Below are 112,723 nucleotides of genomic sequence, written 5' to 3'. Positions count from 1 at the left end.
ATTACTTCTAATTGTAATATTCAGTAAAAAGGGGAAGATCAGTGAGTCAGTCTCTTGCATATGACGCAGGTCTTGATCATAATAATGGATATTGCCGAGTCAACATTAACAAGAATCTTGATAATAATTAATACAGCTATATATTTAATATGTATAGTTCAAGGGGTGATAAAATTAATTAAGAATGTTACTTTTGAAGTAGGTTTGAGGTAGTTAATTATGTCTAATATATGGTTTTTTAGTCTCCCTCTTCAATTTACTCAACAAAAAAAGTACCAAATTAATTAACTTGATTGATAATTAATTCGGTAGTTCAGTTTAAAAATCCATTGAACTCTCAAAAATTGTTTTTAAATTAACCAACTGTCATGCATATTAATATTATACTACGGATATTTACGAGTTTCCAATTTTATTTTTTTTTTAATTTGAGTTTTTTTAAGTAATTTTGATTCGATTTTAATTAAAGTATATGAAATGTCACCGAACTAAGGAGTAAGAATAGTCATTCCATTCTACTCTCTTTTATTCCCGGTAATAATTATTCTATTTCCCAATAGAATACTCATTCCGCAAACCAAACGAGGACTAAGTGTAACGTGCATTTTGACAAAAAAAAAAAAAAAATCATTTTAAAATGTAAAATGAGATTTTTAAAAGCACAATAAAGTATTTAGTAAAATCATTATTTGGCCTTTAAAATTGTGATTTAGCATTTAAAAACGTGTATTTTTAACACATTCCCTCGTAGTTTGAAAACACATATCTTTTTGACCTTTTAAAATTGCCAATTTTTTTTCTTTCCCGAATACACCCTCATTAATCTCATATTGGACACTCTTGGTTATTATGTTTTTTTTTTTCCTTGGCTTAAAAGCTTAAATGGATAAAAAAAAAAAAAATCTAATTATTTAATTAATATTTTACGACCGTAACGATATTTGTTTTTGATATGATCATCATATCAGTTTTCTACTTCTCTTTCTTGTTAGCCGTGGGAGAGGGAAAAAAATCCTGGCAATTTATTTAATTAGCAGCCCCACATTAACATTAACAATCTCAAGGAATATAATAAATTAATCTCTCTTTTCAGATTTTATCAGATATCAAGATGGAACTGTATAATATTATTTTTCCAGTCATTAAAAAACTTAATTAAGTCGGTTAATTAATGTAGTGACGACCAATTATGTTGCACTCGAATTGAATTAGCATATATAGGCAAGAGAGTCGCTAAATCCAATGACTACAATTACCTTACCAATAAGCATGTTTAGACTGTCAATTAATATTCCCACGTACTGATTAATTTTTAAAATAATCAGGATGAGTTGTAATCCTGATAGTAGAGTACTAGTCACTAATATGTGTTTTACAGCTAATTACAAAGATGGTGATATTCCTGATATATATGTGCATGGTGCACCCATTACTTGGTCAATCCCATAATATTTTTTCTGTTATTCAATCAATCCAAAGTTAATTCTATCTAATTAGGATGTTTCGTGGCACAAAGCTGAAAGATATGTTCTTCAAAAAAAAAAAAAAAAAACGCTGAATAGGCTTAATTTTTATTCTTCTCTCCTTTCGTTTTACCCTTTTAAAACAAAAAATAAAATAAATAAATTAACAAACAATCGAAAACACATATCATACACACTCTATCACAATTATTTCATTCATGGTTTTTTTTTTTTTTTTTAAAAAAAAAAAATCTTAATCAACAAAATTGGCTATAGACTAGTGGAATCTCCCTCCCTTAATCATTGTGTATATAGATTAGAAGAAAAATGTTTCTGATTTCCGAAATCTGATCCATTCATTATGCTTAATTACTTGATCACATTGGAACTACTACGTACTGTCAACACCTCCCCTTAATGGAGATTTTTTATATGTTATTCTTAACCTTCAAAAACCACTCATATATAATCACCAATTGGAGAATTGCCTCCATCATTTATGATTGTACTCTTGGTCTCTTAAGCTCCATTGACAATTAGACTGTCGCCAAGATTAACAGGAGGGAGAACGGACGTGATCACAACATTATTCATTGGACTGACAACTCTAACTTATAGTCCTTGTTAGAACTTTCTCTTGATAGTAAGATCTCATTTAGTAGGGTTTTGAGGCCTCCTTTTTTTTGCAAGTACTGTGTTTTTTTTTGTTACTGTTCTGGATTGTATTTGTTATGGTATTATCTCATCTATTAGATTTTTTTTTAAAAAAAAAAAAAAAAAAATTAAAAAAATTAAAAAGAAGAGAGAAATTGACGGTGATGTCCTTGTGTGTTTTCAGTCATACAAGACACGATCAAGGGCCTTTTGGTCAGTTGATCATCAAACCAAATATAGCCAAACAAGTAAATCATGCAGCTGATTAACCAAAGATGCCTTTGCGAATGCACATCCAATAAGAAGAAGCTAAAAGGTAATTGGGTTAGTTTTGTTTTTTTTTTTTTGTTTTCCTTTATATATATAAAAATGGCCGGGTAGTACGTACGAAAGAAACATTTTATTGTGTGAGGATATCATTTCTCAAATGTACGTATTGTTTTATAAAATAGGGCCTGCCCCAGCAGACCACAATATTGATGCTTACAATAAAGTCATCTTCATATTCCAAGCATCAAAATTTGTCGGTCGTTAACATATATATGCCAAAAGTATGGCATCCGTGACTCTTATATATATGCTAGCTGCTCCTTCCTTCTCTTTCTCTTTTTCTTTTTCTTTTTTATTTTATTTTTGTTAATTAATTGTGGTATGCAATTAAGGCACCCAGTCTTGTAATTAACATGAATATATACATTAATTTTTGTTTCTTTCTGCAATTAAGTTTTGTTAGTAATGATGATATTATGAAACATTTTTTTTTTTTAAAACAGAAAAAAGTTAAAAAGCATTAGTCACGTTTGGATTATCTTAATTACTTTAAAGAATTAATCAAATTATAATTAGAGTTTCTCAAAATCATTTATAAAATTCAATCTCATCCGGCTAGTAATTAAAGATCGAACTAGAATTAACAATCATAAGCAATTAAGCACTAATATTGAACAGGCTTTTGAGACAAGGAATTTCAAGTACACAAGGCTTAAAGACGTAGACAAGAATATCATTTTCAATCGAGTAATATCATTCTTCATGTCCATTTTATTTTATATTGTTTGACGTAATGTGTTTTAAGTGATTAATACTTTAATTTTTTTAAGTGATTGACCTAGCTAGATTATATGCATGTCAACCAATAAAAAATAGATGTGAAGAGTAACATTATTCTTTTTAGGCTGTACCCCCCCCAAAAAAAAGCATTGATATTGAAAAAATATGAGAAAAAAAACACGATTAATTTGCAACAAATTTTAGTTTTCTTCGGATTTGGATCATTTACAATTATTCGTCTGAATTTGAGAGAATTCGTACAAGTGATTGTGAGATATCATTTATGGTACCTAAGTGACCAAATAAAAATTTATTTGTCTAACGACCACTTATTCGATCAAGTGAATCTTATAAGTAATTTTTCATAATTATTTGTCCAAATTTTTTAAAATTCGAACATGCAAATAATCATTGAGGAATTTAATCCGTTTTCTCTCCGCTCACCGATGCTGCATTAACAGTAATTCCTCGCAATTTACAAACACGACCAAATATTATGAAAAAGATGCAACAAAACACTACAGCAGTTTTGGTAAGACAACAACAAATACAATTTGTTTCCAAAGCAACAATATCATGAATATCACACCCCTCTTTCTCATCCCTCCATCCGTCTTCTACGTCCTCTGGTTCTTCGACCCAAAACGTAGAATCACGTAAAACAAAACCCTATATAGAACAGCCCAACCCAGCATTATGAGAACTTTTTCCCACTTCTTCGATTCATCGCCATGGATTTGAAGGCCATCCAAAACATGGAACCCGCTCACGTTCGTGCCGTCAGGGTTGTGTCCAAAAGTTCGATTCGTCGAATATTCGTTCATCAAGAGCCCTTCATAGGGATATGTCATCGTGGAAATCGTGTTCATCCATTTCCAGTACACAGGAATGTCATGGCTATTCAAGAAGTAGCCACAGAACAAGAAGAAGAGGGCAGTGAAGGCAATGACTGCCGCATAACCCAAGATATAGTTCGGCACCACCGAGCTCACAAACACCACAAACGAGTTTGTTGAAAGAAGGGAAACGTAGAGAACAGCCAAGAAATATAAGAAAGGCCCGCGGAGCCCCAAGGCTTTCCAAACAATGGCGGCGTAGACAGCGGCCTGAAGGGCGAGAAAAGGAAGGTAAGTGACGAGACCAGCAATGGTGTAAGACGAGGCTCTGTAGGCGTTGTGGGAAGTCTCTCGGACGAAAATGAAACGCTCTTGAATGAAGGCCGGGACGGCGTCGTTGGAAGAGAAGAAGAAGAGGCAGACAGTGAAGATGAAGAAGCTGATGCGGTTCGTGATTCCTTGCAAGTCGTCTTTGGGGCGTATGAACATGGTGGCCATCATGAAACCCATTGTGGTGAGGACGACAAGTCTTGAGAGGAAAAGCTCAGGCGTGCGATGAATGTTCTTGAAGTTTCGGCGCATGAGTATAGTTGTCTCGGAGATGAATGAATTAACAAACTTTGGGCCCAGATGTTTGTGCGCCATGGAGTTCTTCGGAGCATTATCAGGGGTGAGATAGTCGTTTTCATTGACGGTGTAGTCACTGCTCTGAGGTGTCGGAGTCCTCGGTAGGATTTCGCTCGAGTATTCATAATTTCCAGGCGATAAACTGCTTCACACCATGCATGCATATACACAAAGATAGAGGGCACGTGTAATCAAATTAAAGAAGAATTTGAATATAGTAAAATATGAAAACTAACAAAGGAAAAACACACTATGTGCTTATGTCCGATAAATCAACATGACATGATCTTTATCCTTATCAATTATGATCTGAATTACAACAAATATTTCTTTAGAATACAATGAAATTCAAAAATCTTAATTATGTTGTTTGGTTGCATTCTGTATATAACAAAACCAAACGTACCTTAGAGGTTTTTTTATTTTTTATTTTTTTATTTTGCTTTTAATTCTAGCAAGAGAGAGACTTGAATCTTAAAAAGTACTTAATATAGTAAAATATGAAAAATAGCAAGGGAAATGCTATTTAATATATTTGCTGTACAGGATGACGTGACAATAAAAATTAGTCATTAATTTTTCTTTGTACAAGTCATTGTTGATTTAAATGCTGATTTTAACTATCACGTAATCTCAATTGTATAGCAGTCATATAAAAGTCGATCTATTAAATATAATTATTCAAATAACAAAGGAAAGAAGAAGAAGAAGAAAAAAAAAAAAGAGTAATGCTATTTAGTAAGTTGCTATATATATATGATTGTCATACAATTTGATGATGTCGATCGGAAGTGAAAATTAGCTATTAGACCAGCACTTATTAAAAATAAATAAATAACTAAAACCTAATTTTTACTATCATTCTAATTATATGACATTCTACTATACAGCATTTGAAAAAAAAAAAAAAATGAAAAAAGAAAGAAGCTCTTATGTGCTATAAATCTACCAGTCGTGAATCTATTTTTACCTCGTTGAGGTTGGCAGTGACACTTTCTGATTTGTCCGGGAAGGTGTAAGCCTCAGTAATTGCATGACTCCACGGTCGCTACCAGCCAATGACCTTGAACTATATGGGCTTCTCAAACTGTGATCATAATCGTCTAAAAGAGCATTAGTTTGTGGCTTTCCGCCCTTTCCCATGTCTTGACTCCCTTCCGCCTGATGACGGCTGCGACGCGGCGGAGTAGGCGTTGGTGCGATAGTTGAAACTGACAGTGATCGAGATAGCTCCTCCCCTGCCAATGCCGGGGGCTTCAAACCGGTACGTGCAAAGTCAGCTACCGCCTCGACGCCGAGTTCAGACTGATCGTACTCCTGTATTACATCGATCAAGTGCTCTATTGGGTTCTCTCCCTTGGGGACTTTCCGCCCCATCCGTGACAAATGGCGGGTGACATCTTTGGGTGATCCTTGATACATGAGCTGCCCGCGAGCCAGGATTATCAGATGGTCGAGGAGCGACTGGATTCTCCATGAGGGCTGGTGGATTGTGAGGATCACGGTGCTGCCTGAGCGTGCAATGTGGTGCACCTTTTCGATGACGCTATGGGCGCTAGTGGAGTCTAGACCTGAAGTGGGCTCGTCCAGGAAGAGCAATGATGGTCCATGAATGATGTCCACACCTATGGAGACTCTGCGACGCTCTCCGCCGGACACTCCTCTGGTCCCCTCATCACCTATGTACGTGTTCCGACAGGACTACAACATAAATTAACAGTCACGGATTAGGGATCACAACATATACTTCTTTGCTAGTAATATATGTTCTCAACTCTGTCTCCTATGAATACCTCAACAGACTCAAATTCAACATGCGAAAACTGCCGCCTTAGCGCAGGTGGAACCGTACGTGGAAGTGAATCTTAGAGAAAAATTATGAGCCTAGGCTTAAGCGAGAATTCGATCCTTTCCAAGGTTGAAAGAAATATACTATATATATATATATATGATGATATTACAAGTGGGATTAATTAAGAATTACTTACTGACAGTCCAAGCTGCTCGATCAGCTTTTCCACACGCTGCATCTTATCAGCCGTTGAGATTGCTCCCAGCCGAAAATCAGCAGCAAACATCAAGGTCTCATACACAGTAAGCATTGGGAAAAGCCTATCATCCTGCATGATATATGCCGAAGTCCTTTTAATCAAGCTCGGGCTCGTTTCCGTCCCGTCCATGGACACCCTCCCCCTAAGACTCCCGCTCGCTATCCGCCCAGCCAATCCATCCAGGAACGTAGATTTTCCTGCGCCACTAGGACCCATGACTGCAGTGATGCACCCCTTTGGCGCGTACCCAGTAATTCTACTCAACAAGTCTACTTCTTGTTTAAACCAGTTCCCTTCAAGCTTCTTCTTCTTTATCACGGTATACGTAAGGTTCGAAAACTCAAGCCCCCCGCTGAAATGAACTGGCCTCCCTATGTCAATCACCGTCTCGCGACGATCACAATTGGTAGGAGCCATAAATTGAAAATATTGCTTTTGCTATTGATATATATGAGAAAACGTCAACGTTTTTATGGCATAGAGAGAGGGAGATCGAGAGAAAACTATTGTACGTTGGTTATATTTTCTCTTTTTGGGGTCTCCCACGTTGGGGGATTGGGAGCTGAAGGGAATTAAAAAGGAGGAAAGAACTATACGTGAAAGGATGATACAGCTGGTGACTGGTGAGGGACATCTAAGGAGATAACTCCAACGTTAACGCGAGGCTGTCTTCATTGAAGAATCCGTTTTGAGTCGTTTGATTCGAAAGAAGAAATGTTTTCTTGTTTCCTTCATCGAGATTCGAACGTCTGTGTTTTGACATTAGCGGGTGCATTTTAGCACTAGATCGAGTTGCCCGTATGTTGGCCTACCATGCAATACAATATTATTGGACGATCCGTTTAGGAACCTCCCCCATTCTTTAGGAAGTTTCTGAAATTGCACAAATTTTGTTTAAACATTTACTTAAAAATTATATGCTCTATTAAAGATGTATATAAAAATTATATACTCTAAGGCTTTGTTTAGTTTACGGAATAAGCTCATGAAATGAAATGGTTATTATTTTATTTGGTAATTAAGGGCCTATTCCTATGAATAATTATTCTAATGTAAATAATTATTTTCTTACGAAGATGAATAACTATTTTTCAAAAAAAAAAATAAAAAAATTGAGACGAATAGACTATAATTTTTCTTTTACAAAATAATATCCATTATATTTTATTTTCTTTCAAACTTACAAAAAAAAAAAAACTTTATCATAGAAATTAAGTGGATGACAGACAGTAGAAACCATGAGACCACCCGATTCAAGTTTGGGTCGGCCACCCATTGAATTCCTACTATATATATATGTGTGTGTATGTGTGGATTTTTTTTAGTAATTTTAGTTCAATTCCAATGAAAATATATGTGTTATCACTACACTGAGAAATAAGAATAATATTTTATTTCACCATCCTTCATTTCTGGTAATTATAGCTTTTTTTTTCAAATGAAATAGTCATTTTGCATACCAAATGAGCCATAAAAATATATATTTATTTAATAGATTAGATTAGGAGAAAAAAACTCCAATCTATTTTATTTTATTTTTTTTTTTTTTAAAAAAAAAAAAAAAAAAAAAAAAAAAAAAAAAAAAAAAAAAAAAAAAAAAACCTTTGTTCAACAAATAAACATATATAACCTTCCGAATCCCTTGCCCGAAAAAGAATAGGAAAAATTGCAAGAAGTCAAGAGAAGAGCCACTTGTCTGAGTGGGCCCTCCTATTTGGATAAAGGAGCCAGACTCTTCATCCCTTGTCCAATGAAAAAGAGGCAGAAGCAATAAATATTTAAAGAGCCCCAACTGCCTGAGACGCTGGTCCACAATAGGACCAGTAGGTTATCAATTGAGTTTTAATCCAGTCCGTTGCAAATTTCCGTCTCACTTTTGTAACAAAAACGTCGTCATTCTGAAGGTAGCTTTCAAGATGCAAATCAAGAAGACGTCTTTGCTATTAATTCCTTAAATAATTCTCTTTTTGCCAATATTGCTGTGAATGACCAGTTCTGCTACGAAGGGATTTGACTTTTTGAACTTGGGCTGTGGCCGTGGCCGTGGCCCATTTATAGCTGCAATGCGGCATCCACGATTCCACAGTTGCAAGCTTCGGTTGTTTCACTTGTTTGGAATGGGCCCAATGGGGTATATCTTCATCCCGCTATATATACGGGTAGCCGGTAGGTGTGGCAATTTGTCATTTTATGTTGGATTTTGATCGTGTTGAGATACGAGTGAAAGACTATATTGATTAATTTTAATTTAACTCATTTAATTAAATGAGTCAGACGTCTTAATCTTAATCCGCCAATCTCGTATTGAGTTCGTATAAAAAAATTTCAACTTTAAATATCGCATGCCAAGTTTAAGTTATATCAATATATGTGTTGGTACAGTTTCCGGTATGGTGACGTGTCGCCTGGTGATTCGCTACTGGATCCTGATCAACTCCAATCCTGCAAAAATAACAAACAACTCGTCGGGGGTGCCGACTACACCCACTCCGATGCCTAAGTTAGTTCAAATCAATTTTCTGAAGAATATCTCAATCTCAAGAACTCAGAGAATGCGTGATCTCATACCTGGTGTAGTGGTCTTTATTTATAGGCTGGGCTTGTGGTCTTACCAGACTTGCTACCTTACTAGAATTCTTGACGCCTAGTTGGATTAGGAGTTTGAATCCTAGCTTAGTTGAATCTTATCTTCAGAGAATTTGAATGAGATTGTAGAATCCGCAGTTTGATTGCGCTTGTATCTCTTTAAATTTGATTTCAGATAAATAACTACCTAATCTCATTAATCATGGAATTGCGGTTTTTTCCCTGATCTTATGGAATTCTATCCTTATCGTATTCTGAAACATCCGCGGCAAACTTTCAACCAAACTCCGAGGTGATGATATCCGAGATATGTTCGCTCCGCCTTGGAGATCTCGGGATATCGCCGCACCATAACAGGGTTGTGAAAGGCCGAGACGTTATTATACCGACTTGATGTCACCTCCGAGGCGCTGTTACTCCGAGACCCAAATACCCGAGATATGTTCGCTCCATTCAGACTAGGAGATCTCGGGATGTTCTATATACCGTAACCTGGAATGTTAAGACCGAGACGTCGTTATGCCTCCGAGATGTATTTACACCGAGACGTCGTTATACCTCCGAGATATATTTATACCTAGGCAATCTTTTCTTTGCTGGTCGGAATAAATGTCCGAGGCATAACTCCGAGATGTTTCTGAATCCACATGTCTTTAGGGTTAATTTTATCCCTAACAGTTACCCTCTAATTCTCTGATTTCAGAGATAATGGAAATAAGAGAATTATTTTCCGTCTGCCACTCTGTACCTGCTGCTGTGAAGGGCGCGTCTTTTCAACAGTTCAAACATTTAAATCTTACCGCTTCTTTTTCCAATGACGACGTCAGCTCTGTATCGCCGCCCTTTTGTCATCATGAAACGGCATTGTCGAGGCAGTGCATTTAATCCTGGAATACGGAAGGCGCGCCTTTTCACCTTCGAAAATTTTGAAATGACAGGGCCTTTTGGTATTTCGGACACGTAGGGGAGGGGGTATTTAAAGTTTTGAATATTTTTACTGTTCATTCCTCGTCACTTACCTATTCTCTCTCTCGATCCCCATTGTTAAACTTTTCTTTCTCTGTATTTTCTGTTTCTACCCTTCTTCTTTCTTCCATGGCTCCTAAGAAAACTGTCTCAATTGCTCCCGCTTCATCTCGGGCTCGGACAAAGAGGTCCGACGGCTCTGTGGATCTCTCTCCTTTGGAGAGCAGGGTCAACACCATCATTTTTGCGAAGCATGAGGGTGTCCTTCGTTCAAACTATGAAATTTCTCCAACAGTGAAGTTTTTCTATCAGGCGCCTGGAACTCGGGTTATCGACGGTGGCGACGTTACCTTGTACAAGAGAATGTTTCTTGTTGGGCTCCGATTACCGTTTCCGGAGATTGCTCGGGACTTCGTCCTTTTTCTGATGATCGCACCCAGTCAAATTATGCCCAATGCCTGGCGGTATCTGTTTGCCTCTTACATCCTTTGGAGGCTTGTGTTGAAGAAGGAGATGAAAATCCAGCAATTTTTCAATATCTACAGACCGAGGCAAACTGCAGAGGGGATGGTTGAACTCTGTGTTCGTCACCCGCCTATCTTTATCAAGCTTAAGAGTGGGTTAACAAACAACAAATTCTGGGAGATGCAATTCTTCAGAGTTTCTGGGGAGTGGGAATGCCCTGAGGGTACCCTTCTGCCTGAAGACCGTAGGATGCCTCGGACCTGGCAACTGCTACTTCCTGACCGAAGCGACCCCCCTTCGCTCAGTATATCCGACTTGGAGGATGTCAAGGAGATAAGTGGGTGGTCAGCTGCTAGGGTCAAGGCTGAAAGGTTTGAAGAAGTCGACTTTGACAGTCTTGTTACCGAGGAGAATTTAAGGCAATTTCTCGGATACGACATCCCGAGAGACAAACAGGTCATTACCAAGAGAGGAACTATAAAGAAGAGGAATGACGCCCCTCCATCCCCGAGGCCTGCTACTAAGAAGAGGTCGTTTAAAAATTCTGAAGAAGTTCTCGAGGATGTCCCTGTGCAAAAGAAACAGAAAATTCCTTTAGCTGCCTTGGGTGCAAGGAGAACTCCCCCTTCGGCTCCGTTGTCTGGAGCGAACGTTGAAGAGGGATCTACAAGCTTTCGGGGTTTCAATCCCGAGGTTTCTCTTACACCCGAGGTTAGTCCTGCTCCGTCCTTTGTTCTAAGGGATGAGTCTGGCTCCGAGGCCTCGTTCCAGGGTGAACAATGTGCAGAAACTTCTTTTGCTGAACCTCCTCTCGGGACTTCGACAACGGATGCCCCGGAACCAGAGAGGTCTGGAGAAGGAGATGAGAATGTACCTGAGGCCCGAGACATACCCGTCACGAGCAGGGTGAAGCATCCGGCCAGGAAGCGGAAGTTCACAGCCCAGGACCGAATCGCTGAAAAGCTTTTGGAGGCCGAGCGGATGTGGGGCAAGGCGGTTATAAGACCTTCCAGTGCTGAGGAAGTGCGTCAAGAGCCTTCTGCTTCATGTGGTGAATCTCTTGAAGAGATAGACGAGGAGGCTGGCACCCCCCGAGCTGAGCCTCTTGTTGAGGAGTTTGAAGCTGACGGTACTCCCCGAACTTCTTCTCCGGAGCGTCCAGATGTTCCACCACCTCCTGAGGAAAATCGTGAAACGGGGCATACCACCCCCTAAGCTTCATGTCCTGCGCCTGTACAACCTGAAACTCATACTGGGGCACCTGAAGTTGAAAACATTGAAGAACCTAGAAGTTCTCGGGAAGCGGTTGATCAAGATATGCCGGGCGCCGCATCTAAAGTTCAAAATGTAGGTCAGCCCGAAGTAATTGTCCCTCTCGGGGTTCCTAAAGAGTCTCGGATCGACTCCGAGAATATTATCCCTGAAGCAGGTGTGCTTCCCGAGACTTCTACTAGGAGTGGGTCTCGTGTTGAGGCCAGCCCTTCTGGATTAAGATCTGATGGGTCCGAAGTGGCTCCAAGTGTAGGGACTGTACCTCCTGTGGGTCCTAGCTCCTCTTCTAGGGTCTCGGCTGGTTTCGAAGTTTTAGGCAGGGGTCTTCTGGGTCATCCAATGGAGGCTATAAAGAACCTAATCCCCGAGGGGTATCTGGGAAATGCAGGGGTGTCTTCTCCCGAGAAGATTGCTCAAGGCATTCTTATCTCCCATTATCAAGTAAGTTTCTGGAGCTAGGCTTTTTCATTCTGTTCGCATCTTGAACCTGACTTTGCTTACTTTTCTCTTCATAGCTTCTTGTGAAGATGACCGCCCTCTGGCAGAAGTACGAGAATCGTCCTGCGCCCCCGCCTACTCCTGCCCCCGAAGTGCAAGCTCGTATCTCGGGTTTAGAGAACGAAGTCGCGGCACTGAAGTCTCTTCTTCAGTCCAAGGACGAGGAACTCGCCTCTCGGGACTCGATCATATCCGAGATGCGTTCTGCCAATGCTCGTTTGAAGAACGAAGTACTGGAGGCCAATGATCGGTACACACGTTCTGTTGCAAGCCTTTCTTCCGAGCTGGATCGTGCAGATCAATTGTCTCTTCGTTTGTCGGCCGTGCAGAACAAATGCTCCGAGGCGTGCAAAAATGCTTTGAATGCCGAAGCCGAAAAGGACAAACTCAAAGATGAAGTTGAAAGACTTGCAGCCGAGAGAGATAAAGCTGTTAAGGCGCAGGATCACTCGGAGAGTCTCTTAATTAGGCTCAGGGCTAGATATGACACAGATCAGGCAAAGCTCAAGCGTTATTTGAAGCAGTTAAGCTATGCACCACACCTTCGGGATCAGAGTTGGGCTCGGGGTTGCCATTGGGGTTTCGAAAATTTTCGAACCTTGGTGACAAATCCCCAATATAAATTCGACCCCAAGACGGTTGGACCGATGCTTGTGGGTTTTCCTGAATAAGCCATCTTGGATATGGACGAGTTCGGTAAGGACTTCATGCCTGATGTTCCGAATTGGGGTGTTGACGCACCAGATCCCCGAGAAAATCCTCTTGACGATCCCCAGCTAGAAGCTGTGCTTTGTCCTAAACTTTTTTTTTTTTTTTTTTTATCAACCTGTACAAAACTTCGAATATGAAATCTTTTGAATGAAACTTTTACCTTTTAATTCTTTCTTTTCTGATCATGGCATTCGAAGAAGCCTTTTACTTAGGCATTTTTCTTTTCTGTAGTCTTTTCGTATCATCTGAGGAATAGACTATCTTTTCCTGCTCTCGGTGTTGGACTAACCGAGAGGCTTTTCCTGCTCTCGGTGTTGGACTAACCGAGAGACTTTTCCTGCTCTCGGTGTTGGACTAACCGAGAGACTTTTCCTGCTCTCGGTGTTGGACTAACCGAGAGACTTTTCCTGCTCTTGGTGTCGGACTAACCGAGAGACTTTTCCTGCTCTCGGTGTTTGGACTAACTGAGAGACTTTTCCTGCTCTCGGTGTCGGACTAACCGAGAGACTTTTCCTGCTCTCGGTTTCGGACTAACCGAGAGACTTTTCCTGCTCTCGGTGTTTGGACTAACCGAGAGACTTTTCCTGCTCTCGGTTTCGGACTAACCGAGAGACTTTTCCTGCTCTCGGTGTTGGACTAACCGAGAGACTTTTCCTTTTTCTAAGTATAAATCAGATTGATTCTTGGATTTCTGCGATTTTCTATAAATACTGGAAGTAGACATTCTTTATTGAATATGAAATTGTTTGGAAAAAGCTGAAAAAAAAAAACAATAAATTACATAAAATATTTTTTCAGGTGCTCGGAATTCCATGATCTCGGAAGTATCTTCCCTATCTCGGTCATCAAGCGATAAGCTCCCTTCTGATGGCATCCTATTACCTTGTAGGGACCTTCCCATCCGGGTCCCATTTTGCCTTCCGTTGGATCTTTCGTCATTAAGCTCACCTTCCTGAGTACCCAATCTCCGAGCTGGAGCTTTCTGGGCACCACCTGTTTGTTAAAGTACCGAGCCGTTCGATTCTGATACGCCGCCCATGTGACATGAGCATCGTTTCTTTTCTCCTGCAAAAGATCCAGGTGTACCTTAGCATTTTCGTCGTTGAGTCCTGTATTATAGTGAGCCACACGGAAGCTTGGAGATCCTACTTCCACAGGTATCACCGCCTCGGTTCCATACGTAAGTGAGAATGGTGTCTCGCCCGTTGGAGTTCTTCTGGTGGTTCGGTACGACCACAGCACCTCTGGAACATATTCAACCCATGCTCCTTTCTTCTTATCAAGCTTCTTCTTCAGAATCTTTACCAGGGTCTTGTTCGTCGCCTCTACCTAACCGTTCGCCTTTGGGTATTGTACCGAAGCATAATGGTTTCGGATACGGAGCTCTGAACACCACTTCCGAAATGGTTCACAGTCAAACTGCTTCCCATTATCTGTGACGAAAGCATGAGGAATCCCAAACCGGCATACCACCGACTTCCAGAGGAAAGTTATGACATTCGCTGTAGTTATAGCTGCTAATGCTTCTGCTTCCGCCCATTTAGTAAAGTAGTCAACAGCTACAATCAAGAACTTCCGTCCACCTTTTCCTACCGGCATTGGACCAACTATATCCACCCCCCATTTCGCAAATGGCCACGGAGAAGTGAGGGGGGTGAGCTTCTCGGGACTTGCTTTCATGATTCTTGCGAATCTCTGGCACTTGTCATAGGTTTTGACAAGAAGAGCTGAATCTTTCTTGATCGTAGGCCAATAGTAGCCTGCTCGGATGGTTTTTTGTGCCAGCATCCTTCCTCCTGAGTGGTCTCCGCACACACCTTCATGGATTTCCCTGAGAACATAATTCGACTCGGCCTTGGAGAGGCATTTGAGCAGGGGTTCAAAATATCCTCTTTTGTACAGTATTTCCCCGAGAAGGCAGAACCGTGCTGCTTGTATCTTCACCCTCCGAGCCGCAACCTTATCTTCGGGCAGCAACCCATGTCTGAGGAACTGGATAATGTCCTTTGCCCATTCTGGCTCCTCTGGTGCTGAGTCTACTTCCATAACCTTGGCTCTCGGGGCTATCGAAGGCTCGGTCAGAACAATAATTTGCCTTCTTGATGCTTCAATCTCTTCCTCTGTTCCCGACGCGATCTTTGAGAATTCATCGGCTCGGATGTTTTCCTCCCGAGGTATTTTTGTGATGACGAACCTTTCGAAATAGGATTGGAATCGTCGTACCTCTTCCAAATACCTAGCCATTCTATCTTCTTGTGCTTCGAATTACCCTTGGACTTGGCCTACGACCACCTGAGAGTCACTCCGGATTTCGACATTAGTTGCTCCCATCTCTCGGGATAATGCCAAACCTGCTATCACAGCTTCGTACTCAGCTTCATTGTTTGTCGTAACGAAGTCCAGTTTTACAGCAAAACCGAACTCTTGCCCTTCGGGATTCCTGAGGAGGACCCCTACTCCGCTTCTGCTCTGTGTAAAAGAGCCATCTACAAACACAACCCAGGTTGACTCCTTAGGAAGTTCTTCTGCTTCAGGAATGTTGCAGAATTCTACCAGGAAATCTGCTAGAACCTGTCCTTTGATAGTCGTCCGAGGATGAAACTCGATATCAAATTGTCCGAGTTCCACCGCCCAGTTGACTAATCTTCCCGAGAGGTCAGGTTTTTGCAACACCTTCTTCATCGGATACTCGGTTAAAACTCTGATAACGTGAGCCTGAAAGTATGGCCTTAATCTTCTGGTTGAAATGATCAAAGCGAACGCCAACTTCTCGATCCGAGGATACCTCCCTTCCGCGCCATGCAGTGCTTTACTTGTAAAGTAGACCGGTTTCTGAACTCTTGAATCTTCTCGGACTAGCACCGAGCTTACTGCTGAGGGAGAGACTGCCAGATAGAGATAAAGAATCTCCCCTTCGGTTGGACAGCTCAACAGTGGTGGGTTGGCTAGATATTCCTTCAACTTCCTGAAAGCTTCCTCACACTCCTCACTCCATATAAATGCTTTTCGTAAAATTTTAAAGAAGGGAAGACACTTATCTGTCGACCGTGATATGAAACGGTTCAAGGTCGCAATCCTTCCTGTCAGTCGTTGGAGTTGTTTTGTTGTTCCCGGGGCTTGCATCTCGAGGACAACTCTGACCTTCTCTGGATTAGCTTCAATGCCCCTCTGTGACACCATAAACTCCAGAAACTTGCCTGAAGAAACTCCAAAGGCACACTTCGCGGGGTTGAGCTTTATGTTGTATTTTCTTAGAGTCCGAAAAGTTTCTCGGAGGTCTTCTATGTGTCTGTTTGCCCGAACACTTTTAACCAGCAGGTCATCTACGTATACCTCAACGTTTCGACCAATTTGACTTTGAAACATCCGGTTCACAAGTCGTTGATATGTGGCTCCAGCATTCTTCAGTTCGAAGGGCATCATCTTATAGCAGTAAAGTCCTCGGTCTGTGATGAAAGCAGTTTTCTCCTGGTCTGTTTCCTCCATGTAGATCTGATTGTACCCCGAGAAGGCATCCATGAAGCTTAAGAGCTCATGTCCAGCAGTCGAATCCACCAATAAATCTATCCGAGGCAGGGGAAAGCTATCCTTCGGACATGCTTTATTCAGGTCGGTGAAATCTACGCACATCCTCCACTTCCCGTTAGACTTCTTCACCAGCACTACATTGGCCAGCCACTCGGGATAATCCACCTCTCGGATGAATCCAGCTTTCAGCAACTTCTCTACTTCTTCAGCAACAGCCATGTTTCGTTCGGCAGCAAAAGCTCTTCTTCTCTGCTTCACAGGGCGATAATTTGGATCCACATTCAGCTTATGGACAATAAACGAGGGATCAATCCCCGGCATATCTTCATGGCTCCAGGCAAATACATCTTTGTTGCGCCTCAAGAACGCCACCAGATCTTCCTTCATGGGTTGAGGGAGTTGTGAGCCTATATGAACTTTCTTTCCCGAGTCGCCTATCTCGAACTCCTCCAAGGCTTCCACAGGCTCCCCCAACGGTGATTGCTATTTTCCATCCTCCTTAGTTTTCTCCCCCCGACTGTGCTGCCTCGGGGTATCTTTCAAGGACAGATTGTAGCACCTCCTAGCTTCCCTCTGGTCTCCCTTTACCTCTCCAACTCCTTCTTCTGTTAGAAACTTCATGCTGAGATGTGGTGTTGAAGTCACAGCTTTGAAGTCATTGAGAGCCGTACGTCCTATAATGGCATTGTAGGTCGAGACCTTATCAACTATCAGGAACTTCACCATAATGACTTTCTGCCTCGGATAAGTCCCGGCTGTCACAGGTAAATCGATAGAACCGAGAGGCAACACCTTCTCTCCAGCAAAACCCTGTAGCTGGCATGAGACTGGAACCAGCTTTTCTGATGGAACACCCATGTGATCGAAAGCTGATTTAAAAAGAATATCAGCTGAGCTCCCAGTGTCAATGAGGATCCGCCGGGTCTGATAATTTGCTATGGTCAAGGTGACCACAAGGGCGTCTGTGTGCGGAAGCGAGACTCCAGCATAATCATCATCAGAAAATCCTATAACCAGAGGGTTATATTTTCGAGACTTTAGGGGCTTCTGGACCGAGTAAACTTCGAAATCATCTAGCTGCCTGGCATACGCCTTCCGAGCCGAGTTGGACTCACCTCCTCCTCCGAATCCCCCCGAGATGGTGTGAATGATAGGGAGATTGCCTTGCTGCGCCCCCCGAGGCCTGCTTCTACTTCTCTCCCTTCTTTCATCCCTCTGAGGTCGAGGTGCTGGCTCTCGGCTTCTTCCTCTTCTCTCATCTTGTCTCGGTTGATAGTTTCTTCTATTATCCCGATCCTCTTCCCTCCTAGGCCTCGGATAGTGGTCTTGCTCCTGTTGATTCCTCTCATTGACGAGGAATCAGACTAGCTTCCCATTCTCAATGAATTTCTCGATCAACTGCATCAACGATACACACTGCTCGGTCAGATGACCATGTGAATCATGGAAGGCACAGTACTTGTGAGCCAAGTGCGGAGGGGGATTTCCTGGAATGGGTCTCGGTCTCTGGTAATTCGGATCTTTCTTGAGTTCCATGAGCACCTCGGTGATGGAGGTGTTCAATGGTGTCCACTTGTAATCTCCGAAATTCTTCTTCGCCTTCTTATACTCTGCCGGACCAGCATCCTGTATGGGCTCAGAATTCTTCTTTTTCTTGGGCTTCTCGGTGGACAGCTGTTGTTGTTGCTGGGAATTATTGAGGAGGGCTCGGAGCGTTTCTTCCTGGTTGATGTACCTGTCCATCTTCACCATAAAGGTATGAAGATCTTTCGGCGGTTTCAACGCCAATTCTGCCATCAGAGGTCCATCTTTTTTCAAGCCTTGAAAAATTGCACCGTAGATGAAGTCGTCTGGTGCACTCTCTGTGTCCAGCTTCTCCTGGTTGAACCTCCACAGATAGTCTTTTAGAGACTAATTCGGTCCCTGCCGTACCGAGAGTAGGTACCCTCGGGGTTTTCTTCTAGCTCTCCCGGACACAAACTGGGCCAAGAATTTCCTTCCAAGAGTGTCAAAACAATCAATAGACCTCGGTGGGAGATTCCTGAGCCAGTCTCGGGCCTTTCCTGACAAGGTGAGGGGAAAGGCTCGGCATGCCACAGCATCTGGTGTCTTGTGCAGGGAGACATGGGACCGGAAATTGTCCAAGTGCTCCACTGGATCTTCACTGCCTGAAAAGACAGGAATGTCAGGTACCTTGAATCTTCCAGGTAAGTCGCAGTTGGACACTTCTTCGGTGAATATGGACTCCTTGTGCTGGAAGAGGTTGTCAACAAGGGACTCCTTCCCATCACGCTTCTGGTCAATGGTCTTTGATAGTGCATCATATTTTGCACCTAAGTCCTGGACCATCTTCTGCAACCTCCTTTCGGATTCTGTAGGCGGTACTGGATTCGCATGCTCTCCATGATCTTCGTTCCGCGGCCCTTCTTTCTCTCCTGACCCTTCGGGATTTCCCTCAGGGTTTGTCCTATCGGCTACATCATGATTGAATGGCGGCGGAGTTCGAGCGGCCAAGAGCACAGCATTCTGAGCCAGCAAATCCTCCACATTCTTCTGCGCCTGGGCCAACTGTTGACTCAGTTGGGTTATCCGGGCCTCTGGTCCAGCAGATTCTGCTTCTCCACGAGCATCGTCTCGGCTAGTAGGCGGTGCTTCGTTTTGGATCGACTTGGAACGTCTTGTAGTCACCATCGCGGATTTGTTTTTCGTAAGAACGATTAACGTTTCCCACAGACGGCGCCAAACTGTTGGTACAGTTTCCGGTATGGTGACGTGTCACCTGGTGATTCGCTACTGGATCCTGATCAACTACTCCAATCCTGCAAAAATAACAAACAACTCGTCGGGGGTGCCGACTACGCCCACTCCGATGCCTAAGTCAGTTCAAATCAATTTTCTGAAGAATATCTCAATCTCAAGAACTCAGAGAATGCGTGATCTCATACCTGGTGCAGTGGTCTTTATTTATAGGCTGGGCTTGGGGTCTTACCAGACTTGCTACCTTACTAGAATTCTTGACGCCTAGTTGGATTAGGAGTTTGAATCCTAGCTTAGTTGAATCTTATCTTCAGAGAATTTGAATGAGATTGTAGAATCCGCAGTTTGATTGCGCTTGTATCTCTTTAAATTTGATTTCAGATAAATAACTACCTAATCCCATTAATCATGGAATTGCGATTTTTTCCCTGATCTTATGGAATTCTATCCTTATCGTATTCTGAGACATCCGCGGCAAACTTTCAACCAAACTCCGAGGTGATGATATCCGAGATATGTTCGCTCCGCCTTGGAGATCTCGGGATATTGCCGCACCATAACAGGGTTGTGAAAGGCCGAGACGTTATTATACCGACTTGATGTCACCTCTGAGGCGCTGTTACTCCGAAACCCAAATACCCGAGATATGTTCGCTCCATTCAGACTAGGAGATCTCGGGATGTTCTATATACCGTAACCTGGAATGTTAAGACCGAGACGTCGTTATGCTTCCGAGATGTATTTACACCGAGACGTCGTTATACCTCCGAGATATATTTATACCTAGGCAATCTTTTCTTTGCTGGTCGGAATAAATGTCCGAGGCATAACTCCGAGATGTTTCTGAATCCACGTGTCTCTAGGGTTAATTTTATCCCTAACAATATGAATAGATAATATAAATCAATCCCCCTCAATCCTGCTCTAGTGGCTCATAATATAATTGCTCATAATAATTATATTTAACTATTATGAATCAATTTCATTTTGTTTGAAAGTTTACTGTGGCAAAACCTTTTGTTTAATATATATATTTTTTTTCTCTCTTTCTCATTTTGTATAAATATCTCTCACTCTCTCTTGTGCTTTTGTTTTAAAAAAATAATTAAAAAATAATATTTAAAGGAAGTACAAAGTTTAACCGATAATCTTTTAGAGTTTGTATTGAAAAGTTGGTAGTTAAAATAGAATAATAATAATAATAATAATAATAATAAAATTATATATTTTGAGTACCTAAAATAGCCACCATTGCTGGAAATGCTAATAAGGTAATTTTTTTATTAAGTTTGTGTTTAATTCGCTATAAAAAAAAAATGTTATTTGCACGTATTTTATACATAAATTGTACGCGCAATGTCTTTAGGCTGTGTTTTATTTTTAAAAAAATCAAAAAAAATTGCCAAAAGGCCTTATATATGCTATTTGTGTACAAAATATATGCAAATAAAATATCTAAAAATAAATTACCGGCCTTAAATAAGCACTGTTGCGCCTCATCTTCATTTTACTACGAGACACAAAACACGCACGCTTAATACCAGAGACCAAATACGACAAAAGAAGCTAAAACGACGCCGATTTGAAGCATGTATACACTTGTAGTATTCAAAGGAAGAGTATTTGTTATCCTTAGCACTCTGTCTCTGCTTCAAGCAAAGCAAAGCAGAGGTTTACACCAAACCATGAGCAGCTTATTGGGCGTGGAGCTCTCAACCTCCGCAGCAAAACCCTCTATCTTCAACCCCAGCAACCTCAATTCCTTGCCTTTCACTGAATTCCTCTCTCCTGCAATTCTCACAATTCCCCCAATATCCTCTGCCTCTCTTTTCCCGCATTCCAAACACAGTCTTAAAAACAAGGACAAAAGGAGTAGAACAACAATTCACAGTTTCAAATCCCAGAATGCCCATTTCGAACCCGTCACCAGTGAGTATTACTTTCTTTGTTTCCTGTGCTGCTTTTCTCTCACTTTCTTGCCACTGTTTGGTTTCTGAGAGTCTTTCTTTTTTGCCTCATAAATATTGTTGCTTTCTTGAAGTCCAAAACAGAATAATGCATACAAATCTATGATTGAGTTTGTTTTTCTTTCAAGGTTTTCTAAGCAATTAAAGGAAAGTTAAGAGTGTCTGTGTTTTGTGTATGTGGGGTTTTCTAGGTGTTCTTAATAGCTTTTATTAGTTCATTTTGTGGGTCTCTTAGAACAAAAGAAAAAAAAATGGTATTCAGGTGTTCAAGTCAGTGACATAGACACCGCTCAAGTGGAAGAGCAAGTAGAGGTTGAGCTCGCAGAGGGTTACACCATAACTCAGTTTTGTGACAAGATTATTGAGGTCTTTTTGAATGAGAAGCCCAAGACAAAGGAGTGGAGGAAGTATTTGGTATTCAGGGAGGATTGGAAGAAGTATAGGGAAAGCTTCTACAATCGGTGTCGTTCGCGGGCAGATGCGGAAAGCGATCCTACTATGAAGCAGAAATTGATTTCACTTGGAAGGAAGGTTAAGAAGGTAGAACAATGTGCATATTTTTCATGTATTTCTACTTATACTTTGTTTACTTGCTCTTTTTGTTTAATTGCTGAAAAAAGCTTAGGAAAAGCAAAGAAAAAAGAGACTTTGAACCTGATTTTATATGTTACTTTAGTTTCTATAAAAATGAGGAACTTACCCCCAAGTTAACCAAATAGTTGTATCAGACTTGGTTGGGTGCAGCTTTGGTTTTCTTGGTTCCCAGGCAATGAAGTTCTAAGATTGAAGTCTGTTATTTTGTTAATTTTGCTACCTTATCAATGACCAAACATAGGGTTAATAATTGAATATACAGATACTCGTTTGGGTTTAGAGGTATTTTTCCTGTCCTGTTTCATCAGGAATGAGCATTGCAGATTGATGATGAAATGGAAGGACATAGTGAACTTCTTAAGGAGATCCAAGACAACCCAACTGACACTAATGCAATTGTTACACGTCGGCGCAAGGACTTCACGGGGGAATTTTTTAGCTACCTCGATCTACTGTCGCAGACTTATGACAGTTTGGAGGATCGTGATGGTAACTTTTTATCTTTGGATGAAAATGTTGAAGTAAATTGGCTTCCACTTATGTTCAATAAGGATTTTGAAGGTTTCACCGACCAGAATGAAAATGAGCTATAATTTACTGAAACTTCGATTTAGTCTGGCTAAAATAAATCTGCTTGGATTCTTTATGAAAGTTTCTCCTGAACTTGTATGTAGCTTGGTTTTGTCTCTCTCTTATATTATTGTCCCATTTTGTCGAGCAGCGGTGGCAAGACTGGGGACCAGATGCCTGTCCGCTGTCAGTGCTTATGATAATACACTGGAATATGTGGATACATTAGATGCTGCCCAGGCCAAATTTGATGATATCCTCAACTCTCCTTCAGTGGAAGTGGCATGTGAGAAGATTAAAAGCCTTGCCAAGGCGAAGGAACTTGATTCCTCCTTGATCCTGTTGATAAATAGTGCTTGGGCTTCAGCAAAGGAGTCCACAACTATGAAAAATGAGGTAGGAGTGGCAACCTTGTGCTGAGGAATCACTCTTTGTGGACCATGGGGGTCCCTTTTCTAATTAATTAATGCGTCACAAAATGCCCAATCAAGATGGACAAGGCTTCAATATGAATTGTCAGCTAAAATAGATCTTGTTTGATTGCTTGGTATCTCAAAAGATATATGTTTTTTTTTCTTTTTTCAGTTTAATGTGACAGTTGTGGTACACTAGTGATGGTTTTCAAATATGTTTCATCTTTATGAGCACATTTTTTTTTCAAATACATCATATATTCTATAACATAAAACCTTTTAATTTTTGTAGATTAGATAGTAGATATGAGCAACAACTTAATGAACATGCTCGTGAAAAAAAAAAATAAATTAATGAACATAATTCTTATTTGGATACAAAAGTAGTCCAACCTCTGTCACAAGGTCATTGTCCAACAAAACATTTAGCTCATTTGGAAGTGTTCATGTAGCATGTTTCTGATTAGAATGGCGAAAACGACAAGTAGAACCATTTTAAAGCTTGTCTAGGTCTCACAAATGGACCCAATTATTTGTTTTATGTCGCCATTTGTGTGCAGACACAATGGAATGGTTTCAACTTCATTGCCCAGATATGTCCCTGATAAGAAACCATATTTTGCAGTTCTTGTGTGACAGATGAGTATGCATATTTAGCAAGCATGACATGTGCTTTGACAGGCTTCCTCTTGCTTTGCAGACCCCAAATAAAGGCTATAACAGCATCTATGAGATGCTTAGATGCTTGACATTGATTATAAAGTTATTAACTCACATAAAATATCTAGACCCCATGAAACCTGATGCTTTAAAATCAAGCTTTTCTTTGTAATGTTTTTCATTGCACTGTTTTTGTGTGCCTTTATTTGCTTTAAGTGTTTCCTTGTTTTGTATTGCTAAGCTTAGACATGTAATTTCAGGTCAAAGAAATAATGTATCATTTATATAAGGCCACAAAGAGCAGTCTTAGGAGCATTGAGCCAAAAGAAATAAAGCTACTTAAGCATTTGCTGAACATCACAGATCCTGAAGAGCGATTCTCGGCACTGGCAACAGCTTTCTCCCCGGGTGATGAACGTGAAGCGAAGGACCCTTATGCTTTATACACGTAATAGAGCTTCTTTCTTTTTCACATTACAGTACTAACCTTAAGTTAGTTTCTGAAATCAGATTTTTTGTTCGGCCTACTTTTTTGGATTTATTGATATATATTTTTCTTTGTGGTTGAGCAGTAATCCCAAGGAGCTACACAAATGGATCAAGATCATGCTTGATGCGTACAATCTCAATAAGGAAGAAACCGACATTAGGGAAGCCAGACAAATGACTCAGCCTGTGGTTATACAGAGGCTGTTCATCCTCAAGGAAACTATTGAAGGAGAATATTTGGAGGACGGCAAGTCTCAAGATTCTAAAACAGAAGGGGACACTAAATCAGAGGAGTTGTGAGGTGCTGCTCATTTTCACCAATGGCACTATGACATAGGAGGATCACCATATGCTGAGTTGTTAGATACTGAATTAATAGTGCCGGAATATCTTGATGGAAAAGATCAGTACAACAATGACAAGAATCAAACATAATTGGGGCAGTATGGTGCTTACGACAGTAAATCAAGTGTAACTGTGCATATAATTCCAATCTGAAAAGCTCTTTCGGGGCGCACATCACGCCCACCCAGCTACGCTCGGTTAGCGCTGTTTTTGGGTTCAAAAAAATTCACTGTTTTTCCTCTGAATCACTATTTTTAGTTATTGGACTGTTTTTGCTGTTGGGCAATGTGAACATTTCTTCTTGTTGCGCTGTTTTTATTGGTTGGTTGTCGTTATTGAGGTAGATTGAATTTTGAGTTTTGGCAAGAAAAAAAGTAATAGTTAAAATAAGGAATTACTTTTTAAATAGCTAAAATATATATAATGGAGATGCTCTAATATATGGATGCAATTTGTATTTGGCAATGGTCAACGCTATAACATCTCAAATCAAAGTGATTGGCTTGGGTGTTTTTTATTTTTTGGGAGATATATATATATATATAAAATATTCTTGCCACGTGTCATATTTTTTTATTAAAAAATAATAAAAATTAAATTTGTTAAACCTAATTTATCCTTGTACTACTATTGGGGATATTGGTACGTTACATAGATAACTTTTGTACTGCCAACCAATTATGAATTATCTGTTGCATGCGAGGAAAATGCCAATAAACGAAGAAAGAAACATGTACGTTATGAATGGTTGGGATGAGGGCTGAGGTTCATGTGTTGCTTACGTTCTTCCTTGTTGTGTTCTGACTTTCGGATCAGAATAGGGTTGAGAATCCTCAGCTAACTCTTTTGTCCTCTACGGTCCTACCCGTTAAATTATCCACCTAATTTCTCAAAAGAAAAATAAATACTTTGCTCTGCCCACTTTTACAAGCATCGGGCAGTCACCACCTTTCAATTTACAATTTTGTCCTCTACCCATGGTTACAAGAATTACGTGGAACATGAGAGTCTCAAGTCTCAACTGAACTGAGGAGGATGTTTCCTCAAACAAGTTTCCTCCTTGTTTCTTCGAAGAAGACGTAGCGAAAAAGAAACAATTATATGAAATAATTGTCTTTGTTTGAAGCCGGATTTATTATTATTAATATTATTATTACATGATACTTAAGATAAGTCATTTTGTATATCCATTCCTAAAAAGTAAATCTCAAATTACATGTATAAGATCCCCATACAGATCAGATAAAACTCAACTTTGTCACAGTCGTAACCCAAAAAAAATTATTTGTACTTTAAAAAAAAAAAATTCGAACCCTTTTTTCAAAAAGCTATTAAAGTAACCAAAACTACTCTTAATTAACATTCATAAAAAAAACAAAAAAGAAAAAAAAAAAAAAGTTCAATAATTGATGACATAGTTCTTAAATAAAAGTCATTCTTAGATAATACATTTGACGTGTATTATCTGTTACACGTTATTTTATTATGTAAATCACATAACTTGCTTGTATCGACAAGCATGCCATTTGATCAATTATTATTTTTTATTTTTATCAAAATGATTAGGACAAAGTTTTTTTTTAAACAGAATTGGAGAAAATTCTTTTAATTTTGTTTATTAAATTGACATTTGTTCTTAATTCTATTAAAAATGCATGTTAAATTACATAGTATAGTATAGTGATGGATATCAATTTTATAAACTAGATAAAAAAAAATTAAAAAACTTTATCCATAATTATATAACGCCTAATGCCCAGAGATAAATCTCAAAAGAAAGTTAACCTTGGCAGGTAAGGATAATTTGGTCACTTTGAAAATTTGTACGATTTCCAGACCACTATAAATATCCGATTTAATGTTCAATTTTGATCAGGAAGATAAAAAATAGAAACAGAGTGCGCAAAGCAAAGAAGGTGTTGATTTTTTTATTTGACTTTCTTAATTTCTAGTTGAATTGCGAATAATTTTTTTCTTAAAAGCAGTGAAATCTTGTGTTTGTTGTAAATTCAATTGGTGTTAGCCAATATTGAAGCAGTTGGAGATTTAGCCCTGTTTGGTTTCGGAGAAAACGTTGACAAAAGAAATGAGTGTAAGGTTTACTTGTTGGGATTCTCGTTGTTTTCAATCCTGGAGAATGAAACAAAGCGGTTACTGCGCTGAGATAATTGACGTCTTATTTATTTATTTATTTATATTGGTAGATAGTTGATGTCTTTGGGTTTTGAGTCTGATATATATATATATATTTTTTTTCGTTTTCATACGGAATTTGCGTGTATGTTTTTCTTTCATTTATCTTCAGTTTTCTCGGCTACCAAACAGTTGGTAAGAGTTTTATTTTTACAAATTTTAGAACAACTTAGATGTAAAAAAATTGATTCTTTCATGTCTGGTGTGTTGCTTTGACATTTCAATTGGATTTCGTTTCTAAATAATTACGGGTTCGATTTGAATTCTATAATAAGTTTGGATGCTCTTTGTAAGTTTATGACCTATGAAGCTCTCTCTAATTTTCACTTCTCTGATTAGCGCTTGTTCTATTAGTGATTAACGCTTGGCAAAAAAAAAAAAAAAAGGATTGTAGTTACCTAATTTGGAACTAAACTACAGCTAAGAACTTGATTCATCTATTAAACCCAGTTATGATTTTGGGAGCTATTTGTGTATTGGGTATTTGATTCTTATGTACTATGTGGATTAACTCATGCTGTTAGTGCTATAGATTACTATGAATTGTAAGTTTTTATTATATCATTAAGTTGCTGAAAGGTGGTATTTCTTGGGTTAGATTTGAAAGAATATGGAAGTGGAGCAAGAGTTTGAGTGGAATGAAGCGCAAAATATTTTGATAAGTGTTGACCTTGTGGCTGCGGCCAAACAGCAGCTTCAGTTCCTTGCCGCTGTTGATAGGAATCGTTACCTCTATGATGGCCCTGCCCTCAAGAGGGCCATCTACAGGTAAAGCATTCTGACAAACAGTTTTTGCATTTTGTTGTTCAATTTTATCTAATGTGTAATCATGCATAAATTTCTTTTCTTTTCTTTTTCTTTTTTTTTTTGGGAGGGGGGGCGGGGGGTTCTTTATTAGGGCAATAGTGGTGTAAATTTGTTTGTTTTGGGTTCTCTGTTGCTGTTATTATTTTGAAGACTTTAGTTTTTTGTACTTAATTTATCAAGGCGAGATAAGATCTAGTTTATGAGCTTTAGTATGTAAAGAATTATCATTCCTCCTATCCCATGGTTTTTGAATATGCCTATCTAATTTAAGGAGAAGAAGGTTTGAATCCATGAACCATAATAGTAATTCCTATATAAATATTTTTTATGATATTATTCATTATATGCTTTGTATTAACTCCCCTTAGTACATGCATTTAGAGTTTTTCTATAAATACTCCAAATAGAAGTTCTGAATCATGAACATGCTAATTTCAGGTATAATGCTTGTTGGCTGCCCTTACTTGCCAAGCATTCTGAGTCCCAGATTTCTGAAGGGCCTTTGGTTGTTCCTCTTGATTGTGAATGGGTTTGGCATTGTCACAGGCTTAATCCAGTAGGCTTCTGCACCAAAAACATAGAATTATCATTTTCTCTATTTCTATTCAGTTTCTCTTTTCTCATTGAAGTTGGATTGCTAAGCACTTTTCTTTTTCTTTTCTTTTTTTTCTTTTCTTTTTTCACTCTTTTTTGTGGTTTTTTTATTCAGGTACAATACAAATCTGACTGTGAGGAACTTTATGGAAGAATCCTTGACAATTCTAATGTTGTGTCTTCCATTCAAGGCACTTGTAAAAGGCAAACTGAAGAAATTTGGAATAGATTGTACCCAGAAGAACACTACAACTTCAACATAACTCAAGCATTCTTGGAAAATATCTCCGAGACACTTCCTGGCGTTCAAAAGTACACTAAATATGATCTAGTTTCAGCAGTTAAAAGGCAGAGTCCTTTCTTTTACCAGGTAACGGTGATAATGAACTTTTTTGTTTTTTGTTTTTTTGAAGTGTAGCCCATAAATTTGGGCAAATTACTTAGACTGAGGTCCTACTGCATAATGTCTTCAATTTGTGATTAAAAGATAAGGTGGATGATATTTGGGCTTAATACTTCAATTGTATTAGCAATATCAGTTTATGACAGGATGATATGATGCCTTCATATTGGAATTGCCCTTAATCAATAGTCCATTTTTGAGAAGCATGATCTGGAAGTAAGTTGTTATATAGCTCCATAATGTGGGTGTTACAAGGAACTTTCATTTCTGAGACCTCAATCTTGATATTGTCTCAGATCATTGGCTTTATGAGGCTTTGTTGTGATTTGATAGTTAATGAACCCATTGATGATGAGATGCAAGTTAATAAATAGTGTGAAGTGATAAATTCTTTATAATTAATGGAAGTGCCAGCACCCCTTACAATGTAAGTTGAATGGCCAAAAAGCATGGTGTATTTCTAGGCCATCTGCTTTGGCTTGATTATATTTCTAATTAATATGTTTTACGCTTTTAACGATTTGCTTCAAAGATGCCGCAGGGACTCATACACATATCAGTTATCACATGATGTATCTCTTGTTTTCCAAAATTTTAAGTTGTTTCCTCCCACATATCTGTGACAGGTATCCAGACCCCATATGAACAATGATCTCTTTCTTGAAGGAGCTGTTGCTAGATATAAAGGATTTTTGCACCTAATTAAGAGAAACAAGGAGAAGTCTATAAAACGCTTTTGCGTTCCTACCTACGACATTGACCTCATCTGGCACACTCATCAGTTGCATTCTGCTTCTTATTGTAAAGATCTCAATGAATTACTTGGAAAGGTTTTGGAGCATGATGACATGGACTCAGACAGAACTAAAGGGAAGAAACTGGATAGTGGGTTTTCTGGAACTACCAAGCAGTGGGAAGAGACATTTGGTACAAGGTATTGGAAGGCTGGGGCAATGTATAGGGGCAATGCCCCTTCTCCTCTCACAACCACTCCTTGCTTGTCTGACACGAATGGCAAGGAGGTAGATGCATCCAACAAGTTTCAGAATACAATTCAGCTTCCCCAGCTGAAGTTTGTGGAGGTAGTCTCCAATCACCTCTTTTATGCCATCTCCCAGATGTGGTATTCTTTTATTTTCTATCTGTTGCATGTCATTGGATCTCTCCCTCTCTCTCTCTCTCTTGGAGCCTAACATGTTTCTCAAATGAAGTCATAAGTAAAGTGAAGCCATTGTAGGGCCATGAAGTGCCTTCATGGAGTACTCTTTTTGTGTGTGTGTGTGTGTGTGTTGGGGTGGGTGGGGGGGGGGGGGGGGCTGAGGGGGCTGAAAAAGTCTCATTACATTGGGCAGGATTATTATTATTTTAGATAATTTATGATTGTGTTTAAAGACTCAAAAAGTGCAAAATAAATAAAAAGTAATACTAGCACTTATGATAAAATTATGAGTTTTTTTTGAAAACAAAAGTATTCTGTTGACAGTATTTAGCTGTCTGCCTGATTGTCAATCCTATGATTTAGTGTGAGTAATGAGCTGCTTATAGCTTCTGGTTCTGGATAATAAATATTCATGTACTAAGTGGGGGTATGCAGCCTGAGCCATTATTGTTGAAAGCTCTCATTTTTTTTTTTTGTACAAATTCTTTTTTCAGGCCCTTTTGGAGTTTGTCGAAGTTAGGAACTTACCAGAGGGGCACAAGGGAAGTCTCTTTGTTTCATTTTGTAAGAGACAACCTGATGCACTCTTTAATGCTAAGCGCAAACTGAGTATTTTGTCCGAGTCTGGAGAGAAACAGGTTGCTTCTTTTCAATGTGAACCGACAGGAGAGCTGCTCTTTGAACTCATATCCCATTCAACTTCCAAATTACCAATAACAAGGGCTCCGAAAATATTGGGTTCTACTTCACTCTCTCTCCAAGAATTTCTGGCCCCAGTCTCTAAACTTTCAGTGGAAAAATGGTTGGAGTTGGTGCCAAATTCTAGCAATAAGATCTCGAAACCAATCTGCCTTCGAGTTGCTGTCTCTTTCACTGTTCCATCTCTAGCACCGCTTGTGCTTCGCATGCGATCTCAACCATTTTCAAAAAGTTCTTGTTTCTTCCCGCTACCAGGAAAAGTTCAGCATGCCAAGAGCTCAACGCTTGTCATTGATGAAACTGGTACAGAGGTCATCAGCCTCCAAATGAGGTATAGTTTTGTCCACAATTTCTGCTACACAATGGGTTAATACTACCTTCCTACTCTTCTGATCTATATGCATCTGTATGTGTGTACATGGGTAGGATGCCGTATTTTTGCACTAAAATATTGCTTATGATTTATGAAGACATGCATGTGTGTGTTGTTCAGTTTAATGACTTGTAATCTATATTGTTAAGATATGGATGTTAGTCTTGCTAGGTAGGTTGAGTCCAAGCTAAGCACATTATAATTGCATAGGAGAACTTGGATTGGTGAGTATTATTGTTATTATTATTATTATTATTATTATTATTATTATTATTTGCTTCTTCAGAAGAAGAACCCTTGAGCAAGAATGCACATTCTAATAAACAGACATATAAATTTCAATTCTCATATTGGTGGGGACATTCTATCTCAGTTTTAAAATTCATATGGGTGGAGGTTGAGGCTAGAGTTTACCATTCTTTTCTCCCAGCTTATAGATCTTCATTTCCTGAACCTGACAAGTTACAACTGTATAATGTATAATCTTTGCATGCTGCTGTTGTATAATGTACAATGTACAAGTTACAACTTCATTGTTGTAGTCTTCCATTGTAATCATACAATTTTCATTGTCCCAAGCATGCTGACGAAGAAAACCTTTTTACGCCAGCATTGGTTCATTACCCTATTTTAAATAACTTGCTTCCAGAGACTTTGAATTTTCAATGTCCGATATAATATTCAAATCTGAGCAAGTGAGAAATACAGGTTATCTGGAGATCTTTAATAGTTGCAGTTCTGGAAGGAACCAAGTAATCTAGATTAATTTACTGGAGACAAAGTTCTCCATATTCTTTTCTAACTAATATATTTTTGTGTAAACCTTTCTAATTTGCTATGATAATTTACTGACCCTTCCAAGTTGAGGAAATTGATATCTTGAAATCAGTGTTTCTGTAAGATTTGCAATTATTTTTAGAATATTTTGAAATAGTGTATGTTTTTTTATGTATGATTCACTGGTGGTTTTAGATTCTATAAAATATTCTGAAGCTGTGAATTTTGATCTTACCGGTTTAAATTGCACTGCAGGGACTCAAAGAATGACAGGGCAAGAGAAAATTGTGTTCCTAGGAAGGAGGTGATTGGTATTACTTTTTCTGGTGAAACACGCACTCTTGCAGAGTTTGTCGGAACTGGGTGGTCTTTAATGGATTCTCACTGGTCCCTTCATCTTCAAAAGAAATCCAGTGACGATGGCCATCTCTTTGAGCTCATGGGCAGTAGGAAGGTATTCATCAGTTCTAGTTCTTCATTACCTCATCATTCTAGAAATTTTAGGATTTTGCAAAACCGTGTTATGGCAGAGTGGCTTTTCAGATAGCAGAACATCTTGAATAAGAGTTAGCTTTCACATGGTGGGTCACACTTTTAACACCGTATTAAGTTTTTCATAGAAACTACCAAATGGAGCATTTGGTGATAGACCAGTGCTTGCTAAACTTTCCTGCTCTAAGAGACTAGCAGGTCAGTGCCAGAGGCTGGAAATTTGTGAAATTATGCGGAAATTATTGTGATATCCATATGGGGAATTTTTCCTTTTGAACTTTCACAGGGTTTGCATGCATACCTGTCTGGTCATCCTTTTAGTTCATCTGTGCGCACATTGTCCTTACGTGTTGCAGGAAAATCACCCTTTTCTTTTAGTTTTTTTTTCTTTAATTTATGTCTTAAAATTCTTTTGCAAATCATTTGCATTTTTAGTTAGATGTATATGTTTGTGCTGTATTATACACATTTGTGTCCGAGATACTGTAGCATTATTATAGCATTTATCACATGATAGATTTGTTGCCTGCAGGGCAGGACTGAACTTAAGATAATCTTTTGAAGGGGCTTGTATATTTCATCTGTTGAATTTATTTTCTTGCTGCAGGTAAAATTCTTCTCAGGCAGAAAGCTGGAATATGAACCCATACATTGTCAGAAGCATAGAAGTGAACAGGATTTTATGACAGCAGTTGAATTCTCTAGGGAAGATCCGTATGGCAAAGCAGTGGCATTGCTTGACTTGAAATCAGGACTTTTCAAGGTAGAATGTTGCCAACTACCAAGTTTGTGAATAAAAATGTCTGACATACAGGACCTTTTCTTATTATTATTATTTTTTTAAAATTGAATAGGTAAAGGAAGAATGGGTGGTGGTGCCTGGAATTATATCCGCATTTATACTTACTGATATTTTCAAGAGGGAAGGATATGGTGGATTTGCTGTGAATTGCAAAATTTTTGAGATGGATAGTCCAACTGAAAAAGTCGATGGTCTCTATGAGGAAGACAAGAGAACCAACCTGACCACTTCTGTAGCAAGTGAAGTAGAGTTGAGTGTGGACATGGCTGAAGGAAATGCTGCAATACCAGAACAAAACAGCTTGTCTAGTGGAGGTTGCGGTGGAGGTTGTGGTAGTGGCTGTGGAAACATGGTGAAGAGCGGTGGCTGTGGTGGCTGTGGTGGTGGTTGTGGTGGGGGGTGTGGAAACATGGTGAAGAGTGGTGGCTGCGGTGGGTGTGGTGGTGGTTGTGGTGGTAGTGGTGGTTGCGGCGGTGGGTGTGGAAACATGGTGAAGAGTGGTGGCTGCGGTGGGTGTGGTGGTGGTGGTGGTTGTGGCAGTAAATCCACATATGAAAATAAAGCTGGTAACTCCTGCGCTGATGAACACTCAAAGGAAACATCCATCGATTCCATCTATGCCAGTGAGGGAGTAGCCGCTTGATGTGCTCGCGCATCATGCGAGATCAGCAAGAAGTCCATGCAATATAATTACCTATACAGTGTACAGTGTCTTTTGCATCAAGTACAGCTATCTGATAAAGCTATGTTCTTTACAGTGTGTCTGGTCAATAATTTGATCTTCAAAATCATCAAATCCTTGATGATCCTTTGCACATTTCTTTCCTGTACGAAGTATTAACTCTTATTTTATTAATTGTTATGTGTTTGGTATGTGTTGATTGCATTACATAGAATTCTGATTCAATTGAATACTGATTATTAGTATAATATACCTATACTTCTTAGTAGCTAGCCTCGATCAACATGAAAGTCTCAAGACCAACAAATCCTACTCTGCATTTGTGTAAATATGTCTCAGATAATGTTGTATCATCACCAAGCTAAGATGAGGCATAACAATGGAGGAGGGAAGGGCAAAAGGCAGCATCATGTGATGCCTCAAGTTTTGGTAGCCAATAGTGTCAAAATCCCTTCCAACATCCTAGGTTTATGCGGAGGTAGCTTACGGTGTTTTAAGCTTCATGTTCAGCTTCAATCCACCTCAGTCAGTTGAGATTGAGACACGTATTTCTTGTTATCTATTATGATTGGTGGACTCAGGCTCTACCCAATTGTAAAACTTGACGTGCTTGCTCTAGAAACTTGTTAAGAGAAAAAGACTACATCGTTTCTTTAGATCAGTCTTACAGAAAAAAAGTTAATGAATTTGATTAAGACTATTACATTAATCTTATAAAATAATTGTGAAAAAAAAACGTTACATTTCTTTTGTTTTATTTCTCCATAATCATAGTATAGGCTTTGTATTTATAAAGGATTCAGTTACATAAAATAGATGTTTACATATGTGAATTAAGAGATAAACATATACATTTGAATTCCTGTATCATAGGCCACGATCCTTACACTGTGGAAGATTGAGTCTAGGTAGACTTTGAACTCTGGTGATCGTTATCTTGTTGTGCATGAGTTGAGGCAGTGTGCTGTTATTAGACTTATCCTTAACAACTTCTAAAGTGGTCAGCTTTGCCACTAGGTTTGGTGGTACTATAAAGTCTCATTATTCTTTTCTTTTTTCTTTTTTATTTTTTATTTTTTTTATTTTTACATGTCCACACAAGATGGGAAGAGAAATTCGAACTAATAACTCTTACTTCATGAGGCATGGTCCTAGCCGATTGAGCTACCCCTGGAACAGCCTCATCATTCATGAGTTCTAGCTTTTGGTGTCGTGGGTTTTGACCCATTCATACTCATTCAATCTTCAACGCCAAAATCTCAACCGCGAAGAAAAAAGAACAGTAACCCACAACGTTAAAATCATAAACTTACCTTTTCTATTTTTTTTTTTTAATTTCCTCTTTGCTTCTTAATCTGACGCATTTAAATCTGCCTTTCCATATGTTACTTTTGTGACAGACCAGAAAATTACGTCCATTTTTGGTAAAAGAATATATATATATATATATATATATATATATATATATATATTTTATTTTAATTACGTCCATTTCTCATTTTTAGTACTGGTCGTTTGTTCTGTTGTTCAATGAAACATCAATGGTAATAAAACCATTTGCATACCATTTTTGGTTCCAGAGATATCTCAAGTATGTTCCCAATCCTTTACCTCATATTATTCAAACAATATTTCAAATTTTTCCTATTACCCTGCAATTCTTTGTTTTCTTTCTTTCTTTATATCCGATATTGGGGTTCTTAATTTCCAATCGGCTTGTGTAAAATTACTGTGAAGCTGTGCCTGGTAAGTACTTGGCCATGACTCAGAGATAGATGTTGCCGTTGGGCTTGTTGTCAATCTGGGTTCGAGTTTAGATGTTACACCTTACACACTGATCCAACCTTGAACCGCGCACACACACACACACACACACAGCACTCATCTCAATCTAAGAGATGAGTGTAATCATCTCTCTTTCTCAACTTATTTCTACTCTAATAGCTTATCTACACTGTGAGATTCAGATTTCTAAGTCCTATAGTTTAGATTTAGTTTTCATCAGGTTTGGGCAAAACAGGGATGATGCCATCTTAACTTTGATTTCAGGTTACCAAACCGGCAATAATGATTCCAGTGCTAGCAGTATCATTTTGAACCAGAAGCATAGGTATGAGTCTCACTCTCTCATCCTCCTATGTAACAAAAAGGGAAGAAAAAAAAAAGCATTTCGTTAGTCTTACTCTTTGATTTGTTACATAATTTTTTACTGTTTCCTCAAGTGGCTCTCGTGCTCTTTTTGTTATTGTTTTCTTGAGATAACCTCTGCAGAACTCTTTCTTTTTCTTTTGATGGGGGTATTATTCAGGTCATGTGGGTAGACTTCGTATTTAGAGGAACCCTTTTCTCCTCCCTTTACATGGCTGAGATCTTAAGAACCAATGCAGTATGTCCCATTCAAGATATAGAATTGTAGAGATTCTGATGTAGCATAATGTAGTAGGTCGCAGAATTAACAAACACAAAGCTCATAACTCTTTCTAAAACCAAGAATTAATTCAAGGAATTGAGGTGAAATAGGAGAAAACTCAATCTTTGGGTGTTTCTTTTTGAAAACTGATGAAAAGTACACAAACTGCGGCCAAGGCCATCCTAAGTGAGTTTATATAGAAAAACAAGTCCAAATCCTATTAGAAAAGGGAAATAAACCGACACTGCCAAATCACGTTCGAATGACTTACAACCTCGTTCGAACAAGACCTTGTGATGAAGCCCTCAGTCAAAAGAGCTTCGATCGGGTCTCAGGTTATTGTAAAATGCAGCACCTGGGTCAAAACGAACTTCGACCAACTCTTCGACCGAGGCTCTTGGGTACTTTTTTTTATTTCTCTTGACGGCCCATTTTGACCCAATAAACGTTTGAATTGTAAAATTTAGTCCTTTGAATAAGCTTTCCAACACCATCAATATTGCCCCCCATCTAATGTCGGAATTACAAGATATGGTCATTTTATTCCGACTGGTCTGCTTGTAAGCTGATCTGCATCAAATTCTCATACATATTCTGAGTTTTGCTTCACTCTTCACTAACTGCCCGTGGCTAATTGTTATCTTATAGTGACCTTAATAATAGCCTCCATATCATCAGTGACTGTAACTTAAGTGGCTGGCTTTGTTTCTAGAATTGTTTGAGGCTTAAAGTTTTATCTATTTCGTTCTGTTGAATGACAAGCCTGTCTGTCCACTATGGCCTATGATTTCACTGATCTGTTTAACCGATTTAATAGACTAGTGAAGCATCAGCATCAAAAAAAAAAAAAAAAAAACCAACCTGAATTACACTGTAAGAACACCTGCTACCGATTTCCCAAAACAAAAATGTAAATTCAAATTGCGCGAGGTTCTATTATGCAAAAGGGACGAGTTTTGGCCAGCATTACGATCTAGTAATAAAGATATTGCCTCTTCTCAGTGGAAGTGAAGTCAAGAGATATTATGTTCTGTTTATTGCTTGTTTTCCTGTTCTTTCGTTGCTGGTTTCAAACTAGATGGTAGTCTCAAGAGAAAATTCTCCTATAATCAGTGTGAAGCAGTGCAGTTGCAGTAGCATTGCAGATTATAGAACATTGGAAAATTACACAAAAATCTCTTATCCATCAAAAGAAAAACTATCAATCAACCATTTGAAGGTATGTGAAAATTATATAATGCCTGCTTTCTATTAATTATTCATGGGTATATCTCATTGTTTAATAGCTCTCAGCGACTATATTACCTTGCTTTAGTTTCAATCTTTTAGGTAGGTTTGCTGCTTTTTATTTTGATACCCCAGTTGTGACATAACTGTTTGACTCTGCAACATCTCTTGAAACTTGAAAGGGAATCCTATTCTGCCAACTTTGTACGGTAGTAATATATGTTTGTCCTTATCTTGAAAGGGAATCCTAAACTAATGCTTAGTTTAAACTAATGTTGTGGAGATAATCATTTTTGAGGTGGTGCTGGTGATGGCTTTGATGTTTGTACATGTCCTAGACTGTTATGGAAGGTTGATAGTTACAATGACAGCGTTGTGAGCATGATGATTTTGGTGATAGTTGTAGGCCTTGAGCTAACCAATTTAATAGAATCCTTAGCTGACTGCAATTTTATGACTGTGAGGTATGTTTTATTTTCTACTTAGAAAGTAGCAAATCGTTGGATCTTTTGAAGAGTTGCTTGCCAAAAGGAAGGTCAACTTTCAATGAAGCAAATACTGCAGATGACCTTCATTGTAAAAGTACAAATTTATCAATCTGCAGAGTTTATAGTGAAAAAAGCAGCAGACCAACAGTATGCTTCGTCTAGATTTCCCTCCAACTAGCGCATGTTATAGTCAGACCTATGTGTATACCACACTTGGATGTGAAGGGTGAAAATCAACACTGCCTCAATTGTTCAGAAATTTTCCATATAACAACCACCAGAGTGTCAGATCTTCAATTTTTATCAAGAGCCAAAAACCAATATAGGTTGTTTTGTTGGATTTCCTAGCTTCAGTGCTCTGTCTTTCGAGATCTGAAGAAACCAAATTTGAGATAAGAATAGGATTATTTTTTTTTAATTATTTTTTTTCTTTGTGAGTAAGATAAACAACCAAGCAAAGCTCAAAGGATAATCTGAGGAGCAGGGGAGATAGATTCCCACGCGTGAAGATGATCAAGGCTCACCTTTTTGACAAGGGAGACAAGCTGTGAGGCTGAGGGAACAGAATTGTCTTGGATGAGCCTGTTCCTTGTTAAACCAATAAGATCAGAAGCAGAGACAGCAAAGAGCCTAAAATGGAGGTGATCCTCCGGGGCTAAATTAATAGCAGAGGGGGTTCAAGATGATTTTAACCCATTCAAAGATAGGCTTGAGAAGTGACAAGCTAAGAAGAGGTGCTCAAGATTCTTTGTACCCGAGTGACACAGAGAGGGCATTAGAGACTTTGCTTGTGACACCTCCAAAAAGTTGGTCTCACATTGGATGGGTGGATTGCTTATATTGAGTGGATGGATTATAAAGATGCTCATGGGTGCAAAGTTCCACTTTGGTTCCTTACTACGTGAGACTGAGTTTTATAAGTGTTTCTAAAAAGCTCCAATTGCAACTTAACTAATCTTTTTGAAATGATAGAGCAAGATGTGGCTAGTGTTCTCCCTAGGTTGTTAGAAATGGTATCAGAGCATATTGAGTGGATAGATTATAAAGATGTTCATGGGTGCTAAGCTCCACATTAGTTACTTACTAGCTAAAACTGGGCTTTATTAGTAATTTTAGGAAACTTCAATTGCAACTTAACAAGTCATTTTAGAGTGATAGTGCGTATATGACTAGTGCTTGTTCTGATGCTCAGGGGTGTCAAGTCTCACATTGGTTCCTCACAAGGTAAAACTAGGTTTTATAAGTGATTTTAAGGAGTTCCAATTGCAACTTAAATAATAATTTTGGAATGATAGCACAGATGTGGCTAGCGCTTTTACGGGTTGTTAGATTGCTCGTCTTAGGGAGGAATGAACCAAAATAAATTTGCCCTTGTAGGGAGGATATTCCAAAGGATTTTCAAAAGAAGAAGCTTGTGTCGCCCATAAATATTTAATTTCCAAAGGAGGCACCACTCCGAAGGAAATAGAGGCCCAGAATGAGCTGTGTCCAGATTTATGGTAGACTCAATCACTCTTTACAAGTCATATTTAGCTGTTACCATGCTTAATTCCTAGGCTGTCTTTGTTAGATGCCAGAAGAATAGAAGGGAAAGGAATAAAAGAAATGCAGCATTTATTATAGTGCCCTGCAACCCGTGGGCATTGTTAACGAAGATCATCTATGCTCCTAGGATCCCTTGTTTCTCAGTCTCCCCCCTTTTCTCCCTTGCGCAAAACTTAGCTTCAACAATAACCTGTTGGGTAGGTTGTCTTTGAGCCATCATTACTGCTTATGATGTGGGCCTGGATGCTAGTTATTACTGTCTGGCCCATGCCACTCTGAGGTGGTTAACTAATTTTATGTAATTCTGATAAGATTCTTATGCTCAGACATGACAAACTATTAAGACTAGGCTTATGTTGACCGCTCAAAGCATAAAGAGCCATTTGGATTGAAAGACGAATTAATTCAAACTGGTGTAGAGCAAACAAAAGGGGCTTTAGTCACCATCAAACTGTTTTGTTGCGCTGCTGATGTAGCAAATTAGAAGACACTTGTATTTTCCTGCAAAATCTTAGCAATGACAAACTAGAAACTATGCTACTTATGTTTGTGCATTAATTAGTCCTTCATCTGAGATGTTCCAGCTTGTAAAACTGCATAGAAACATTTTTGGTCTTAGCCCTACTTGATTCTAGCTTCTGTCTATTGAGTTGTGTAAAATTTCAATCACTTAGGGGAAAAGATCCTGCTCAAAACCATATGAATGGGAACTGAAAGTTTAACATTAGGTACAAAAATTGAAATCATCAATTATCTAACGGTAACTCAACTAGCCTGTAAGCCTCACTCTTGATGAACCCATTGCTAGTTAAAGCTGAAGAAATTCGAGATCATGGTCTTCCGGACATATTGAAGATCTGACATAGGCAAAACATATTGAAGATCATGGTCTTCCGGACATCATCGATCGTGCCGAATCCCTTAAACTGAAAGATCAGCAAGACAGAAACCTGATATATGACTTGAGCTACAATGTTTCCCCACATGGCCTTGGTTTGTAGTGACCCTTTAGCTGGTTTTTGGGTTAGCAGTACTTCCTGGGTTTTTAACTCCATCAACAACACTGGGCTGCCCACAAGGTACATAACCCAATTCACCCAAAACATTTCAAATCCTGTTATTGGGGATGCTCCAGAAACCATTGTGGTCACCAAGGCTATTGTAAACCCAGAGATGCAAGTGGTGAGCTGAAGTTGAATGAACTTCTGAATGTTGTGGTAACTGCATCTGCCAAACTTCAAAATATGAGATAGTGAACCAAAATATTTGGCAGTAATATCAGAGCTCTCTCTTGCCAATTCAGTGCTCAGTCTCCGGGCAGTGATCCCGACATCGGCTTCTTTTAAAGGTAGGGTGTCTCTTGTGGTCAACCCTCCAAAGAAAGCAACTATGTGACCTTTTTGCAATTGCTGTATAATCCAGAGCTTGTCCTCAGGGAGGCAACTTCCTATCACAGTATTAGCGCACAGCATACTCCTAGTGTGATTCAATCTCTTAAGATTCCTAGTGAGTGTGCTGATAGACTCCCGGTTGATCAAACCTCCTAGTGAGTGTTGATAACACAACCGGTTGATAAGGATAAGATTATCTAGAGGAGATTTACTTGTAATTAGATTTCTATCTAAGAGTTTGTGTTAGATTAGAATACTGTAAGCTAAGGTTTATCATGTAAACTATACTACCTTGTATGTTCTATATATAATCCTATACACGCTCACTAGAGAGAGATAAGGAGGCAGAACCAGAATGTAAAATAGCCAAACCTGTACCATTCCCTATGTGAATCTGATCTTGGCCAGTGTACTCATCTGCTGAGAGATTCAGATTCTGAAAATTATTTGTCATGTGATGTGTTGCAGCAGTATCCGGGTACCAATTTTCTTCAGGAGGCAGGGAAGGCGAGGAGTAATAAGCCTGAGCATTTGAGTATGCTGGAGGAGAAGGTGCAGCCAGAGCAGGGTCCGGTCGTTGATAACATCTTGGAGCAGTGTGACCAATCTTGCCACAGAGTTGGCAGATTGGCCGAGAAGGAGCAGCAGGGTCTTGGGAGAAATAATGACCCTGCCTCGGCCACCAGAAGACGGTCCTCTGCCTCTATACGTGGTGCGACCTCGACCACGATATCCTCTCCCACGATTCATGGGAGCCCGAGTAGAAATATTAGCCATAGGAGGGGAAACCTCAGTAGGGGAAAGATTGTGCTCTATCCTCATCTCGTGAGCAAGGAGAGAGGATCCAACCGAGTGGTGAGGGATGTGACAAAGGGATCATACTCAGATCCAAGGCCAGCAAGAAGGTAGGAGGTGCTTTCAAAGTCATTGAGTTGCTGTCCGGCAGCAGCAAGATTGTCACACATGGCTTTAAAGGATTGAAAATACTCTGTGATTGAAGAGCTACCTTTCTTGGCTGTGGCAAGGCGATAGTGAATCTGCATAACCCGTGAACGAGCTTGGGAAGCAAACATGGAGACAAGAGTCGTCCAAAGTTGATGAGCAGTGGCTGAGCCGACGACATGAACTACTAATGGTTCAGTGAGCGTGGAGATCAACACGCTGAGCAGCATCTGGTCACGTTGACACCAGAGAAGGAAGTCGGGATTAGCCATGGTGGCAGGGGCACCAGGAGTGGTGCTAGTATTCGGGATGGTCTGGGCTGGAGGTGGAGTTGTACCATCTAGGAAGCCATACGCATCATTGGCTTTAACAAAGGCTAAAATCAAAGTTCGCCAGCTAGGAAAGTTGTTGTTGGACAGCTTGATATTCAAGGTATGGTTCATATTTGGGACGGTGAAGAGGACGTTGGATGAAGAAGACTTGGAGGAGGAATCCGGGAGGCAGACATAATGATGATCGGGAAAGAAAAAAAAAAATTCCTGGAGACGTGAGTCTATAGTTGCTCTGATGCCATGTAGAATTTCAGAGTATATTGGCTTTCAAGCATATAGAACATACAAGGTAGTATAGTTTACATGATAAACCTTAGCTTACAGTATTCTAATCTAACACAAACTCTTAGATAGAAATCTAATTACAAGTAAATTTCCTCTAGATAATCTTATCCTTATCAACCGGTTGTGTTATCAACACTCACTAGGAGGTTTGATCAACCGGGAGTCTATCAGCACACTCACTTGGAATCTTAAGAGATTGAATCACACTAGGAGTATGCTGTGCGGTAATACACAGTAACCAGATCCAGTTTCTCCATCCTTCCACTGCTAATCAGTTCTCGAATTTCTTCAGCTTTAAGTGCCACATGATTTGAAATCATCAATTATCTAACGGTAACTCAACTAGCCTGTAGCCTGTAAGTTTAACATTCGGTACAATAATTTTGTGGTTAATTAAGGTAGAGAGATTATTCCCAAGATGTTCTAAAGAAATGGAAATTAGAAGACCACTCTTGCTCTTAGCCAAAGGGCCAAACATCTAGAATGACCATTTTGATTATGATAACACTGTTCTTACTTGAATTTTATTGCCAATAGGTAAGTTGATCACTAGGAATTGTTTCCAAACAAGTATTCACTATTTTGACACAAGGATATTTTAGTTCTTTAGTTTATCTTATAGAAAGCATAACCATCTTGTAGCAATTGTCATTAAGAGAAGGTCAAGTGACTGCATATTCATATGCATATGGGGTTCACATTTTTAGCTTTTTCTTAGCACCTTACAACATTCACATTCGGCAACTTTTCTATCCAATTTAGCTTAAAAATCAAAATTTTATATTTTAGCTATTCACTTTTTCAAAGCACCTACATTCCAAAGTCATGTGCATGTCTTATGTCTTTTTTTACCACCTGCACTATATCAGCTCACCAATTTTTAGGTTAAAATAGCTAATTGGGTGTGAATGCTCTAAGTGGAACTGAGGATTTCACTCTCAAATCATTGTATCTGCATATGGTGCAAGATCCCATGCAATTGGGGATTTCATGCAATTGTGAGTCGCCTGAGGGATGGGGCTCACATGACTGAGAATTTATACTCTCAAATAATTGTATCTACATATGGAGCGGGTTTCCCGTTAATTATGGATTTTCTGCAATTGTGAGAGGCCCCCTGATGGGGCTCACCTGATAAGTGAGTTTCATCGAAGGGCCTCTCACAATTGCAATCGAATAAACTACGATTGCAGCCAATCCTGATTCACGTGCATGTTTTACATATCTCGATTCTCTGTGTACTCTCACTACCGATCAAGTTGGGGCTCCCGCTTTTCTTGGTTTGATGAATTCCTACAATGAAACTCATTTTATTGAATCTGAAATTTGATAGATTGTTTTGGTAGTTTGTATGAATTAGCAAAGAGTATAGAGGCAAAGTATGCTTTGTGTTTTTGATAGGGTGCGACCGTGTGATCCTAATCCTTGGCCAAAGGTCATCACCGCTTTGCTCCTGGCCCTTTTCCCGGAAGTTTCCTAAAATAAATTCATAGGACGAAGATGGCTCCCACGGTTTTTATTTATTTATTCGCAGTACAAGTTAAAAAGAACCCTAAAGTAGTAACTTCCTTCCCCTTTCACACCCTTTTAACATCAACCTTTTACCAACTCAACGAACTGGACACATTTGTCATTTACGTCTTTCATCTTACTTACGTGTTCATTAATTAAACTAACTACGACGGACTTCATTCATTTTATACCTCAATTTTGTCTAACAGTCTTCTTAGTTCTTAAATTTATTGTTTTTTTTTTTTTTTTCTGATTAGGAACAAGCTGACCCACCCCCCCTATTTTCTATTAATTTTTAATATAGTACATAAGTCTGATTTTGACCGTTGGCTGCATTTATATGTAACATAGAGGCCCTGAGGGATTTTTTTATTTTAGGTTTGAAAGTGTTTTGACGAGGTATAAAAGTGAATTGTTTTTGTGTGAGGGTTGTTAATGTTTTGTTTTGTCTCTTGTTCTAAACATTTTTACTTTTTGAATGGAGTAGAGTTTTGCTTTTTTAGATAGAAATTTCTTCCGAGCTGCGTTGGAGATTTCGTGAAAATGCTAAAATAAAATTAATATAACCACTAGCATGCTCAGGACACGTGCCAGTACCAGTATAAAAGACTTTAGGTTGAGAATATTCCTCCAATATAGGATAAAATAAAGGTAGTTTTTTTGTGTGTAAATTAATAGAGTTTTATGTTTTAAATTGTTTATTAATATATATGTGGGTTAGATTATAGAACACTAACTTTAGAAAAAAAAAACAGATCCGAGTGCCTTGTGTTTCTATCATATACATTTGAGCTTTTAACGATTAATTTTCTTTAGTACGAGATTCAAGGCCAAATTCCAAATCCACCCCCCTCGGGTGTCAAAAGCATCAATCAATCAATCAATCAATCAGCCACCGGTCCGAGGTATGCTGACGTCAAATACTTCTCGCAAAAGTTTGGCCCCACGGAGGAGTTCAGCCTATTAAACTGTGGTTTGGTTATTTAAAGTAGAGATTAATCTATATCTAGAGTCCCATCATCGTCTTTCTTTATTTGTATTTTCTAGTAGTTTGTTAGTATTCTATTCCACATAGGAAATTTCTGTCCATAATAATGACTTGCGGTTAGGGTGAATCATGTAGCATAATTAAGTTGATAGAACAAGTGAAGGGTAGAGGGCAAAAAAGCGCAAAAGAGTAAAAGTTAAGGCTTTGATAAGGGTAAAGAGGTCAAACTATTCATTTGCCTTGTGTTTTAGATGATTTTCTTCACTGTACATGTTTTTCTGCTATTGCTTCTTCTTGACCACTCTGAAAATCATGTGGTTGTTTTGTATGCTACAAAAAATTATCCCCCCTTCCCAAAAGCCCATTTCTTCCTCCTCCCTCCCTGTTACAGTCGCCCACCTATATAATAAGAAAAATCCTACACCTACATCCTCCTACTCTACTCTCTCTCAACTAAGCTTTTTATCTCATTTTTCTCTCTATCTACTACTGCTCCCCCTCCCCCCCCTAACTCGTCATTTACTTTTTACAGAACCACACACCGAAGCAACCCCCACCCACAGTTTCCCTCTTCAGCCCCTTGTCCAATCAGCCATCAAAAAGCAACAATGCAAACAAAAAGCCACAATCACTTCTGAAGCCCACTACCCTAGTCTACACTAATTTCTTCTCCGTAAGCTTGAGCCTCTCCTCCGTCATCTCACAATCCAATCCCTACTACACTGAAAACTTCAGGTCCCCTGAGCTTCTTTCGATTCAACAAACGGTGATTGCACGCTGTCCGCATCCGAGTCACTGGCCGACGAACTCCCGGAATCTGAATCTGCAAACACATGCTCGAATTAACAATCTGAAAAAGGGGGGAAAAAAAACCCATCACCACATTTCCCCCACGAAAACACAGAGAGGTTGGTTGTGTGAAGTTTAATTACCACTGGAGGAAGAGGAATCACTACTAGAGCTTGAACCGCTCGAGCTACTAGACCCACTACTGGCACAAGCAGTAGCGTCCTCTTTGTCAATCACCACAGGTGGAAAGTTTCCCATCGGAATCTCCTCTCCAATGTCGACATACTCCTCCCCAACCTCCACTTTTTTGCTCTTCTGCACCGGAATGGCCTCCGCCTCGGCCATCGTCTCGCTCACCGCCGGAGACTGCAGTTCGAAACCAACAACGCCCTTTTAAAAAAAAAAAAAAAAAAAATAGCCCGCACAACATTGCAATGTCATCATTATTATTACCTTGTTTCCAATCTGGGTTTCAGCCGAAACCTGGTTATTGCTGTTGTTTTGAATGAGAAGCCCTTGCCGTTTCAACTTGCTCATCGTCTTCTTGTGGTACGTCACAAATCGGTCCAGCTCCCAGAGCGTCTCCGTATCGATGGTCTCGATGTCGAGCTCGATCTCATCGTCCTCCTGCGCCAAATGACCATTCCTTTTCCTAATAATCTGCACAAACTGCCCCATCTTCTCCTGCGGCAGATTCTGCAGACACACCCCCAAATTCGCCTTCTCCTCGAAGCTCATCTCCCTCTTGTTCAGATCCTTAGCCTTCGGCTTCGGCAGTTTCAACGGCCTAGCCTTCGCAACCGGAACTGGAATCGGAGCCGGCATTGGCTGTGGCGGAGCTGGCAGCGGTAATGCCTCTGATTTCTTCGCAATCGCCACCGGCACAGGACCAGATGCAAGTCTCTGTGGCTGTTGAGTCGAAACCCTAGGCCGGGGCTCTTCGAATGTGGTTAAAACTCGGCGCTGTTCGGCCTCGAACTTGTGGTACGCCGGGTTGAACATTTCGTCAAACATGGATAAGAGCTGGTTCGCCATTAAATTGACGTCGGTGCCCTTAGGGTTGTAGACTAGGGCATTGTTGAATGTGAGCCTCACATCGTCCGCGAAAGCGAGCGGCGAAGAGTACATATTCTTGTCCAGATTGGACTTGACGGTGCCGAGATCCATAGGGACCTTGATGATCTGGTGGTAATCGCGGAGCCCCAGTTTGACGGTGTCGACCGGCGTGTTGAAGACCCATCCGAACTTGTGCTTCATCAGCTTGCTCAAGATCTGAACGCACCGTTTCATCATGATGGCGTTGAGCTTCTCGGCCGCGGGGTGGTCCGGTGCCGGCCGCTTCGGATCTTTGCCCAACCCGAACGGGTTGGGCCGTTTGGTGCCGGAGCTCTTCGGAGCCGCCTTCTTGGTCTTCCCAGCGGTAAGGAACTCCGACGAGGGATATGCCTGGTTCGCCTTCGGCGTCCTCTTCTCTTTGTGCTTGGATGAGTCCACAACGTCGTTTAGCTTAAGAGGCGGAGGCTTGGAGGCTAGGTGTCCGGACCGGGACCCGAAGTCTCCGGAGTTGATCCGGGTCAAGAGGCTCCGGACCTGCTCGAGCTCCGAGATCAGGCGCTTCTTCAGGTCCGCCAGCTCTTGCCTCGAGTAGGCTGCGAGATTGAAGGTCACGTGGCCTCCACGTGACTCCGAATCCTTCGTCTCGTTTAGGCTCATCGATTTCCGAGGCGGCGACGCCGTATCGTCCGACACGGACGGCGCCACTGACCCCTTACTCTGCCGGGTTGGCACATAGAATTGCTTGTTAAAGCTCGGGTTCTGATACGGGTTGGGGTTTGGGTTAGGGTTGAGCTTAAGGAGAGAATTATTGGAGGCTGTGTTGGCGTATTTCCTCATATAAACCTTGCGTTCGCCCCAAGACGGTTCATTTCGACTTGCCAAGAGGGCCGACGCCATTCGTGTGGGCCAGATCCGTCGGGTCCCCGGCTAATCGCCGGCTATAAACCTCGACATGATATGGTCGCCGGAAATTACAACCACCGCCGGAGGGAAAACAATTTCAAGGAAATGGAAGAACAGGAAAAATCAGATAAATGGTGAAAAGAGGAAGAGAGAGGGTTTCACAGACCCTCACCAGAGTGATGAAGGAGAGGAGGGGCAGGCCCTCTTCTTAAAGACGTCCAGATCTGCCCGGACACGTCTGGGGCAGTTTCTCATCCGCTGATCTTCAATCTGACGGTGTAGATCTATTTTCCACCTGCCCGATCTGGAGTCCCTGCCATCTGTCATCGGTGAGTCCCGGCTTCTTGGTTGGAACACGTGGCGTAGTATCAGCCGTTGGTTTTGCTGGAGGGAATTTAAAATCTTTGGGGGTTTTTCGTTTTGGAGGGCAAAAGAAGGCATTTTCGTGGTACAAATATTGGGTGGGGCCCGGGTCCTGGCGTGGGGCTGACCTGGATGTGGGGTCCGTCTGGTACGAGAGGCCCCGCCTCGCTAAGATAAAATATCTTCTCCCGCCAAAAATCGCTGCTGGGTTTTTGCCAGGTCAGCGCCGCAAATGGGCTTTTGATTGGATGCCACGTGGACAGTTAGACGTGGTGATGGTCCCCTCTTTCTCTCTGTGACGCATTATGGCGTCGACGTGTAAAAGGATTCTGATCTGGTGCATGCGCGGTGGATGGAGATACTGGGTGCACCGTTCGTTGGGGTCCTTGGGGAGCATCCTAGGAACTTTTCTATGGCACGTGGCGAACCACAGTACCATCAGGCATCAGCAGAAAGCAGATATATATATATATATATATATTTTTTTTAGCAAGGATGGAAAAAGATAAAAACAAAAAAAACAATATTACATCCGATCTCGGCATTAGAATTCAAAGCCTGAACCAGCTTTAATGACAAGCTGTGGACTGTCAAAGTGGAAGTTACCATTTATTTGATTCAATAAAAAAAAAATTAAAAAAAATATATATATATATTTGAGAAACTCAAAAAAAAAAAAAAAAAAAAAAAAAAAAAATGTATCCAGTAAGAGTCATTTTCAAACTTGAATGAACAAAACAGCCTTTTTGAGTATCACATGACACATGTTGCTTTACACATGCAAACGCAAACATAAACTGTGAAAGGGTACTGTTCGCCTGCACCCAAATGGGGTACAGAAATTTGAACTCTTTGGATTCACAGCCTATATCATAACCCACCCTTTCCACCTCCTCAACATCAATTAAATGTCTGAATTACTAATAATATAAACGGACGGTTAATGTCATTAACTGGGCAGTCCCAACTTTTATTTGGGTAGATAAATTTCATATAAAATAACAATTTAGACAACTAATTAATAGACATGCCAATCTCTTTTTACCTAGGTAAATTTGTAACAAGCAATTTTTTCAAACCGGGAATAACCTTATTAAATGGAATTAGCAATAATAATAGTACACCAAATAATGAAGGGATGCATCATTTTCATGTTTCATTCATGCATCTTTTTATGCTACACAATAACACGTCGTTTTTAATTATGATTGAAAAGTTGTGAGTGATTAAAAATTAGTCTTTGTCAAGTGACTGATTTGCTGATTTGGGGGAATAATATATTGGGGGGAAGACTTTGTTTGGTCTTGGTCTCTTTGTCTTTGGTCGTTGGTCCGAGGTCGGAGGGTAATTGGGTCGATCTCCTCCTCCTCCTCCTCGATGCTTCCCACTTTTCTTAAGACTTAAGAGTTGGGGATTATTCTTTGTTTCCGTGAGAGCTATCGCAGTCATATAGAAATTACAAAAAAAAAAAAAAAAAAAAAAAAAAAAAAAAAAAAAAGGTCCACTCAAGTAATAAGTATAAGACAACCCTATTTCAACTATGCTTCTTTTTTTTTTTTTTTCCCTTCATACCCATCGCTTTGACGCTTTCTCCCATGGCCATGGATGGATGACACGTGGAATCCATCCCATGAGAGAGGAAGGATGGTACCGAAAACAAAAACTATCGAGTTAAAATAACATTTCCCAATTTCTTAGAAATATTTGAGATTATTAAAAAAAGTTGATGAATTTTTTTAAGCTCTACCCTAAATGACACATTTTTCATGCTTTTTTCGCCAACCAACTACTATTCTCCATAGCTTTCTTCTCTCTTTAGCAGTTTGGCTATTTCCTGTCTTTTTAGTTTTATATATTCGTGCCCCCCACTTTTTTCATTTTCTTTCTCCCCAAATAATAAATGTAAAAGCTTAAAAGATATATATTACAGAGGATTAAAGCAGGCAAGGGACTCGGTATTTGATAAATCATCTTCCTTTTCTTATTCTTCTTCTCCTCCTCTTAGCAAATCTCATTGTATTGTGTTATTTAAGCGACCATTTACAATGATTTTTTTTTTATTTTTTTTTTTCCAGGTGCATTATGTTGATTGTTATGCAATGGTTTTATTGTTTTTCCTTTTCTTTTTTCCAGTTATTTAGTCAATTCTTTTGGGTAAAACAAAATAGAGAATTGATTACTTATTCAATTGTTTGTTAAAGAAAAATCCTGACATTTAAGAAAAGTCATATTTTTCTCTTAATTTATACACAAACTTCTATCAACTTTAATATATATATATACAATGCATGGGTAGCCCAATCTGCTTCTCTTGATACAAAGGTTAAAGGGCATTTGAAGTTTAGGCCTGACCCAGGAGGCATTGAAGATGTACGTGAATACTGTCTGGCATATCATTCGCAGATGGGGGGGGGGGGGGGGGGAGGCATAGAGGGTCCCCTAAAGGAGCCGGCTGTTTGCCGGGGGAGGGAGATGGTCTCCCTCCCCTCAGTTCATGCGTGTCCCTTTGTCCTTGTGGACTAAGGTGTTTTTTGTTCTCCTCCCTGAGTTTCTCGGTGGAGGCTTGTTTTCTTCCGGCCATTTGGGCTGTGAAGTGGTTGTTCCCCCCGGTAGATCCGGTGGCGGCTGTGTTTTCCCCTAGCCTTTCGAGGCTATGATGGCTTGTTTTCGTTTTTTGCTTTTCTTTTCTTTTCTTTCTGTTCGTCTCAGGCAAGAAAGCTGAAATCAAGTGGTCCAGCTTGGGGTAGTGGAGGCCGATTGTGTCACTCAACGGTGGTTTTAGCCTTTTCTTCATTTGTTTTCATCGTCTTTTCGGAGCCAGATCTACTCAACCCCGTTACTTTTCTCAAGACACGCGCCTCTCAGCCGATTTCCCCACTGTAGTCCGCTTCTGCCGATGGAAGCGCGGGTCATGTCGGTCGTCAGAGTCCAGCGCGTGGTCTGCACGCGCCAGAGAGCACTTTGTTCTTTGGCGCGCGTGACAGCCACGCTCCGCTTTTTTCTGTACATGCGCAGTGGGCTGTGGTTAATGGTGGTTGATCTTTGGTTGGGTGGCACCGGGGGACGGCGCGTGCTCCCACGCGCCGCCGTCTCTGGCAGAATCCACCCCTGCCTCTTATGCCGGCTACCTGGTTTTTGTGATTCTGTTTGTTTGTTTGTTTGTGTATTCTCTTGTTCCTCCTGTACAGTCTGCTTGTGTATTACTCATGTTTTATTGGAATTTTTATTGGCTTGATGCTAGATCGGCTCTCTTTTATTTGAGAGTGAGCGTTAATGTAAGAGAGGCTCAAATGTAATTTTGGTAAGATTTGAAGTTTCTGCTCAGGCAGCTGTTTTTAAGTCAGATACTTCTGGCTTAGAGTTTAGGGGGGTCCTGTCCCTCTTTCTCATGATGTAATTTGCAGATCTTATAATAGCACATGCTATTTGTTTCAAAAAAAAAAAAATAAACCTTAAGCATTTACTTAACAAAAATAAATAAATAAAAAATTTTGAGTAATATAAGCTAGTTTATAACAAAAACTAAGGCATCTGTCGGCCTCATCCATAATACCTTAGACAGGCGTAAGGGTCATCATTCTCAACCTCCTTTCCTACAACATCTATGGAATTATGGATTACCATAATTTCACAGGTAGATATATGATTCAACGGTCTTACTTAGTATAAACAAAACTAACTTGGTGTCGGCCTTCGTATTGTGGTAGCATGGTGGGAAAGCATGAAAATATGGGTGTAAACTAGCTGAGTTACTTGTGAGCTTACTCGAGATCGGCTTGAATAAACTCGACTCGTGCTCGAATCAATTATTAAATGAGCTACTCATGAACACGAAATCAAACTCGTATAAACTTGGCTCATGAATTCGCTCATATAAGGATCGACTCGTTTATTAAGGCTCGACTCGTATATATATATAATAAGTTATATATTAATTTGTTAAAATATAACTTATTTTTATAATATAGTAATAAACAATATACTATATGTAAGCATAAATTAAATAATAAATAAAAATAGTCCGTAAATATTAATTGGTTATATAAATATGTATATAAAATAATAAAAGTGAATAATATTAATACTTAATTGTTAATCACTTAATCATATGATACAATGACAATTCAGATACTTAATCATATGATTCATATTATATTATTCATGCAATATAATATAACTATATAATCATATAATAATATAACATTGTGGCATATGACATATAATCACTGATTCACTATATCTAATGTTATAACTTATAAGTATTATCATTCGATACTTATGAATCATTACATCATTGTCATCATGTGATCCAAGATCTAAGATCATATGAATTGTTATATTGTATGAATCATATGATCATACTTTCATACAATAATACTCATATTATATGATCATAAATGTGGTTTAATTATTTTTTATTGCTAAAATAAATAATTTGAATTGTAGGATATGGGCTGAGCTCGAGTCGAGTACTTGAGCTCGGGATCAATCAAAATGACTGAGCTCGAGCTTGAGCTCGATCAGTAAATTTTTCTAAGCGAGCCGAGCTCGCAAGCGAATTTAAGGCTCGTGTCAAGCTGGAACTTCACTGTTACATAAAAAAGTCGAGCCCAAACAGCCAATATCCGCTTAAGATCAGCTCGTTTACTCCCATACATGGAAATGATAACAGCAATCAATGTTGTGGCCTTCGCAACCACAATTATTGCACTTTAGTCGATTTTTCTTGGGTAGCTCTAAACGCCTGTTCTTCCGTGGTGGGCAACCACTTTTAATTGCCAATGCCACACCTTCAATAGTGGATAGGGTGGGAATGTTAAGTTGTCATTCCTCTTGAAGGATCAAAGCATATGCTCAGTGTACAGGAAGTAGATGTTCCATTAAGAGGAGGTGTCCACGAATGACAACATATGACCCACTAATGAAGGCCCATAAGAAACTTCATGGTATAGCGGTATTGTTGGAGTTGTAAAACATCTCTCATGGCACCACTAACCACAAGAACATGAGGGACTAGGTTGGAGTGCAGATAGTTCATCCCAAAAACCCATTAGTTTGAAGTATGTTGCCACTAACATGGTACCTTGAACAAGATTTGTAATATTTTGTTATAGTTGAAACATGTGAGAGCCATTCACTTGAGAGAATCGCTTGTTGAGATCTAACAGAAATCTGATCTCATTCGGTAAAGTGAAATATATTACAGTAAGATTTGTATATATACAAACAGGAAAGCGAATAGGATAATTACACGTGTATGAACTAATCTAACAGATTGAACAGAATTACAACTAGATTAAAAACTAATCTAACTAATTTGATAGCCCCCTGCAAGATGGATGGAATATGTTTATAACATTCATCTTGGACAGGAGATCATGAAACAAAAGTCTAGGTAAAGCTTTTGTAAAGATGTCTGCAAGCTAGTGTGCAAACTTGACATTTAAAGTCCGAATCAAACCTTGAGAAATTTTCTCACGCACAATATGGCAATCCAACTCAATGTACTTAATGCGTTTATGAAAAACCGGGTTAGCTGCTATGTGAAGAGCAGCCTGATTTTCACAAAAAAGTAATGCAGCATGAGGATGAGAGAGCTGAAGATCTTTAAACAAAGCGATTAACCAAGTAATCTCACATGTCACAGCAGCCATAGACCGGTATTTGGCCTAACAGAAGACCTTGAAACCGTATGCTGCTTCTTTGATTTCCAATAGATCATAGAGTCACCCAAAAATACACAAAAACCAGTCATTGACCTTCGAGTATCTGGGCATGCAGCCCAATCAGAGTCACAAAAAGCCTTCAGCTTAAGGGAGAATCGGAAGGAAAGAAGAGACCCTGCCCGGGAGAAGATTTCAAATACCTTAAAACCCAAAATGCATCCATATGTGGCTTTCTAGGTGAATCCATAAACTGACTCAATAATTGAACCGAATATGAGAGATATGGCCGTGTAATGGTTAAGTAAACCAATCTGCCAATTAACCTTCAATAACTAGAAGGATCATCAATAAGCTCACAGTCACTCTGAGAAAGTTTGAGATTCGAATCCATGGGAAAGAGGACTGGTTTAGGACCAAGAACACCAGAATCCTCTAGAATCTCCAAGGCATATTTACGTTGAGAGATACAAATCCCTTTAGCACTACAGGCAACCTCTATATCAAGAAAGAACTTCAATGGTCCAAGATCTTTGAGGCTGAAAACACTATTAAGAAACTGAGTAAGCTCCGAAACTGCTGCAACATTGTCACTAGCAATGACTATATCATCAACGTAAACCAGCAAAGCAATAAAAGAGGAAGCTTGTGTACGAGTGAACAATGAGTAGTCAGCCTTCGATTGTGTAAAACCATGGGAAATCAAAGTAGAAGAAAATTTGGCAAACCATTGCCTAGAGGCCTACTTAAGACCGTAGAGGGATTTCTGCAATTTGCAGACTTTAGAAGGTCCTGAACTTGCAAAACCAGAAGGGAGTTTCATATAAATTTCTTCAGCCAAGTCACCATGAAGAAATGTGTTATTAAAGTCCAACTGATGAATATGCCAATTCTTCACTGTAGCAAGAGCAAGTATACACAGAACAGTTGTGAGCTTTGCAACCGGGGAGAATGTGTCATAGTAGTCTAGACCTTCACACTGAGTATATCCCTTTGCCACCAACCAAGCTTTGTATCGCTCAACTTCACCATTAGCCTTAAGCTTTACTTTGTATACCCATTTACAACCAATGGGATTTTTATTGGGAGGAAGATCCGTGACTACCCAAGTGTTGTTAGCTTCCAAAGCACTGATCTCAGCAGCCATGGCATCACGCCATTGAGGATTTTTAACAGCTTGGAAAAAGGATTTCAGCTCAATGTGGGAAGAAACAAAACAACTAAAGTGCTTATAAGAAGGAGAAAGATGAGTATAATCAATAACATAGGAGATATCATGTTGTATACTTGAAATAAAAGTTGTAGAACCAACTGGATGAGTAGATTGAGTTGCTAAATTGCAATGATATTGCTGCAAATATCCAGGTCTACGCCGAACACGAGTAGAATATCGAACAACAGAATCAGGAATATGATTTAAAGAAGAAGAAGTAGAATCAGAATTTAGAGGAATAGAATCAAAATTATTGATAGGAATAGATGTATTTGAAATGGGTGTAGGAACAACAAAACATCCATCAAAATTGAATTTCGTAAGTTGAGAAGCAAATGGAAAAATATGCTCATGAAAAACTACATCCCGAGAAACAAAAACAGAATGAGTAGTTAAATCATAGAGTTTATAACCTTTGGAATTAGAGGGATATCCAATGAAAACACAAGGCTTAGCTCTAGCATGAAACTTTGATCTATTGCGGGTAAGAGTAGAAGAAAAACAGAGACATCCAAAAACCTTTAAGTGTATATAAGAAGGTAATTTGGAAAAGAGTAATTCATAGGGAGATTTATTGGACAAATTAGGAGTAGGTATTCGGTTTATGATATGAATCGAAGTTAAAACACAATCACCCCAAAACTTAAGAGGTAATTGAGATTGGAATCTTAATGCTTGAGCAACATTAAGCAAATGTTGATATTTACGCTCCACAACATAATTTGGTTGTGGAGTTTCAACACAACTCAATTGATGTAAAATACCTTTTGAAGAATAAAATTCAAACATGCAAAATTCAGCCCCATGATCAGATCGAATAGCTTGATTTTAAGCTGAAATTGAGTTTTAACAAAAGTATAAAAGGATTGGAGTAAATTGTGAACTTGAGCTTTAGATTGAAGCAAGTAAACTCAATTAAAACGACTAAAATCGTCTACAATAGAAAGAAAGAAAGAGCTGCCATTTATTGATTGAACCGAAAATGGTCTCCAGATATCCACATGAATCAAGTCAAAAATTGAACTTGATATAGAAGAACTAGTTGGAAAACTTAGCCTTCTTTGCCGAGCTAGTGGGCAAACTGTACAAACAGTAGTGGATTTACAAGTAATGGAAGGAAGTACATCATGTAAAAGAGATAATCAAGACTGAGGTAAATGCCCAAAACGAAAATGCCACACATCGGCATTTACATTCTTAACAGGACTAGAAACAAAAGCAGTACAAGACAATTCAGGAAAAGATGGAGTAGTTGCCTTGGATGTTTGCAGAAAATGAAATAAGCCACCACGTTGTCTACCCATGCCAATCGTCCTCCAAGTGTGCAAGTTTTGAATAAAGCAGAAACCAGCAATAAAAATAAGACAAAAATGAATAGTCCTAAGCAATTGGCTGGCAGAGATGAGATTGAATGAAAAGGAAGGGACACAAAGAACATTTGTAAGAGTAAGGTGTTCAGATAGTCTAACAGTGCCAATATGTGTGTACTTGAGCAAAGTGACCATTAGGCAGTTTAACTTTTTAAGAGACAATAGCAGTAATGGAAGTAAACAATGTGACAAAGCTAATCATATGATCTAGCTCTGGTGTCTATTATCCATGTATGACAAATTTGATGGATTTGAATAAAAGAATTACAAGAAAATACCGAATACTTCTTATCTAATGGACAAGAAGCATGAGTAAAAGTCTGGATATTACCTGCCATGTTAGAGAAGATATGATCTTGTGGAGGTGTAGAGGAACTTGCTAGAGTTGGCGAACTGGCAGGAATGTCATATGGCTTGAGGAGAGCAAGCAATTGTTGACATTGCTCCTGAGTCACAGAGAGTTGAACAGATTCGGAAGATTGACCAAGATTCTGAACCTGATGAGCGGAAGCAAGTCAAGGCTTAGGTTTATAGCCTGGAGGATAGCCGTGAAGCTTGTAACGTTTTTCAATAGTGTGACCTAAAAGACCACAGTGAGAACAAAGAGGGCGTGGTTTGCAAAAATGTGACTGTTTTGGATATGAATTGGAAGGAGAAGGATCAGTCTTGGTGAGGAGAGCTGCTATGTCATGGACAAAGGAAGAAGAAGCACAAAGTTCTCGCTGCCTCTCTGATAAATCTTGAATTATTCGATTCAAGACCCCTTAATTTGCATTTGTTAGACCTAGCTTGTGTTGTATATAAAACTTTTTGTTGTAATTTTGTTTTATGTCTTATTTTCAGGTCTTAGTTGAAATCTAGTTCAAAACACTTGAATTAGACCTGAAAATGCATCAAGGGCAATTTGGTCATTTCCAGAGTTTGAGGCTGATCCTGAAAAGATGAAAAATTGACCAAGGCAAATCGATCGCATTATCAGTCGAAGAAAATCGATCGATCCAAAGTAGATCGATCGATTATTTATGCAGCCACGAAGTCGGTCGATCGAACCTGGATATTTTTCGAGAAAATCTTTGGATGTCGACATGCTTTGTGTGGATGAAATTAATCCAATTTGAGCGGTTCACAGAGGATGTCGACACTATTTTGTGCAGCCAAAAATCGATCTTTGATGTTACCTTTGTAAATTAAATTTCTATATATATGAGATTAGGATTTAGGGTTTAGGGTTTAAGGATGCATCTTTTGGGGTTTTGAATTTTCTCAGGTGTATCAACTTAATTTCTTGTATTTTTAGTTTCCTTTGATGCAACTCTCTAGACCGAAATCCAGAGAGCTTAATTCCTTTGTTGTTATTCCTTTAAATTTCATGTTCTAGTTTAGTTTTGTATTTTCTTTTCTTGTCTTTCTTGTAATCCAAATTTCTTAAGTTTTAATCTACTGTTTTAGTTCATTTTCTTCTTGTTCCTTTGCTTTTTTCATAGATTTCATGCTTAGATTAGTTTAATCATGCATAGCGAAATTAGTTCTTAGGTTTGATCAAAATCCTCTCCAAAAACCATGAAGTGTTCTTGATGTTCTTAAGATTTTCTAAATGTGTTTGATGATCGTGAAAGGCTAAAGGATCTCAAAACCCATGCTAAAAGGTTTTGTTATCTATATTCCAATCTATTTATTCATGAAAAAAGGATTTGCTTGTCTATGAGTTTTCTTGGATTATTGAGTAAAACCAACGTTCTTGGAAACAAGAACGATGTCTTTTGCAATGGTTCTATTTGACATGATGTGTGTTTACCTATTAGAGTCACCTTATAGGGTATGCTAGGGAACACCGGTCATTTCATACCTTTGGTAGTGTAAAATGTCTTTCCATTGTAGTTTAATATTTACATGGAATAGATCGGTGTAAAACTAGATACCTTATCATTGTGGCCTAATTAGGGTTTTAATGTATTGTGTATGCTTATTAGGATGTGTTATAGAGTAGTAAGTTAGGGAGCATTAATCACCCCACACCTTTGGTAGTGTAAACGTTTTTCAATTATAGACTAATCTTTACATGGGGTTGTTTAATGTGAAACTAAGTGCTTTATGATTACGTCTTAAATAAAGTATTTTCATGTCGAGGTCGTCGTAATGGTTGACGCCCATTACACGCTCATATCATGCATGTTAGGAAGATTCATATAGACTTTAAGCATTTCATTGGTTGAGGATTGGATAAGATCAATACTCTAAGTTTCCTTTAAGTTTATTTTCATTTTACGCTTTCATTTCTTCACCTTATTTGTTGTAACTTCAATTCTACAACCTTTACTTTATTTTCTTTTCCAAAGTCAAGTTACATATACTCTTTAAGTATTTCATTACGCAAAACAACCTTAAATCTCTGTGGTTCGATAACCCTTACTATAGTAGAATTGATTCGTACTATTGCGAGTGGTAAAACTTATAAATTTAAAATTCACGTACGTAGTCATCTAGACTCAAGCATATCACTCTTTTCTTGAATCACCAAGGAAAACACCTTATTGGTAGGTGGAAGAGGATCTATCAGAAGAATCTGACCTTTAATGTTAGCAAAAGACTCATTTAAGCCCATGAGAAAATGAAATACATACTCTTGGTGATGGTGCTCAACAAGAACCTTCAATCCACCGCAAGAGCAATTGGAAACCGGACGAAAACTCAGTAATTCATCCCAAAGCCCATTCAATTGAGTATAATAGGCATTGACTGAATTGTTACCTTGAGCAAGAACATAAATTTTCTTTTGTAGCTGAAAAACTTTGGGACCATTGCTCTGAGAGAATCGTTCTTGAAGATCGGACCACATAGCAGCAGCTGAATCAATGAAGATCATGCTATTGGCTATCTCAGCAGAGATCGAGTTGAGGATCCACGAGAGGACCATCGTATTGCATCGCGTCCAAGCAGAAAAGGAAGGATCGGTAGAAGATGGTTTAGGAATGGAACCATCAAGAAAACCGACTTTATTTTTGGCAGTGAGAGCCATCTCCATAGATCGACGCCAAGTGCTGGAATTATCGCCGGTCAAAGTCTGAGATACGAGCATTGTGCCGGGATTGTCTCCGTTGTGAAGAAAGAACGAACTAGAAGCATTCTCATTAGAAAATGGAGAAGGAATAGCAGAAGAATCGTTCATGGTTGAACGCTATGATACCATAACAGAATCTGAATGTGTAGAGTGAATGTGAGGAAGAAGATGAACTCAGAGAGAGAAAGTGAGACTGAAATCTGATCTCATTCTGTAAAGTGGAATATTACAGTAAGGTTTGTATATATTCAAACAGGAAAGCGAATAGGATAATTACACGTGTATGAACTAATCTAACAAATTGAACAGAAGTACAACTAGATTAAAAACTAATCTAACTAATATGATAAGATCCTCCTAGATATTGCGAGTAAGGTCACGGTAGATAAAACTAATGAAAATTTATTCTGAAATGGAGTTAAGTAACCAGGACTTTACCATGTTCTTGCAATGGCTCCATGGTGAACAATCACCGGAAGAAATTGCCGGTAGAGAGAGTGTGCCATCAATGAAAGCAAGATTGTTTCTAACACTAATAGCAACTATGATCGCCCAGCTCCATGTCTGATAATTTTTCTTAGTTTGAGGTTGAGATACCAACACTACGCCTTAATGATCAGTGGTGCAGGTGAAGATGATGGTTGGGATCATAAAAACATTTGTGGTTTTGGACATGGTTGATAGTAGAGAAATTTTCTTTTCTTTTTTTCTTTTTTTTTTAAAAAACAGATTGTCTTCTTCCTTGCGATCGCCACTAGTCAGAGCATATACAACAAACAATTCATCCCAACAAACAATCCGAGTTCGTTTGGCGACGGAATACCATTCATTCTCTCGCCGAGTAACCACTCTTGGCAGCCCAGGAGGGTGCTTGGGTCTTGTTAATTCATCCCAATCAACCAAATACAAGTTTGTGGTGATCGAATTCGATACCCAGGGCATCAGATGGCGATGGGTTTACTTACGCCTTTCGCAGAGAGACAAGAGACGAGAGAGAGGAGAAAAGAAAATAATTGAAAATTATTTTTTTAAAAAAATAAAATAGATAGTAGAAGAAAACAGTAGCTGTAGCTATGCTTGAAGGGGCATCTACCAAAAGATTGGGGAAGAAAAAAAAATGGTTGCATCCAGTGAACACAACGCTGGATGCAACTGACCGGGAAATGATGTGACGGGAAAGTGGAGAATCCCGACCGACGTCGAAGGGTTTAGAAAAACCTCTCGATTGTCGAAGAAACGGATCGATGGAAGAAAACAAATATTGGGCAAAAACACTAGCCTCACCAATAAACAGAGCTCTGGTGCACAAAAGAAAATTGTTGCGTCTTCGATTGTCGAAAAATTAGTACTGACTTATAAGCTACGATACCATGATGAAATTCAGAGGAGGAAGACAATGATGAAGAGAAAATGAAATGATGAAAAAAAATTAATGATTGAACTTGAACCCAGCTCACCATTATGCAAAGTATTTTCCGTTTAGCTAATTAATATAACTTGTTTCTTTCGGTTGAAAGTAGCTCAATGCCGCTGCTAGAATTCTATGAACTGGACCCCCACGGGGCCACGGTTTTGGAAAATCTGCGCGGCAGTCGCTTGCAGTGAGTTGGGACACAGACCTCGCCCACAACTCATAATTGTCAATGCCTGCCCACTTCGTCAAAGACTGACTGGAGATTGATTGTGATTTGTGAAAGTTTCTCCTCCTCTGCAATTGGGAATTCTCGTCTCCCAAACAGAATTTTATTACCAGTGGAGTACCTCCTTCCCTCATCCACAACATTTTCCCTTTCTTTCTTTATTTTTTCAATTAATTTAAAAGAAGCCACAACATCTTAACCCAAACAATTAAACCAAATAAAAGATAAGTGGGAATTGAAACCAAATAAAACATAAGTTATCGATCCAACATGTACGAATACCTTCAATTACACTAGATTTATAAGTGGGAAATTATTGGACTGCATGAGATTACACTATTACAGGATGATTAGCACACAAAGATGATGGAAGGGTCGCAGCAACATTCGTCAATGAGGCAACAGCAACAGAGAGCCGCTAGACTGCAACAATTAAAACAACCAACCAATCCCCATCAGAAAAGAAGGATTTTTTGTTTGTTAAACCTGCTGTAATCAAGCTCCTGAGATGCATGATGATTGTATTAGATTTTACTTTTTAGAATCGATCTATTTCACATGCATGCGTGCATGGATTGAGACACAGACACTTACCATCCCTCAAGAAAACCTGCTTCTCTTCTGGGTGGTGGAGCACCATACTGTGGAGGTGCCATTACTGGGGGTCCTTGATAATAGCCTGACAACATCCACCACACAACGGTAATTAAAAAAACCACAAAGAATTTTTCGAAACTAAAACAAACCATGTGGGACAAACAATAATGATTCAAAACAGCAACTTATGAGCATGCTCTGCCAAAAGAAAGGAGCTTTTCCCAACACATAAAAAGAAGAAAACTGATAATTAGTTTACCCACTATTTTCCTTTCTCTGTTTTAGTTACTTCAACCCTAACATAGCTCAGACAATCAAGAGAAAGAAAGGCTTTGATCCCAAAATAGAAATAACATAACAGAAAATAAATAGGTAAAAAAAAGGAAGCCGGTAGAAACTTGTTGATTAATTATTATTAGGAGGAAAAAAGAGCATACCTTGACCTTGTGCAGGGTAGGGATATGCATACTTGGGGTCACTCATTTCTCCCCTAAACAAACACAGAGACAACCTTTCACCTGTGAACAACAAAGAGAACCGAAGGATAATGAAAGGAAGAGTTTTGGAGAAGAGATATATTTGATATGTCTACTTTTTATATCAAAATGTCTCAGAATTCAACCAATACACACCCACTCCATACATCAACATCTCACATGTATTGGGTTCTGGAAAAGTTATGTTCTCTCTCTCTTACTTTCTCTCTCTCTCTCCATTTACTTTCCGTGATTTCCTTCCGTAAAGAATTCAATCTCAGTTTTTTATTATTTCTTAAAAAATGATTTGGGCACTCCAACAATTTCTTTCCTTTTATAAATTGAGCACTTTTCCTCCCAGCCAGACACGCCCTAGTTTGAATTCTGTGGTGCCACAACATCACAATCGGATAGGTGGCAAGTTCTAAGCGGCATGACATGTGAAAGATTGTACGGTGACCTGGAATTTTCTAAGGATGACAGCTCGTCATTTTAATTTTTTAGAAAAGCTACGGTTGGATTGCCCAAATCGTGAAACATGATTGTACTCCATTTTAACTGGCCCCCACACATCTGAGCAAAACCCATCTGGGTTCACCTGTAACTGGGCCGTGCCCTAAGGTTTAAATGGATAGCTTTGATTTAAATGTTTATTATTTAATGGTGTACATAAGATAATATATTTATTACATGTTATTTCAAATATATTTTTCCACAGTTCCAACGAAATTAAAGGTCTCAGTTTAGGGTTGACGTTTATAATCTTATACTATATCCGAACTTGACATATAATATAATGATAGATAATTTTTGACATGGTCCGCAAATTTAACCGACATGAATCAAATACAACCCGTTTAATTAAATGGGTCGAATTAGAGTTGACCTATATAGTCTTATATCAACGTCTCAACACGAACACGAATTGCCACTCATAATTGGAGAGTATAATTGAAAAAGAGCCAAATTGTTATCTGTTGGATCAAATAGAGGGAAAATGCATGGGAAAATAGGAAATTACATTTAATTGGTTGACGTTGTTCTTGATTGTCAAAAAGGGTAGGAGTTATGTGGTGGAAGCTTGACAAAGACAGTTTCTACCCAGTTGAAGCCTGAGCGAATCGATTCCATCTCACGAGTTGCGTGTTAAAACAAGGCTAAGAAACCTAACTGTGAGACTAATTATTTATTTGAAAACTCATATGTATTGTTATACCAAAACCCATAAGTCAAAATACCCCTTAATTTGCTTTTCATTTCTCCCTTTCGGCTTGATTTTGATTTCTTCGTTATATATAGCTAACGTAATCTTGTAGGAATCAACTTTTCTTCGCCAGTTCAGGAGTGTATACATATATTTCTTCCTCGGGTGGTGGAATTGAAAGAGGAAAAGAAAAAGAAGGTCTTTTTATGATGCTGAGGATCGACTACAGAAAGGTTGCATGGATGGTGCTAAAGGGGATTCTATGAGAGACTCTTCTTTTTTCTGCCATTTCACTTTATATATATGATCACCATGCATGTTAGTCTGTATCGATCTGAGCTACTTTGAGATCTTTTATAATGACAGAGATTAGAGAGGGATAATTAACTTTTCCTTCCTACTTAAACCACGCATTTCTTGTGATGTATGAACGAACACCCGCCCCATCCTCCATTATTTTTTTGTCACGTCATGCAATTACCAACTCCAATAAGCATCTACTGTATATTCTTTATATATATATATATAATAGGAAAAAAAAAAATATAAAATCAGTTCCTTTATTTTACCCAATTTGTAATTAGCTCTCAACGGTATCAAAATGAACTCAGTCCCTGAGAAATATATGTCAAAAGAAAAAAAAATAAAATAAAATTACTCTCTACAGTCAAATTTAGTTTAACGACTCAACAAATTCCGTTAGTGTGACTCTGACTTAAATATGACACGTGTCATAACTTACTCCCTTTGATCTTTTCACCTAAATCTCAACCGTTGAAAATAACCTGAATCTCTCAACCCCGCAGGACCTACTCCGGCCCCAGTTAAATATATTACCAACTCCAATATATATGTATGCAACTTCATATTATTCAGGGTTTTGTTTTATTAATTAAGAAAAGAAGTCATCAATCTGATCATTACAATATATGGAATAATTAGCGAGTAATCATAGTAATAGAATTAATCATATGGCAGGAGCCAGGAGGTGCTTGTCTATATATATATATCAATATGCACGATTGATAATTTGATATAGACAATTAATGTGACTAATGACTATAACACTAATCTTTGTTTTCTAAGTTGGGGATTTGCTCATGGGATACAAGTATATATAGACTACTTATTCGCCGCAGGAATGCGTAAATCAATCGTGCCAAGCAAATAGACAGCTTTCTGGACCAATTGCCTTGCTCTTGAGCTTCAGTTAGGGGCAATGCAAAACCATCTGAAAAAGATGTTTTGACAAACTCTATCTCATGGTGGGACAGACAGAACTCTACAATGTGTATTTTTTTTTTGTTTAATGAGCAAAAAAGGGGTCTCCGGGTGAGAATCATAGACCTCAGGGCTATTAACCCTGCCCAACTTAAACTCGGAAACTAACATGGTGCGGGACAATCGAGGCACCAATGAGGCTTGCCAAGCTCGAACCTACAACCTCGGACTTACAATTATTACAATGAGTAATTATTAGGGCTGAGCAAATCCCTGCAATATCCGCCCCACCCTGCCCTATACAACACAAAAACCGCACCCATGGTTAGGGGTGTGCAAAACCCGCAATCCCCGCCCCGCCCCGCCCCGTAGCACCCGCCCCACCCCGCCCCGCAGAGGACCGAGTTTTCAGGTTTTTTTTGCGGGTTAGGGTCTTAATTTGAGAAATTTATGCGGGGCGGGTTGCGGGTTTAGCCTTTTAAAAAATGAGGGTCCCCGCACCGCACCGCACAAAGGAGAAAAAAAAAAAAAAAAAAAAAAAAATCAGGTTTCTTAGAATTTTATCTATAATTAATAGGGTTTTTAGTTTAGTTTACAAGGCTAATTCCATGGAAAATGTTCTTGTATGGAAATAAGAACGATTGAAAGATATGTGTCAATATGTCGAAGGACTAAATTTAAGGAGCTTTGAAATTATAATTTTTTTCTTTAATGAAATAGAGTTGATTTCCTAAAAATTTGACTTTGCATTCATAATATTTTGTGAAAAATTAATATGAATTTAATTTTTTTATTAAAAAATCAGTATTTTTTTGAATTTTTATTTTTTACAAAATAAAATCAAAATTACATAAATGCCACTAAAAATACCCACCCCGCCCCGTAATCCCCGCCCCGCAGTGATCCGCCCCGCACGGTTAGTCTTTATCAAGTGTGGTTTGCGGGTTGGAAAAGGTGCGGGGCGGGGCCAAAAAAGGCGGAACCCCGCACTGCCCCGCCCCATGCACACCCCTACCCATGGTGCTGGCCGCGGGGCTAGATTTGGGCCCCCCGCACGGTGCGGGGCAGGTTGCGGGGGGAGGCCTTAAAAATTCTCGGGTCCCTGCCCCGCCCCACATATTTTTTTTTTTTTTTTTAAAAAAAAGGGAAAAAAAAAATCCTAAGTTACAATTACAAACTTACAAGTTTACAATTTACCTAATTCTAGGTCTTCAGTCTTCGACTCTTCACATCTTTAGCGGCTCAACCTCTTCATCATCGCACGGTAGTGACAGCACAACCCTGAACGGCTGAACCCACAACCATAGTGCCGCAGCCCACGATGCCCACAGCTCCGCACAGCCCGCACCCCACGCCCATGGTACGTTCTCTACTTCTCTCGGTCTCTTCTTTTCTTCTTTGCTTCTTTCCTTCTTTCCTTCTTCTCTTCTTCTATTTAGCTTCTATTTAGCAAGACAAGTACGTCATACGTGTGAATTTGTGTTCTTACCCCCATGGTTTGACAATTTGATTCTATGTTATGAAAGGTGGAGTTTGGGGTTTTGGGGTTTCAAATAATGGCCGGAAGTTTTAGATTCAGAATAATAGGCGTTGTTTGGTTAGGATTTAGACAATAGTGACAAATTATTCAAAGAACCATTGCAAAAAATGTATTATTTCATACCTGCGGAGATTCTCGCATACTTGCAGATCCCTGCCCCATACCCACCCTCTCCGCACGATTGCAAAGAGTTTTTTACGGGGTGCGGGGTCTAAAAAAGCCTATCCCCGCCCCCATGCTCAGCCCTAGTAATTATTGACCCATTTAGATGGAGTATGTATAGCGTAACAAATGACACGAGAATTTGCCACGCCTTGAGATTTATACAAGTGAGGACTTTCCTAATTGGAGTAGGGAAGGGCAGACGAAGGCCATAACCTTCGACAAACAACCTAACCGTTAATCTCCCCTTTTTCTCCCTCATTCAGGCTCGTCCATGGGTCAATGGGCCCATAAGCCCAAAAACTCGTAATCCCCTTTGTCCAATGCTTGCCCAAAGGGCTTTGGGGGTACTGTTGGACATAGTAAGCCCGTTAGGCCTACTGAACCGGATACAAAACCCAATGACCAATGGATCCGGACACATCTAGTAATCCCGCAACAGATTCCACCCTTCAGGATAACTCCACCCTTTGAGATATCAACCTTAGTTTCCGTGATTTCAGCCTGATATAATGTCGCAGGGACCACATGGCTATATATATATTTCCCATTTTTACATTTAGGACATCCTCATTGTTGGACGCCCTGAGTGACGTTAGCACAAGTTAGCAGAAAGTCTGATCATATTTTCATTTCTCAGGAAACATCGACTACTATAGCACAAGTTTTGCAGGTAGATGCTCTGCTCTTAAAGAGTAAAAACCATGTTCCATTAAGGTGCTATACTGCAATTCTACTTCATTGAGCTACAACATTTGGTATCATAGTGTATAAATAATGAAAAGATTTTCAGAATCTGGAGCCAATGAAAGGTTAATTGTTCTACCTGATAAGCGTATCAGATACATTATACCTTTCTCGAGCAATGCAGGCGCTTCAATCAATATAATATGCTGCTTATACATATATACAAGTACAGCTCCCATTTTGGATCATAAATGACCTTAATCAGTTTGAATTGAAATAACATGCTCCAAATCTCCCAACATTAGTGTATGATCACCCAAGGGAATTATCATTTTTCCATACTCATTCGCAAAGCTAAGATGTCGACAAGGATCTAGTAAGATGCTTGTTTGAGTAGACCCATATGATATGGTATGCACACGATCAAATCCAACTAGCTGTTTTTCTGGAGTGCCTTTCAAAACTTTTGGCACTCTAGCGAACAACATCACAACATGGCTTCCATCCATATCTCCCAGGTTCATAACAGAAACTTGAACATAGAATCTCAGTGAATAGCAAGATTCCACCTCGTCAATGTGAATAAGATCAGGTCCTTGTCCTGCCTGGTGCAGAATGTTCTTGCTTGAACCGGCCTTGAGAGATCCCGATAAACTTATTTTGTTTGGCACTGATAAGAACTTGTAGGTGAAATTGGTGTAGCTTAAGCCTTGTCCAAATCCATAGAGGCTTTTACCAGTGTAAAATCTGTAGGTTCTTCCAGGATAACCACGAGAAGGATCAGCCCGCATGTTCATATCATTCATGGATATGCTGGTGAATGCCTCAGGATACCAAGTCATGGGCAGTCTTCCACCTGTTATTCAGATCCAAATGTTCCAATAAACTTCTGCATTAGAATAATCTCAAGTATTTAGGTTCCACGGCAATGAGACAATCTTAATTCATTTCACAGCATTCAAGTTAAGCGTCTGTCTCCGAATCATCCGAGTATTGCAGCGAATGACTCAGAGTCATTCCACTTGGTTATTACTTCTGGCAGTGATAGTATTTAAGAGGAGAGATTCATAACTTCCATGACAGACAAGGATAATTTATAATCATGTGGTGCACACAAAACTACTGTTTTTTATACCAACCAGGATTATAATCTCCAAAGATGATTTCTGCAAGCGCTTTTCCTCCGGCTTCACTGGGGTAGCCAATCCAGAGAATGCTCGCAAATCGTGGATCTTCTTCAGCAAATGATACATCAAGGGGTCCGCCACCAGTAAGAACTAGAATCACTGGTTTTTTACTTGCAGCGGCCACGGAGGACACAAGGGCCATCTGTTTACCAGGTAAGAGGAGACTAACTCGGTCTTGGTCTTCTGTTTCTTGGGACAAATCCAGACCAGCAACTATGATAACAAAATCAGCTTCTTTGGCAGTAGCAACTGCTTCATTAAATCCATTATCAGAATGACAAGATACATTAAAGCAACCACCCGCATATGACGTCTTCTTTATGCGTGCTTGAAAGCTCTCATAAAGGCTCTTCGGGTAGCAAGGAACTCCTACATAGTTAATAAACCGCTATAAAGCATTTAGCTCAGTTGCCAATATGAAGTTCAATTATTTTGTTTTTAACTTTTATTGCTAAGCATTTTGAAGAGCTATACATTTGCTGCATAACTGAGAAGTGGTATCCACAAAACACAAGTAGGAACATTGACCATTTAAGAAAAACAAAAAGATTGAATGGGGGAAGACATGTTGTAGTCAAACAGAAGGGCGTGTGAAAATTCTAATAGTCATATGAAAGTCACAAATACTTGGCTAAGAGCATTAAATCAGAAAGCCAATAAATGTAAATAAAATCCGTACATAATTCGAAACTTAGATGAACTCATTTACCATACATTTATAAGGGAAACCATACCTGTGTAGCCACCACTTAGTAGGCTTGCATTGTTTGCCATTGGACCTATAACAACTAGCGAAGTCACAACATTTTTATCCAAAGGCAGGAACTTTTTATCATTTTTCAGAAGAACAATTCCCTGCCTCGCTGCTTCAAGTGCCAGTGTCTTGTGCTCCGACGTACAGACATCTTCAGGTCCCAACTTTCCGAATTTCCCTTTCCTGGGGTCTCCATCAAACAGCCCAAGACGGAGTTGAACCAAGAAAAGATTGAGAAGAGCTCTGTCTATGTCTTCTTCTTGCACCTTCCCCTGTTCAATAGCAGATTGTGTTTTTCGAAGCAAATATGTTCCACAATTAATATCGGTTCCTACAATCAAAACTTATATTGTAACTTCTGGTGGGGAAAGATCAATTGGATTTATAACTAGAAATTGTCAAAGAGTACAATGAATGCTAATCGTTATAATTTATAAAGACCTGCTTTTAGGACAAGAGAAACTGCATCCTCTGGGGTTTTTGTGTAATTCTGATATTCATAAACTGTGGCCACAGCATCACAGTCTGAGGTGATATATCTGTACTTAATGCCACAAAGGGTTACAAACACATACGAGTTTTATGGTCAATCAAGTTTGAATGTTCAATTTTTCATTCAAATCAGATAAAGAGCTCTTAAAGAACTTTACCCGTTGAAGCCCCATTCAGTTCGAGCTTTTTGCAAAAGATCCCCTCGCGCGCAAGCAGGAACTCCATTAATTGCATTGTAAGAACACATTAAGCAGCTTGCTTTGCCTTCTTGAATGCAACTACGAAATGGAGGCTGATAAGTGTCCTCCAAATCTTGCTCAGAAACCTACCATCAAAACTGAAACAAGCTAAAACAGACAAAACCCAGTTGAAATTCACTGGCAGTCGTGCAATCTAACATGTTACATTTATTTAGCTCTACAATTAGTCTAAAGGGAATAAAAATTATTCTCAACTGCATAAACTAATGACATTAGAAATAAAAACAAACCAGAAAAGAAAACGAAAAATTAAAAGACAATGTGCTATTTGATCATTGCTATTGGAAATATTTGAGAACTCTGTTTTGTTAGTAATTTGTACATGAAACCACACTTTTATATCAATGTTATCCAAACACCAAATTGATAGAAACAACACTTTTTAACAAATGTTACCGTACACTAAATGCGATTTTAAAAATTGTGTTTTCATAAATTGTGATTTGAAATCGCTATTTTTTAGTACAATATTTTTTAAAACCACAATCCCAAACAAACTCTTACTATAATAAATAAATAAATAAATCTTACCACAGCGTTGAAGCTATATCTACTAAAATTCTGCCACTTTTCCAAGTCATAAGCAGTGAAATGCTTGCAACAAGCAGAGACCATTAGCCCTCCACTCTCATCATCACCTTTCATTGCTTTCAACACTCGTTTTTCCGCAAACCCACTCCTAATTTCACCTCCAGCTTTCCGATTCCCGCCCTGAAAGCCCCTCACGAACTCCACAGCATAAGCTGAAGCGACCATAGGGTCTTCCCCCGGCGTCTCTTGGCCTCTCCCCCATCTGGGGTCCCTGAAAAGATTGATATTGGGCGCCCAGAACGTCAACCCAGCTTGTCCCACGTTGTACATTGCTCTGGCCTCAACGGCAATGGCGGATCCGATCAAGAACCAGAGGCTTCTGTTGAAAGAAGCGGCTGTGACGAGGACTTGAGGGAAGCTAGTGGCGGAGGCAATCTTCCCATTGAATGAGACTCCCGGGCCATTGGTGGCGACACCGTGGAGGGACTCCGACCACCATTCATAGGCGGGTATGCCGAGCCTTGGGATACCGGATGCGTTGTTCGTGAGCTGCTGGATCTTTTCCGGGAGTGTGAGGAGGGAGACGAGGGACTGAGCTCTGGCGGTGATGGGGAGGGAGGTATCGCAGAACGGATAGGAATTGTGGTGTGGTGGCTTGCATGGGAACCGGAGGTGTGGATTTGGTGTCAGAGTGATTGGTATGGAGATGGAGGTGAAGAATTTGAGAAATTCTAGGAAGAGGAAGAAGAGGTATCTCCATTGGGAAGACATTGGGACGGGTTGTTGCATGAATCTGACTTTCTGACTTCTTGAGTTTGTTGAGACTACCTTGTTTTGAAACTTGGAACAAGATTTTTTCTTTTTGTTTTTTTTCCTTTTTTAGAAGATGGTTAAAGAAGAAGATAACTTCTTTTTCATTTCTTTTTTTCTTTTTTTTTTTTCTTTTTTCTCATATAATGTTTTTAGACTCCAGATTAACGTTGTTTACTATTCAAACTACTCTTATTAAGGGCACTTCTGTTCGAACGACATTAATCGTTTAGAGTCATTTGAACGGTAAACAACATAATAAAAGTCTTTTAAATATTGAATATACATAATTCCTATTATTTAGCATATGAAGATGAGTTGATTAGGCCTATGGATTGTGAGTTGTGACCAATTCGAATGATAGAGGCCTTTGATTAACCCAAAAATTAGGGGTTTTTTTAGGTTTCCTCGTTTCATTTGTAATGACAAAAAACTTCTAATCATATCTAGGCTATCACTCCAAAAGATTAAAACTTTTTAAATTACTAATAAAGCCTAATCTTACTTAATAAGGAACAAATATAAAAAAATAATTAATATTTCCCACATGAAACTAACTTTATGGATGTCATGCATCTTACATTTCTACAAATAACTTGAAATAAGGGAGTCTAATTTGTTGAAACAAATATGATATAGCCTTGCATGCCTAAAATTCTTCAAAATTTGGGCTTGGAAAGGCGTTGAACCGATTATGTATTGTCTAAACTCAGCCTCAAGACTTGGGCCTCATAGAATAAGCCCAACTTTCTCAACTCCCCAAATTAATTATGGAGTTGGATGGGCCGAAGATTGGTCTGATTGGATTGTGTGGTAAGATCTCATTGATAGCTCGATCTTAACATGTTCTAATCACTTTTCAATTGGGGGCCTAATTGGTAAAGTTTTCTTAGTGTTTACTACAGGTTCAGAATCAAATATCACTGAAACCTGGGTTTAGGATTTAGGGTTTTTTTTTTTTTTTTGAAGGAAGGAGGAAGGAAGGAAGGAAGGATTTAGGGTTTAGGCTAAGAATACGACCCTCTTATTCTGCTACTATTTGGTGCTTTGAACTCATTCAAAAATTTAGGTACCTTTGTTGCTCAGGTAAATCAATCCAAGGCTTCAATATTGTTAATCAGCATGTGAATATATTCCTGTCTGAATTTTCTGACAGAACAAACAAAAGCTATCGTACTACAAAAGGTGCATGCAGGGGCTGATGAACACTTCCTCCAACCTCATTCGATATATAAATCCAAAGAAAAAAACATAAAAGAAAACCCAGATTGCAACAGCTTGATCGTATCTTAATTTTTCCTGCATGAAGCCACCATATAAAACAGGGATATTAAATGTTTTGCAAAGAATCTTGGACCACCAATATATACATATATAGACGGTTTGTTCGACCCAGATCGATGACAAAACGAACATTCTCTTGAATCAAGAAATTAAAACGTACATTGCTCTCAAGGTTTTGCATTTATGACATGCTCATCATCATCGCCTTCCATCATCAATGGTGCTCGATCGGCATCAAGCCTAACACTAGAACTGCGGGTTATTCTATGTTCTGGAGGGGGGATTCGATCGAGATCTTCAAGCACATCGATGATCGATCCCATCAAGACAAAACGTGTAAACAAAGGTGTTCTGATGTTCTCTCTACTACGTACGAACTTTTATTAGTTTTGATTTTTTTTTTTTTTTTGAATTTTTATTGCAATATAGATCTAGGAAAAATATAGTTTAAATGATCAAAGATTATTCTTCCACACTATTCTCTCACAGCAAAATTCAGCTATAGGAATTGCATATCTGATCATAATTAATGATAGCGATTATATGAAGATTGGTATCATCCCCTACATGCAACTCGATCTCGATCTGTCCCAATTGCAACTACAATTGTGAAAGGTCTCCCGTAAGGTCACTTGCCCAAATACAATATATAGCTTTTTTGTTTTTATCCTTTTTTTTTTTTTTTTTTTTTTTTTTTTTTTTGAGAAAACTTCACCTGTAACTCTTAAACTTTCACCCATTTTGAAATAATATATCTAAACTTTAAAACGTCTTAATTTAGGGAATTCATTTTTTAGAAAGTCTCAGTCATCTGTTAGAATTTTTTGATAAATCATGTCAAAATTTTTAAAATACCCCTAATTTTTTTTTAGGAAAAATAAAAAGAGAAAAAAAAAATTACTATGATTTAGGTGTTGGTTAGAATTTAAAGGAATTTACAAAAATACCCATGCCTGAATCTTTGAAAAATTTTATAATTTTTTTTTAAAAAAAATATATAAATACGGGTATTTTAGAAATTTTGACAGGATTTAACAGAAAATTATAACGTAAGACTGAGATTGAAACTTTCTGAAAAATAGAAATTACAAATTGAAACGTTTTAAAGTTTAAGTACATTATTTCAAAATGTGGATGAAAATTTAAGAGTAATAAATGAAGTTCTTCTTCTTCTTCTTTTTCTTTCTTTCCGTGTTGCGTCTTAATTAAGCATTACAAAATGCAACTCATGACAAAAATAAAAAAATAATAATAAAAAAAAATCTATTGCGGAAAGAACTTAAATTATTTTATCATTTCTAAACAAAGAAGCTTCTTTTAAGTCCGTAAAACTTGAGCAGTCAACAAAAGCTAGCTGCTACAGAGAAGAGGAGACGGTGGTACACGTCTTATGGTCTTGTCCGGCTGCCCAAGATGTGTGGGGAAGTGGATCTATGATTTTTCAAAAATGTGCTTTTAATGGAGTCAGGATTATGCAGTTTATGGAATTTTGCTTGGACCGGCTAAAGATGGATGATTTAAACTTAATGGCTGTTATTGCAAGACGAATCTGGTTAAGGCGAAATAAGCTCATTTTTGAGTCATCGTTCTCCCACCCCCAGATTATGTATTCAGAGGCTGTGGCTCACCTTGAAGAGTATCAAAGATGAAATAAAAAGGGGGATTATCTGGCTTCTGTGGAAAATCTGCAGACCATTCCTAGTCCCCAAATAGGCTGGTGCCCCCTCCTGTTGGTCTTATCAAAGTCAACTGGGATGCCTCTATTAACACCATAAAGGAGTGGGTTGGCATTGGTATTGTGGCAAGAGATCATTCTGGAAATGTCCTTGGAGCAAAGTCCCTTACTAAAAAGGTTGTGGCTACACCAAAGTTAGCGGAGGCTATGGCAGCTTACAAGGCAGTGATATTTTGTAAAGATGTGGGATTTTATGAGATTATTTTGGAAGGGGATGCAAAACAAATTGTAGATGACGTGAACTCAAGATCCCCAAAACATGACGTTTCTGGTCTTTTTGTGAAAGGTATAAACATGGAAATGCAAGGACTAAGAGGAGTTACTATCGCTCATGTCAACAGAGAGGCTAACAATGTTGCTCATCTGCTAGCAAAAGAGGCCTCCACATTAGAGATGGATGGTGTTTGGCTTGAAGAGTGTCCTACTTTTATTTTGAATGCTGTACTTAGGGAGCCTTTGTCTTCCTAGATCCTCTCTTGTTGGGATCAATTTGCTTACTTTAATGAAGATTGACTACTTTGTTCAAAAAACAAAAAACAAAAAACAAAAAAAACAAAAAAGAAAAAGAAAAAGCTAGCTGGAACCCTGCGTAAGCAACAAATTAAGCATTATCAGAAGTTAATTACATTAATCTTACAAATTAATAAATAATTACGATGAAGCAAATTAATAGATGAATACCTACCTTAGGCGGCATCCTTCATAAACTAATGAAAGCCAAAAAAACCCGGAGAGACATAAATAATATAGAAATTTCAAGAACACGTTTTTTGTTTCACATATAATATTAATTAACCTGCTCATTTCCATAATTAGTGCATAAATTAAACTAGGGTCAACTAATTTATGCTGCGTATAAAAGACTTCCAAGAAACACCAATATATATATATATATATATATACTCCTCTGTCATTCAAGTCACATCAGAATTTTCTACATCATATCTTTAAAAACTCATAATTATACATTTGGTTTTTTTTTATTATTATTATTATTTAAGGTGATCAGGCTTAATTTTCCTTTATATAATTTTTTAGATATACAAATAGAGAAATAGAAAATAGTAAACCATAAAATTTATACGTAAATATATCAAACCTTTTAAAATTTATATAGTTTTATTATTCGCTCGAGGCTTTTGTTAATATCAAGTTGCTTTCAAATATCTATATAGTTAAGGTAATTCAAATTTAATAAAGTTAGATTAATTGTAATATTATTCCTTTAAGACTTCTGAAAAGAATTATTTATTTCCATTAAAGGTAATGAAAAAAAAAAAAAAAAAAAGACTTTACACATCACTGAAACTCGTGTTTAAAAGATTTATATCAACTATATATGACTAAATAATTAATTAAAATACTAATGATATAATAATTAATGAGAGAATGATTTTCATTAGGATACCAATAGACAAATGGAGAGTGACGGTGTTTTAAAGGGAGTGTGATTATGTTTTACAGAGAGGGAATTTTGAAAGAAAGAGAGAATGATGGAAATTCCTAAAATGAGTGCTACGTTTTAGCTAAAGATGTGTCATATGAGTCCAACAATTTCATTATTTAATAATGGAAAATGTTAAAGGCACTCTCAGTTTACTCTTATCTTCTATACAGCTCCCTACATGGCATTACCTCGTCAGGCTCCAAAAAATAGTGTTATTGGCCAGACATTATCATATCAGTCCAAACTCAAAGAAAAAATCACCTAGGCTCTACCCCAACCAAACTTTGAGAGTAGTGCATCCCACCTCTGAAGCCATGATCTCCCTCGGACCTATTGGGAGTGGTCACAATCACCTCTAACAAGTGATCATGTGGTCGCAACCACCATATATCCCTCCAATATTCTAGTAGTTGCGACCACCAAAGCTCTCTTATCAGGTGGTCATGGCCACTAGATCGGATGACCTCGACCACCTCCACGTTGTAGTTGGGGGTAGTGCCAACCATAAGATGGTAGGTAATTTTTTTTTTTTAACTCGATCAAGAAGTAGAAAAGAGGGAGTGAAATAAGAGTTTTAGTAACAGTAGTCAGTAATAATTAGGTAACACTATATTTTGGTGGCTAATTCAGAGATGCAATGGGCCATCAATATACGCGGCACAGATGTGCCAAGGGATGTATCATGGCTAGAAGATGACATAAAGTTAATCGTAAAAAAAATCATAACTCTTTTGACTCCAAAATTTGTAGATTGCACAGTCTACATGTAATAATCTAGGGAAAAAGCGCTAGCCACATCTGCGCTATCACCCCAAAAGGGCTAGTCGATCAATTTAGAGCTTTCTTATAATCCCTTATAAAGTCCGGTTTCACTTAGTAACTAGGCAATGTAGTACTTAGCACCAATAAGTATCTTTATAAATCACCCACTCTATATGAACTATTCATCTCTTCCCAATATGGGACCGAGCTATTACAAACTCTCCTCTTAAACTCCTAATGTCCTCTTCAGGGCCACGTCATGCGGTGCTCCAGTACCACATTACCTTGCGTTACTAGATGGCACTAATATCACTTGTAACGACCTAGAAAAAAAACGCTAGCCACATCTGCGCTATCAATACCCCAAAATGACTGATCAATTTGGAGATTTTTTAGAATCCTTTATAAAGCCCAGTTTCACCTAGTAAATAGGCAATGTGGGACTTAACACCTATAAATATCTTTATAAATCACTCACTCTATGTGAGCTATCAGGGCCATGTTATGCGGTGCTCCAGTATCACATTACCTAGCGTTACTAGATGACACTAATACCATTTATAACAACTCGGACAAAAAGTGTTAGCCACATCTATACTATCAGTACTCCAAAAAGACTGATCAATTTGGAACTTTCCTATAATTTCTTATAAAGTCCAGTTTCACATAGTAACTAGGCAATGTGAGACTTAACACTCATGAATATCTTTATAAACCACTCACTCTATGTGAGCTATTCATCTCTTCTCAATATGAGACTGGGGTGTTACACTACATCCCTCACAGATGCATTTTTACTAGAGTAATGTGTTATTCTTTCTAATCATTTTACACCAGTTCACAAGATATATCTGAAGTAATTGACCTTAAAAAATCACTTAAAATATATTACGTTAATCGATGTAATAAATGGATATTTACGTTGAAGAGTAGTATTACTCTTTTTACTATTACTCATAATAATGATACATTAATTAATTGCTAAAGTCTCTTGTCCTGAATGTTAGAGCATATTTATTTCAACATTCCTTATGATTGAAAGCGGTGGAAGATTGTAATAACTTTCAAATTCTATATGCAAATGTATGTCGAGACTCAAGAATATTATTGCTTGGTAATGAGTATCATGCATTGAGTTGGCCGGATTAATAGATTTGAATTTCACGTGAATCATAATTAGGGTGTACTCGATAACTATGACACGTGAATATATATTGGCATGCAATGCATAAAAAGACACTAAAATTTCAAAAAGTTCGGAAAAAAAAAAGGTGGAATTCTATAAGGTTCGATTGAGTTAGGGCCCTGCATGAGCTTAGGGTTTTTAAGTATGCTAGAACCCTAGGAAATTTTCCACCGTAGGAATTAATGTGGTTTAGTTAATTATGTCATGCGCGCGTTAATGACATTTGTAAAAAAGTCTTTCCCAGGTTAATCACACTGTCGTAAAAGAACAAAAGGGAAAGGCAGAATGGGGACTAAATACAAAATCCTAGTTAGGGTTTTGGGAGACAAGCTGATGGATCACGTGTCTAATTGAGATCTGTTGATAGCTGGGTTCTTGTCCTAAATAAATCAACCTAATCCATCAGCTAGACACGATCATTACCAAGCTTTGAAGCATCTTCAAGGAGTACTTTCTAATGGCAAGTATAATGATTACTTGTTGACTAGTTTCCACGGTTCTTGTGATTAATAGGAAGAATGAAGGTGGAAAAAAAAAATTAATAAAAAAAAAAATAGTGCTTCAACATTTGACTTCTCAATGTGTTTCTTTCTTTGTACTCAAACCACTGAGATAGCCCATTTTGACTTGTATTATATACTGACAGCTTTTCCTTTATCGATCACCTTCATGATGATATATACCCCATAAAGTTTGACAAAAAAAAATATTCTTCTCATCATTACGTACCGAGCAAATGCACGTTAGATTCTGGTGCTTCTGGAAAATTGTCATGAAAAAGCTGCAGAGCTACCTATATAGGAAGTCGCAGCTGCGCTGCGAGCACCACAAGCTCAGTACTAATCAGAATACATATATATATATATATATATATATATGCTGTTTAGCCAATTTTGGTTTATAAATTATAACGGCTAGATTACCAAGAACTTCTCGATGCCAATGCAGAGGTTAAGTGACTAACTAAAAAAGAAAGACCAGCTTTCCATGGATCATAGCTTTTGAGCGACTTTGAAGAACACCTACAAGTATTTTTTTGGTTGGATGGTCAAAATTTTCTTTTGAGCTACTTTTGAAGAAAACCTAAACCTTTACTATCTAAGTAATCTTTTCCTTTATAAAATGATAAGTTTTGGAAAGTTGAAAACTTGACAAGTTTTTATAAGGAAACCTAGGCATACCCATCATCAAATTTTCATGTCCTGAAATAAGTACTAAAATTATTCAAAATAATCAAGTTGTTTATGAAAGCTTGAGCTTATAAGATCTCACATGTAGGCTCAAACTCCATATTAATAAGTGAAACCGAACACGAGAAATATTTCATCTCTAGGCGGGTTTGACTGTTAACAGGATTGTTCTTAATTAAAATGGAAGTTAAATGAAATACAAGATTCGAACTCAGGATCTTTACTTTGATATAGACCATTTTTTTATTCTCCTAAAGTTGATGTGGTTTTTAAGATCACTATTGGATCAAATCTCAATCCAACGATGATTTTAAAAGTCACATCCATTTTGGGATGAAAAAATTAAGATAAAAAGATGGTCCTAACATTATTCTTGTATTAATTATTGTTAAATAATAAATAAAGAAGAAGATCTTGAAAATATAAATCAGACTCGAAACAACGCCATACCTAGAAGGGGAGTTGAATAGGTATATGACAATATAACGCGAAATAACAAATTTAATCAACTACAAACAAACAATCATCAAAATATGAAAAACAATAAAGCAATTGACACAGATATTTGGTGACAAAGTGAAAACTCTTTGAACTCAAAGAGAAAAATCACTATAGGGTAGCCAACCCAAGAAATCAATCCAATAACCAAGAATCCACGAATTACAAGATGTTAATACTCACAAAACTTTTTCAGTCGTCACACTGTTAAATTATAACAAGTGACCCACTTGTCTGTTTCTCTCCCAGAACCTCTAGAGAATTCTTCTTCTTGATCTCCTTAACTAAAACTCCGGTTGGCTTCAATTGTTCAAGGTTGATGGTTAAATAATAACCAAAACTCTAAGAGAGATTTAACATTAATAGTTCAGGTTTAAAACCCTCGCTTAGAACGTTGAATTTTATGGTAGAATCCTTAATAAATTTGTGCTTGGAAGTCCCTTTAAATAAACCTCTAAAGAAAACCCAGTTCGAGTTGGAATAAGATTTCAGAAAAATTTGCCTAGATTTTCGGTCCTATATTGCGGAGTGATTTTGGCATAGTAAACGTTCGAATTAAAAAAATCCTATTTTAGAAATATTTATTGCCTTTTGTGTTAGCTTTCCAACACCGTTGATTTCACCGCAATCCGATACTTCGAGCCGAAAGTTATTGTTAAAATATGGAGATGTGCTCAATCTAGAATTGACAAATCCAATTTTAACTCCACTTAATGAAATTTCAATTTGCTCATTTCTTGATTAATTAGGCTTAAACATATTTTTTAGGTTTTCTAATTTGAATTGGATTCAGTCTTGGATATATAAAACTCTTCACCGACTTAACCAGTAGACTAAAACTTATAACTAAATAAGTTTTGACACCGAATTTATCAATACTAAAAACATAATAGATTTAATGGTTAATTTGGAGTAACAAGTCAATATTGTTGGACCATTATAGAATAAAAATATAATATTTATCTAACATTACTCCTTAACTAATCTTCTAACATGTCCAATTGCAACGTTTTTAAAACCAATAAAACTTACCTATCCATCAGCTGCTTGTCGTTACCAAATTTGTTTTTTTTTTCTTCTTCTTTTTCTAAGATGGCCTTATTGTTTCTCCCCACCATTGGCATGCTCATGGGACCAATTAAACACATACAATATTGATATAGTTCATGGGATTCCGTTGTACTGGACCACAATATATGTTAATATATTAAAAATATGGAATATTCATGAGGAAAAAGAATTAGAATGTATAGAAATCCGGATAATTTTCATTGATACAATTTGTTGACGTTAGTCGATCTTATACCTTTTTTTATTACTTTTTTTTTCTAAACGTCTGTCTTATAGCTACTAATTGTATTAAAGTATTGAGGAATTTGTAATTAATGGAGTTAATTAATACCTCAAAATTGTAGCTACATCAACAGCTAGTATTGACATATGTTTTGATATCCAATCATAAGAATTGATAGAAATTAATTTTGGCTCAACCTTCCAAGTGTGGTCAAAGGGACTAAAACTAATTAATAATATGTAGTTATTTTATAATGGTAATAAGCCGAATTGTAGAGTTATATTTAGCCCTTTCTTTTTAGTTACTGCAGTATTACTTAATTACTTACTGCAGAATTACTTAGCCCTTAATTTCTTTTTTAATTTATATATAAATGCGGGCCTACGAGTTACCCAAAACGGTTGCAAACAGAAAAATATGTTTGGCTGTGTTTTTAGAATTTAGAAATCAGAAAGAAAAGTACATAATAAATAAGATTTTTGAGTAACAATTTTCAAGAAACTAAAAAAAAGAGCTGAGTTTTCTTTTTCTTTTAAGAAAAATAATATTGCTCCCAGAAAACAGTTCTAAAGAAGGGTATATATGTTTATTCTGGGCGGGGTTGGTAGGATCCACTGAAGGCGCCATTAATGGTGGATTTAGGTTGCCTGGTGTGTGCGGAGTAGTTCTTGGTTCATTTATGACGATTGACATTCCTGACGATTTGCAGAACACTACATAATAATATGATCAGTTGATAGATCACAGGTGCATGTCTCACCCATAAGTCCAAAAACATTTGTTGTCGATTTCTGAATTGCCTACCGACCAAGTAAGTGCATGTGCACCATCCGGAACAGAACCGGCCTAGCTGTTGCTACAATAAAAACCAAAACAATATAGTTGATTATATATCAACTTGAAGCATCTAACTATAGTGTAGGGTGGCGCAATTGTTATCAACCATGCAAGCCAGCTGCCCTCCCTTCATCTGGGGGCCATCAAGGAAACTCCTTACTCCAGCTCGCGAGATTGATGAACAGAATTATATATATATATGGTGGGAAGGAGAGACTCTCCAATAATTATCTTTGCTACAAAAGTTTAAATAATTTAAGCAGATGATTAACTTTCATCGGAGTGTCCATTTTCCATTCTCTCCTGGTTCTGTTTCCTTGTTTTAGTATGGAAAAAATTATGAATTTTATACATGCAATTGATATGGAAAGTTTTCATATAAATGTGAGTATGAGTGATTAAGTTTATCTTAAATTAATAAATATTATAAAAGTAAGGGAGTACTAAATATATTTAGATCTTTAAAATAGATGATATATCAAATTAAACCTTATTTAAGGAATATTTATCTCAAAATATGGATATATAATTGAGCTAGTTCCCTTTTATATCTAGGATAAGGATTCCTTACATACAATTTCTTTGAAACTACTGGATTGATTCGTAGCTTGTATTTGGTTTATAAAATTTTCATTCACTAAAAATAAAAAAAAAAAAAAATTGAAATTATAGATTCTCAAATTATGTGAATTTATACTATTTTTTCTTTTAATCGAACGGCGTAAAAAATACTACTTATTAAAAGTAATTTATTACCAACAATAATTAAGTATATTTTTATCAATTAAGTTCAATGTTTTATGTCGTAAATATGCTTTGAAAATCAGTTTGAGTTTACATAATTTAAAAATCTACAATTTTTTTTTTTAAAAAAAAATTGTAATGAATCTTAAGGGTGGAAACATCACCGGGATAAAAAGACTGATCGATGGTAATTAATCTTTCTTATCTCCAACTTTGTCATGCTATAGTTCTTGAGGGGTGAAATTCGGAGAGAATTGTCTTCTTGCATTGGCTCTTCTTACACATCATTATTAATTTCTGTCCCTGAAGTTCTCTTAATTCCTTCTTTGCATTTTTGCATATCTTTACGTACGAGGGCCTTTTGAAGCATGTTTATCTCAGTAAAAATGTGTGACCATAGTCATCCCGTTAATTATGAAATGTCTGAGCAATCGATCGTAACTAATCAAGATTTTTAATTTTTAATTTTTAATTTTTAATTATTTATTTAGTATCATATGGCCGAGAAGCGACATGATGAATGAAAGCTAGTCACTGTTAGTTCGCTACGCGTCTTTTGATGTACGCTTTTCTTTTAGGTCGGCCCTCGTTTTCTTGTCCTGAAAAGACACATGAGAGACGTCACAACCTCCTTCGTTTTCCCTTTCACACACAACACAACACAACACAACGAGAAAGAACTCCTCTCACTAACGTTTGTGGTAAAACCTAACTACCCCCCCCCCCACCCCCCACTGAATCAACCGATTGAGAAAGAACTCCTCTCAAGCACCTGTTAATGATTCCTAAAACCTTAAAAATTAATTAAAAACTCCAAAATTTGGTGTCTTTTTGCTATCTTTTCGTACTACAGAGAGCCTGGAAATCCAGGCTGAGACACAACACTTTTGTGATGAATAATGTGAATGCACGTAAATAACAGTGACGTGGGGTTTCGCATGAGTCAGCCGGCAGCCCCGCTCATGCAAAAGGCAGCTCTCAACAGTAGTTACACAGTCGAGAGACGCAATCGACGTAGGACCCAGTCAAACTTTATAAAGCAAACAAAAGGGGGAGTGAAAAGCGGTTTTGGTTTTGGAGAGATGATTACATATTGTGGGCGCTGCCGGTTGGATTCATAATCCCATGCAAATGCGAACGAAAGCAAACAAAAGACACAGATGAGTGTGTATGGGTACCACAAATTTTGGTCTCGGCAAAAACAAAAACCACTCTCTGTTCATGTGAGAGCCAGATCAATCGCTGATTCGCTCTGGTCTTTTTCATGCATCATCTTTAGTCCTTATCTGTGCCTTCGTACGTATAATTATTGCTATCGTGGTCTTGTCACAAACCCTGTCTTTTGCGAGCAATATTGCTAAGCTACCGCGAGACTCGTACAGTTCAGTTTAAGCTTCAATAATAAATGGTTTCTTGTTGCTCAAATCTAGCTTCAATCACCAACAGCTTAAAAAAAAAAAAAAAAAAAAAAAAAAACGTCTGGTATAATAAATTATTTATTCACAAACATTTTTTTTAGGAAAATCTTATTCTGAGTGGTTGGCCGGTTTTTTTTTCTTCAAATATCATAGCATTTACATACACTACTCGTTCATATAACTTTATAAAATGTAGTTCATTTTAGGAAAACAAATACAAAATTAGTATATGTGGTTTCTTTGAGTACGTTGCAAATAACTCATTGTGGCTAAAAACTATTTAGAGGAAGCAAAAAATACAAATAGGTCCTTTGACGTGGTTTTCGTTAGTGATGCAACGCAACATGGAGGGCTGAGAAAAAAAAAAATACAAGAATGACAACTCTTTTCAAAACCGAGAGTCAATCAAGGATTCGATGTAGGAGAGAAAATAAAACCACTCTCAAAGTGTTTCTTATTGATAATTAATCAAAAATTGCAGTTCTGTACCTAGACTTCTAAATCTAAGAAAACACTGAAATAAAGTCGGTTTACAAAAATTGCCACAACTCGTTCAAACAGGGATGCTACTTGTTAGAATAAAATTGCGAATAACTGAAATAAACTTAACAATCAATTTCTCATTTGAATGGGTAACTTATTCGTTCGAAATTGATTAGGGTTTCATATCTTTTCAAGGCGTTATACAATTTTTTGAAGTGGCGTGTTCAAACTGACTTAGGACGATCATTGGAACGAGTTATTCTGCCAACTCCTTCTAAAGCTCATTCAAACATAAACTTGAAACAAGCTATTCTGCCAAATCATTCAAACTTAAATTTAGAACGAGTTATTATGTAACATTTTCAGTCTTCTCGTTATAGCCTGTTTTGATCCATAAACGTTGGTATTAGCAAAACTTCATGAACACGACCTTGTAGGCCTTTGAATCAGCATTCTAACGCCACCAAATTTGCCTTCATAGGATGTTAAAATCACGAGATATAACCTTTTTACCAATATTGATATGATGGAAAAACTATCTTGTATTAGTTAGCAAATGGGATGGAATCCGTTGATGTGTTATGCCAGCACCAATAATATTATGGCACGTGTCCTTTAAAATAAATAAGTATATATATGATAATAATAATAATAGGAGCAGTGAGTTATTTGTTATTTTTGCTAACCATGGGGAGGTTTAGGTCACTTTTTATACCTTAAGCAGGTATTAATTTGCACATCAGTGCAACCTAAGGGAATAATTTTACATTTATCACTAAATTTTAAATGAGCACTGTATTTTGCAAATAACCTACTTACGTAAATCTCACTTTCATGATATATATGTTGTTGACTTTAATACTTTAATGTCTATCTATTAAAAATAAAATAAAATAAAAAGAATACTATATATAAACTTACATAAATTGTCATTATTTCATAATTAATTAGCTCTAAACTCATATACATACGAATTCACCATCAGTAGTTTCGAATTGTTCCTTTCACTCAACAATTCACTGACCAGGAATACTATAAATTAAAGGAGATCAGAAGCTACTTCTTTAGGTTATTTAAATTGGATAATAACAGAACTTGATAATGTATGATTTTGATCACATTCATCCATGCATCATGCATGGACGACAGCCTATATTAATATTATAGAGACAGAATGAAGATTAATTATATTTAATCTTAATTTAAGAAAGACTATTGTCGATCGTCTAGTTTTTTATCCAGAAAGAATCACACCATCCAGTTTTTTAAGTACTGGCTCTTGTTTTAATTCAGTTATTTGCTAGAAATTTGGCGCATATGGATTCTTTTCTTTTCTTTTCTTTTCTTTTTTATATATAAGTGATTATGGAAATATTTTGATTGTTAATTAAACACATGAATGAACATACGATCGAGTCATCTGACACTAAAACACCTGTTGATTATGTTCACGTGGTCGTGGGTCAAACGCTCTGTCGTCATACTTTCCTTGAGATGTGTGTTTGCCCTGATTTACCAGTACGACATGTACGTGTATGTAGCAGTGCAAATTGTTTTGGTGCTAAACAGAAAAAAAAAAAAAAAAAAAAAAAAAAAACTTATTTTCCTCCAAGCTAGTTAGGATATGGATAAATTTTTTTCACCCACAAATTTAATTTATTAAACTGACATTTATTTTTAAATATAATAAGATTTTATGTTGCATGTTTTCCTCTCTATATAAGCCTCACATACCACGATTTCACCACGGACTTAGACAGATAGTTTCTCACTTAATGTTTGGGAGAGGTTTGTCAGTGTTCTTGAGCTTAAATTAATTAATAGAGGAAAATCTTCTCCTAGTCTATTCCTGGCATCCTCATTCAAACCACATAAACACAATTTCATAACAGACAAGTTGGTAAAAGGAGAGATTACATCGATGCCAAAACATATGACTTTTTTTTTTTAAGGATTCTTTTTTCAGCCAGAATGTGAACAAACTTTGATCAATTACTAGTAAATCAAGATAAAGTATGACATAATTATCTGCGTATAAAAATAAAGTTATCATTTTCGAACATAAGAAATCAGAATTATGTCCTTGTATATTAATTAATTATTTAATTTATTTAACTGTCAATTTAAACTTGTGGGAAATGAATAGAAACACAAATTATCTATAATGTCTCATTCATGTTATATGGCATACCCTCAACATCATATATGGTCCCGATTGGAAGTAATTAAATAAAGATTTAAAAAAAAAAAAAGAACTTGATTAGAGGAAGCAAATTTTCCTAACACTACCTTTTAAACTGACATCTATTTTACATGATTTATTAAAAATGAGTAATGCTACATACTCAACTTTCATTCCACTCGGCTCTTATACAACAACTGCATGATATGGCAGTGCCCATAATACATTTGAATCAACCTTTACTAATAAAATAAAATCTAAAGGCTTATGGATATTGCCATGTTAGCATGATTGTATAGAAGTGGGATAAGAGTTGAGTATTTAGAGTTACTCATTAAAAATAAAATAATTATTGATATTTAATAAACTGTTATACGATTGTCAAACAATTATTAAGATATAGATCAGCACTTATATAAAAAAAAAAAAAATGCATGATTTTTACTGCCACATCATCTCAATTGTATGGTAGTCGTATAACAGTCTACTAAATAATATTACTCTTAAAAAATACAAAATAAAAAATAAAAATAAAAATGAGTCATATACTCCAAAATCAAATATCACTTTAATAAACTGAATTGTTGGTAGAATCGTCGGATGAAAGATTGAAATTAATTTCTAGCGGTTTAAGTAGCAATTATGAAAAAGTCTATATAAAATTCACTTGTTCAAATAATACTTAATTATCCGGACATGTAAATTTCATACAAACTACCTCACAATTATTGTACGTATGGTAAATAATTTAGACAATAAATAAGACGATGATGATCCATTGTAGGTGTCACATGAATTTTGATCCGTGTCAGTTCAAAGCTACCATCTATTCTAATGTAAGTGTAGCACAGGGAACGTAGCCAATTTTGATTGTGAATTTTGTCGGGTTCTCTAAAATGTCAGATGGATAATTGTGATTGGTACAATTAATGTTGGCGTACATTACTGGAACAATGGACCTGTCCTCCCCGTTTCCCCAAATTTATCGAATTTCATGTCCATATACGATCGATCTTCCTAGCTCGATCGCCATATATTGTCCCACAGATAACATGAAAAACCTATAGTTAAAATAATAATTTATTAAAAATTACAAATATTGCACCATTTTCCGTAAAAAAAAATAATAAAATGTTAGATTTATTATTTTTTTTTAAAGATATGAGTCATTTTTCATTGAACCACGGCTAATTACTCTAACAAAACAACATAGGAGATGCACATAAGAATTTCTTCTCCCCATACTTGATCTATGCTTTGCTTAATGGCCGCCTTTTATAGCTCGTGGGCAGCAAAGTTTGCCTCTTTTCTCCTCGCATGAAAAATCTACCAATCAGAGAATTTGTACATAATTCCTTGCTTGTCGACCATTTATAAGCTGGCCACATGTACTCTAATTATTATAATTATTGGATTTATAACATTCGCTACTTGAAGCGCATTCCCTTCCATTGTGTGTGGTTGGAGACCAAATCTCTGCATAATTATGCAGCATGAGCCCTTAGGCTTCAACTGCAACTGGTTCTAGGTTTCATATAGTTGTCAAACTTTGTGCAGCAAGAACCCCCTAATGAGCCATATATCTTTTATTAGCATGTAGGTGGAAGGCGTTACAATTTTTTTTTTTTTAATGGTTGATATTGATACACGCGTTAATAAATTAAAAAAAAAATGAAAGAATTATAAGTATATTTATGATTGAAATTTTTTGACACGACCTGTTAATTTCACATAAAATTATTGGGTTAGGGCTAAAAGATCTGAAAAGTTTAATTAAATTAGTTAGATTATGGTTGGCTTATATAGTCTTATACATGTGCCTTAACACGATTCGAACCTGACACACGATATAAGGGCTAACAATTTTTGACACGATCCACGAACTTAACACAAAATTAACGAGTTAAAGTTGGAGGATCAATCTGACTCGTTTAATTAAATGAGTCAGATTAAGAATTGCTTATATAAAATTTAAAACCTCTTATTATTATTAATATATTTTTTTTCTCAAAAAAAAAACAAAATTGAAACCATACCCAATTGAAAACCTGGACCTATATATATATATATATATATATATGTATATGTATTATGAGGTAGGAGTTAATTATTCAGTAAAAGCTGCAAACTCTTCCTTGTTCGACTATTATTGTCCTTGTGTCACGGGGAGGCTAAATAAAAGTCAGGCATCAATGATATAAAAAAACGAGTACTAATAATCATAATTCATGATGGCCTATACTATATGCATAAAAATACAAGATCCTATATTGCTATTGCTATTGCTATTGCTATTGCTACTGCACCGGTTGAGTGAGTTGTGCCCACACCAATTGCCTACTTCACCAACCGCACTATATATATATATATAGGTACCCAATTAGCCAAGTAAATTTCTATCCAATTTCATTTGATTAAATGCTAAAAATTGCATTTATTTATGGTCCAACCAACTCCAACCTATAATAAATCTGATTTATAGGGGAATCGAAATTTGTCTTGGTGTTGGAATAGGTTTAATTGATTGGAATTGAAGGTTTTGGAAATGTCCAATAAGGAGGCCGACAATTCTCTAGGTGATGCAGCCATTGCTTACTCTTTTGCACAATGTTGTCATATATATATATATTCGCGCGGTTGAATGTGTGATTAGTTTTTGTATGTGGTCTGAACTCGTATCTATCATTCACACTGACTCGGAAAGAATTCGTTCTTAATTTCAAATCATCTTTGTCTCGATCTTTAATTTAACCTATCATTTTCATCCCGTACTTTACAATATCAAAGCAACTTGACACCAAAAGGGAAACAACTTGCAACTCATCACAATATAATAATTATGAAGATGAATGCTACCTAGATCGAGCTCATTCTAATGTTCTTCTGGTATTCGCATTAATTAATTTTCATAAGCTTTTTTTAAAAAAAAAAATTTTAATTCACTCTCCTTAAACTTTTTAAGAAAAATGATCAATTATTTATTGGCCGCTAAAAAGAATCAAATTTTCCTCCGACATGTCAAAGTTAACGTCAAAATTTTGTGTAGAAAAAACTTGATAGAAACTTTTCAACCCTAAAAAAATCAACAAAATTATAAGTTTATGAAGATCCAACTAAGACAATTCACTTGACGAACTTTCATCAAACATTTGTGAGCATCATTCTCTTCAGCAATTTTTACTTTATCATCCGAAAAACTTACCTCCTCCAATAAACCTCTTTGTCAAGATAAATGTCATAGATCAAATTAAGGGGGGAGTCCCAATTTACTGAATAATCTCCATTAACAAATTCATCTTCCTCCCCCACGAGATGGATTTGGTAGATAAATTTGAGGCTTACTTGCAGCAATCAAGGCGGCCGGGGAGTACGTAGCTAGACTAGCACATTCACTCACATCGCCAATGATTGCAAATATTTCTCCATGTGCTCCTCTGCATGCCATGGTAGGAAAGTACGCAGCTAGTTTCTGATATCAATTGATGCAGCATAAGCGATAAAAATGAAGCAAATTTGTACCTTCAATCCTAAACTACAACAAACGATATATGAAAATAGCTTGTAAAAGAGATGAAAATTGAAAAAAATTATTATTCTTCAAAAAATTGATTTTGTTAATACATCCATCTCATGTTCTTATAACGGTAACTACCTAACGTCTAAAAAGTAATAAAATTCTAATTAAAGATGGGATAATCTCCTAAAGATGGAAAACTAAAACATTAAAAGGCATATATAGCCTATTGTTGAAAGGAAAAATCACAAAAGATGGCAAGTCTGTAGTCCAATATGGAAAATATTAATGCTGAGATTGATTCAAACTAAGGAAATAACTTAATTATTTGGAATTGTGATTAATCAGGCAATAATTCCAATATGCATGCCGCTACTCAAATCCACTCGTAATCTGGTATGCATCAAAGTTCCACTTCCTCCTTCAATTCTAATGTTGTCAAGTGCTAGGAGCAATTTCCCTTCGAGACGATCTTTGTAATGCTACAGAGAATCGTTAGAGAGATTGACATACATGGGAGTCTTTTAGTGAAAACATAATATAGAATGTAGGGATATCACTCGATCCGAAAGCTTAAGCTCAATCTTTTTATAACTCTATCTCAAATGGAATTAAGCTTTTATTAATAATGTGGGACTCAATTTTTTTATACCTGCACATGTGTACATGATCAACAATGTTCGATCTCCTCAAACGAAATCTTTTATCAATCTTCTAGTTTTGGGCTGTCTTTAGGATTACTTGTGTGTTATGTGGGTTCGTCAGTGCTATGCATCTTTAATTTGCCCCTACTCCAATGGTTCTCGTTTGTACCCGCGCCATGAATCTTTGCTCCTTACTCTAGGGACCATTAGCGTACCGCACACTGGCCACCATCAGATATGATATCACTTTGTCCATTCTTACGTGACTCTAGCATACCGCACACAACTATCAAATCTGATACCACTTGTTTGAGAGATTAACACACTAGGGAGTTTTTCAGTAAGATAATAATATAGCATGTTGAGACATTATTTAACTCAAAAGGTTAGGCCTAAATGTTTAAGCACGACTATGCTATATTAACCCATCACTGTTCTGGCATTTTTTTTTAATATAAGACTCAATCTTTTTATACTAATGCGTATATACTAATTAACAATAACTTTATCTTATTAGTAGTACTGTCGTCAATGATTTTTTTTTATTTTTTTTTTAAAAAAATTCGTTGGTATTTTTTTCATCTAAATTTCACTTGCTATGACCGGAAGATGCATGAAATACAACATCCATTTTCCAATAAGCAAATTCTATAAATAAAAAAAAAAAAAAAAAAATCTAATGATTAGAGAGAATTGCAGATAAGAAGAGACACTTGAATCATAGTTTTTCATGTCTGGTCGATCGTGAGAAAAGTGAAGAACAAACAAATCCACTAAGCCAATGTTTAGAGCATTGAGGTATGGGACCCAACTGGGCATAATTCGTGGTAATCGACCAGTAAATGTTCCGATGTATGTGTATATACATATACATACAAATAGAAACTGACAGTCTATTATCGTAAATTCATCCATTTTCGTTTCAGACAGACTTACGGGTCAAAGCTTTCAGGTTGTGGAATTAAATATTGAATTTGTCTCATTGATAATTTTCGGTGAAAAAGACATTAATCAACCTTGAGAGAGAGAGAGAGAGAGAGAGAGAGAGAGAGAGAAAGAGAGAGAAGCAAAAGCAGATTCCATTTCTGTCTTAGGCTAGCTCTAGGTGCCACTACATACAAGTTCACTGTAATGAATACTATAATGCATTTATGGTGACAAATGGACCCTTTTATAATGTTTTATATATTCCTTCGATCAACTTGGCGCAGCTTCATGTTATTAAAACCTTTCTTTGGATGAAGAACATCTTCGCTTCCACCACTTTATGAGAGAGAGACAGAGAGAGAGAGAGAGAGAGACAGAGAGAGAGAGATGGAGCTCACTCAACATGGTTTCTTGGAGGAGTTACTGGCTCCTAGAAGAGACAACACTTGGAACACTTTTCCTAATGGAGTGAACGAGTTCTTCCCTAGTGGGTGGAACTTCGATTCTTTGGAAGAGAACCCAAATCCTCCATTTGTAGGATACTCCACACCCTTTGACTGCCCTTTCAGTGGCCAAGCCTACCCTTTTCTTGATGGATTCACAGAGATTGAAACACCATACACCAAGAACGACAAGCCACCATTTCCATCCCAAGAGGATTACCCATCGATGGTGGAGGATGAAGACCTCGGTTTTCTTGGCAGTGAAAATCAAAGCATGGAAGAGAACAATAATGGCTGCAAAGTTGAGATGGAACAAGCTGCTGATGATATCCCATCTGCTTTCAACATGGTGGGTTTGTGTGGGGAGAAAAGAAGTAAGGCCAAGAAGTTGGAAGGGCAGCCCTCTAAGAATCTTATGGCAGAAAGAAGGCGAAGGAAGCGCTTAAATGACCGACTTTCTATGCTCAGATCAATAGTCCCTAAGATAAGCAAGGTGATCTCTATTTACAATGGTGTCATTTAACTGTTCTTGTTGTTTCATCAGTGATAAATTAATCCCTTATTTGCTTTCTGAGGTTGCATATATAGAGATATACACTTTGTTAACCTAAGTTCTAAGATTAACAGAAGAATGTGAACACTTTTGGCAGATGGACAGAACATCTATACTTGGAGACGCCATAGATTATATGAAAGAGCTTCTGGAAAGAATCAATAAACTGAAAGCAGAAAACATGGAAGATGGTACAGATCAGATTGACTTAATGCGCTCCAAGGAGCTAAAGCCAAACGAAGTGTTGGTGAGAAATTCCCCCAAGGTATGGACGAAAAATTAAAAATTAAAAAAAATTATGATGGCATTCTCTCTATGTATATATATATTCTTAATTAAATTGAATTTTATGCCTCATGTGACTTTGCAGTTTAATGTGGAGAGGAGGGACATGGATACCCGGATCGGGATATGCTGTGCGGCTAAACCAGGATTGTTGCTATCAACAGTGAACACTTTAGAAGCACTAGGCCTTGAGATTCAACAGTGTGTTATAAGCTGCTTCAATGATTTTTCAGTGCATGCTTCTTGTTCTGAGGTGTGTATATATGTATGTTGTCTTATTAATTGCTTGACATTATGATCTTAACTTGCATGCTTCAAATCAATTAATGTGTGTTTTCTTACAATGGTGTTAGGGAGCTCAGGAGCGAGCATTGATAAGTTCTGAAGACATAAAGCAAGCATTGTTTAGAAATGCAGGTTATGGAGGAAGATGTTTGTAGAAGAAAAGGATGAGAAGAGAATGTGGGGGTACTTGAAAGGGCTTGAAGAGATAAAAGGAGTCATGCGAGCATCGGATTTCATGGAAACAATCTTAAGTTGCTCTTCTTCAAGGAATTTTGCAAGTGAGAAGTTGTAATAATATTCTCTTTGAATAAGTGTTGCTCATTCATCAGGTCCATCTCACAGCCTATTATGTATTGTCCAGTACTGCTTCTTTTCTTTTCTTTTTTTCTTTTCTTTTTTTGTCAATTTTAAGGATATTTGTTCCTAGTCTAACTCAATTGATATACAAATAAATAAATAATAAAAGAAGAAGTTTGTCAAAAAATTGTTCTGAATAACAATCAGAATGTATATGGAATAAATACACATAATTTGGTGATTGATTAAAGTTCTTTTCAGGAGCTTAAAAACAACTCATTATTGATATCTTATTGCTGCACTAGATCAGATATGACCATTCAGCAATAATTGGCAATTAGGATTGTAGAGGATGGTGACCGGCCTGCTGCTGTTTGTGAATCTAGATGCCAATAATATCCCTAACACTATGACACACACACAGTATTATTACAGTGCTCGGCTATATTTTATTAACTTGGATTGATAATACAACCATTGGATTTGCAATATTTAATCCTGTGACAGACTCAAATCTCACAGTTTCACCATAATAAGGTTATGGCTCTTCCCTTACAGTTAATAAGAGAGTTGGAGATCACTATAAACTTAGAGATTAGATAGGAAAGAAGTGTTTGATGATATCCCACTAAACATGATATATATGTCAAATTAGTCAGCATTTTGGCCTTTTCAATTGGGTTGCTCTTTTGGCCATGATAAATTCATGCAGCTCAAAGTCTGTGTTTGTGTGTGTGTGTGTGTGTGTGTGTGAGAGAGAGAGAGAGAGAGAGAGTTCAGTTCCTGTGCGATTTGGACTTGGTTTTTCTCTTACAGTTGATTTTAACTTCTATATGATCTACCTATATACACCAGATATACATGCATATCATGAATAACAACAACAGTAGAATGGTATTTCCAACTCAAGAACAAAGAAACAGAAGTAACATATTTTTACTTTCCATATTTCTTTCAGTAAAACCAAGCAGGGTTGATACTTAGTGATGCAGCAGATTACTAGAGTTCTTAAAATACACCTGTATATGGAATCCCAAGTAGAATGATCTCCCCCTCTACTAATTGTAATGTAGGAACCCCCACCTGAGTTGGCAAAATCCCTAAGCTTTTATTTTTCTGAGCAATGGCTTCACTGATTACTGAGAATTCAAATGCAGGAACTCCTAAATGAAATGTTATTCAGAAACAAGTTTGAACCCACCTTTATTTGATTTCTTATTCATGGATCAACAAAATGAAATCCTGGACTAGCTAGTAACTATTTGATTGATGCAATTAGATGGGATTGGAGTTTTCCTCATTTTTAAACTCTAGCATTAGATTAGGACCTTTTTGTCCTTTTTTCCAAATATTCAAGGACGCCATTCATGAACTTGGAAATAAGAATCATCTAGCAATTAAGAAAAGGAAGACAGCTACGTACAAATTAAGGCCAAATCTTTTTCAAATCACAAACTTATTAGCCTAACAAAACTTCTTTTATTATTTTGTTTCTTGTCTCCAAGCCCACAATTGGCGCTCCATGCTTAAATTCAGGTTCATAGACTTCAGTTTGTCAAGACAAAGCCAAAATATGTCTTACCGTCAAGTCTTTCATTTTCCACAATTAGGTGACTTAATAGACGCGCCCAAACATACAATTATCCAGAACCCAATTCTGTTGAATCTAATAATTATAAGCACTTTAGTTTTTTTTTTTTTAGTTTCTTTAGTTCTTTTTTTTAAAAAAGAAAAGAAAGATGAAACCATCAAAGGGACTACGAAACCATCTCAAACCACTATCAAGCCACCATCCAAACAAACAAGGAAAGTGTTCTACTTCCCAAATTTTCATCCCCAAAAATACTTCTCAAATAATGTGTCATCATCCCATGAAATGGTGACACATTTTTAAAAATAGTAAATCTTATCTATGATTGATACATCATTAGGAATTTTACTTTTGAAAAAAAAAAAAATGGTAAGTATAGCACTTCTCAAAAGGATGAAACCATCAAAGTGAATGTATTTCACACTTATGCTAACAAAAAAACAAAAGAATAAGAAAAAAGAAGGAAAACTTCACAAAACCCTTTTGAATTCTCACTTGATTTAAACTTATCCCCTAAAGTTCACAAATTCTCTATTTAAACCATCGTACTTCTAATTTTTTATAATGTCCGCCATCTGTTTGGGTTTTACATTAAATCTAATAGCAAAATGGGGCAAAATGACCTATATGCCCCTGAAACTTTTATAAAATTTCAAATGTAACGTTAATTTCAAATTAAAAATTGAAAAGAGGAAAACAAGAAATGAGGGTATTTTGGTCATTTTCAATGCATCCATTATGATTTAACAGAAAATCCTAACAAAAATGAAAACATTGCAAAAAATAAGAAGTTCGATGATTTAAATTGAGAGTTTTCAAATTGATAGTTTTTTAACTTTATGGGGTTTGTTCAAATCGACCCGAATTTCAATGAGGTTTTCTAAAGTTTTCAAAAAAAAAAAAGTCTCCAAAAATGGGTTAATGATATATATTATACAGGACTCAAAGTCAGCAGCCGCATATGCCATATGGCAGCTTCAATTAGCATTTAGCAATATGAAGAAAATTACATCTCAATTTGATCTTGAAAACTTTCAGTGAAGCAAAGGGACTAAATTCCATCATCACTATCATCATGATCATTGCTGTCAACGCCATCATCATCGTTAAAATCAGAGTTGCTCAGGGCATTGGCCTGCAAAAGTTGATACTGACTGATAACACATCTCGCTTCAGATTCCAGCGCATTCTTTGCTGCTTTAACCACATCAATCTTCTGAACATGATCTTTTGTATCCTCTTTAACAACGAAGGATTTTTCTGCCCGTGCTGATGCCACTCTTCTTTTGGCTTCCCTACAATGCAATTGGTCAATATACTTCTCATGTAAGACCCTATTTTTTACCTGCTTCAGTACTGGGGGGCTAACAAGAGACGTCAGAGACGAGCCACTAAATCTTGAAAGGGATTTTTTACGGCTTGAAGAAGATCTCTCACGGGGCTTCTGAAGAAATCCTTGTTCTTCCTGCAACCGCTTTGGGGTGGAAAGTATAACACCCGGCTGAAAAGCTTGGGCAGATGGATCCATATTTGGTTCAAGTACTGAAAATAGATCCGCTTCATATTCTTGGTCCACATGATTATGCTTTTGTAACAAGTGTCTCACTGTTTTCTGTGCAAGATGAGTCCTCTGTTTCTTGCATCTCAACATTTTAATCCTTGGCTTAAGCAATCTACTTGCGGAAAGTGAAACATGTTGAAGGGGAGAAGACTTTGCTTTCTTAGACCTTGATCGAGGCCGAGGTTGAAGGGGGGTTAAATTTTCAGAGTGAACTTTATCAAAGCACTCCTGTTTAGACTTTCCAGGCACCTGTGATTGATATTTGTATGTATAAGTTCACCATTGATAAAACTGAATAAAGCATTGCAGGTAGAAGCTAACTCCACAGATAAAACTGACTGTGATTAACATTTTCTAATATATGAACTTTGTGAACGTGTTATAGACAAACATTTTCCAATAAGAAAGCATCTTTATAACTCCTTCAAAGGCCATCATTTCTCTTCCAAGATCGTAACTGGTTATTTGGAGTAAGTTCTTCAGAGGAAATGTCGAGTTCTTTGATAATCTTTAGTGCTTTTCCCAAGTTTACGTCCTTTTCCCAAAGTATACTTCCCTCATTCATATGATAATGTTAAGTGCTAGAATTTCAAGATCGTAACGGGATTATTTGGAGTAGGTTGGTTCTTCAGAGGAAATCTAGGCCTTACAACATGTTACAGTCCTAACGGTTAAGGGTTTAACCAAATTAGTATCTAACAGTCCTAGGGCTTAAGAATAAATGGTTAGACCCTAAACAATTTGTATCAGAGCAGGTACTACATCACAGGTTCAGTCACGGAGAGGGCGACTTATAAGCTAAATTAAAATATCTTGATATTATGTATGAGTATAGTATTAGGTGAGTAGAGGTTTTTGATCAACAAGTTCGTTGTTGTAAAGCCCAGGTTCCTTCTAAAGAACCTACCCCAAACAACCCCGTTACGCGCTAGATATTCGAGTAGAAAACAAAATGGTAGCATAGCTTGTCAGTAGACAGATGGATTCTATGAATGCCACCTTAGAGCGAATGATGAAAATAATTCGAATTGTATTGATGAGGCCCAGGTTCCTTCTAAAGAACTTACTCCAAACAACCCCGTTACAAGCTTGAAATTCGAGCAGGAAACAAATTGGAAGCATAGCTGGTTATGGCAGATCCACGCAATTGGAACAGCAGATGGATTCTATGAATGCCACCTTGGAGCGAATGATGAAAATAGTTCGAAGAAATGATTTGTGCAATCAATGCCCGCCTCTATCAGAAATGCAAAGAAAAAGAAAGAAAACCAGATGAAACAGAATTTGTTGGATTGAATGATTACATTCAATCCAACAAGTTCTGTTTCATCGGGTTTTCTTTCTTTTACTTTGCATTTCTGAAGATTACGAAGAAGGTCCATTCCAAGGGGCGAGGAATGTTATGTGCTCAGCCTAGTGATAAACTTAAGACTATAATTAATAATTCAATTAGGGATGGGTGATAAGATTAGGTGAAATAATTCGGGTAAGGGTAATTATCTTTTGAGTAAGGTAATTGTTTTATCTTGATAGGGCTTGTTAGTAGGATTAATTTGATAGTAAAAATCAGTAAAGGATCTGGAGATTTTTTTTTATCAACAAGTTCCTCGTGTGAGGCTCAAGTTCCCCATGAAGAACCTACCCCAAATAACCCCATTATGCGCTTGAAATTCGGGCATGTAACAGACGAGCAAACAGAACAAATAAACAAGATATTCCAAATTAGGGAATCAAAGGAACAACAAAATACCAGTTTGGAAACCTTCTTCCAGAAATGGGGTGTCGGCTTGGCAGCAAAATAAGCTCTCTGCAATGCCAATTCTTGTTCCTTTGTCCACCCCTTACTAAGCCCACTATCTTCCTCGTCTCGCTTTCTCTTCTTCTCCACCCCAATCTCCTTAGCCTTCCTCTCTTTTCCTTTCACCATAAACGCTTCAGGACCAATAGAACTCCCCTTTGTCTGTCTTTCACGTTTCCCCACAATGTATTCAGCTTTCCCAACATCTGTTAAATCCACTTTATCCGAAGACTTAGCGCTGCCACTCTTCTCGACATGTTTATCAACAACATTTCGCTGATTAGAAACCCTCTGGGATCGTCTAAGGCCTTCAACTCCCTCAATACTACAATTCGAACTTGGAGACTTGCTCGACCCAAAACTTAGACCTCCACTACTCAACCCAATGTCAGATTTCCTCGTCTTTTCGGAAACTTTCTCGGCGTAATCTGTACACTCCTCGACGAATTTTTGCTGATTAGAAAATCTCGGGGACCGTCTGAGACTCCGAGACCCCTCGACCCCATTGTTCAACCTTGGAGATCTTCTCGACCCAGAACATAAATTGGCGACATTTCTAGTCCCGATATCAGATTTGCTCGTTTTCTTTGAATCCTTTCCTGGGCAATCCTTTTTATCTTGCGCTGAGCTGAGAAGAGGACCAGGAGAGCGTGCCCTGTGGTTTTTGGACTTAGATTTGGGGGTTTTCCGATCTTCGGGTTCTGAGGTTGTATTCTTCGGGTGGAGTCTAGGGGACTTTCGTAGAGTGGTGTCTCTCTGTGGTTCTGTGGTGGTCTTATGGTTGAGAAATCTCTGAGATCTGCGGAGACTCTTGGGTTGCTCGATGCCAACGAAGGGGTTTCTCGTTGGCATTTTCACGAACATTTGGTGCTCTTGCAGCCTTTTTTCATAAGGAGCTTTCAGAGGGAAAATAGGCTATTCAAACTCGAAAGAGAAGTGGGCTTTTTTTTTTACACAAACCGAAAAGGCTAAGAAAACACTAAAAGAGCTTTCCTTGGGCCGTAACCCAACGGTAGTGGGCTATTTATTGAATTCAAATTTTCAAACCTTTTGTACTTTTACCCCTTTGAAAATACGTACTTTCACTTTGAAATACACACAATTTCCAATATCAGCCCTCATCTTCTCATGTATTAATATTTAGACCTCTTTGTACAAACTCTTGGTTGAAGACATCAAGTAGTCACAAATCAATCATATAATTATTACATCTAACACATACACGGCTATATTGTTGGAAATTAACTACGTAATTGACGGACTCATTGGCATAGCTTTATAGTCTATGTGATAAATATTTGTAGCAAGACATGCGATGATTCAGTTGGTCGCATCTGAACCTCGAATCAAGCACACAAGCAAAAAAAAATTCAAAGGTAAGTTTCGAGACTTGTCAAGGGTACCATTACCAACCGGCCAAGAGTACTTTCGATGCTTAAATTAATATGAGAATTTCTTTGACAGAAAAAGAGGAAAAGAGTATGATGAGCTATTGAGTACTGAGAGATTGAAAAAATTAAAAAATTGTACTTTTGAAAATAGTAATGTTATTTAGTAGATTAATTGTCATACAATTTGATAATGTGATTGTATAAATAAAGATTGATTTTCACTGCCGCACGATCTCAATTGAATTACGTTTGTATTTTGTAGATTGATTTTTTTTTTTTTTTTTTTTTTTTAAGATTTGTGTTTATTCACATGAACTCGAATAACGGGTTAAACGAGTTGTGTTGTGTTACATACTTATTTAAATAGGTCATGTTAAGGTTGAAGGGTCTAACCGACCCGTTTAACTAAACGAATCGTGTCAAGGATAAAGAGTTTGGTCCGTTTAACTAAATGAGTCCTGTCAAGGTTAACCCTGAATGAGTTGGCAAATCAAGTTAGTTGACACGAACTCAACACGCTAACCCAAATTGCTAACCTTATGATCAGGAGCTCGGAGGCATTGAGTAGGTAAACCTCACATCCCAAGCTATCAAAAGCATCCTAATCCCGACCACCTCTCTCATTCACAGCAGGAATTCCACTGAAAATTCCAAGATCCATCCTCCGCGGTCCGCAGTATAACCAGAATCTTATTCTCAGCAAAAGAACACAAAAAACAAAAACAAAAACAAAAAAAAACAAAGAAGCAGGATGTAGGTTGGAGTATTAACTGCAAGCGGATCCACTCATGCAACTTGACGAATGTTTTTATTTATCGATCCACATCGTAAAACATGATGAAAAGATGGCACTTATCTACCTAATTTTCTGATTGGCTCTCCCCCACCACTTGATCTTAAAACCATATCCTGAAGGGTCTCACACAATCGTAATAAATTAAGATATCCATTTGAGGTTTGGGTAGCATATTTGATGATTCCAGCCTTCCAGGGTTGATATCAACGACTCTTTAACTAATCCGCCATCTACATTATAATATTATATATGTGTTTTCTAAGATATATACCTTACTTTTTACGAGAGGATTTCCACTACAACCTTTCTTTATCGATGAAGTTGTTGATTGGTTTATTGTGCTTCCCATCATTATTAGCCCCTTGAAATTTATAGCCAAAACCTACTATCTCTAACTCTGATTAAGCTCAAAGCAATATTCTTTCCTTTTTAAGCTCTACTTCTATATATCCCCATTTGGTTTCTGTCACTTTGGTTAGATGTAGTTATGTATATAACCTTGCAAAATGATATATCAAGTTTTATAAACAAACTTAAGTCTCACTGATGTGTTGCTGGAGTTGGGTTAGGCTTTGGCTCATCTCGGTTTGAAGAAATTAAACGCTTGCTTGCTTTCTAGACTATCTAATTAGCCTCTCCTGTTGAAGTTCTAGCAGGTAGATGCTACTATGATCTCGATCAAGTAAAGAAACCACTTTGATCCTGTCTACCATTTTAGCTTAGTAATAATAATAAAAAGTTTTATAAACTGATTGGAATGAAGCATTGGATGCTGTCTTGGCTTGGATGCTAACAAAATCTTTGATGTTAGATTCTTATGCTTGCGAATTCTGATTGAGCAAATTAGCATCATGTGATGGAATAACGCACCCGGGCACACCATTTTGGGAACAATATATTATAAGAAACAAAAAAATCTAATTTCGATCCTTTCATATTCTTTGGTGACTAATGTTAGAATATATTTTAAATATATTTTGAATATAATATTATTGATTTATATTTTTTTCTATAAGTCGATTTAAGTTTACTTATATAGGTTGACTTATTCAACTATAAATAGGGACCTATGTATTCTAAACAATTAATTTAGTGAACACAATGTAGTCCTTTGCGCTTTACCCTGTGAACATAAGTCGTAGACGGAACCACGTAAATATTTTGTCTCTTTTCTCTCGCTTGCTTTCGATATTATTCTACTTCTATACTATTTTAGATTTATACACAAATCTCAACATGGTATCAGAACCATGTTGAGGAAGAAAACCATGGATCCAGGATCGAAAACTACTGATCTACCGGACTGCTACCATCACACGCCCCGTGGAGCTACCACGCGCCTCCATGTGCCATCTCTACTTACTACATGTGCCAAGGCTCACCTATCCGGCTTATGTGCGTCACACTGGATCCCAACCCACGATTCCACCTGCACCTCTGATACACGGGATCACAACCCGCGAGTTCACCTGCATACGCCACATTGGATCACAACCCTGAGGTTCTACTATCCTTTTGATGTACTCACCCACACCATATCATATCCGTCAACCAAGCTTACAAGCTTAGAGTGCTCTTGCATGCACTAGATTCAAACCCGTCCAATGGGTTTCAAAGAAAAAAAAAAAAAAAGGAGCGGTCTAAATAGACCAATTCACGCATGCCACCCGCCAACCCGATAACCGCCCAATTGGGCTCATCTGTTTTTTCTTCTTCTTGGCCCGCAGTCGGCCCCTAGTCGGTTCTTGGCCCACAGTGCCTACTGATAACTGCTCAATTGGGCTCATATTTTTTTCTTCTTCTTGGTCCGCAGTCGGCTCCTAGTTGGTTCTTGGCCCACAACGCCTACCAATAACCGCTCAATTGGACTCATCATTTTGTTTTCTTTTTTTGTTCATGGCCCGCAGTCGGCCCCTTTTTTGTTTTTGGCCCTTTGTTAGAAGTGAATCACTCCTTTTTCAGTTTTAGGCTCAAGTCAGCGTTTGTTAGTCTTCACCACCGGCTTCCGTTTTCTATTTTCAAACTCAAGCCTCCATAATTTTCCACCTTGAATTTGAGGGGGATGTTAGAATATATTCTGAATATAATATTATTTATTTATTTTTCCTAGTGTAGGTCGATTTGTGTTTCCTTGTATAAGACGATTTAAGTTTATTTATATAGGTCGACTTATTCAATTATAAATATGAACTTATGTATTGTAAACAATCAAGTTATTGAGCACAATGTAACACTTTGTTCTTTACTCTATGGTCATAGGTCATAGACCGAACCACGTAAATTCTCTATCTATTTTCTCTCTCTTGCTTCTACTATTATTCTGTTTTTATTATAATTTACATTTATACACAAATCTCAACAACTATAATTACTATGACCATATTTTACAGTCTCATCTATGTCTAATTTAATTCCACACTTGACCGGTCATTGCAAAAAACCCAATTGGTTTCTAGCTAGAATTGTCTGTTTTTGATTAAGGGTGGCAATTTTTATTCGTATGTCACGTTCGAGACATAGGTATAACACTGATTATATAAGTTAACTTTAATCCAACTCATTTAATTAGACGAGTTACATCTATTAATTTTGTATTGGATTCGTAAATCATGTAAAAAATTATCATCTATTTTTTAAAAAACTAAGAACAAAAAGACTTCATATACTAATTGATTCTCGATGATTGTGTTGATACTAGAAATGATGATGGAATTAAATCAACGACTCTATTATTTTTTTGCTAAATCATGCTCATCCCGCCATGATAAAGTGGCATTAGGACAAGGGTAAGAAATTTGTTGATTACGACATTGGTTTTTGGCACTACAAAGAATATGACTTTTAAAAACCCAAATGAATGCGACATCATCAGCCACTGTTGGGATAAGACCACTCTAGAACCCACTAAGAATTGTCTTGGAAAGGCTCGGTCCCCATGTGATTTTGGCGTAGAAGGGCCCCTTTATTTGGTTAACAAATCCTGCCCTCAAAGCAAACACATGGGCCAGGCTGCGTTTCTGCCACCATTTATGCTTTTTTTATTATTATTATTATTATTATTATTTTTGTAGATATTTATGCTTTTATTATTTTGGTGGGTGCAAACGGACAATAACGGAATGAGCTCAATTGAGAAAATTTACGACTCCGTACGTTAATTATTTTTTAATAAACAAATTAAACACAACAAATTTTTAGAAATATAAAAATAGTGTTCTTTTTAATATCACATCATTATTTTATTTTATTTTAAAAAAAAAAAAAATACATTAACAAATAGAACCATACTGGCACAGTCAGAAGGATTTGTCTCAGGTATTTGTAAAAAAAAATTAAAAAAAAATTCCTATAATTTTTTAAACAGTTTAGATTTATTTCCAACATAAAATGGGTCGGAAATCGGAATCAAATTAAACGAAGAAGATCACCACCATTTGATTTTATTTACGATTAAAAAAATAATCCCCCCCCCCCCCCCCCCCCCACATGCATCCTAAATATCTTGCAATTTTGTCCATTGCAAGATATTTTTTCTCCACGTCATCGAATTGTCTAATAAGCATTCAAATCAACTTTTCCATCAAGACACTCTTGAAAACATGTGAGATGTTATTTGCAGACGTCGGACGGTGTCTAAAATTTGTGTAAATAACACGTCTCTGAAAAATATTGAAGAAGAAAATTTACTATTAAATTTATCAGACTCACACGTCGGGTCGTACAGATTGAATGATATATATATATATAAAATAAATAAAAGATGTGTAAAAGAATGATAAGCCTTCAGCCACCCCCACATTAGCTGGTTTAGAGATGGCTTAACCAAGAACGAAGCCAAAAACTCTTACGAGCAGGCGCCAGAGGCAAAAAAAAAATTGTTAGTATGAGTCAATAGGCTTAATTTTTATTTATTACCTTATAATTTTATTTTTTTTACCTAAAATTTATTTTTCTTTTTTTGAATTGAAGGGGGGCCATAGCCTATACCGGCCCCCCCAATCCGTCCTTAGGCCCACCACTCCTTCTGACAAAATGGGTGGTCTGATCTGTTAAAAAGTATTGATTAAATGATTAAATTTACATCTTTCTATCAGTTTAAGTTTTTTGGATAAATAGTAATTTAACATGATATCAGAGCAAAGGTCATGAATTCGAACCACGTCTCATTTATCTCTCATTTCAATTAAATATTTTACGTGATTGGTATCACCTATTAAAAAAAAGTTTGAGCCCACAGAAAAGTGTTAAAGTATTAATTAAATGATTAAATGTAGCTTATTCTTAGCTACTAGATTAAGCTTAAGCTTTTAAGATAAGTTGTAATTTAACATGATTACCTCCAATGATTGGTTTGGAAAGAGAGGAACCAATCCTATGGTTAAAGATAATGGTTCAACCACTTCAACCGTTACCTCCTCTATCGTAAGTTATTTTTTCTTTTTTGTTTTTATATAGTGCTAAGATTTGGGTCGTCCATTAACATGAACGGTCCAAATAAAAGCTATTGCATGGATGTGGATGTAAATACCTTTATTATGTGCACAAGATCTCAATCCGAAGATCGGTGGCCTAATCTATCTTTGTTACGACTTACGAGGATAACAACCAAGAAAAGAAGACAAGAAGCCCAATCCTAGCACAATTTCTGCAATGAAAAAGAAAGCTAGAAAAATGTGTTTATTTCTTTTCATGTCGAGAATTAAGGAATGATGTTCATTTGACCGCCGTATGGACGAGGGATGAATGTTGCAAGTGTGGGACAATTCCGACGTGAGTGAATGAGAGGATATTTGTCACTATCAAACTGTTGATGGAAAGCAAAGTAAACCGGAAAAGTGATGTGTACTCGCAACGATCATGTAAAGAGTAAAACCTCCACTCATGGAAAAGAAGGTGGCTAGATTAGCAACAGTGAAGTTAGGACATGGGGAACCGGCGCCGGAACCAGGTGGGGGCCTGGAGAGGAGCATCATCATATCTCTGTTCGTGATCCTGTTGGGGCACCATTTTTCATGATATATCTTGTAAAATTCTCTTTTAATGTGTAAATCTCATTAAAGGCAAAACATCTTGTTGCAATAGGCAGAGCTAAAAATAATTAAATCACGAACACTCTCTAAACCCAAAACTTCAAACCCATCGTTATTCTGTTTGCCAGGGGAGGCCTCATGCCCCATTCCTTTCGGCTCTGATTTTTTTCCTTAAGTCTTTTTGGGTTAAGGTAGTTTTTGTTCTTCCATGGGTTTTTTAAGTGAAGGCTAGTGTCTCTCAGCCTTTAGGGCTTTAGAGTTTTGTCCCCTTAGTTAGATTCAGTGGTGATTGTGTCTCTCCAAGTCCTTTTGGACTATGCAGGTTTTTGTTTTTTTTAGTTACTTTGATTTCTGGTAGGAAGGAACTTTTGAGAGGTATTGAAGGGGAGCGGCCGCTCCGCTTGTATCGCTGGCAGTATGTTCTAACCGATCTTCAGTAGACCAGTCTTGAGGTCCAGATCTGTGCATTTATGTCGTTTTCTGCTAGACTCTAGCCTCCAACCTTATTTGATGTCGTTCTCTAGTCTAGTCGCCGCTTGCTACGGCCGTATTGACTGTTCGTGCTAGTTGCGTGGTCATCACGCGCCATGATGTTTGTCACCTTGAAACGCATGTGATGGGCACGCTCCATCCTTGTTGTCATGTTTGGTGGCGCCCGGAGGTCTATGATGAATGACTGCTATTGGGTGTCTTCTGAGGCATCGCACCATCTTCAGTGGCGGTTTTTTCTAACAGTAGCTCTGTTTGGGTGTTTCCTATTTCTGATAGGTTGCTCTGTGGTGTTTTTAACCTGATTATTGTTGTTTGGTTAGGTTTATTTGTAGCATCTATCTGTATTGATCTGAGCTTTTAATTCAATTTGGTTGTACACCGGTTTGTTGGTATCTTATGTGACCTTGTGTTGGTTATACTCCAGTTTGATTAGTGGAATGATTATCTTTCTTCAAAAAAAGAAAAGAAAAGGGAGAGCTAAAACTATTTTATTTGTTGCCAAAATGACATTCTTGAAAGGTGGCACACAAGATAACTAATTGGCTAATGACATTGTGCCTTTCCTTTCCTTCATGCAAGAGTAAATTTAGACTAGTACATTCTTATTCTAAAGGAGCAATAATGCCAGCCAAAACTCATTTGAAAGATTTGATATACTTTACCAACCATAATCATGAGCACAGCAAATATACTTGACTTCTAGCAATGCTTGCAACAAAAAGGTAATTTATTGCAGGATTGCCTAGATCTCTGGTGAAGACCAACTTTGATTTTTCAAAAACCCATTGTACTTACTGTCTTGTTCCTGAACACAGAGAGCATGATTGCCTTTTGTTTTTCTTTGTAATCGTTCCCCTGGAAAAACCAAAAACAGAGGACACTGTACTCTAGTATATCGAAAACAGAGAAGGCAACGCGCTGTATGTTGAAAAGAACTCCATTTTACTCGCAATATTGTCTATTTTGCTGACCATATATATATATATATATATTATCATATCAATTTGGCTACAAAAGTTAGAGGAAATTGAAATTCTTCAGCAACCAAGTTGGATAATTACAAAAATTACTGCAACACTCATATTGAATGAAATGGTAATTACTATTTACAGAATTACCTTTTCTAATGGGCTAATAATAATTAATCTACTCCTTACAAGGGAATTGAAAGTAAAAAATTTTGCTTCCAATCAGTGTCACATATACATGAAATGGTCACTTTTTAGCTAATACAAAGGAACTGCAATACGAGGTGGTGGCTTTGGCGGCTTTTGCACTTTCACAACGATGTTTTCTGGACGCGGAGGCTCGCATGGACACGGCAATGCTATGAACTTCGGAATCCGATCCCCGGGCATCAATACAGGCAAGCTTTGGCTATGGTTCTGCTTTAAATCCTGTTAAAAAGAACAATTACAAACCCAAACATGTTAAAATTTCTGGTTCTTCTTGGTTCATCAACTAGCAGTTCCATTTAAGAAAAAAAAAACAGTGAATTTTGCTGGGGAGGGGGAGAGATACCGTGCATGTGGGCTTAGATTTGGAGGGTGAAGCTTCGATGTCTGCCTCGTGATCCGGCTCTTCGGAGAAAGATTGACGGAGTGATCTGAACTTATCCCAGTGGTAGCAGCAGGAGAAGATTCCACTCAAGCTGAATATGATGATCAAGAGGAGGGCAGTACCGAGGGGGAACCCAAGCGACGGGCGAGATGCGTCGACGTGGGGTGGCGAAAGATCCTGGCTCTCCATCACTTGCGCTTGGTCTTGTTCCTTCTCTCATGTGTGTTTGGAGGAGGAAGAGAGGAGGAGGAAGAGGAAAGGTGATGAGGGAGTCTGGAGGAGAGTGAGGATTGTGTGAGAATTTATAATAAAAAAAAAATGTAGAGATGGGGGAGTGAGTAGTGTGTACGTGTAAAGGACGTCCGGGCCATGGTACGGAACAAGGATGTGACCCACGTGGTTGGTGCTTAGCAAAAGCAAAGCTTTCTTTTGCTTGTTTTCTTCGGGGGAATAAATAAAGAAAAAACAAAGAAGCCGAAATTAATAATAATAATAAAAAATTTAAAAGAAAAAAAGAAAAGAAAGAAGAAGATGGAAACAAAAGGCAGAGAAATGAGATGGATATTGAAAAATGCCCATTAGCTGGCACTTATAGAATTTCTAATGGCTTACCTACTTTTATCTTTAGGTTAAAATAGCTAAACAATTTACTAAAAAGTTTATCCATCTGAATATGTAAATAAATGCAAAATGCATTTGTTATTCACGCATGCAATTTATTTATTTTTTATCTTTCTTTCACTTTCTCTCACCAAAACTCGTTTACGCAATAGTAATTTTCTAATATATTTTTGAATTTGAAAAATTGTATTTCAAAGTATGTCTATATAACAAAATTTATGTTTGCTATTTTAAGGTCATTCATACGAACCACCTCAAATAATAACAAAAAATTTATTGACTTTATAGCAAATAATTATTTTAAAAAAAATACCATGTTAAAAAAAATGACTAATTGTTGAAAAAATATATAAGAATTAAAATAAAAATAAAAAAGATAAAGAAACTAAGAAAGGATATATATATTTAAATGATATAGTGAAATAATAGATAATTAGATGTATAGTACTTTTTGAAACCCATTAGTTAAAGGAAAATGTTAGATTTACAAACACTAACACAACAACCCCTCATGTGAGGGGTTGTTATACACTTGTTGTGATGGTGTAGTGCATGAATCAAATCCCTTAGTTAAAATAGATAAAGTAAGTTTTGGTTAGCTATACTCCTCATTTCAATTAAATATTCTACATGTTGGACATCATCTATTAAAAAAAAGTTTAAGCACACACGTGAGGGAGAGCGAAATTTTTTTGATTAAATGATTAAATTTATCTATTCCTATTAATTTAAGTTTTTAAGATAAATGATAATTCAATACTAGTACCTAGTGTGATTTCTTGGGCTAATGCATTTCCCTTGTGCTTCAAGTATCTTTACACAACATGGCCTTGTGGAGTAGTAATTAATATTTCTCCTTCGCAACAATGGCCTCGACATAAGTATTTGGTGCATATATTTAGATTTTCAACTAAGAGATTGCTTACAAGATTATCACGTGATAATCTACATGACACTAATCACGTTTATAAATTGATGTGACAGTCCACATGTCACTTACACTTTGTGAGTGCCAACGGGCTCCGATGGCATTCACCATCCAACCCAACTTGCGCTTTCTCTACTAGCCTTGAAGCGTGTCACATACGATAGTTGGTCAAATTTTGTATCGAAAGAAAGATAAGCCTTGAAGCGTGTCATATACGATATATAGTAGGTCAAATTTTGTACCAAAATAAAGACAAGTGTGATTGCTTGCCTACCAAAGAGGGCCCTTCAACTGCCGAACTTGCATTTGAACTTACAACGTTATTTCCTAAATATCCAGCTTCTTGATAACAGCTTGTGAATATCATCTTGTCCAACTTCTCAAGGAACTCCATCAGGGGACCATGGCCATGACATGATCGAGTACGTACATGCATCACGTTCCGAATTTAAAGCTTGGAGCTTCGACGTGGATGTTATATTTGTTTTTTCTGCGTCTTGCAATTTCAATTCATAGTTATTAATTAAATTATATTAAAATAATGGTTTTGAATTCAAACAGGATAAAGTTTTCATACGAAGAAACTACTCCATTTATTCAATTGACATATGTGCTTAGATCATATGACAAACCAGCCCTTGGCGGTGGTTCGTCCACCCCCAGGCCGAACGGGGGTGGCTTTTCTCAAGGTTATTGTTAGTTGTTTCAGCCACTCCTATTTTATTCGTTAGGGTTGATTCGGCCATCTCCAAACCGGTTATTTAAGTGGCTCAAATCACCTTTTTTTTTAAAAAAAGAGTTTTTTATTATACATAAGAACATGTGTTGATTTTTTAAAGCATGTGACGTGAACTTCCGTCAATTTTTAGACGAAAATACCGTCTCCGTCTTTAATCATAAATGAAATATCATTTATGGTACAAAATAAACCACAAAAAAACAAAAAATAAAGTCGCCAAACGCATGGAGTTACACGTCCTTAACCCTATTTTTTTAAAATTTACTTAGCCGGCCAATTTACATAAAATTTCAAAGGCGGACTAAATTAAAGTCCTAAAGCTACTTGACTTTTCAACTCCGTGCAAGCTAAGGTACATTGGAGTACTGCCGGTATATACGTACCATAATGTTTGTAGGTCCAGTCTCTCAGTCAGCCGGTGCTTGCGGTTGATAACAATGCATGTTGCTATCCTATAAGATATGCCGTGTGGAATACAAATTGTGAAATGCCTAGAATATGTATCTTTCTCTACAAATTAATCAAAATCTCATTTTCATTATCTGCTACAATATTCAGCAAATTGGGTACGTAGCTCAACAATACATAAATAAATTTTTTTTTTTTTTTTTTAAAAAAAAAAAAAAAGTAATAAAAATAGAAAGAAAAATTTTGTATTTAATTAAATTTTAGCTAAATATTTGGTGGATGTGAATGCTAACAATTTGTGTGGTGGAATTTTCTTTGTTATGCGGATTGTGGAGTATCTCTATCATTATAAGCGAATTTTGGGAAGCCGACAGTAATAATTAATGGATTTAATTTTGCCACTTAGATCACTGTCTAATGGTCAATCAAAGATTTTGATTCGACTTGATTCTTTTTACTTTGAAAGATTGAATAGACTGAAGAAAATTTCAAGAAGAATGATCTGCACTATGATCAAAATTATTAAACAAATTAAATGAGTTTTCGTAAGCAGAAAGCACACATTTCCAGCTGCGCGAATGGTAATAGTAATGGACGAATATGCACGTCATTTTCAGACATCGGCGTCAACCGACCAGCCCCACTGACACTGCCTTGCTGCCCAAGAATAGCACTTTACTGCTTCGTTCCGCTCGAACGGAATCAATGGAGTTTATCTGTTTATGCCCCCACCTTTGCAACTTCTTGGCAGCCTCTTTATTGATCTTATCCTCTTTAACATTTCAAGGCAACTTCGCAGCACAAAATCTTTGGGAACAAGGCAAAAGGTTAAGGGAAACTTCCTCATTTTGAAAGGGTTGGATTCTTTTTGGACACTGTCACTGACTCACTGATGGTATATTTCCTGTTCTCTGTCGGTGACTACTTATCATAGGAAATCCATCCGGACAGAAATTTATTATAAATTAGATCTTACAAGAAACGCTAATACGACTTGTAAATTCGACATATAATTAAAGAGTTAGAATTGAAGATCAGTCTGATCCGCTTAATTAAATGGGTCGAGTTATGGTTGACCTATGTAGTCTTATACCTATGCTTTGATACGAGACGAACCCAACACCCGACTTAATGTCAAACAATTTTTGACACGATTTGCAAACTTGACATGAACTCAATACAAAATTAGAATGTTAGGGTTGACCTATATAATCTTATACTCATGCATCAACACAATCCGAACTCGACATATGCGAACACAAACTGTCATCCCTATGCAAAAGTTCCTATAACCTAGTCTCTAAAAAAAAAAACATGTAATCTTTAACATATGAGAATTCAAAGCACATATATATTGTTTTTAATGGTACTTTTTAATAGCATTATTTAAAAATATGATATGCTTCTCATGTGCCTGCACTTTCACAGATCAGATATACTTGCGTGAAAACTTTAAACTTCTTTAGTTTGTTTGTTGTACTGTGTACAACAGGGTGATAATGGAAAAGCTGTTGATCGATCATGTATCAATCTTTTCATATTTCTTATCCTTTCATCATGATAATTCTATGCCTATATAGGGGAGTTCGAGGAGTTTGAGATACACACGACAAATTACAATCTCTGTATCTTCTTGTCTTTGCCACTTAATTTTCTTTAATTTCACGACACTGGACTTGCGTTATTTTGAGGTTATGCAGTATTTTAGAAGACAGCCAGCCTTTAAACCAGGCAGAGATGTCGGCTTAAAGTCAGTTAAATGAACACTTTGGCTCAACTTGATGCCTAAAAAGCCTACTAAAATCATTGCTCATGATGTCTAGGTGCCAACCCCTACTGAGTACTGGCTCCTGCCCGCACACGGCTCTAACGATTATTTTACTACAAAATAGTGATATTTGTCCAAAATTTTAGAATAAAAGTTTTCTTTTAAGTTGAGTCCCAAAAAAATTTTCTAATCCAGATTTTTAATAAATTCTCACGTCTATTTCTTAAACTGCATGTAAAAATTACATACTCTAAGAATATATGTCAGTTTAATAAATGAAGTTAAAAAAAATTTCATTGTCGTGGCAATTCAAATCAACCATTGATTTATTATTATTATTATATAACAATGATTAATCCAATTATTAGTTGAAAGTGCTACGCCATTTTTATTTGATGAGCGTTTGATGGAGTTGTATATAGTATCTAGAATTTCTCATTTAAGCCTAACTGTCTCAATTTCAAGGGTTCTTAAAACGAAAAATGATTTTTGCACATTTCAAGAGATTTTTGTGGATCGTACAAATTCAATAATTTATTTTAAAAGGTGATGATACAAAAGATGGATGAGCGGATAACATATCTCTCTTAAAACAGCATGACATGGATTGTGATTAGGGGTGGGCGTCGGTTCGGTAGGCAGTTAAGTCGGTCGGTTAACATTAAATTAAAATGGGTAATGAAACGACATCGTTTTGATTTTTTTAAAGAGAAAAAAAAAAAAAAAAAAAAAAAAAAAAAAAAAAAGCTCATACGTTTCGTTCTTACTAAAACGACGTCGTTTCGTTTTATTTCGGTTCAGTTAATCGGTCGGAATAGAATGCGGTTCGGTTCGGTTCAGTTCAGTTCGATTGCCACTTAAAAAGGCGGTTCGGCTCGATTCGGTTCATCTGCCGATCCGGCTTTCGGAACAAAATTTTATATCGACTACCGAACCGAAATTAGTCGGTTAAGTCGGTAGGTGGATAATTTGCCCTCCCTAATTGTGATATAGAATTTCTGATTGAGTAGGTTTCTTTGTGTTTAATTATTTGTGGAAAGTGAAGTTTGGATGAATGTGGTAACAGAAGCTTTCCAGCCCACGGATTTGGTTATGAGGTTGGAAATTCCCTTTTTTTCTACTTTTTGCCTAACTGATATGACTTATTCAGTGCGACGTTTATGCTCCTAATTAACACTGTCGGAGAACATTGGCAATGCCGGAAGTGGTGTTTATCTACATTGCTCTCAGATTTATGAGCTAGTGGCTAACAGATTCTTGATCCCCAATTATAGAAAGCACAGAAAAAGGTTGGAACTTTCTATTTTATCTTTATCTTAAAATTTTAAGTCGATAAAAAAATGAATTTAATTATTTAATTAATAATTTAGCATTTTCGTTTATGTGTCGGCTCAAACTTTTTTCTCAATGTATAAGACCTAACTTGTATAATATTTAATTGAAATAGGAGGTA

General features: G+C 37.5%; 9 protein-coding genes and 2 long non-coding RNA genes across 15 annotated transcripts; 5 read left to right on the top strand and 6 right to left on the bottom strand.

Moving 5' to 3' along the window:
- Positions 1–3,782: 3,782 nt before the first annotated feature.
- On the bottom strand, positions 3,783–7,098 carry LOC133851113 (ABC transporter G family member STR2-like). Its single transcript, XM_062287427.1, has 3 exons — positions 6,619–7,098; positions 5,601–6,331; positions 3,783–4,772 (listed from the first exon to the last, which is right to left on the bottom strand). Exons 1-3 carry the CDS (start codon positions 7,096–7,098, stop codon positions 3,785–3,787), a joined length of 2,199 nt encoding a protein of 732 aa, XP_062143411.1. The 3' UTR covers positions 3,783–3,784.
- A 13,984-nt stretch (positions 7,099–21,082) lies between these two features.
- LOC133883044 (uncharacterized protein At4g37920) lies at positions 21,083–24,818 on the top strand. Its single transcript, XM_062322225.1, has 6 exons — positions 21,083–21,393; positions 21,694–21,971; positions 22,349–22,514; positions 22,747–22,991; positions 23,929–24,116; positions 24,241–24,818. Exons 1-6 carry the CDS (start codon positions 21,150–21,152, stop codon positions 24,455–24,457), a joined length of 1,338 nt encoding a protein of 445 aa, XP_062178209.1. The 5' UTR covers positions 21,083–21,149; the 3' UTR covers positions 24,458–24,818.
- A 1,482-nt stretch (positions 24,819–26,300) lies between these two features.
- On the top strand, positions 26,301–33,674 carry LOC133851174 (glycine-rich domain-containing protein 1). Of its 4 annotated transcripts, none has more exons than XM_062287493.1 (9): positions 26,301–26,418; positions 27,294–27,463; positions 27,941–28,058; positions 28,212–28,466; positions 29,126–29,581; positions 30,153–30,688; positions 31,763–31,961; positions 32,607–32,762; positions 32,854–33,674. In XM_062287493.1, exons 2-9 carry the CDS (start codon positions 27,306–27,308, stop codon positions 33,442–33,444), a joined length of 2,469 nt encoding a protein of 822 aa, XP_062143477.1. In that variant the 5' UTR covers positions 26,301–26,418; positions 27,294–27,305; the 3' UTR covers positions 33,445–33,674. The 4 variants fall into 4 exon arrangements, with proteins under 4 accessions (XP_062143477.1, XP_062143479.1, XP_062143478.1 ...); XM_062287495.1 differs by lacking the exon at positions 26,301–26,418 and adding an exon at positions 26,485–26,594; XM_062287494.1 differs by lacking the exon at positions 26,301–26,418 and adding an exon at positions 26,713–26,830.
- Positions 33,675–34,996: 1,322 nt separating this feature from the next.
- Positions 34,997–57,286, top strand: LOC133852751 (uncharacterized). The gene is made up of 4 exons (XR_009895974.1): positions 34,997–35,074; positions 35,533–35,593; positions 37,007–37,112; positions 56,804–57,286. It is a non-coding gene; the product is annotated as an uncharacterized LOC133852751 (long non-coding RNA).
- Positions 44,792–47,526, bottom strand: LOC133851271 (transcription factor GTE7-like). 2 transcript variants are annotated; one of them, XM_062287607.1, is made up of 3 exons: positions 45,846–47,526; positions 45,536–45,758; positions 44,792–45,453 (listed from the first exon to the last, which is right to left on the bottom strand). In XM_062287607.1, exons 1-3 carry the CDS (start codon positions 47,343–47,345, stop codon positions 45,446–45,448), a joined length of 1,731 nt encoding a protein of 576 aa, XP_062143591.1. In that variant the 5' UTR covers positions 47,346–47,526; the 3' UTR covers positions 44,792–45,445. The 2 variants fall into 2 exon arrangements, with proteins under 2 accessions (XP_062143591.1, XP_062143590.1); XM_062287606.1 differs by having other exon boundaries at positions 44,792–45,426.
- Positions 57,287–60,866: 3,580 nt separating the features above from the next.
- On the bottom strand, positions 60,867–61,885 carry LOC133851022 (uncharacterized). Its single transcript, XR_009895725.1, has 3 exons — positions 61,693–61,885; positions 61,253–61,337; positions 60,867–61,081 (listed from the first exon to the last, which is right to left on the bottom strand). It is a non-coding gene; the product is annotated as an uncharacterized LOC133851022 (long non-coding RNA).
- Positions 61,886–66,546: 4,661 nt separating this feature from the next.
- LOC133851935 (probable beta-D-xylosidase 6) lies at positions 66,547–70,640 on the bottom strand. Its single transcript, XM_062288565.1, has 6 exons — positions 69,770–70,640; positions 69,137–69,303; positions 68,928–69,025; positions 68,467–68,817; positions 67,685–68,101; positions 66,547–67,401 (listed from the first exon to the last, which is right to left on the bottom strand). The coding sequence occupies exons 1-6, from the start codon at positions 70,556–70,558 to the stop codon at positions 66,803–66,805; spliced, it is 2,421 nt and encodes an 806-aa protein (XP_062144549.1). The 5' UTR covers positions 70,559–70,640; the 3' UTR covers positions 66,547–66,802.
- Positions 70,641–73,371: 2,731 nt separating this feature from the next.
- On the top strand, positions 73,372–74,066 carry LOC133852688 (uncharacterized). The gene is made up of 2 exons (XM_062289448.1): positions 73,372–73,499; positions 73,577–74,066. The coding sequence occupies exons 1-2, from the start codon at positions 73,372–73,374 to the stop codon at positions 74,064–74,066; spliced, it is 618 nt and encodes a 205-aa protein (XP_062145432.1).
- Positions 74,067–91,013: 16,947 nt separating this feature from the next.
- LOC133851547 (transcription factor bHLH93-like) lies at positions 91,014–92,774 on the top strand. The gene is made up of 4 exons (XM_062287987.1): positions 91,014–91,660; positions 91,818–91,985; positions 92,091–92,258; positions 92,359–92,774. The coding sequence occupies exons 1-4, from the start codon at positions 91,112–91,114 to the stop codon at positions 92,443–92,445; spliced, it is 972 nt and encodes a 323-aa protein (XP_062143971.1). The 5' UTR covers positions 91,014–91,111; the 3' UTR covers positions 92,446–92,774.
- Positions 92,775–95,118: 2,344 nt separating this feature from the next.
- On the bottom strand, positions 95,119–98,531 carry LOC133852149 (uncharacterized). Its single transcript, XM_062288831.1, has 2 exons — positions 97,490–98,531; positions 95,119–95,988 (listed from the first exon to the last, which is right to left on the bottom strand). The coding sequence occupies exons 1-2, from the start codon at positions 98,399–98,401 to the stop codon at positions 95,230–95,232; spliced, it is 1,671 nt and encodes a 556-aa protein (XP_062144815.1). The 5' UTR covers positions 98,402–98,531; the 3' UTR covers positions 95,119–95,229.
- A 7,732-nt stretch (positions 98,532–106,263) lies between these two features.
- LOC133851900 (uncharacterized protein At5g65660) lies at positions 106,264–107,095 on the bottom strand. Its single transcript, XM_062288525.1, has 2 exons — positions 106,768–107,095; positions 106,264–106,643 (listed from the first exon to the last, which is right to left on the bottom strand). The coding sequence occupies exons 1-2, from the start codon at positions 106,993–106,995 to the stop codon at positions 106,473–106,475; spliced, it is 399 nt and encodes a 132-aa protein (XP_062144509.1). The 5' UTR covers positions 106,996–107,095; the 3' UTR covers positions 106,264–106,472.
- Between the last annotated feature and the right edge of the window lie 5,628 nt (positions 107,096–112,723).

Source organism: Alnus glutinosa, chromosome 12 (genome assembly GCF_958979055.1).
Source record: "Alnus glutinosa chromosome 12, dhAlnGlut1.1, whole genome shotgun sequence".
Lineage (NCBI taxonomy): Eukaryota > Viridiplantae > Streptophyta > Magnoliopsida > Fagales > Betulaceae > Alnus > Alnus glutinosa.
Note: the sequence above shows the minus strand (reverse complement) of the source record. Positions and strands in the feature narration are given on the sequence as shown.

Bases quoted from the DNA above. Each gene is read 5' to 3' on its own strand.
- LOC133883044 (XM_062322225.1), top strand. From the start codon at position 21,150: ATGAGCAGCTTATTGGGCGTGGAGCTCTCAACCTCCGCAGCAAAACCC. The intron at 21,972-22,348 runs GTAGAACAATGT...TGAGCATTGCAG, and splicing joins TTGGAAGGAAGGTTAAGAAG to ATTGATGATGAAATGGAAGG. The intron at 24,117-24,240 runs GTAATAGAGCTT...GTGGTTGAGCAG, and splicing joins GACCCTTATGCTTTATACAC to TAATCCCAAGGAGCTACACA.
- LOC133852688 (XM_062289448.1), top strand. From the start codon at position 73,372: ATGGATGATTTAAACTTAATGGCTGTTATTGCAAGACGAATCTGGTTA. The intron at 73,500-73,576 runs GTATCAAAGATG...GTCCCCAAATAG, and splicing joins GCTGTGGCTCACCTTGAAGA to GCTGGTGCCCCCTCCTGTTG.
- LOC133851174 (XM_062287493.1), top strand. From the start codon at position 27,306: ATGGAAGTGGAGCAAGAGTTTGAGTGGAATGAAGCGCAAAATATTTTG. The intron at 27,464-27,940 runs GTAAAGCATTCT...TGCTAATTTCAG, and splicing joins CTCAAGAGGGCCATCTACAG to GTATAATGCTTGTTGGCTGC. The intron at 30,689-31,762 runs GTATAGTTTTGT...ATTGCACTGCAG, and splicing joins GTCATCAGCCTCCAAATGAG to GGACTCAAAGAATGACAGGG.
- LOC133852149 (XM_062288831.1), bottom strand. From the start codon at position 98,401: ATGTTCGTGAAAATGCCAACGAGAAACCCCTTCGTTGGCATCGAGCAA. The intron at 95,989-97,489 runs GTATTTTGTTGT...TATCAATCACAG, and splicing joins GGAAGAAGGTTTCCAAACTG to GTGCCTGGAAAGTCTAAACA.
- LOC133851271 (XM_062287606.1), bottom strand. From the start codon at position 47,345: ATGGCGTCGGCCCTCTTGGCAAGTCGAAATGAACCGTCTTGGGGCGAA. The intron at 45,759-45,845 runs GTAATAATAATG...TTCGAACTGCAG, and splicing joins AAACCCAGATTGGAAACAAG to TCTCCGGCGGTGAGCGAGAC. The intron at 45,427-45,535 runs GTAATTAAACTT...ATGTGTTTGCAG, and splicing joins TGATTCCTCTTCCTCCAGTG to ATTCAGATTCCGGGAGTTCG.
- LOC133851547 (XM_062287987.1), top strand. From the start codon at position 91,112: ATGGAGCTCACTCAACATGGTTTCTTGGAGGAGTTACTGGCTCCTAGA. The intron at 91,661-91,817 runs GTGATCTCTATT...CACTTTTGGCAG, and splicing joins TAGTCCCTAAGATAAGCAAG to ATGGACAGAACATCTATACT. The intron at 91,986-92,090 runs GTATGGACGAAA...GTGACTTTGCAG, and splicing joins TGGTGAGAAATTCCCCCAAG to TTTAATGTGGAGAGGAGGGA.
- LOC133851900 (XM_062288525.1), bottom strand. From the start codon at position 106,995: ATGGAGAGCCAGGATCTTTCGCCACCCCACGTCGACGCATCTCGCCCG. The intron at 106,644-106,767 runs GTATCTCTCCCC...TCTTTTTAACAG, and splicing joins AATCTAAGCCCACATGCACG to GATTTAAAGCAGAACCATAG.
- LOC133851935 (XM_062288565.1), bottom strand. From the start codon at position 70,558: ATGCAACAACCCGTCCCAATGTCTTCCCAATGGAGATACCTCTTCTTC. The intron at 69,026-69,136 runs GTAAAGTTCTTT...CATTAAGTACAG, and splicing joins ACTGAATGGGGCTTCAACGG to ATATATCACCTCAGACTGTG. The intron at 68,818-68,927 runs GTCTTTATAAAT...TTTTGATTGTAG, and splicing joins TTCTCTTGTCCTAAAAGCAG to GAACCGATATTAATTGTGGA.
- LOC133851113 (XM_062287427.1), bottom strand. From the start codon at position 7,098: ATGGCTCCTACCAATTGTGATCGTCGCGAGACGGTGATTGACATAGGG. The intron at 6,332-6,618 runs GTAAGTAATTCT...TTTATGTTGTAG, and splicing joins TCGAGCAGCTTGGACTGTCA to TCCTGTCGGAACACGTACAT. The intron at 4,773-5,600 runs GTAAAAATAGAT...GGTGTGAAGCAG, and splicing joins TCACTGCCAACCTCAACGAG to TTTATCGCCTGGAAATTATG.